Raw genomic sequence first — 144,179 nt, 5'->3', positions numbered from 1 at the left:
TGGGAAGGGCGATTATGTGCCATTAAGTCATTTTTGACTTCTAGTTACATAGATAAGATTTCTCCATGATGATCTGTCTGTATCCTGGTCTTTCAAGTCATAAATGGTGCACTCATTATCCCTGCAACTGAATCTGTCTACCTTGTTGATGGTCATCCTTCTCTTTCCTTCCATTTACCCTGGTATTAGACCCTTCTCCAAAGAGCTAGATCTTTGCATAATGTGTCCAAAATAAGATAGCGTGATCCTGGTCATTTGTGCCTCAAATGTTCTCAATTTGCTGATGATGTCTAAGAAGTCAGTTTTAGTTGTTTCATTTCATATTTCATTGTGTTAAGTTTTCCTGTGTTTAGACTTTTTACATTTTCCTGTTATAATTCTATATTTTCAGCACTGGATTTTCTTTTCCTGGGTGAAGGTACTTTCAAAGAAAACACAATTCAAAATGAAATATTCTAGCTCAAAATGAACTCTATAAAATAATGTACACAAATAAGTAAAAAATACATCTTGATTGAAACTGAGGATAGTTTTAAAGACACCTACCTATAATTTAGCTAGGATATGAAAAAAGAAAAGAAAAAAATCATGGAAGTTCTAGATCAGACATGTCAAACTCGCGACATCACGTTGTGTGACATATCGGAACTTTTTTTCCATTGCTGGCAATGGGGTGGGCGCAGTTTCCTGGTGATGTATCCGGCCTATGGAACGGCAGTTTGACACCCCTGTTCTAGATTCTTCACAATGGTTTCTCAGAATTTAGAACTTCCAAGTCAGTCCTATATCACTTTTGATTACTATACAAAGAATTTAAAGTATTTCTCTAAGTGATCAGTACTGGCTGAAAAATCTTAAGAATTGGGTCATCTCATCCTAAGATTAGCAGGCTGGGGAAGGCCGTCCAACTGAAACAATTCTGCAATTAGCAATAATATTTCCTAGAATATATCTGAAACACAGTCTTATTGCTTTTTTTCATACTTCTTTTTTTTAGAGAGGATTTATGCTCCACTGAAGAAGCTCATCAAAAATTTATGAATATTTATCCCAAGATCTTCATTAAAAAAAAGCCCATATTGCCAGGTATTCCTGAAAAAAGAACAATAGGGTAATTCATATTTCTAAATCTGTATTTAATGTAAAAAAGAATCAGGCAATGATATTAGGTCAGTTGTTACCAACATGTGCCTCAAAGCAGCTGTCAAATATAAAGATCGGTAGCTAATGGTAAATTTATTTTCTGCTTGAGCAGAAATATTTGTTTGTTGTTTCAAAGTGTATTTTGTCCTACCTCTGAGAAAAGCATGTCCAATTCATAGTCCAATTTTGAGTCCAAGTTTTACATGGGCATGTTTTTCTCCTCATTATTGTTTAAAATGGAATCCATTAACATTGGAGACCATTCATGGTGTACTGTCCATATAATGTTACCATATTTTTTTCTTTCACTGTAATAAAGGACAGGAGAAGAAAAATATTGCCAAAACTCCCAGAAAAACAAAACAAAACAAAAACCTAAATCTCAATGCAAAGAGAGGAGCAATCTATAGTTTACAAATAAATGCTACAGTCCTACACTGCTGAGCAAACTAATCCTAGAAACTTTGTACGATTTAGAAAGTATAAAGTAATATATCTTATCTTACAAGTGTCTGTCAAAAGCTAGTTCTCTGTTCAAACTACATTTCCTTTTTTGCTTATAACTGCAGCAAAGATTCAAGCAATGGTAGGAAAGCTGTGAAAACACAAAGCTAGAACAAAGTACATTCTGGTGGCAGATATAGCAATAGCATTAGCACTTAGACTTATATACAGCTTCACAGTGCTTTACAGCCATCTGTAAGCGGTTTACAGAGTCAGCATATTGCCCCCAACAATCTGGCTCCTCATTTTACCCACCTCATAATTTTAGAAATATCGGTATGCCCAGTGGTGGGATTCAAATATGTGAACAACTGGTTCTCTGTGTGGATGTTGCTTCCATTCTGGGCCTGGGCAACAAAAAATTAGTTAGTGGTTCTGCTGGACTGGTGTGAACTGGCTGAATCCCACTCTGGGTATGCCCATTTTGTTTTAGGCTGGCTGTATTTCTCTAACAGATTGTTTTATGTCCAAAAGTATATGCCTTGGAAAAGCTACAGATGTGTTAGGCATTAAACAGACTAATACATATTACAAGAAGGTATTTCCTAATTAATTTGAATGAAGTACATTATTATGCTCTGAAAGTGAGACGTTTTGCTAAACAATATGTGGTATCCGTCTGAACATTCCTCCATTCATTTTGTTCCTGTCTTTCACCCGCCTTTTCTATTCACACCATCTGTTGGGAATCCCTTACTTTTCACTAGTTAAGAAGCAATATAATAACTGAGACTAAAAGTTATTCATATGTATCAATTCTTCTACAAGAAGAATTGTTTTATGTTGAAATTTTATTCATGTAGGCATTTTTTTTATTATTAGAAATCTTGTACAACAAAATGAAATGGACAGGAGACAACCAGCTCAGATCTGATAGTGTTCATTTCCCAGAGAGATAATTTTGATAGATTTGACAGCATAATTGTAGACTTTTTTTTAATGCTTTTAGATCCTTGAGAAAAACAGAGAAAGTTTATATAATTGCCCCAAAATATGCTGCTCAATATTATTTAGCAAACCTGAGAACACTTGGAAGGAGATTATTGTTTAACAATATGAAATTTCCTTTATGAGAATGTGTCATTTAAATTTTGATCTAACTCAATGTTTATAAAGACAAACTGTATATAATATTGTAAATTGTGTATAATATTGTACACAGAAAGTCAGTCTCTTTGCTTTATAAGGGCATTGAATAAAATATATTCTCAAATTCTACTTTTAAAAAGAAATAAAGCTTTTTCAAAATAATTTTGCTTACAAGTCAATTGAGGATCAGTGCAAACAACTAATAAGAGTACATACATTAATCATAAAGCAATATGCTATAAAGGAGCAAGGCAGATGTTTACAAGGATGAGTCAATCAATAAATTCAGTAATACATTTATAACAGTGATGTCTATTTATTTAATTGTTGCTAGATCCTTCCTTCCTTCCTTCCTTCCTTCCTTCCTTCCTTCCTTCCTTCCTTCCTTCCTTCCTTCCTTCCTTCCCTCCCTCCCTCCCTCCCTCCCTCCCTCCCTCCCTCCCTCCCTTCCTTCCTTCCTTCCTTCCTTCCTTCCTTCCTTCCTTCCTAACTCCAACAAAGTTTGAATTTGTAATTCAAGTTTCAATGGCATTCTCATGAAATTTTATTTGCTTCCAGTTTTAAGATTTTTTGTTTTAAAAAAGTTTTCTATTTATTTTTCTAGGATGGGGCATGTGTGTACTTTGTTGCTTATGATCAGGTTTCTAGGGTAATTTAGTTTACCCCTTCTTGACAGCAATCACAAGGATGGAACTGACAGTGGTGCTTATTGGCAGATTTGAGCTAGTTCATGGGAACTTTTTCTAAGTTAAATTCCGTCTTCTATTATTATACACTAAATTGAAGGAATCATACATATGTTGCAAAGCATAAAATTGAACATGGGAGGTAGGAAGTGGTTATGGTAGCAGGAAAACATTGGGAAGTTAGGTGAAGAAAGATTAGAAGTAGGAAAGATATAAGGAAGCTGGAAAAGAAATGAAAAGGAGATTAGACATAAACCAGAGATAGGAGAATCAGCTGGCAGCTTATCATATGAATAACACCTCTGAAACCTGGAAAGAAGCATTTCAAATTATTTCAGAAGACTATCCCATAATTATCTCACAATAAATGTAGATGGGAAATTTCTCTTACAGTTTTCAGAAGTCTGTTTTTATTTCAGAGTTGAATTAAAACTACTTTACTAAAAATGTGTAGTTCTTGTTTCCTTGATCTTCCTCAATTATATGGAGCTTGATTAAAAACAATAGTTGTCTAATTGAAATAACAGCAATCCAAAACAAGAGGTGGGCAGAGATTTTAGGACAGGAGCAAGTATTGACCTGCTGAAGAGAAAAACAAACTATGGTGATTGATCTTTATGGCAGTCTCACTTCTATTTTCTGTTCTAGTTTTTGTTCTGTCTTTCTGCTACCATAGCATTTTTTTAAAGCAAGGATCTTCTCATCTCACACAGCATTGCTAAACTTTTACTTAATATTATTTTGTCTTATATTATGCCACCCAAACACCTTATAGGGAGATGGGTGGCATAAAAATGTAATGAATAAAATACAATAAATAAAAAATTCCTATTCTTGAGTCCTGTAAAAATATTCATTTTAGGGATTACTACCATTTTTCCTTCTACCTTTACTGAGCAATTTTGCAAAAGCAAAAATAATCCAGTAGAAAATGCTTTCTTTTCTTCTACTAGCAAGTCTTAGAGAATAATGGGCTGATCTGGTTTCAAGTAGTAGAGGCAAATATCTAATGGACTAGAACAGGCCAAAGACCTGCTGTTTCAAAAGTGTGTCTTCTCTTTTTAACAGGGATTAATCACAAAAGCCTAGGAAGTTAGAAGTGCATTTGACGGCCCTCTTCTATTTTCTTTATTTAGCAAATTATATTACACTTCTTAAAAACCCTATGGTAATATTCAGTTATCAAAATTGGCAACAACTGGTTGTAATTTTGTTTTAAATTATGAATGTAATTTCTTAGTAACTCATCTTTGTCACAGATATCAGAGTTAATGGGTTTATGATTTATTTATTTATTTAATAGATGTACCATATATAGCTGCTGCCCTTCTCACAAACATGACTCTGGTTAGCATACAATAACAGCCAGTTGGAACAATTAAAACAAGAGTTAAAAACAATCAGACACAATTACAAATAAAAGCAGAATAAAAATAAAAATGTGGCGAGTGCTCCATACAATATAGCCATCTTACAGACTCCTCCTTTCTTTGTGATTCCCCCCTATTGACTTTTTTTTCTAAATGCCAGTAGGATCAGGGCTAATCTCACCTTGGGGGAAATGATATTCCAAAGATGTTTATTTTTTTATTGAAACTTATTTTATCCCCTGGAAGCACAGGGATAAGCATGCTTTAATAGTAGCATTCTTTTTCTCCAGCACAGGAGATAGAGAATCCACCAATGGGCTTGCTCTGTCTTCCTGCCTTTGAGACCAAGTCAGCTAAACTTGTTATGCCCCCTGCTGGGCTAGGAGAACCCCAGTCTTGACTTGGTCTCCAGCCCTAAAAGACGTGTCAGGTTTGGCTCTCAAGGTCTGACAGGTATTGAGTTCTCCCATTAGTGAATTTTTTTCCTCTCCTCTCATCCAGTCTTATTTGAAATTAGTAGATTTTTCTCTTCTCCTCTCACCCCCACAGTCTTCTCAGCATCGGCTGTTGAAGGCTGAGGGGAGTGTAATTTCTTCCCTTCTCTTTCCCCAGGGCTATGGGGAATTTCTTACTTAGTTCCTTTCCCTCACTCCTCATTTTAGCTATGCCAGAGCTGTACTCAGTGCTGCAGCTTGAATCTTCCCTAGGCTGCCCAGGGAAGCTGCACGAGGCTCCTTGGCCTCCGTCAATCTCCACAAGTGCTGGACAGTTGCAGTCGCCATTTTGGTTGCCGCAAAAAAGCCGTGGCTGCTAACAAAAGCTCTCAGGGGGGAGGGGGTTTCTTTCAAGAGCTGCAGCCCCCAAACGCTGCCCTCAGCTCAGTCCGAGCAGGGGGAAAGGCCTGTGCGTCCACTGTGGAGCCATTAGTTGCTGTTCCAGTCACGGCAATCAGGGCGGCTGCCATCTTGGCCATGCCTTGCTGCCTTGCCTTAGGGGAACTTTGGTCCTTTTGGTCTCCTCTCGCCATTGCAGGTTACTTCTCAGGTGTGGTCACCCTTTTTGGCGCTGCTAGCCTGGCCCGGCTGGTTTTTTAACCATTCCACATTGGGGGCTCCGTATGGGCCTCATTAGCCTCACACAGCCGCCATCTTAGTTGCCTATTACCAGGCCAGGCCTGTACCTAGCCTTCACATTTCTGGACGGCTGCCATTTTGAGCATGTGAAGGTGGCCAGGGAAGCAGCCCACACAGACTGCCTACATGCAGTACCCTAGGCTAAGCATTTTGTCAAACATCAGGCCTGGATTTGAGGCCCCTCTGCGCCCAACCTTGGGCCACTCTGGTGCAGTATTGGCCTGGCCACCTAAGGTCTACCGGGCGGTGCCAGATAGTTGGCACCACACCATGCTTTGGCCTCTGCCACAAACAAGAAAATGTGACCAGACTCCGAAGGGGCATTGTGCTATTGGTTAGGTGGCCAGGGGAGCAGCCCACAGTTCACTGCTCCAACTACTCTACCTGCCAATTGATCCCCTGCCAGAGTTCCCTCTTAGAACTCCTGAGATAGCTTGCCCCAGGATGGAGGACTCCATGGTGCCTCAACCTATGACCACCACCTCCCCATCCACAAGCCAAGAAAGGCACAAATCTTCCAAACAGGAGGCAGAAGGCAGGATCAAGGATAAGGCGAAGGCCATTTCCAAATTGGTGGAGAAGCAGGCCAGCAGGAGGCATCAGGCTCTGGAGAAGGAGTTCTCCAGAGCGCAGAGGCAGGCCAGGGCAGAGGTGGCACAGGCAGGGACCCCAGACTTCGACTTTCCACTGGGACCTCCGGCCTCTGTCCAGGGGGTGTGGTCTCTGTAGGAGACTTCACCACACACCTTCCTCCTTCCGGGATGGCTCATGACATAAGCGCCCACCCAATTTTTTTTTATTGAATCTTATTTTATCCCCTGGAAGCTCAGGGATAAGCATTCTTTAATAGTAGTATTCTCTTTCTCTCTTGTGGTCTGTAGGGTACATTCCTGTAATTTCTGCAATGCTGTAGCTGCTGAAGGTTTTCACAACATACATTTCTATTTGAATAAGATGAAAAGTCCCAATAGGTTGCAGCTCGGCTTTCCAAAATCCAGGGAGAGTGTGCAAAATTTAATAAAAATACTCAAGAAAATGTAAGTATCAAATTTATTCAGAGCTTTCTATGATTTCTTTTGGTGGATATAAAGAAGCAACTATTTTTCAAAATATATCCTGGATTATAAACTTGCTATATAAACTTTATGAAATGGCTATATGCTAATATTATAATTTTAAATGATTGCCCATAACATATCTAGTTAATTTACCTTTAATGATACCTGGCATTTTTGCTGTAGAGATCTTATGTCAGTGTTAATTAGCTAATATAAATAGTATATTACAGTGGTGGGATTCAAATATGTGAACAACTGGTTCTCTGTGTGGATGCCACTTCTGGAAGTCCATTCTGGGCCTGGGCAACAAAAAATGAGCTACCGGTTCTGCTGAAATGGTGCTAACTGGTTGAATTCCACCACTGGTATATTAGCATACTAACTATATTATTCTATATAACTGAATTCTCAACATACCACTTTCACTGCTATTGGATTATTCAAGGCCAACTAATGCAAGCCATTATTGTAATGTTATATGATTTCTGTACTAAGATTGAATATTGTGATGCTAGATGCTTAAAAGTATATATACTGCAAAAAGATCATAAAGTTTACGTGATTTTGCACATTTTTAATATATGCTTTATGATTAACTAGTCTAAGACATTTTACAAGGATGCCACAAAAATCTGTGGCCTTTTATTGTAGAGCTTTCAGTATCTCATTATTAATGGCATGTATTGCTAATAATCTTTTAATGTATAAAAGACAGTTTATCTTTGAGATCGACAATATAATCCATCTGTGGACAATATAATTGAACATTCTGAAATGTGATATCAGAATGGTGGGGAAGGTTTCTTCTTTCCTCAGTGAAATTCCTTACTCTTCAAAGTATGTAGTTCAAAATTTGAATTTAAATTTCAGTGTTTTATAACAGATGTCCCCAACCTCTTGGTCACTGGGCTGCATGAGTATCTGGGCAGTGCATGTGTGTGCGTGCACATGTTCATCCCCTCACATGCCACTGTTGCCGTGAGTATTGTGCAGGCGGTGACAGTGCTTCTAGTATTGCGTAGATGATGGCATTGCCATGTACCTTGCAAGGGTGGCGGAAACATGGGTGGCAAATGGGTGGTGGTGCACCACATTCAGATGGTAGCATTGCCATGAATCTTGCACAGGCAGCAGCAGTGCCATAAGAGTCAGGTAGCAGATGGGCCTCAGCACAAACCTCGCACAGGTGGTGGCATTGTTATGGGCCATGGCGCGAGCCTCACAAGGGACATTGTCATGATCCTCACACTGGTGGTAGCATTGCTGGGAGCCTGGCAGTGGCAGTGCCACAAGCCTAACGCAGGTGCTGGCATCGCTGAGAGCCTTGCACACATGCTCGCAGCCCTGTTTGCATGGTGCACATGCTCACGGCCTGTTTGTGTGCATGTGTGCACATGTGGCCACATTCACATTGTAAGGTGTTTTATCTTCCCTCTCCCATCAGGCCACCAACCCAGAAAGGGTTTAGATGATCCAAGGATTACCTATGCAAGTCATTATTGTGCAGTTATATTGTACATATATTATTGAAAGTAATGGTTCAATATCCTTGCTTTAGAAGAGGTATATACACTGATTTAGAGTGGAACAACACTGAGAAATTTGACAAAAAAAAGAAAAGAAAATGGGAAGGCATTCTATATTTGTCCTGTTGACAAGAACAGAAGCTTTTGTGTATTCCATGCCCCCTTTAGTGTTTTGTTTGTTACATTTGCTTCTTTTTGTTTCTCTGCTGAAGTTGAAGTCTACATATCTTAGAATTTAAGGTTGGAAATATAGGCAATAATATGAAATGGGAATATAGGTATATAGTTCAAATGTGTCCTTTAATATAAAATATTTTTTTTTAATAAATATTGGAAGAAAGACTCTCTGCTTTCTTTAGAAGAATGTGTATTTAAGGTTTCTAATTTAGCAGAAATGGCTAAAATTTCTGTTTATTTAAAGGACCATTCACAAGAGAGATATGTTATTGTATGGAGAAGATGGATAGAATATGTTCAGAAGAAATATAGAACTACAAAGTTTCATTTATTTTATGAGTAATGGATTTGTTTATAAAATTATGATGTTAAAGTTTGAAGAGAGTTAAGGGTTAGTATGATTTTGGTTGTTGTATAATTAGTAAACTTAAATAGATTATGTTTAATATGTCTGTATAACCCTGTACTTGGTTCTGGGAAGTCGGGGGGGGGGGAAGGGGGGGAGTGGGTGGGGGGAGGATGGGTTGGAGGTTAAATAGTTCAGATAAGTAGAAATAGTTTTATTGTATATAATATTGATGTTTTAATTTGGAGAGAGGAATTGCTTGGGCATTTCCCCTGGACTGCATCCGGAGTGAGAAGATAGGAGGAAGGGGAGAAGTAAGTAGGAAGGTTGAGGAGAAGGAGGAGAGGGGGAGAGTGAGGAAGAAGAGGGAAGGAGGGAAGTGAAAGAAGTGGCTAGAGGGTGGATGCGGTTTGGGGGGAAATGGGTGAGCAATACCGAAAGTTGTGTGTATAAATTTATTTTACTCTTTATCTGAAGTATTTTTTATGAATGTAATGTAAAATTGAAAATAAAAATTTTTTTACAAAAAAAAATATTTTTTAAAAAAACTACATTTTTAGCAAATAAAACTGGAGAAATAGGGAAGATCACTTGTGTATGAGGCTTTTGTTAAACTAAAAACCCAAAACAAAACACACAAATGATAAAATAGGATATACTAAATGAAAAGCAGGCAGATATAGGAAGATGGAGGGTAGGGAAAAATGCATATGGAAACAACGATGGGAAGAATTATGTGATTATTCACAGGAATAAAACTGTAATAGTTTTGCATTGATGGAATTAAAATTATAGTACACTAATAGCAGAAACAGCAAAAAAAGCCCCCCACCAAAAGTGCACCTTATTGCCTGCATAAGTGCACTAGTCAGAATGAATGACTATAAAGTTACAACAACACTGAAAAAAGTGACTTATGACTGTTTTTCAACTTTTGACCAACACAGCATCCCCATGTCACTGGATCAAAATTTGGATGCTTGGCAATTGGGATGTATTTATGATGGTCTCAGTATCCCAGGGTTATGTAATCACTTTTTGCAACCTTTTGACAAGCAAATCAACGAGCAAGCCAACTGCAGTGATTTTCTTAACAAATATGGCAAGAAAGGTCATTAAATGGGGCAAAACTAATTTAACAATCATCTTGCTTAGCAATGGAAATTTTGGGTTGAATTGTGGTTGTAAGATGAGGACTTCTTATGCTCATTCTTTAAGTATCTTATCATGCATTTTATTAGCTTAAATAAAATTTAAAGGTATTTTCCATGAATCAAAACCTAAGTGGACTGTAACAGGGGGGTTTCAGAAGTAACTATCTTTAGATTTAAAGAGAAGCCAGTTTGACTAACTTCCACTAGATATTTCCTAAAGTCATATCCTTAGCAAGAGTTCCCAATCCAATGCTCTCCTGAGATTTTGGCTCTTGAAGTACTGTACTTTCTGGCGTATAAGACGACTTTCGAAAGTGTTGAAATCGGTGCTGAAGTCGGGGGTCGTCTTATATGCCGAGTCATCTTATACGCTGGAAATAATAGTAGTTTCCAGCATATAAGACGACTTTCTAGGCATGTGACTCGGCACCGAAGTCGGGGGTCGTCTTATATGTCGGGTCGCCTTATACACCGGAATATACGGTAATAACAACAACAACAACAATAGTAATAATAATAACAATAATAGTAAAGTTGGAAGGGACCTTGGAGGTCATCTAGTCCAACTCCCTGTTCAGGTAGGAAACTCTATACCATTTCGGACAAATGGCTGTCCAGTCTCTTCTTAAAAACCTCCGGTGTTGAAGTATTTACCGCTTCTGGAGGCAGGTTGTTCCACTGGTTAATTGTTCTAACTGTCAGGAAGTTTCTCCTTAGTTCTAGATTGCTTCTCTCTTTGGTTAGTTTCCACCCGTTGCTTCTTGTCCTGCCTTCAGGCGCTTTGGAAAAATAGCTTGACTCCCTCTTCTTTGTGGCAGCCCCTGAGATATTGGAACACTGCTATCATGTCCCCTCTTGTCCTTCTCTTTGTTAAACTAGACATACCCAATTCCAGCAGCCGTTCCTTATATGTTTTAGCCTCCAGTCCCCTAATCATCTTTTTTGCTCTTCTCTGTACTCTTTCTAGAGTCTCAACTTCTTTTTTACATCGTGGTGACCAAAACTGGATGCAGTATTCCAAGTGTGGCCTTACCAAGGCATTGTAAAGTGGTATTAACACTTCACGTGATCTTGATTCTTTCCCACTGTTAATGCAGCCTAGCACTGTGTTGGCCTTTTTGGCAGCTGCAGCACACTGCTGGCTCATATTTAGGTGATTGTCTACTAGGACTTTGAGGTCCCTCTCACAGTTACTACTATTGAGCAAGGTACTCCCTATACTATATTTGTGCATTTGGTTTTTCTTGCCATTGTGAAAAAATGTAGCAACAAATGTTCCTGGAACAGATTGAGCAAGATATACATGGTCTTTAGCTGTCAATGGATGAGAAAAAACAATCCTTTTAGGAAATTTATAACCATCTATTTTTGAGTTTGCAACAGCCTACTGTATGTTCTCTCTCTTTTGGTATATTGTAGCTAGTCACCTTATGATTCCTTGGGTGCTTCTGATTTGCCATGGGACTCGTATTCACTGTACCATTGCTTAATAGGATTATACTGTAGCCATTTTTGCTCTTCTTTATCATGATCACAGTTGGAAGTTGGTCCAAACTAATTTGTTTCATTAATTTGCTTTTCTTGCTGAACACTCTGAGGAGCTTCTGGAATAGAGGACACCTAATCAAGTCTATCTAATATAGTCGGTGTATTTGAGAAAGTACAGTAATTAAGGTTAAGTGGTGAAGTAACCAATTGAATAAGCAAGGCTAAATGTTATTTTTTCAAGGCCACCATGCTTGTCATGAAGTTTAGGACCAGGCAATGAAAGAATTAGAATAGACAAATATTGGATCTGGGATCGTAGGATAAATTGGGTTTGCTCATAATGTGTTTGAATTGTGTTCTTAATTGGCCATGAACTTGGTTTGATAGCTATTGAAGTTCTTTACTGCATCCACTACAATTACTTTATGTTTTTCCTCCTCTGCATTTTTATAAACTTACTGCCTTTTAATCTTATAGATGTTCAAAGGCTGATATGTTGTCCTGAATCTCTTTTTTTATTATTCTGCATTTTTATTATAGTATCACCACCCTAGAATAATTCAAAGTGATGGGCAGATTAAAATATTTTAAAGCAAGACAGAATGATTTAGGAATAAGAATAAATGATAAAATGAATTAAACTTACAATCTTTCAGTGAGTTTCTTAGTGAGTTGTGTTTAACAAAGGTAATCATAGGAGACATTTCTCCTCATCTGTTATGTTTTTGGAACATTTGTAGAGAAATGTATAAACATCCTCAATTAATTTTGAAAAATGCAGCGATGAAGAAATAGTTTAACATTATTTAACATTATTTAAAGAAGGGAGGTTTGGCTTTATGTCAGTTGCTTGAAATAAATCAAAGCTGTACTTTAAACTTTTTCCTTTTTCATGTAGAGATGAGCTCATAACTAGGTGTGAAAAATAGTTTCAGCTTTCAGCACATCAGGAGTTACAAAATCCTTCCTTATCCATCTGCCAGAGAATCTGGTCCTAGAAGGTAAAATCTGGAACACAATTTTTTTAACCCTAGTCCTACCAATTAATAAGTTTTTCTTTAGGGATTATGGTGGAATTAAATAGCAATATATTTTTGTAGAATAAAGATACATTTATATTTTTACTAAAATGAATTCAAAAGGTGTTTCCTCTAAATACTTCATTGTGAATGAGGAACATTTTTTTAAAAATGCAGGTAGCCCATCCCATGGGGATACTTCTGATAAAATCCAAGAATAAGTCTAGAATTTCCTCCTCCTCCTCCTCTAGTTCTGAGCTGGATGAGTTCTGCTTGAACTTTGAAACATATGGGGAAACAAAAGTCCTAAATGAACAGTTGTGATGTGTAAATTTGTTAACTCATCATTGTAAGCCCTACGGTAGCCCTTATATCAACCGAGAATTAAACTTTGTTTACTTTCTATCTTTCTCTAAACAAATTAAAAAAATAAATTTTAAACAAATTCAATTGTGGGAAAATGTAAGGTTAACAGGTTTATCAAGTTGAATACTGAATTAGGATGAATATTTTCCCCAGACCTTTCAAAGATGTAGCTGGCAGATAAGAATGGTCATGTTCATCCTGAGTAAAGGATGTGTGAAACTCAGATGGATGAGAATTTTAAATTAGGTTCTTTATAGGCATTTGCCAAAATTTTCAAATTTCATTATAAATTATTTCATTATAAAAGCTTTTTTCTTGCCCCCTCCTTTTGAAAATTATTCATTAATATGAAATAAAATTCTTATTCTTTTATTTATTTAATTGTTGAGTGCTGGCTGTCACAGATTAGATACTGCCAAGTGGAAGGGCAGTATTATTCTATTAGGAAGGACTAATAATCTCCATTCCTCTCCTTCCCAAATTTCTTTGCTTTTTTTAAAAAATGCATTAGATACCATATATTAATTTTTTAAAAAAATGTGTTTCATGATGCCAGGGCAGGAAATCATGTCAATAGTTGTCTGGTTTGACCTTTCCCCTCTTCAGAAGGAAACCACAAAGAAAACAACTGGTAATGTTTTAGAGGAAACTATAAACAAGAAGTTTTGAAGCTACATGTTTCCATCTGAGATATGAAGTATAATTTTGCAGGATAGTATATATCGCTAAGTTGAACTATCTTACTTTCATTATTATTTCAAGAACAGCAATCTCATCCACCATGTTGATCTTAGCTGGATCCATGGAAGGATTTGAATTAAAAATCTAAGCACAAGTTCAATATTAGAACATTATCAACAAGAATACCATAATATAAGTTTTGAGATTCTCCCAGACCTATATTTTTATTTCTTTGCTTATTAGGGAGTTTTGTTGCTTTACTTTGTAACTAATCTAATGGGTTCTCATAATGGCTTACAAAAATAGTGATTATTGTTATGTCCCGAGCCTTTGCAAACGGCTCGGGCGTTTGCAGGCAGTCCCGGGCAGGTGCAAAGCTGCCCGGGACCAGACATGCTGTCGCCAGCGCCGTGCGCATGCGCGGGTGCTGGCGCGGGAAAAGTAACCCATTTACCCGGGAGTTGCCTATATAAGAGGCTGCGAGGCGTTTGGGCGAGGCTGAAGCCATCTTCCTGTAAGCTGAACGCTGAATCAATGAAACTGAGAACTCCAGCTGCTTCTCGTGTCTGTTTTCCCGCCACGGACTCAACACTGGCGACGAGGATGGGATGCCTTGCACTACCTGGAAAGGAAGAAGTGTAAGCTTACCCAAGGAGTCCTGAGCGGCGAAAGAGGAATGGCGTCGACTCGGCAGCTGCCCGCCAATCCGGTGCGCATTCGGGGGTAGGCTGGCTGATAGACACGTCTCCTGAAGATCCGAAGATGGCGAAAATCGGAAGGCTTTCGGAATTCGACGTCTCACATCCAGAGCGGTGGGAGTCCTACGTATCCAGAATGGAGAACTACTTCAAGGCAAACCAAGTGAGGGAAGATAGCTTGAAGGCGGCCCCCCTGCTTTGCGTTTGCGGCCAAGACGCCTTCGAAATCGCAGAAAACCTTGCAGCACCTGTCCCAGTAGAGTCTGTAAGCTACGCAGACCTGAAGAAGCTGCTGAAGGAGCACTTCAACCCCAAGGTGTCCGTTATCTCATGGCGCCACATCTTCGAACAAAGGGATCAACGGTCCGGTGAGTCAGCCAAGGAATACATCGCTGCGTTACGGAAGGCCGCCAAGCCCTGCGAGTTCAAGGACCTCGAGGAACGACTGAGGGACCGATTCGTGTGCGGGTTAAGGCATCGCGAGCTACAACAGAGACTTTTCGCAAAGGAAGATTATCCTTCCATACGCCTTAAGGAAGTCACCGCAGAAGCACAGCAGGCGCGCCATCAAAAACATGCGGCCGATCAGAAACAGTGCAGAGGGTGCGTCCGTGCACCAGGAAGACGTCCGACGAAACTCCGAGGAGGATCCGGACGAGTAAGTCGACCGTCTACACCCCGCGAAGGAAGAGAACCAGAAGGGAAGCTCTTCGGCTCCGCTCAAGTGCATCGGCTGTGGAGGTCGCCACCGGAGAACCGACTGCAAGTTCCGCTCCGCTACCTGCCGGGCATGCGGCAAACAAGGGCACATTGCAGCTGTGTGTCTGGGCCGACGAAAGGCACAACCTCAAGAAGAACGCCTGAAGGGTACCAGAGTCCCCAGCCAGAATAGGGTAGGTTTTTGCGCTTCGCGTAGAAACATTTGTAGGACAGGCACACACAAGCCCATGAAGAAAAAGCTGTCACTCAACGTGAAGCTACAAGGGGTTCCATTATCTATGGAACTAGACACAGGGTCTGCCCTTTCCATCATTTCATTGCATACATTTAGGAAGATTTGTTCCAGTAGTGGGACTAAGGCCAAGTTAAGGCCTTCTGATATTGTATTACTGATTTTCAGAACTCAAGAGTGTGTGTTAAGGGGGAGGCCACCCTTAACGTGCAATACAAGAGTTTTGAAGGTCCACTAGACTTATTAGTAGTAGGGGGTGAACGAACGAGTCTCATAGGACTCGATTGGTTTGAGGCCCTGGGGATACACGTCACAGGACTCAATAGCTTACAAACACTCGACCTACAGGAAGTCTGCACAGAATTTGCAGATGTTTTCAGCCCCCAGCTGGGCACATTCAAAGGACCACCTGTGTCCTTAAAGCTAGACCCCACTGTCACTCCCATTAGGATTAAAGCAAGAAGGGTCCCTTTTGCTTTAAAAAGTAAGATTGACACTGAACTAGACAAACTAATCCAACAGGGAATCCTAGAACCTGTTGATTCCAGCCCGTGGGAGACCCCCATTGTCACGCCTCTAAAGGCAAATGGGGACATTCGCATTTGTGCTGATTACAAATGCACACTCAATAAGGCATTGCAGCAACATGCCTATCCTGTTCCTGTGGTCAGTCACATCCTGGCCTCTCTCAAGGGGGGGCGTGTTTTTGCAAAGCTTGACCTAGCTCAAGCATATCAACAGCTGCCTGTTGATGATGATGCTGCCATAGCTCAGACCATTGTGACCCACAGGGGAGCCTTTAAAGTAAAAAGGCTACAGTTTGGAGTGAATGTCGCTCCTGGGATTTTCCAAAGCGTTATGGAAAACACACTACGAGGTATACCAGGGGTCTGCCCCTACTTTGACGATGTCTTGATTGCAGGAGACTCCACACACATTCTAGCTGAAAGGCTTAGGGCTGTCCTGTTAAGATTCAGGAAATCAGGCCTCAAGCTCAGAAAAGACAAATGCCAGATTGGGGTGCCTTCTACTGAATTTCTGGGATTCAAAATTGATGCTGCTGGGATTCATCCTGCTGAATCCAAACTAACTGCTATTTTAGATGCACCCAGGCCAAAGTCTAAGGCCGAACTTCAGGCCTTTCTAGGCCTCCTGAATTTCTACAATTCTTTTCTTCCACATAAAGCTAGTGTAGCTGAGCCTCTTCACAGGCTACTAGACAAACAGGCTGTGTGGCTGTGGTCACAAGCGCATGAGGCTTGCTTTAAAGAAGTCAAGGCCTTGCTCACTTCTAACAGTGTTCTTGCACATTTCAACGAGTCTCTCCCTGTGTGCATCGCTTGTGATGCGTCCCCCTACGGGGTTGGAGCTGTCCTGAGTCACCTCAGGTCTGATGGAACTCAGGTTCCTATTGCATACTACTCCAGAACACTGTCTTCTGCCGAGCGCAACTACGCTCAGATAGACAGGGAGGCTCTGGCTGTTGTTGCTGGAATTAAAAAATTCCACGATTTTCTATATGGCAGGCATTTCACGGTCTTCACTGACCATAAGCCTCTGCTGGGACTGTTTACCACACGTAAGCAGACTCCCCCCATCATTTCCCCTAGAATGCTTAGGTGGTCTATTTTCTTGTCTGCATATGATTTTTCATTACTCCACAAGCCTGGGAAAGAAATGGGCCATGCTGATGGCCTCAGTAGATTGCCTCTGCCAGTAGTAGAAGCTGACCCCGCGCCAGCTGTCAACATTCTATCAATCCAAGCCTTGCCCGAGCTCCCTCTTAGTGCCAGGGATGTTACCGCTGAAACGGGTACAGATCACACACTTTCACGTGTCCGCTCCTGGGTCCTGTCCGGGTGGCCTGAGCACTGCCCTAGTCCTGAGTTTCAGAGTTTCTGGTCCAAAAGAAACGAACTGTCCCTTTCTCAGGGTTGTCTGCTTTGGGGAAACAGAGTTGTCATTCCCACCTCAATGAGGACTAGGGTCTTAGAATCCCTCCACGAGGGTCATCCTGGCATTGTTCGTATGAAGGCTCTTGCACGCAGCCACTTGTGGTGGCCTGCTTTAGATAAAGATATTGAGGCTAAGGTACACGCATGCCACCTGTGCCAACGATCTCGCCCAGAGATGCCCCAAGCTCCTGTGCATAGATGGGAGGAAACACAGTCCCCATGGTCTAGGGTGCACATTGACTACGCTGGGCCCTTTCAGGGCCAGTTCTTCTTGGTCCTTGTTGACAGCCATTCAAAATGGCTTGAGGTTGTGCCTGTCTCATCCACCACCACTGCAAAGACTATTCAGGTACTGAGGGGGATTTTTGCTGCACACGGGCTGCCAGATGTCATTGTGTCCGACAACGGCCCTCAATTCACCTCCTCCGAATTCCAAGCTTTCTTACAGGCAAACCTGATTCGTCATGCCACGTCTGCGCCTTTTCACCCGTCCACCAACGGTATGGCTGAACGCATGGTGCGCATCGCAAAGGACGCCTTGAAGAGACTCACCTACGGGGACTGGCATCACAGGTTGGCTGACTTTCTCCTTTCTTATCGCACCACACCGTCCACTTCTACAGGGAGAAGTCCAGCTGAACTTCGTTGGGGGCGCCAACTTACTACTAGACTTGACCGGTTGCATCCGGACAGACTGCCTTCATCTACCTCACATCCTAGGGCACCTAGACAACTACTTGTGGGTGCCCCGGTTTGGGCTCGCAATTACGGGCCTGGTCATACATGGGTCCCCGCTTCTGTGTCCAGGATCACAGGTCCTCTCTCCTACGAGGTTGCCCTGGACAACGGTCGTGTCCTGCGTCGGCACATCGACCAACTTCGCTCTAGGCGAGACTTTTCTGCTGAGACTCCTGGGTCTTTTCCAGGGGGGGAGGGGGACCCTTTGGAGCAAAGGGAAGGGCAAGAGCTACTGCCCATCTCCACTGAGGGAGCCACAAACGGCTCGTCCCAAGGTTCTGCAATTGCTCCGAAAAGAAAGTCATGGAGCTTACCCACACAACAGGCACTCACGCCTACTCCAGCCAGGGAGTCACCCCGGGGGCATACTCACTTTCCACACACATCACACAGCACTCCAGCAACGGAGGATACCCGGGGGCATCCCAACAAATCATTCCCCGCAAGAGAGCTGGCACACAATTCCCAAGGTTGGCCTGACCTTACCCCAAATCCTACAGGGGGTCAAACATACACAGAGTTAGTCGAGGAACCAAGTCCCGACTACAACAACCCTAGCACAAATCAGGGAACACCTGAGTTTTGGGAAAGTACAGAAACCCACACGAGCCCGAACACAGAATGGGGTTCAGGGAATGGACAGCCTCCTGACAGGTCTTGGACTGACCTAGGAGGTTCTACAGAGACGCCCAGCAGCGGCTATCACTTCAAGGGGCCTGAGGGTCTACAGCTAGGTAGGTCAACCAGGTCACAAAGTAACAGAAGCCCTGGCCTGACGAGCCCGGTGGGCAAGCAAGCAGGCCAGGCATCGGGGCACAGTCCTTGGAAGACACCAGGGCACAATAGAGAGAACAGGCTCACGCCTCCCTCCAGTCAGGGGACTTATGCCAGTAACCCAGAGCTAAGAAGGTCACAGAGAGCAAAGAAATCTCCTAAGTATCTAGAAGATTACATAACATTGCTGGCAAGGCAAAAGCCAGTAATCAGTGGGAGCACTGGGGAGCAAAATGTCATATAAAATAAATGTTGTATGTTGGTAGTAGTTTTAGCCCGGGGGAAAGGGGTGTTATGTCCCGAGCCTTTGCAAACGGCTCGGGCGTTTGCAGGCAGTCCCGGGCAGGTGCAAAGCTGCCCGGGACCAGACAGGCTGTCGCCAGCGCCGTGCGCATGCGCGGGTGCTGGCGCGGGAAAAGTAACCCATTTACCCGGGAGTTGCCTATATAAGAGGCTGCGAGGCGTTTGGGCGAGGCTGAAGCCATCTTCCTGTAAGCTGAACGCTGAATAAATGAAACTGAGAACTCCAGCTGCTTCTCGTGTCTGTTTTCCCGCCACGGACTCAACAATCTTGCTTCTAGAATAATATGCATTCAAGCTATACCATTGTCTCAAATATTTCTATGTCCACTGCTGCATTAAATATTGTTGTTTAAGATAGCATTGTGGTTTCCTGATAGGTGAATACTCATGATGACAAATGTCTGAAATATGTTTTACATTATTTGCTGCTGTGTAATACTTTTATTAGCATTATAAAAACAGCATATAAACTTCAAAATTCTCCAAGAGATTTTCCATCAGGCAAAGAAAAGCAAAAACTCTAAAAATTACAACCATGAAACCTACTGCCTAGATTGATATAATTATCCAAACTTATTCTCTTCTTTGCTGGAAACTGGCAAAAAAGTCACAAATCACAATTATGTGACCACAGGATGTTGCAACCAGTCATAAGGATGAGCTGGTTGCCAAGCACTCAAAATGTGGTCATGTATCCATGGGGGAAGGGGGACACAATATTTTTTGACAGCTGAAAAGGCTTTACAGACTGAAAAACACCTTTTCTAAGGTCATTGCAACTATGAATGGTCACTAAATGACCAGCCGTAAGTCAAGAACTACCTATATTCAGGAACAAAGATATATAATCCTTTGTTTCAATTGGTTTCACATGAGTAGCAAATGCACAAGCTGACAAAAATGTGTATTTTGTTTTTTATCCATATGTGTAATGAAATTATTTCATGTCAATTATTAATAATTCAGTCATACAATTAAAAAATTCAGTTTGCAGTTGAGGATGCAGAACTGAATCTGTGAGATAAAGTACTTAGCTAGATACATGAGTTCATGGTTGAGCTGGTCCAAGCAAGGAAACAAAGTGCATAACACATTTCTTCAAAATGTTAACTCTGATATCTACTATGACATCAAAAGTATTCAAACATTTCCAAACATATAGTTCTTTGATAGTGTTTGCCAAAGGTTAACTAAATAATGGATCAAAATAGACATGCTTCAAGTATATTTGTCAGAATTTAAAGAGAAGTGTCATTTTTTCAAAGCTTTGTTTCTACACATGCTGGGATTTTTACCTACTCTCTCTCTTTCTCATTCTTTTTCTCTTTCTCAATTTATAGAATAATGAGGTGAAGCAAATTTTGGTGTAGAAATATTGGAAGTAGAAATACTGAAAAATTAAAAAAACATGGATTATAAGACAGAGAAGAAATGGAAACACAAATAAGACATTGACTTTATAAGTACTTTTATTGGATGTACCAAAGAAGTTGGTTAAAGCCTTAAAAATTAAAGTGATAGTGGATAGCACTATCTAACAGTGGATAGTAACTGTAGTGATATAGTTCTCTGCAATATGGACATTACTAGCTTTGATTTAGATCTACATCACCTCTGGCTCTTTTGAGCAATGAATGGGATACAAGAGGTTATTTATTTATATTTCATGTTTCTAGAGCAGACATGTCAAACACAAGGCCCGGGGGCTGGATGTGGCCCGTGATGTGGTTTCATGTGGCCCGCAAAGCCATCCTGGAAACAGTGAGGGAACAGCCCCTGCTGCCTTGGTCCCAGCCTCCCAGAAGCCAATGTACAATTTTGTGGTGGCCATCTTTGCTGAAATGCATTCAGTCTTAGCTCCACAAGGCCGTCTGGAAACAGCAAGGGACTGACCCCTGCTGTGTTGGCCCCATCCCCTGGGTGCATGCTGGGGAGGGTCACCCTTTGTGAAGAATGAAGAAATGCACCATCGCTTGGAAGTGGCCAGCAAATGGCCCTCGCCTACTCTTCCAGTGGACCATGCCTTGGCGCTTGCCCTGGTCCCATTCCCTTCTACCAGAGACCCTCAGATCTGTCCCACTCCTGCCCAGGCCCCCACAGGCACCCTTGATGCGAATGATGAAGAGCTGGCCATGCCCACCCAGCAGGCCACACCCACTCCAGCCATGCCCACCCAGTAGGCTGCACCCACCCTGGCCATACCTACCCAGCACCCCGAGGACAACCGCAATGCTGATGCGGCCCTCAATGAAATTGAGTTTGACACCCCTGTTCTAGACTGGCTCTCTGCCTCAAGGAAGAGCTCTAGGTGGTGCCCAGTATAATTGTCATAGGGTTAATTTTGTAGGCTGATTAAAATTTCTTTGCAAGATGGCATGAAGTTGGCAACCTGAAATAAGCAATTGTGTGCCCTTTCTCAAAGAAGCTATCTCTTAATCCAGCTTTATTTAAGAACTAGGTGTTCTTTAATCTCTGCTTTGGGAAAAAAATTGTTGAAAAGATGGTGGAGCATCATCAACAAAGAGCGATACAGCAAGAATATTATATAGAAGATGCTTTTCAATTGGAGTTCAGACACAGGCATGGATGGAAACAGCATTTGTTGCCATGGTAGATTACTTATGTCAGGACCTTGAGGGTAGAAGTTCATCTCTTTTGTTTTGTTGGACATTTCAGAAGACTTTAATAAAATCAATCATGGCATCTTACTAGACCAAGCTTTTTCCTTTAACATCTATATAAAGCTGCTAGAATAAGTTATTATCAGTTTGCAGAGAAATATTATCAATACACTGATGATGCTTAACTTTACATTAACTTTACATTTCCACCTAAGCTGAAAGCCTTGAACCAATGGAAGTTGTCAATGTTTGGATAGATTAAAACAAGCTCAGCTCAACCAAACCAGAGTTATTTTGTCCAGAATTCTGTAGTCTATTCTGTGGTAAGGTGTTATTGCCACTTTGCAAGTATTATATGTGTTCTTCAGTCTCTCCATTGGTTGTCAGTGGGCTTTCAGATCAAATTCAAAGAGTTGGTTTAACATTTAAAGCTAAAATGGTTAGATGCCAGAATACCATAGGGACCATCTCCTTCAGGTACAATGTGCCTGTTCCACACCTACATTCAGGCAGAAGGTGCTGAATGTCCTGACCCTATGAGAATTCAGAGAATTCAGTCTTTCTCTGCAGTGTCTATATACCTCACCCACTAAGGTTTGCCTGGCACCTTTGTTTAAAGGCTTCCAGAAATTGGTAAAAGTCATTTTGTTTGAATGGATTTAATAGGGTTAATAGTATTTTTGGAGGACCATTATTGTTTTAATTTGTTCTTTTATTTTTTCAGTTTAATAAAACTGTTTTTATATTTTATAATCTATATAAATAAAAATGTAAATGTTTGTTTGTTCAAAATCTTAAATCTCCAAAAGTTCTTCACCGATTGTTTTGAAATTTTGACACAATGTTGCATTCGAATACGCGCGGCTTTTTATATACCTACTATTATATAGATGTCACACCTGTGACAGGTAAAAACATGCTTTTTTTGAAAAACAGCGCCGGCAAACCAGACAATCTCTATATCTGCACAGACAATGGAACAACAAAAAATATTGTATACCAACAAGCATTGTGAAATTAAACATATTACAAATGTGCACTTTCTCTTTTCTTCTTTTCCATTTAACCAGACTGAGCCACAGCAACACGTGTCTGGGTACAGCTATATAAAATAATTTTGTATCTAATTTTATAAACATATTTTTATATTTTATATAAACTTTCAGGAGGTGTGACTCAGCCAGGCACTTCATAATGGTACTTCATTAAATAAATGAAAATAAAGTTATCTTTATACGAGTGATAGGGAAATGATATAATTTATGGTGTACATTTTAGCAAACAGCTACATTCAAAAATATTGCTATGCAAACCAGCCTAAATATTAGCAAACTTAAATAGCAGAAGCCATTTAAAGTAATCATTGCAAGTGTTAACAAAGAATCAATATTTCAGCACTGCATACTAATGTACCATTGATTTAAGATAAGAAAACATACAATGTATTTTGGACTTTGGACTGTTCTCCTAGTCAAGTTTCAAGTGTTCTACATAGCTGGTCAAGAGTTTCTTTTAAAATTAATGAGTGATGATGGAAGCAATACATTCCTTTCCGACAAATTCAAGAAAATGTTTGCTCTTTCCTAAAAGTGATCATTTGTCCTCCTTCTGTATTATGCCTGCTGACTATTATGTACCATTGCAAACCTAAGAAAGTTATTTGCAGCCCAAAATGTAATTGTGTCATTAAAACTATTTCCAATTAATTATTTCCTGACAGTGTGTGTATTAAAGTATGGTTTCCTGACACAGTATATGTTTATAAATTAGCAGTTAGTATATAGCCAAATATTATGAGAAAATGGGATTCCTTTTTCTGATACCAGCTAAAAATTGATATCCTAGGGGCATTTTGGATGCATTAATAGCCACTGGATGTTGAATGCAGTAATAACCATTTGGCTTTTCTTTGCTATAAACACAAGAGATTCTGGGATGAGACAAAAGCAAGATCCCATTATTCAACAACAAACTGGTATTTTTGTTTCTAGGATTTTTGTGTTCTGATACACTGTTCATGTGAATTTAGTTGTATATTGTTTGAAAAATAAAACAATATTGTTCAAGCAATATATGCTTCACAACATATACAGAAGTCTATTTTCTTACAACAGAAATAGTCTAATCCAATGTTTGGAATTTCTACAAAAAGTATTCTAAAGGAAAAATAGAATAGGAATGATATGCCCTTCCTTCCTGCCAAAACTGTTTCTTGATTCAGAAAAAAAGCTAGAATCCAAGTTTATAAGAAATAATTTAGCATTCTTTTCAAATCACATTTCTAGCTATAGCAAGAGATCAAATTAGGAAATATTCTGTGTTGATTCTTCCCTGAAGTTTACCTTCCTCATACATTAATTGCAAAAGCCTGAATACCTCTTTCATGTCTAAGGCAGGACCAGTACTCACAGCCTCCTGTTTTTTTAGCCTGGTGCCTTAAACACTAGATTACTGGACCAAACAAGCCTCCTTGTAACCAGACTCAAACCAGCAACCTAAGAATTCCAGTACGAATTTCCATCTCTACAGTTCAGCTGAACTATTGAACTATTAAAAAAAAAATTCTTTATTTTGTCTTCTATCAGACTTTACCCAACAGATAGGATTGGTAACAATTATGAAAGTTCAAAAGTATCCAAAATATTTTCATTAAGTAATTCTTTACTGAAGAGAAGATAGAAATCATAATCAAACAATTCTAGGGACTGCTAGGTTTTGGAAGCAAGCCCTTTTCACAGAAATAATATTCAACCTTCTCTGCACACCTTTCTTATTCCTAACCTGTTTCAGATTATCAGTTCCCTTTTTGCATTTTTTCAAATAATTTTATTAGAGATTACAGGCAAAAAGAATAAAAGCTATACAAACTACTAAAATCTAAAAAGAAAAAATGTAAAAAGGAAAAAAGAAACAAAGAAGTAATTTCCCTCTTCACACCAACAAATGCAGTAAATTTATTGCCATATCTTAAATTATAATATTTTCATCCCATATTTCATCTTTTAGCTAAAAATAAAATCCAAACCCTCATCTTATTTCCTTATCAGCAGAAGTCCAGTGTCAAATATATCTAATTATTTTAACCTTGATTGAATAATCCCAACTTGTATTCCATCCCTACACTTTAATTCTTAACTCAATCTTAATTCTTAACTTTTCATATAGTGAACTACAATTTGATTTCTTGTTATCTTTTCTTCTTCCTTCCTTCCCCCCGCCGAGTCCCCAAAAAATTTCAGAACTTTAGCTAGTCTCTTTTGTATATTCAGTAAGTGGAACTGTCTCTTTTGTAAATTCAGTAAATGGAATTCATCCTTTTTTGCCACTTCTCAAAAAAATCTTATAACTATAACAGATCTGTTTCATACAATCAGTAAAAAAATATGTAAATCTCTTTTCTGGTTTGATAGTTGTATATTTCCTTTAGGCATTTAAGCATCATCCTGTTTCATTTGAAAGCCCAGTACATCCTTTATTATATTTCTTCCATTACTTGCCACATTGATATACACAATAACATTAATTTCAAACTTATTCAGAGTATTTTGTTCTTCTATTACCTCTTTAGTTTACATCTATCCATTATTTCTAAGTGTTTCAAAGACCATTTATCACAAATATTCATATTTTTTCATAGTTTTTCGTCAGAAAGCTCACTGTTAGAATATTTCCTTCCATTCTTTTCTTAATCTATAACTCACTCTAGTGTCCAACTATTAAAGTCAAAGTGTCTTCTTCTGACTGAAGAAAAGGCAAACGACAACAGTTTCTCAAGGGAGGAATTCTTTCAAAACTTAAAATTACCATTTCAAGTCCATCGGATCCCTTAATCTGTTGTTAAACTTTCTAAAGTCCATACGCTAAACACTCTTTTGCTACTAAATCCAGAAAACAATATTTTTCAAAATATTTTACAATCACATTTAAAATTATTTCTCTAAGAAGAAGGAAACTCATCTAGCAAATGCAGCATAACTTGCCAATACAAAGGGTCTTAATTCTTCTAAAACAAAACAAAACCCAATCTATCTCACAACGTTATTGTGGGGGAAATAGAAGAAGGAAGGAGTATTATATATGTTTGCTGCTTTGAGTTACTTGTAAAATAATAAAGGCAGAACAAAAATCTAATAAATAAATAAGCAAAACTCTCTCTTGCTACCATGCTCTATAAACATTCTCACTTATTTCACATATAAGACACGATTTCTTCTATATCAAATATTCCAGTTTGCCTTATTCTACAGCAAGAGTCATACATTTCATCCACTTAATACTAGAAGCTGGTTGTGGAAATGTGTGTGGATCTTGGCACTAAGAGCTTAAAATCTGGGGCTGGATCAAAAGTCTTTCAGTAGAGTTGAGTTGGCTTTTCTTGAAATGCTGCCTTCTCTACAGGAGCACAGTCAAATCCTAGATGTGATTATTTCAGAAACATTTATTAATCTAGAATATGACAAAGCATTAAAATAATATAATAACATAAACCTCCAGTTTATTTATTTATTGTTTATTTATTTATTTCATTTATTACATTTTTTAAAACCACTCATTTCCCTCACAGAGAGACTCTGGGGTCGGTGTACAATAAATATTTAAATATATTCCTCTTTTATAAATTGTGATTTCCACTAGAAAGTGGGCTATTCTTCAATGCCACTTGTAAAACCTTTGAGGTAATATATGTGAAATGGAGGAATAACAGATATACAGAATATATATGTATTGCATCAGTAGAATAAGTGAAAAAAAATGGACTGTAAATTTCCATCTTTAAGGAGCTGAAATTTATTTCCTTCTTTTGAAAAGTAGGTCTTCTTTCTGCTCAGGGCAAACTTACCACAGTCAGAGACTTGCTAATAATGTGAGAACTGGAGGAGAGGAAGCACACTTCTTCCCTTTGTTTCACACACATATATGTACATATTGAGACAGAGTAGCAAATTCAGTATCACTTATTACCCTATCAATGTGAATCATGACCAGCTTTGAGCATGTTGAAAAAAAAATACAAACAAGATTTGAAAATGATTTCGTTAAATGTGGCTGTTTGCTGGAGATTTCTATACAAGCTCTGAAAGTCCTGTAAAAGGAGTAAATAAACCATTCATCATTAGTGCAGCCCAGAGAAGGCATCACACAAAATATTTATTTTTAATCCCATGCATTCAAAGATTTAGTGCAAAGACTGATGGCTTACAGGCAGAAGGATGGTTCAACAGAAGCAGGAAGGCAGTTCAGAAAGGAAACAGGAGAGTAAATATATGAGCAGTGAAGTCATCATTGAAACAATAAATTGTTTAGACTGGGGAGCCAGGCCAAAGCCATTCTCTTGGTTTTTCATGACAGCTTTTGGCCACTTGAAAGGGCTCTTGCAGTAGAACTGGGACCAAGCTAATAGCTTTCTTTTGCCAACTCTCAGACACCATGGGAAGTATAATACATGGAGCCAATTGCCTTCTCTTTCAACCCAGAAAGGATCTTGATTCTCCCAGACACTTTTTTTTTCATCATCTCTGATCACTTGCCATACTGTCAGAAATTGGAACAATTAACGAAGTCTGTTCTGGAGACAAGAAGCCTGGAAGGATTCACTGTCTGTTTTGGGAAAATAAGCAACTATTCCTGTTACCATGTTCTATGGATTCCCCTCTTGCATACTTTTCTCAGTAGCACCAACCCCTTCGTGTATCCTCCAAATAACTTGTCGGCATCACTTTCTATGGATCCTACAAGTAGACACATTAGATGTCAAGTCCCTGAACCTTAGGCAATCTCCAAAAGCTTTAAGTGGTGGTCCCACAGGGGTTCTAACGTTGTTAGTGTGAAGAGTAACAGAAGGGAGAAGTTATAATATACATCACTAGATAATCCTATTGACTATATTTAATGTTCTTAAAATGTAAATTAGGTGAAATGAAGCTTAATTTTGTAATTTATTTTGGAACTTGGCCTCCAGCATTCTTCCTTGATCCAGAAGAATTGTACATCACTACATAAGAAGCCAGAAAAGGTAATATTTCAAATTAAATAGGTAGCTATTTGGTGAGAGGAGAGGAGGGATTAAATGAACAAAACATTTTCTAGCTGGGAAGGGAACCTTTAGGTGGGAACCTTTATAGAATGGTGGAGACAAACTACATCAATTGCTCTTTAGCAGTCGATTGCAAGTAAGGTTGCAAAGTATATTTGCCTCTTCTATGTTCTACTGATGAATTTTCAAATAGTACTAAAGTGCTGTAAGGCCACAGTTTTTCATTCCTCAGCTCAGTTGAGACATAACTGAGCCATCTTGTCCCTACTTGTCCTACTGCTTCTGGAAATGAAAACTTGCTATCATGCTGGGAAGGGAATAGGCAGCCAACCAAATGGTGATGAAGTGAATTAAACCTAATCGGAACTGTTCCAATGCCTTAATGAAAACTGGAATAAAGCAGAAGGGCAATGCATTAAAATCATTCTAGACATGATACTACCACCAGGTAACAGATTAGGTTGATTGGAAATTGTACTTAGGCCTCATATAATGTCCTTCCAATCAACTGTCTGAGCTGCAAATCCATTGCATCTATGGGAGAACGTCTTGTCATCAGCTAACATCCCGTGCTATATCTGTGTATGTTTCACTAGTCAGAGGTCTTCACAATGCTATATTGTAAAGCAAATGTGATATTTTCTTGCATAGGCACCCACTGTGTACAGCTCACAGTACAGCTCATTCCAATTTATCCTTTGGAGTTCAGTTCCATGAATACATCAGTTAGGAGTGTCTGGGTTACATTGACAATGAAGGGGAGCCTTTACACAGATACACTGTTTGCAGCAAGGTCTCTATTCAAAAAATATTGTATTGTACTTTTTTGCACTGACAAAAATATAAACAAGCGGAAATGGTGGTTTCTTCCATATCTGGGACCAAAAAGGCCATTAGCATGTCCAATGTATTTCTAGGTTCCTGGTATGGTAGAGATCAGAAATGGAGAAATAGAACAGATGCTGCAATAAAAAGCCAGAAACTTACTTTGATTGTTTTACTAGATAAAGAGTCAATTAGACTAAACTGTGCATTGTCCTTATAGCTTGATGTACTGTTTTGGAATATGATCTCCGAGATATAGGAATTGTTTTTTTTTTCTTCAATAGATAGATTACCCCCTGCCCAAGCAACTGAATGCAATATTTGCCAAGGCACAGAAAAATGTTCTTATTGATACATGCTGTTTTTAAAGGTAAATTAATTCCAATTCAAGATATATACTTAGAAACTAAATTATTAGATATCAACATATGAATTAAGGCTTCCTGCAATGGGAACTCTGTCCTTATTTTCAGGTACTAAAATAAAATACAAAACATTCAGGCATCTTCTGAAAAATAATATAACTTTAAATTAGTCAGAACTGCCTGTATGGAATACGCAATCAGAAATCTCTTCAGTAACAGATATCCAATATCTCTTTTTCTCTGAAACTTCCTTTCTCCTTTTACTGCTTAATTGTCTCTCAAAGATATAAAGCAATATTCAATGATGCTTTAAATGCAAAGATCTCACCTTCTTCTTCTCTATATAAAATAAAAGTTCATTCTAGCTTAAATCCTTAAAAGCTGGGGAAAACAGACCTCCTTCCAGGTAGCTACTGTACCTTGAACTTTCATTTTCTTGTCAACCATTTCACCTGTCAAACCTGTCTGACTTTAAATGTATTACTTTTATATTTCTGGATCTATCATCAATTACAAACATAACAAAATAAAAGATAAAAGCTGTACATATACATGCGGCACACCATACATTCAGTCACAATACATTGTTGGATATTGTGGCACATCCACATACCTTCTTTACTGTGGCACTGAGATAGCTGGCTTACTGTTTCTTGGGTCCTCACTATGGAGCCTCATTTCAGCACCAGACAGCCACTGAAGCAGACTCGAGCAAGATCAATATGATCTTGTAGGAAATAAAGGCTTTCTACTGGAAAATAGAACAAACCCTTTTCTATGTGAAGACAGAATTAGACCATTACAAGACCATTCTCTCTCATATGACTCCAGAGCTTTTATTTTGGCTTGTAAAGAGAACAGAGTTGTGCCTAGGTGGTTAAAATGCTAGCCTAAAAATCAGCACAAAAGCCAGCTGGTAACATGGTCCAATCATTCTCTGTCAGTCCAACTCACCTCATAGGGCTGTTCTTCCATTGATAAAAATAGGACAATGAAGGAATATTATATATCTTGCCACTTTGAGTTACTTACAAAGTAATAAAGGTGGAATAAAAATCTAATGAATGAATGAATAATATCAGGCTCATGTAAGATATAATTCCTATAAACCCGAAACATTTAAAAAGCCAAAATCTTTTATTTTTAAGGCCCACAGATAATTAATACAGTACAATTTTAATGTGTTACAAAAATCCACAGTACAATTGCAAAAAGGCTACTTCAAGAAAACTAAACTAATCATTTGCCCTTTACTGTTCTGTTCTACTCCAGAAATACAACAGAATGTCGTGAAATATCTTTCTGTTTAAGAGGATAGCCAAAGAAGCTGAAAAGGTGTCGGACTGAGTGAATGAAATGCTCTTTAAATGCTTTTACTTGTCAGCTGTGGTTCATAAACTGAATGCCAAGATGACATTTGCCATTTGTAATTCTTCAATCCAGAAAAGTATTCTCTGCCAAGAAGCAGGGATACTCTGTTTAACCCTTTGGGTTGATATCCTGGATTTAATAGGTAGATATATTGATTTTCTCCCAACAGGTTAAATAGAAAGATCTTAAAATTATTATTTCAAGAAATGAGGCAAAAATATAATTCAAAATCAACGCACAGCAAGTAGAATTGGACAGAAAAATTCATTGGATGAATATTCTGAATTTCTTCAGGGAGAGAAAAGAAATCTCTGGTAATTGCCAAACTTGAAATGAAAAATGGAAAAGCCCTTAAACATGTCAACTATATTGGGGATCCATAACAGAGTAGAGTTTGCTAGATAGTTATATGATTATTTATAGGTGCACTTTCTTGTATGCCTTTCTGCCATTTTGTCTTTTATTTTGTATTTATTTATTTAAATAAATAAATAAATAGGGATGTACTATATTTAAGACAAGAAAAATATGCAAAGCTGAAATGAATGTATATTGAAAGATTCAACCATCCTTTCGTACTGCACAGAACGAATATAGTTTCCACAGCTATAAATAATTACAGTGGGAAGGGGCTGTTTAGGCCATCAAGTACAACACTGTCTCCTCTTGAACACAACCATCTTTGACAGATTTTTCAAACCAGACTGCCTCTGTCATGAAAGGTTTTTGTGTGTTTGTTTGTTTGTTTTTAAAAAAGCAGATTCAATAGCAGAATTAGGAAATGCTGGCTGTTTCCATTTGCTTTTCCTTTTATCGGGTGAAATTGACAAAGAGTTCTGTCAAGACTTGCCTTCTAGCTAAATGACAGGAAAGACTGATTTTTTTTTCTTCTCACTAGTTTTCAAAAGACCCACAAAACAGAACAGAAACAATTTGGTGCTTGCTTTCCTGGCATGAATAGGAGGAGAAAAATAAGTAAACTTTATGGAATAAGTAAACTTTATGGAATATTTCCAAATATTCACTGCCAATTGAACAGAACCCTTGCAATCATGGTGGCCACAGAGGAAGAAGTGATTGTTTCAAATTTAAAATATTTTATTTAAAATAAAAAATTAAAATATTTAAATTTTAAAAAATATCCTTCCATCCCCCTCTCCATCATCAGAAGTGAAACATTTTCTTCTTCCTTAAGGAAAAAAAGCCATCCAGTTGCCTTTTGAAAAAGCACCTTTGGGACAACTATGACACCCAAGCCATTATTAATTAACTTGCTAATCAGCCTGCCCCATGGTACTTTGTCAAATGATTTGATGAAATCAATCTATAAGGAAAGTTACCCAATCAAAAATGAGATAATATTAGTCTAGCAAGATTTACTTTTTGAAAAACCAATTCTAATTTCTGAGAGTTATTGCATTGTTTAAAGGTGCTTACAGATCAATCTCCCTATGATTTGCTCTACATCTTCTCAGATATTGATAATAGCATGACTGTTCTGTAGTTTGCTAGAAATTTCTATTTTGAAGACAGGGACAACATTTGCCTATTTGACACTTTCCGAGTTCTCCAGTTCTTTCTGGGGTGGAATTAACCTACTCAACATAAACCCACTCAAAGTGAAAGATAATCCTTGACAAGATTTCTATTAGTCTCATGCTTCACTTATGCTGATTTATCTTGCCCATCACAATTTCTTGGTGGAAAACATATGTTTTTGCTGGAGAGTACTGAATCAAATAGTCCACCTTCATCCATCTTGGCAAGACTAGATAAATTGAAAGTGTTTATTCACTCTCTGTTAGTAGTTGCCTATATTCTTATACCCCTTTATGGATTACTGCCTTGTCGTGGCGAAGGGGCTTGCGTAACTCAATGAAGCTAGAAGCTATGCCGTGCAGGGCCACCCAAGACGGACAGGTTATAGCAGAGAGTTCTGACAAAATGTGATCCACTGGAGAAGGAAATGGCAAACCACTCCAGTATCTTTGCCATGAAAACCCCATGGACAGTACTAAAAGGCAAAAAGATATGACGCTTGAAGATGAGCCCCTCAGGTCGGAAGGTGTCCAATATGCTACTGGGGAAGAGCAGAGGGCTAGTACTAGTAGCGCCAGAAAGAGTGAAGCGACTGGGCCAAAGCCGAAAGGACGCTCAGCTGTGGATATATCTGGTGGTGAAAGGAAAGTCCGATGCTGTAAAGATTTTTTTCTCCATAGGAACCTGGAATGTAAGATCCATGAATCAAGGCAAGCTAGACGTAGTCAAAAAAGAGATGACCAGACTGAACATCGACATCTTAGGAATCAGTGAACTAAAATGGACAGGAATGGGTGAATTTAACTCAGATGACCATCAGGTATACTACTGTGGGCAAGAATCCCTCAGAAGAAATGGAGTCGCCTTCATAGTCAATAAAAGAATAGGAAAAGCAATACTGGGATACAATCCCCAAAATGACAGAATGATCTCAATTCGAATCCAAGGCAAACCATTCAATATCACAATAGTCCAAATCTATGCCCCAACCACTGGTGCTGAAGAGGATGAAATTGACCAGTTTTATGAAGCCCTACAGCCCCTTATAGAATTAACACCAAAAAATGATGTCCTTATCATCATGGGGGATTGGAATGCTAAGGTAGGAAGCCAAAAGATAACCGGAATAACAGGCAAGTTTGGCCTTGGAGTACAAAATGAAGCAGGGCACAGGCTAATAGAATTTTGTCAAGAGAATACGATGGTCATAACAAGCACTCTTTTCCAACAACCCAAGAGACGGCTCTACACATGGACATCACCAGACGGTCAACATAGAAATCAGATTGACTATGTGCTCTGCAGCAAAAGATGGAAAAGCTCTATACAGTCAGTAAAAACAAGACCAGGAGCTGACTGTGGCTCAGATCATGAGCTTCTTGTTGCAAAATTTAGGCTTAAATTGAAAAAAGTAGGGGAAAGCACTAGGCCACTCAGGTATGAACTAAATCATATTCCTGATGAATATACAGTAGAGGTTACAAATAGATTTAAGGAATTAGATCTGATAGACAGAGTGCCTGAAGAACTATGGATGGAAGTTCGCAACATTGTACAAGAGGTAGCAACTAAAACCATCCCAAAGAAAAAGAAATGCAAGAAAGCAAATGGCTGTCTGAGGAAGCTTTGCAAATAGCTGAGGAAAGAAGGGAAGCGAAAGGCAAAGGAGAAAAAGAAAGATACACCCAATTGAATGCAGAATTCCAGAGAGTAGCTAGAAGAGATAAAAATGCCTTCTTAAATGAACAGTGCAAAGAAATAGAAGAAAACAACAGAATAGGGAGGACAAGAGATCTCTTCAAGAAATTGGAGATATGAAGGGAAGGTTTCATGCAAAGATGGGCATGATAAAGGACCAAAATGGCAGGGACCTAACAGAGGCAGAAGAGATTAAGAAGAGATGGCAAAACTACACAGAAGAACTATACAAGAATGAGCTTAACATCCCAGATAACCACAATGAGATAGTCATTGACCTCGAACCAGACATCCTAGAATGTGAAGTGAAATGGCCTTAGAAAATCTGAGCAACAACAAAGCTAGTGGAGGTGACAGTATTCCAGCTGAGCTATTCAAAATCTTAAAAGACGATGCAGTAAAAGTGCTACACTCAATTTGCCAGCAAATTTGGAAAACTCAACAGTGGCCACAGGATTGGAAAAGGTCATTTTACATTCCAATTCCAAAGAAAGGCAATGCCAAAGAATGTTCAAACTATCGCACCATTGCACTCATTTCACATGCTAGTAAAGTTATGCTTAAAATCCTACAAGCTAGACTCCAGCAGTATGTGGATCGAGAACTACCAGAAGTACAGGCAGGATTTCGAAGAGGCAGAGGAACTAGAGATCAAATTGCCAACATATGCTGGATCATGGAGAAAGCTAGGGAGTTCCAGAAAAACATCTACCTCTGCTTCATTGACTATGCAAAAGCCTTTGATTGTGTGGATCACAACAAATTTTGGCAAGTTCTTAAAGAGATGGGAGTACCAGACCATCTCATTTGTCTCTTGAGAAACCTATATGCGGGTCAAGAAGCAACAGTGAGAACCGAACACGGAACCACTGATTGGTTCAAAATTGGAAAAGAAGTCCGGCAAGGCTGTATACTATCACCCTGCCTATTTAACTTATATGCAGAGCACATCATGAGAAAGGCAGGGCTAGATGAATCAAAAGTTGGAATTAAGATTGCCGGGAGAAATATCAACAACCTAAGATATGCAGATGATACCACTCTAATGGCAGAAAGTGAAGAGAACTAAAGAGCCTCTTGATGCGGGTGAAGAAGGAGAGTGTAAAAGTAGGCTTGAAACTCAACATTAAGAAAACCAAAATCATGGCATCCGGCCCTCTCAATTCCTGGCAAATAGATGGGGAAGAAATGGAGGTAGTGACAGATTTTATTTTTCTGGGCTCCAAGATCACCTCAGATGGGACTGCAGCCAAGAAATTAAAAGACGCTTGCTCCTGGGGAGGAAAGCTATGGCAAATCTAGACAGCATACTAAAAAGCAGAGACATCACCCTGCCAACCAAAGTGCGTATAGTCCAGGCCATGGTTTTCCCAGTTGCAATGTATGGCTGTGAAAGTTGGACCATAAGAAAGGCTGAGCGCAAAAGAATTGAGGCCTTTGAACTATGGTGCTGGAGAAGACTCCTGCGAGTCCCTTTGACTGCAAGGCGTTCAAACCGGTCAGTCCTAGAAGAGATCAACCCCGACTGCTCTTTAGAAGGCCAGATCCTGAAGTTGAAACTCAAATACTTTGGCCACCTAATGAGAAGGAAGGACTCACTGGAGAAGGGCCTAATGCTGGGAAAGATTGAGGGCAATAGAAGAAGGGACGACAGAGAATGAGATGGCTGGATGGAGTCACTGAAGCAGTAGGTGTGAACTTAAATGGACTCCAGAAGATGGTAGAGGACAGGAAGACCTGGAGGAACATTGTCCATGGGGTCGCGACGGGTCGGACACGACTTCGCAATTAACAACAACATATTCTTATATAATGCCATTTGCTTTGTCTTTAGAAAAAGTGCAGTTATGATTTCAACCCTTCTATAGCTCTTTTGATTATGTAGACTGGGACTTGTATTATTTTCGTTTGTCATTCCCTACTTGTTAGTCCTCATTTGGAGAGGTTACACATTTGAAAAAATAATTATTGTTTACAGTGTAATCTTATGCCCTGGGGATTCTGAAATAATTCTTAATATAAAAATGACATAATCATTTCTATAAATTTCACATTTCTAGGCTAGAGATATATTGGCAGAATAAAGCACTTCAACACATTCATTGGAAATTTCTGAATGAAAAATATTTCTTCCCTTTCAGCTGGTAAATTCCTTTCTGTTCTCACTAAAATAGTCTGGGTGAGAAATCTAAATAATATGACAATGTCTTTCTTTGCAATCATGAAAAACAATGCAAAATTAATTTAAAAAATATTATCTGACCTATAGAGAAGACATAGAAAATTAAAAAGATAGAGTCACTATCAAAAATTGTGAACTCTGATGACAATAGCACTTTTCTCATCCCTAGTAGCATACCAGGAGAGAAATATAATGCTTCTAAACGGATTAGAATATTGGAGAGTTGAGTAAGTCCTAAATTCAGTGGTGGGAGTCAGCTAGTTCACACCATTTCGGCAGAACCAGTAGCTAATTTTTTGTTGCCCAGGCCCAGAATGGACTTCTGGAAGCGGCATCCACACAGAGAACCGGTTGTTCACATATTTGAATCCCACCACTGCCTAAATTGTATGATTATATCAAAAATCTAAAGATGAAATAATCAGAATCTAGACCACTTTAAAAAAAATGTAGTTCAAATATTCCACATACATAGAAGAAAAAGCAAAAGAATGAATCCCTGTAGATCATTATATGGACTCATGATCAGAATTAAAACAATGTAGCCAAGCAAAATGATATGGTTTTTCTTTCAATCCTTTTACCCTCAAGAAAATATTGAAATAATTTTCAATTCTCTGAAATCCCTGCCTAAAAATAGCAACTTTGAAATACAATTAATTTCTAACCTTTATAGTTTATGCTCTACAACAGCAAATTGACAGGCCAGGCCAGCAACTTCAGCACATAAAAATTTTCACCACTTCAAATGCATCATATGAGGTTCAGAAAAGGTGTTTATTTTGTTTAAATCTCTGTTAAGAATTAGAGATCAAATAATTTTGATTCAAATGAACTATGTGAGCTGGTTTCCAGACATAGTTTCTGGGATTATTTTGTGTGTTTCCTCAGTGCAGAGTTATCCATGTATCTGTGGGGAAATGAGAAAAGCAATGTTGCACCATCTCAACATAAGTTCTATAGTTCCATTTTGATTGGGTGCCACCCAGAATTAGTTAGAAAATGGGAGGCTATATGAATGTTTAGATAGAGATAGATAGATAGATAGATAGATAGATAGATAGATAGATAGATAGATAGATAGATAGATAGATAGACAGACAGACAGACAGACAGACAGATGTTGTGTTGTGATAAACTCATGCATCTATGAAGCTTGTATCACAATGGAACAGTGCTGTTTTAGTCATTTTGTGAGAAATTTATGACGAGATATTTAATTTTAATAGACTTCCTCTTTCCTTAATTCCAAGGCTTATATTACAATAATATTGAAGCAAAAAAGATTCTATCAGAGGTGCAAAACCTAGATCAATATTGTCATTTAAACTGATGCCAAGGTACAAACAGTGACATTAACCTGGAGATCACTGAATGTAATACTTGTCTATGTCAATCCATATTAATAACAAATAACAAAAAGACAGTGATCTATAATATTCAACTTATAATTGTTTTTTATTGGACATAATGGCAGATAAATCAGACTTGGCTGTCTTAATTTTGTTAGAGGCTGAAAAGAGTTCAGACAACTTTTTAAAGTATATTTTAAGAATACAGAGTTTTCCACTAAGTTTTGTACACTTGATTACAATTTGGTATTTTCATCCTTTTGCTGAAATTTGTTTATTTATATCCCACCTTTATTATTTTTACAAATAATTGAAGGCAGTGAACATATTGAACAAACCGGTCTTCCCCTATTTTCCCCACAACAACAACCCTTAATTTATCAAGTTTTGTGATATTTTCCTCTCCTTCATACAGTATGTACCTTGAATGATTAACAAAGAAAAGAGGAGGAGGAGGAAGTTAAGACAACCTGGCACTGAGTCCATCTGTAATTGGACCTTTTGACATCAACTTCTAGTAACAATCTTGTGCCCCCTTTTACAATGTCATCTTGGCATTTTAAAAATGACATTTCTTCAGCATGAAAAAGTCCACCACCTATCCTTTCTCTTAATCTTTTTCCTTCATGGAAGCAAAACAAAAACAAAAAAAAAAAAAACAGTGCATGTCAACAAAGGAATAATCACCTTGAGGGTGAAACTTTGAGAAATCTTAAGGAATTCTCTTTAAGAAACTACAGAAGCCAAAATATCTGGTGTTTTGAAATCCTGACAATCCTGAAATGTTATAGAGCAGAAAAAAAGTTATTCTGAAATAGTAGCTCAATGTTGGGTTTACCTATCTAGGACTTTCCTCCAACCAACTGAACATAGTATTCCAGCCCAAATTATATTATATTTTGACTAAGAAGACAAAAATAGAATGAGGTTGTGCAGGAATGTGCATCTTTTTCTAAGCCAATCACCTTATGTGACCCTTGAAGGCCATGCTGGGACTTTAATTAAATTTAATATAGTTGATAGGATTACTCTCTGATCATGTATTAATAACTTAGTGCTTGGTGTTCTGTTTCCAAGTAAGAGGCATTGAGACAAGCAGGAGTAACAAACAGTATTGTCTTTATTCCATTCACAACAGAACCAACAACAAAATGGCGCGGATTGCTCTTATGCCCCTTTGCAGGGACAGTATCAGCCAATCAATGCAAGGCATTTCTCCCGCCTTACGCATGCGCGCAAGGCGGGAGACAGCCTATCTGGTCCCGGGCATTCACGTGGTCTGCCCAGGCCTCTCTGCAGCATCCTGCACCTGCTGAATGAATCAGCAGGCCCAGGACATAACATTTGGGATACTGAGTGTTGTTCAGTATGGAATCTGAAATTTGGTATTTTGATAAAATGGTGTGAGAGTGAGAAACTATCTAAGATTGGCATGCAAACCCAAGCTGTTTTTTTATTCAAAGATATGGAGGCCAAGATCCATGGAACTCCCAGCTTCCGTGGACAATCACTGTGTGGACTAGGAGTTATGGGATAATAATAGCATAGACTAGAAATAGTCCCATTAGAGAGTTGAGGAAAAATATAACATTACATTTCAGTTAATGGAAATAGTATCCAATCTTAGTCATTCTGGAGAGAGAGGAGTTCCCTGAGGATGGGCTCTAGCATGAACCTGAAAGTTTAGAAGAATAAATATTTGGTCCCAGTGACTGACTCAGATTGGATTCTGCAATATTATCCTGGGACATGTATATTTGCCTTCATTTGCAATAAAAACAGCATCAATAGGGTCTACAGAATGCTAATCCTCTTATGTTTTTAAAACAGCTTGCTATATTGTTTGTTGCATTTCAATGCACACAGAAGTTATCCTGGTTTACAGTTAGGAGAGTATAAAATGGAAAGTTAAATTTCACATCTTATCTTATCTTATGCATCAACATCACTGCATACTGACTTTAACTAGGTTTTCTTATTCAGAGTGGATGACTGACTTACCCACACATTTCTTCTAAAAAAAAAAACCCTTGCTTAACCTAAATAAGAATGAATTGTGATGGCAACTGCAGAAGTGAACAATATTAGAAAACACAGCATATAATGCAGTACATGCAATTTGGTTTGTGAAAATAAATAGTTTCCCATGTATAAATTTATGTCTCTGGAATAAAGAGAATGTAAAATATTGACCAGAGAAAAGAAAGTTCAACTATGGAAATCCAACCACTGTATAATAAAGCAAAAATTACATATAGAGTATTTTAATAAACATTTTCATATTTGAGGAATGTCCTTCATTGTGTTCACAAACTGAATGGGCAGAATGTTATTTCCTAGCCTCCTACCCCTCCACATCATAACATATGTGTGATTAAATGATTTCTAACTTACATGGTAGGATGTTCTTCATTCAATGTATGAATAGCTTTTAAAACATAAGAAAGGTTTAGAAAAAATATTTTCTTCCCTAGAAAATCTCTTTGACAAATCAGTTTAATTCATACCTTAAAATGTGATGACCAGAAGATACATAATTTTTTATTATTAATATTTGATTCTCTCAAATGATCCAATCAGAGGGACCACACAACTCAAAATGAGTCAAATCACTTTTACTTGACACTTTCAGTATTTTTCTACTAAACCTAAAAAGTGATATCTGGGACAAGCCAGCATCAAGACATACAAAACACATCCATCCATCCATCCATCTAGTATCAAGAAAGATAAACTTTTCTTTGGACTACATTACTTTAATTGCAAGCATCTTGGAGCACTGACTGAACAATAGGCTTTGATTTCACTGTTGCTAAGTTTTTAACTTAAATCACAACAATATACAGAATTTAAATAAGTTAATTCCTGTGGTATATATTTCAGCAATGCACACATTGTACTTATGCTACACTGGAGAATGCTTCACATTAAGCATGTAAAACCCTTTGCTTGTGGGAAAACAAAAGAAGGCAATGGATTGGACATCAAATGTAAGACGCTAAGAAAAAGACTCAGGCATGTCTTCAGCAGAGATTTGAAGCTGCTGCAGAGCTGCTTGTCACAGCTTGAGACAGCTTGACAAACTCTGAGTTTATTGCTTCTTATATATTTGTTACTGGCTTTACCATTAAATGCCGACAAAGGTTTCTTCATTGGAAAAAGTCTTCATGTTAGCAACTATTTTCTAGTAACACATTACATGGTCAAAGACCAGGTAAAGAGCAAACAGGAGAAGGAACTAACAAAGGCAGGAAGAGATAGGAAGTAACTGAAGCATATTATCTATTTAGGTAGGTAAGGCATTAAGTCAAAAGGGGATGACCTTCTGGCTGCTTCACTGGGACAAAGGGTATCAAAAGGTTATGAGGTTTGTGGGGGGGAAGCATGGCAGTTTGCTGCACATGCATTTTTCCCCACAATCAAATAACTTGATGCATGTGATTCCTATTAATTTCAATAGCATTTAAATCAGGAATGGATAACTCTTCATATAGATGGTAGTTGAATCTAGCAAAATAGCTTTGTCCAGATGCAGTCTAATGTAAAAAAGAAAAAATATGAACATTCTGTAACTCAGTCCACACACAGTTATGTTTCAGCTGAATGCTTATATCTACAGAAAACAACAACAAAAACTTAAGTATTACTTTTGGAAAAGCAAACATTTAACTTTCTAGTCAACTCTAATTACTGTCTTGAGGCTACGGTAAAGATCAACAACTAATCTGGAAAGGAACAAACTGAAAATTACTTTTATCATGTTACTAACAGGAAAGACAGAAGACATTCTTAGAGCATTGCTAATATAGGACTTTAGAATATACTACATAAAGATCCCAAGGCAAATATATATAGCAAAGTTTGCAAGATATATCATTATGAAGTCCAAATTGCTTTTGTAATGTATGACAGTAATAAAATGTTAAAGGCTGCTATTTTTCTACTTGCATCGGTTCTCCAATGCGGGATCTATCAGATCCAACTAACCAACTTTTGGTAAATTTGGTTAGAATTCTAGGAGTATTGATCTAATATAACTAAGAAGTGCCTCATTGAGGATGGCTGAACTAAGATTATATAAGTGTATTATGTGATCAACTTAAAGTTCATGTGATCTACATAAAGTCATGATTACATCCTGTGGAAACCTTTGGAACTAGCGTGACTCATTACTTTTGCTATGACTGGTATGAATATTTTACATCTTCACTTCAGATAATACAACTGGAGATAAAATTAGCTGATTAGGACCATGGAGTTCTATTTGTAAAGTTTAAATGTTGCTAAAGTTTAAGCATAAAGTTTATTCACTTAAAGTACAACAGTTATTGGGTTGAATTTGCCATGCTGAATTTCATGCAACACATGAAAGCTCACAATAACTCTAAATCCCAAAGGATCAGCCAATCATGATTTATTTATCCCTTTATAATCATCATTAATGAATTAAATAAGAATATAACTTTTCTTGAATAAATGAATAAATAAGTGAATAAATCTTAAAATAGATAAATGAAGCAACTGCTTCTATCTGTCATGCAAGTACCTCACCATTGCTGTGCAAATTCAAGAGTTTCCAAAGGTCATTCCTGTGATGTGTTGAATTCTTCCAAAAATGACAAGAGGGATGTTACTATACAGATGCTGCCAAGATGCAGTAGTAGGAGGCAATTGTCTTATCAGTCATGTCTGACAATCTGAGTAGGGATCTAATATTGCTGAAGTCCTTTGGTGACCTGCCTCCTATTCCTATGTCTAAACTATCAAGGAAACAGTTCAAACATGTGACCTTTTAGATAATAAAGACAGATATATTGCACAAAGCAGACTTCTGCTTTTAAAAACATGTGCCCAGTATTATACTGACTTTGCATTTTGGTATTTAATTGTACATCACAAAAGATGAAAGTAGATCTCACGCAACATGATGTAACCTTGATCCTTATAAAAAGATAATGGAGAAATTCTCTTTGGGTGGGTAGGAGATAGAAGCTGAATATTTCCCCTACTTCTCTTTGGTCCCAAGAGCTCTTAAAGCCTTTATCTCTTAGAAGGGAGCAAATTAACTCAACTATTTGAAATTCAATTCTCTGTTCCTTTCCTTTGTTTGTTTGTTTGTTTTGTTTTGTTTATTTATTAACCAAAATTGTACAGCTGCCAAGTGATCCAAGTGACTCTATGTAGTATACAACAATCAATAAACTAACAGACATAGCAATATAAAAACTGTCACCCCAGTAATGAAGTCACCTAAGCCTGTCTCTGGTTCCCAGAGAACTGCAGGCCTGATACTTAATCAGGTCTTGAAAGACTTCCAAAATGTCAAAGTGGATGAAGCTAATCTAAGGCAGGTGCCACAGCAGAGAAGGCACATCTCCGGGGAGCCACCAATTATATGACCCTAGCCGATGGTACCCACAGCCTGCCTTCTCTGCCAGATCTAATAGTGTAGACTGATGTAACCATTGTCCTTTAGAATAGTCCAGTCCCAAATCTCTAAAGGTGAAAACCAGTATTTTGAATTAGATCTAGAAGATCTACATGATCTCATGTAGCAAAGGTATAATATGTGCTGTTCTTGGACTGTCCATGCTGCTAGATTCTATACTAGATGCTTCCAGATATTCTTTGAAGGCAGCCCTATGGAAACTGCAGTGGTACGATCTGAAGGTGACTAGGGCATGAGTGACTGTAAACATTCAATATGTTCACTAGAATGAGTTTCAGATTTTTAGCAGCCAAATTTACACTACGGAATTAATATAGTTTTGACTGCTGTGTCTATTTCTGATGCACCTGCCCCCACAGGACATAATCTAGGTCCAGATCCCACAGTCTCAAGGGATCCAATATTCAATGCTATGTACTTTCTTTTTTTAAAAAAAAACCAAACAAACCCTACCTGACCTCTTCCCCAGACTCCATGAAATGAGGACCACAAATCAGGAAGCTTGTTATATGGTTATATTAATTGTTGCTGTACAAAATATATAATTTTGTAATTTATAATTTTGAAAACACTGTTCTTATTCTGTTTTTAAATATTATTCGTCATCTAGACCCATGTATTTAAGATGGGTGGCCATCTAAATTTAGTAAACAAATAAAATAAACAAATGAAAGGCAGTTATGCTCTGTAGCACATTCAACTAAGGGAAAGATAGTGTTAATAGCCGAAAATGAATAATGTAGACAGAAGAAAAATAACAGAAGAAAGAGAAAGAAAACTGAGTGGGGGGCAAACTTGGGGAAGAAATAAAGGGCAAAGGACATCTGGTTCAGAAACTCTTGATATTACCACTAATCAGAACCAATGCGATCCTCACTTGGATAACACATTTGCGGACAGGAATGAATGGATTGCCTGTATATATATATACAGGCTGCTCGAAGCACGAAACTGAAAACACCAGCCTGAAGATGACGAATGGGACTTCGTCGAAATGTCGCCAAGACACTTCCAATTTTACGCGGGAAAAAACCCGAACAACCAAAGACCTACATACAAACACCCGCGAAAACCTCAGAAAACATATATATATATATATATATATATATATATATATATATATATATATATATATATATATATATATATATATATATTATATATATATATATATATATATATATATATGAAAGGAATAAAACACGATCACTTTACTAAAAATATACTATACTTATGCTAAAAAGTTGCCAAGCTTTCGCTGGGGGAAACTCCCCAACATCGTCAGGGCTAAAAAGGCCACTTCAACAAAGGTGGTTTAAGTAGGTTCAAGTAACATCTGTGCATGGCTCTTAGACCGCGTCACTGGCCCTGATTGGCCAGCTGATAACAGAAATGTGTCTGTAACGTTATACTCTTTTCTTCGAATGCCCTTCCCTATCCTTCCGTTGTTGGTTTTTGGAGGCGTTAGTAACCTTGCATCTCTTCCTCTTCCGATAATGCCGATACCTATCATATCGGGGGGGAGGATTCGGTCTGGTGTTTTCTTGTGTGTTATAATGGGGATAGGGCTCCATTAGCTGTGAGTTAGTGCCCCTTTCCAATTGTATACTTCTCTCCTCCTCTGCCATGTCAACAGCTCCTATCTGAGTATGATGTACTTCAACGATCCTGTCTTTATCCCCCATCCCAGTCTTCCTTGTGTCTGTTCCCTTTCGTTGTTTGGCATTTAAACCGGATCCTTCCCATTCATGCCAATAAGGGTTCGTTAGTATTTGGGCATGATCTCCGCTCCCATTACTCTCCCTTTTACTGATCGAGCGAGTTGTCATTCTATGTTTTCTCTCCCCTCTCCATGTGGGACGCTCTTCCTCATTGTTATGGGCGATCGCACACTCCGTAATTCTATCGTTAGATCTTTTAGATGTTCCTGCTCCACTGTTGTTGCTTCCTCCCTCCTGGGGAAGTGTGAGCTTCACATAAAATTGTTGGGAGGTGCATAGATCGTCCATATCGGGAGCCCTCTCCCTTTCTTTCTCCGTGCACGGGGAGTCCGCAGCCTCTGTTCCCGCATCCACATGCTGCGGTGGGAAATTCTCTCGCCGCACGGTCCGACGCTGGTCACATGGTAGGGGGGTGTTGATGGTGTAGTTATTCACGCCCGTATGCAGGTGTTCCCAACTGTGAGGGGGTACGGTTTCCTGTCCATAACGCCGCGGGTGTTGACACAATCGTTTGCAATGTAATGAGTGATTTGAATCCCATTTCCGCAGTGCTTGCATATATATATATATATATATATATATATATATATATATATATATATATATATATATATATATACACACACACACACACACACTCACTATATAACCAGTATCCCCAGAAAACTTATGCTTGTTTTCACCTATCATATTTCATTGTGTCTATTCAGTGAGAAGAAGGACACTTGGAAATGAGGATAAATCTATTATTTTAGAATAAACAGCTACTGGATTACTTTTCTTCCCACCATGTTATTATTGTAATATTTTCCATTAAAAAATAGTTACACAAATATTAGCTGCAAGGGGAAAGTTTGTTCTGAGTGTCTGAGGGCTGCTGGCATTGTGGGGGGATGTGCAGCAGGCAAATTGGGGTGCTCTGCAGCTGTTGGTATTGTGGGGGGATGCAGCAGGCAAAAAGGGGTGCTGCGCATCTGCTGGCATTGTGGGGAAGCGTGGCAGGCAAATGGGGGTGGCAAACAGTATTGGCGTGCAATGGGGGGGCAGCTGAACTCCCATTCAGCATCAGGCCAGAATCTAGGCACAAAGGCAATGGCCAGGGAAGTGGTCAAAATGGGAAGGCCTCGCCACTGTTGCCTATTGCCTGCTCTGCCCGGAGCCAACCTACTGCTGCCAAACTCTGACAGCTTTAAAAAAAAACTGAGGAGAGGTGGCTTCCCATTTTGACACCCCCCACACCACCACCATTGCCCTGCCTGCAATGCCAGCAGCTGCACCGGGCTGGGTCCTCGTTCTCCTTTTCATTTTCTGCCTCTTTGGAGCTGGCTGAATTGCGAGCGAAGCTGTCTCTGTGAAGCCCCCTTTCCCTTCTTGGTCCCCCCCAACACTCTTTTGGTTGTCTGCCCAATTGTCAGTCCTGACAGCAGATGCTTTTATGCTGCAGCTTTGCCATTTCCAACACATTTTTATAACTCAGGCACCATCATCCTCTTCATGACCTGTCTGAACCACACACTAGAGCAACCCAAAAGTCCAGCCCTTAAAAAAAAACTTGCAGAACAGCAGTAGCAGGTTTTTAAAAAAAATCTTGCATCACACACTGCCTACCCCACAGCCCCTGTGATTGCCCCACCCATCGCACGCTGCGCCCGCAGCATCATTGCTTCTGCCTGTCACCCGATTGGCTGGGGGCTATTTGTCCTGTGCAGCCAAAGAACCGGGTCAAATGGTGTCTGGGCAAATGGGCAGGAATGAAGGGTCGTGGGTGAAGGGCCAGGAGCCCAGGAGAATGGTCAGGGGAGAGCCAGTGGAGGAGGAAAGCTGGCTGTAAATCGGCTGAGGTGGGTGGCTGAGGGGAAAGCTTGTTTAAAGCTTGAATGAAGGTGCCTAAATGTCTCATTCCGCTGCTAGTTCAAGCAGCCTTCCATTTCTAACTTCTATATCACTTTAAATTTGTTTAATACCAATGCTACTGAGCAGCTGCTGCAAGAAAAATGTACTTCCATCAAGACTAAAATGCATCTAATATATCAGGAACAATTTTCCAAGCAAGAGCATGGACAATTAATTAGGCATGCAATTTCAACTAACAATCTGTTAAATTATTTGCATCTCTGATTTCCAGCTTGGCAAAATGAGAAAGAATTATAGACTAGTGAATAATTATTTTGGCATTTATTAAAAATGTTAATAATGATATTTTCTTTAGTTTGCATTCATGTTGGCATACAATGCTAAATCCATCATTTTTCTATTGCACTGTATTATTAGCAGACATCTATTTTATTGAGTGCGCTTCCACTTGTGTAAGATGCTATGGGAACAGTTAGATGTGGACACAAGTCAATGAGTAACAGCATCTGGACACCAAGGCTGTTTTGTTGTTGTTGTTTTGTTTTAAGAATAGGTTTTCAGATTATCCATTCCTAAAAATATTAAGGCAAGTTGTAGAAATAATCCTGTGAAACCTCCAGCTTAGTATCAGGTAGACGGTTGACTACTTGTTAGACAATAGCTACACTCCAGAGTCCTATACCATTTCCAATATTTTTTATGGAGAGGAAAGGGTTACTACAATATGACCCATTGGCAGTTGGTGGATTCAATTTTATCACTCTAAAACTTAATCACAGTCAAAGAAGAAGGAGATTGACTCTAACTGAGTCCTTTGTTCTGCAATCTGCCCCCATTCAAAGAATTGCATGGGGCAAGGAGAATGGCATCCTCCATTTCTGTATCTTTTCTACATATCACAAGAAAAGGGTGAAAGATGGAAAGATCATTCGCTTGTATAAAATGCCTAGTCATAAAATACAACACTGCCATTGCTTATATTTAGTGTTAATTATTAGTCTGGTTAGTCAAATCTGTTTCTTTTATTGGAACAGAATTTCTAAGATATCATCTAATACATGAAAACATTAATATTTATTAGAATATTTATGTTGTAAATACATATTTACAAAAAATACAGTATATTTCCATATTTTGCATAGTAAGCTACAAAGCACATGTTATTCATAAAGGCATACTTTCAAAAGCTATTATCATCTTTATCATAAGTCACACCATTTTTACAGCTCGTCTAAAGTTTTATATTGTGTGTAGTGTGATTGACAGAAGCCCTTTCCATCTCATCACTTGCTGCCTGATCATTATAAGCAGAAAAGCCAGATAGCGATTCTCAGTGTTCTCCCAGTCTAAGTCAGCATGTTTTTGCTTAGCTATATCATTAGTTCAATGAGCAGTCTAAGTGGCTGTTTATCTTTCAAAGATCCTGGAACACTGGGGAACTACCGGAGGACTGGAAAAGAGCTGATGTTCCCATCTTCAAAAAGGGAAACTACAGACCTATCAGCCTGACCTCAATACCTAGGAAGATTCTGGAAAAGATAATCAAGCAAGTCATTACCAAAAGCCAACATTGGTTTATCAAAAACAGATCATGCCAGACAAATATTATTGCATTCTTTGACCAGGTGACAAAATTAATGGACCAGAGGAATGCTGTGGATATAATTTACTTGGACTTCAGTAAGGCATATGATAAAGTAGACCACAACCTACTACTTGATAAGATAGAAAAATGTGGGTTAGACAGCATCATTACCAGATGGATCCATAGGTGGCTGATTGGTGTGGTTCTCAATGGAACTGTATCTACATGGAGGGAAGTGTGTAATGGGGTGCCCAAGGGCTCTGTTCTGGGCCCAGTGCTCTTCAACATCTTCATCAATGATTTGGATGAGGGGATAGAAGGGGAATTCATCAAATTTGCATATGACACCAAGCTGGCAGGAAGAGCCCACACACATGAGGATAGGCTCAAAATACACAAGGATCTTGACAGACTTGAATATTGGATGCTATCTAACAAAATGAAATTCAATGATGAAAAAAGTAAGGTTCTACATTTAGGCAAGAAAAACCAAATGCATGGTATAGTATAGATGGTACCTTGCTCAATAGTAATAACTGTGAGAGGGATCTCGGAGTCCTAGTGGACAATCACCTAAATATGAGCCAGCAGTTATGCTGCAGCTACCAAAAAAGCCAACACATTGCTAGGTTGCATTAACAGAGGGATAGAATTAAGATCACGTGAAGTGTTAATACCACTTTACAATGCCTTGATAAGGCCACACTTGGAATACAGCATCCAGTTTTGGTCACCACGATGTAAAAAAGATGTTGAGACTCTACAAAGAGTGCAGAGAAGAGCATCAAAGATGAATAGAGGACTGGAGGCTAAAACATATAAGGAACAGTTGCTGTAATTGGGTATGTCTAGTTTAATGAAGAAAAGGACTAGGGGTGACATGATAGCAGTGTTCCAATATCTGAGGGACCACAAAGAAGAGGGAGTCAAGCTATTCTACAAAATACCTAAAGGCAGGACAAGAAGCAATGGATGGAAACTAATCAAAGAGAAAAGCAACCCAGAACTAAGGAGAAATTTCCTAACAGTCAGAACAATTAATCAGTGGAACAACCTGCCTCCAGAAGTTGTGAATGCTCCAACACTGGAACTTTTATAGAAGAGATTGGACAACCATTTGTCTGAAATGGTATAGGGTTTCCTGCCTAAGCATGGGGTTGGACCAGATGACCTCCAAGGTCCCTTCTAACTTATTATTATTAATAATAATAATAATAATTATGTTGTAGTAGTAATAATAATAATAATAATAATGATAATAATAGGTTTCATTTAAATAATTGAAGTATTAGGGTTCCATATACTATATAAAGATGTATACCTGATAGTATCATGTTCTGAAATTCTATGCTATCAAAGAGGTTACAGATATTTCAATATAATACATTAATTTCTTTTCCTCTCCAAATTGTACAGCCTCTGCCAAATGCTTCTGGAGAAGTATAACCTAGACTCTGCATTTATAAACAAACAATTTAACAGTAAATATTGTCTGATTTATCAGGAGACTAAATACACACTGGATATGAAATGAATAACCATTTCCTTATTGTGGAATCAGAGCTAAAGGATTATGTTCAATTACGTGATTAAGTGATAGTAGCTCAATATATCTCCCTGTCTTCCATAATACATAATGGAAACTGTGCTCAAAATAGACTGTTAATTTCTGTAGAGATTAAAGGTAACCAAGCTACTTTACTTGCTGATAATTTATCTAATACCTCTTAGCATGTGGGTGCATTCACTACAATGATTCTTAGTGAAAGAAACAAGATTTATTCCAAAGAAATACAAATAAAACACAGAATAGCATACTATATATTAAGAGAGACCATTTGGTCTAATGATCAAGGCACCAAGCTAGAAAGAGAGAGAGAAAGATAGACCATGAGTTCAAGTCCTGCCTTAGCTATAAAAGCCAGCAGGGTGAGTTGGGGCCAGCTACTCTCTCTTACCCCAGCTCACATCAGGGTGGTTGTTGGGGGGAAAATAGGAGGAGGCTGGTGTGCTGGAGATGTTACCCACCTTGAGTTATTTGTAGAAAGAATAAAGGGATACAAACAAACAAACAAATGGAATTAGATCACCATGAAATCATCAGTAAAAATAAGAGAAACTAAATTATTTTTACTGTCTAGCTGCAGTGCATGATAGAAGCCGTTTAGAAAAATTGCAGGCACTTGCCTTCTTCCCTTCCCATTTCAGCCTCTTCTCCAACATCAGCATGGTAGAATTGTCAATAAATATGCAACCTTCAAACAAATGTGGGACAAGACAGGAGGAAACATATATTTCACAAGCTCTGAAGCACCAGCAAACAGAAAAACAGCCAAATAAAAGATGGAGGTTTTTTTCTTCAAAAGGAAAAAGAAATATAGAGGCACAGCTAAGCAAAGCAGAACATAGAAAGGTGCAAGTATTTTACATGCCATCCATTAACAGAGAAGACAACAAAAAGCAGAAAAAAATCACAGAGAGGAAATAAAGCAGAAAATATTATAAGCAGTATCCTGCTTATAATTACTAGTGGAAAATGTTACATTAATAGTATATTATAAAGTATATTACAGAAGAAAGATTGCATAGCAATAATTGAATATCAATAGAATAGAATATAACATAGAAACAATGGTAATAATAGTTTCATATAGATTTGTAAGTTCACATTTCACTTTTATATCTTGTATACTTTTTCAAAATAAAATGAAATATATTCCCATTCTTATAGGGATATATATATCATTTTTTATATATATATACCTATATATATATGTAGGTCTTTGGTTGTTCGAGTTTTCTCCCGCGTAAAATTGGAAGTGTCTTGGCGACGTTTCGACGAAGTCCCATTCGTCATCTTCAGGCTGGTGTTTTCAGCACGAAGCTGAAAACACCAGCCTGAAGATGGCGAATAGGACTTCATCGAAACGTCGCCAAGACACTTCCAATTTTACGCGGGAGAAAACCCGAACAACCAAAGACCTACATACAAACACCCGCGAAAACCTCAGAAAACATATATATATATATATATATATATATAAAAAATCTGTTGGGTGAGGCACCCGGTCTACCAAATATAAATCAGTCTGTTCTGCATTTCGCTCCAATCTAGAAGCATGTTTTGCAGGCAGACCTCACATACTGTGAACACTATAAATTCAAAATTTTGTGACTGGCAAAGAGTTAGTGGGAGACTAGTATAGCTATTTCAGGCTCATTTTGCCCTCATCAGCTAGTCACACCCTTCAGGGATTCGAATCTGGGCAGCTTGCATATTAATACAGCTGCCTAACATGCAAGCTGCCCAGGTTCGAATCCTTGAAGGGTGTGACTAGCTGAGGGCAAAATGAGCCTGAAATAGCTATACTAGTCTCCCACTAACTCTTTGGCAGCCACAAAATTTTGAACATATCTATCTATCTATCTATCTATCTATCTATCTATCTATCTATCTATCTATCTATCTATCTATCTATTGTGCTGTATGCTACACCCTGTTGCCCAAATATGGGAGAGAGAAGTCTTTTGCCTTGTATCAGCTCAAACTAGAGCCATCCACAGGCAGCAGTCACAACTGTGACATCATATACATTTCGAATTAGCTATTCCAGTTCTCCCTTAATTCTTTGCTAGCAATCCAAATTTTAGAAATGTATATGATGTCACAGTTGTGACTGCTGCCTGTGGATGGCTCTAGTTTGAGCTGATACAAGGCAAAAGATTTCTCTCTCCCATATTTGGGTCAACAGGGTGTAACATACAGCATTCTAGATAACTCCTCCCCTGTTTCTTCCCTCCCTAAAACAGCTGGCAAAAGTGAGAAAGAGCCTGTGGCCTAGAGGTTAATACATGCAGACAGCCCAGGTTCGAATCTCAGAAGGGTATGTCTGGTTGAAAAGAACTAAAGAGTTTGAAAAAGCTATTCCACTTCTCCTTTAATTCTTTGCTAGCAATCCAAATTTTAGAAATGTATATGATGTCGCAGTTGCAACTGCTGCTGTGGATGGCTCTAGTTTGAGCTGATACAAGGCAAAAGATTTCTCTCTCCCATATTTGGGTCAACAGGGTGTAACATACAGTATTCTCTCTCTCTCTCTCTCTCTCTCTCTCTCTCTCTCTCTCTCTCTCTCTCTATATATATATATATATATATATATATATATATATATATATATATATACGATTAAAAAGGTTAAAAATGTGAACCCTAGGGATATTCATAATAAAATATAAAAATGAACACTAGGGTAATAAAAACTAAAGAAGTTTTTAATGGGTTAAAACTATAAAAGTTTTAAAAAGCGCCAAGCTTTCGCCGTCACCTGCCGGCATCCTCAGGGTTGGCGTGCCAGAGAATGAGAAGGTCTTTTTATAGGCGTGCCGAGGTTTGCACTTGGCTCCTTGATCTTGTTATGGGGCCTGATTGGTTCAGCCGTGTGTAGTTGGCCTGCGCTTTTTTTCTCTTCTTAGTTGTATTTTTATCCTCGTCCGTCTCCAGTTCTCCCAACCTCAGATTAGCTGAATGGCAATTCCAGTTATTTCGGTTGCTTTCATGTTCCAATCTCCCCTCAGGCTTGGGTGGTGGTGGACGTTCCAAGTTCCTTTCTCCGCCCCGTTCTGTCCGGTTGCTACTTTTAGAGTCCCATATATTTCCGGTCTCAATGCTTTCGGTTTTAATATGTTTAGCATCCTGGTAATCCCGTAAATTGTTACGAGTCTGGTATAGCGTGGGGGGGTATTCCGCATGGTGGAGGGGTCGTCTCTTGTTCGTTGTCATGCCCAGCTGTATCGCACGTGTCTTACTCCGAGTGCTCAATCCTGGGGGTGTGTGCATAGTCATCGGGGCGCGTCCCTCCTGGTTACCGTGTTCTTCCTTAGTTCTCCCCTTTTTTACCTTGTTGGAAGCGCTCGCGTATGTTCTATGGGAGTCCTCAGGAAAGGACTTTTAGTTTTTATTACCCTAGTGTTCATTTTTATATTTTATTATGAATATCCCTAGGGTTCACATTTTTAACCTTTTTAATCGTGAATATAGTAGAGCAGTCTTGCTCAGAGCCCGAAAATGGGAAAGGGCAGCACGGCGTATCTCAACTAATTATTGCAAGCTGGCGTTCCTCCACCGCTGTATCAAGGAGAACCTAACACCAAACTCGTTAAGAAGAAAACCAACGGTAGACTCCTTGGAATGCTGGCAGGCCGCCCGTCAATTCCAACGACGCACATTATATGCGTTAATTAATGACCAACACAGAAGAATAGGCAATTTAAAGAGAGACATCCAAGGCTATCGAGACTCCTGTAATACAGAATTAAACCATCAGCATTTCAATATGCTAAACCAGCATATTCGGCAAGTCATGGCCCGGACAACTCAACACATGACAAGAACATTCCTTAAAAGGCTGAATTCATTACGTGAGTCTTGTAATAACAATTTACCTGGGGTGGTGCACAACCTATCTTCAAGGGTGTTAAGCCAGCCACAGTTATCCCTACTGCAACGAGATGCAGGACACAACCTTAATGATGCGGATACACTGGACTTTGTGACGGCATTAGAGCCCGCCCTACACCATACTGGGATAGGAGAGGAAACCAAGAATGTAATCAGGCAACAGGTCACGAGCCTAATTATGAGCCACAGACGCCAACAAGTTTTATCGGCAGAGGAAAGGGTGGCTTTAAGCCAACTTAGAAAAGATGACACCATTGTCCTCCTCCCAGCCGATAAGGGGAGGGCAACTGTCGTTTTAGACAAAGAGGCATACGTAAGAAAGGCATTGGATTTACTCCAAGACGGTGCTGCCTATAGAGTGGTTAGTAAAGATCCCTCCACCACTTTGAGAAACCGTACTAACAAGCTCCTTGATGACCTCAAACGTCAGGGGAGGATGGGGGAAGAAGTGCTGAGAAGGATCCGTCCTGGTGACTCAGCACTCGCTAGATTCTATGGCTTACCTAAGATACATAAGCCCAATGTCCCCCTCCGCCCCACCATAGCATTTAGGGGTACCCCCATCTCTGAACTTGCCAAGTGGCTGAGCGTTCGCATCGGCCATTTGGCAAGTAACAGCGACACCACCGTAAGATCGGCAGAAGAATTCCTCAATAGAATAAAAACCCTGAAGGTAGAAGAGGATGAGCTCATGGTCTCCTTTGACGTAGTTTCTTTATTTATGTCCATCCCGCAGAAACTTGTGGTTGAGGTCCTAAGAGACCGGCTTAACCAAGGAGACCATGGGCAACACCAGGACTCCCTTCAAACGGAGGAATTGGTAAAGCTCATGGAAATATGTCTTAACACCTACTTCACCTTCCAGGGGGTTATATATGAGCAAATTAAAGGAACACCTATGGGGTCGCCGATCTCTAGTGTGGTTGCAGAGATGGTACTCCAGCAGCTGGAACACATAGCGATGGCCCAATACCAACCAAAATTTTGGGCCCGCTATGTGGATGATACGTTTGCGGTCATTAAGAAAAGACACAAAACTGAATTTATGGGCATCCTGAATTCGGTATACCCGGACATCCAATTCACCATGGAGGAAGAAGATCAGGGCAGTCTAGCATTTTTGGATGTACTAGTGCAGCGCCAGGTGGATGGATGTCTAGCTACCAGGGTATACCGAAAACCAACGTGTACAGAGAGGATTCTCCACTTTAGGAGTAATCACCCGATGGCCCATAAAGCCAGTTGTGTCAGGACGATATTCAAACGAGTGGAGACACACTGCAGCACCGTCAAAGCCAAAAAAGAAGAGAGAAACCACCTCTTCCGAACATGTAGAGGCAACGGCTACCCGGTTAAAATCATTAATCAGTTCAGGAGACCACCTGGACTCCGGAGTAACCCTGCATCTCAAGAATCCGTGCCTCAAGCCACCACACGTATTGCCCTTCCCTATATCCATAACGTATCGGAAGCCACAGCTAGGATCCTGACACCACACAAAATACAGGTGGCCCATAGACCCAACCAAACACTGCGAGCGGCCATAATGCGCCCTAAGGACCCGCTCCCCAGCACCGAAAGATCAGCAGCCGTCTATATGGTGGATCTAGGCCATAAGTTTAACTTTAGTGACGTCAGTGTATTGGCAAATGATAACACCAAAGGGGGCCGCCTTCTTAGAGAAGCATGGCTCTCAGACAGTAAGTCTATTAATAGGCACATTGACCTATGCCCATCCTATTTAGCCTTAAGATCATGGAGTGCCAATAATCGTCGGCAACACCCCCGACGGCTTGATAACAATCTGGGTAGCACCCGCACCGCCCAACGAACCAGGTGCAATTCGAAAGAAAGGAAGCAAACACGAGGCACCTTGACCATCCCCGCGGGACTGCCGCAATCCCAGAAGATCAGGGGAGGGACAAGAACCAAGGTCCGGACCCGCGGCTACAAAGAGGAGATGAGGGAAAATACGGCAGGTGGAAATGCGGAGGAATCACCAAACGCAATGGCCTGCCCACACACCAAAAGAAACATTGCAGCTGGTCGGGAAAGGAGGAGAAAACCTCCCCATGTAGCTGGAACGATCAGCTCCTATGAGGACAAACCACGGGAGGTGGTTGATGATGAACCCCTACATACCGTTGGAGAGGAGGAAGGAAAGTCGGAGAGCGGCAGGGGCGAGAGATCGAGCTGTCATACCCCCTACCTGACGATCCTGAGGACTCCCATAGAACATACGCGAGCGCTTCCAACAAGGTAAAAAAGGGGAGAACTAAGGAAGAACACGGTAACCAGGAGGGACGCGCCCCGATGACTATGCACACACCCCCAGGATTGAGCACTCGGAGTAAGACACGTGCGAGACAGCTGGGCATGACAACGAACAAGAGACGACCCTCCACCATGCGGAATACCCCCCCACGCTATACCAGACTCGTAACAATTTACGGGATTACCAGGATGATAAACATATTAAAACCGAAAGCATTGAGACCGGAAATATATGGGACTCTAAAAGTAGCAACCGGACAGAACGGGGCGGAGAAAGGAACTTGGAACGTCCACACCACCCCAAGCCTGAGGGGAGATTGGAACATGAAAGCAACCGAAATAACTGGAATTGCCATTCAGCTAATCTGAGGTTGGGAGAACTGGAGACGGACGAGGATAAAAATACAACTAAGAAGAGAAAAAAAGCGCAGGCCAACTACACACGGCTGAACCAATCAGGCCCCATAACAAGATCAAGGAGCCGAGTGCAAACCTCGGCACGCCTATAAAAAGACCTTCTCATTCTCTGGCACGCCAGCCCTGAGGATGCCGGCAGGTGACGGCGAAAGCTTGGCGCTTTTTAAAACTTTTATAGTTTTAACCCATTAAAAACTTCTTTAGTTTTTATTACCCTAGTGTTCATTTTTATATTTTATATATATATATATATATATATATATATATATATATATATATATATATATATATATATATATATATATATATCATAAAATAATCCGAACAACAGGATAATACTAAAAACAAAACTGTTTAATTAAAAGCTGAACTTTTCATCGGTCAACACTACCAACATCATCAGAGCGTGATGCAAGATTGCTGGGAGTCCTTCTTATGCTGCTGGGTGACTTTGCGCTCAGCTCCTTGACCTAGTTACTGGTTCATCCATTCTCTCCATCTGGTTTCTTAAAGAGGCCACGTCCTTTATTGTGTTAGTGTCCTCCGAGGTTGTTGTTTCCTTCCTCCTGGATCCAACCACTCTCCGTTTCAGCTCGCCCACTCCCACATCTGTCATCCTCTCTAGTCCCATTCTGTGGTCCGTTTGGTCCTCACTGGACTGACTGTGCTTGCATGTGTTCAAGGGAGGGGGTGTATCAAGCGGATCCAGATGCCTATCGGTGCAATCCCTGGCGGCTGCATTCCTGCATACATTCCTCCACCCAAGGACGCTGTCTTCCTCCTCGGGTGTCTGTGAATATGCTGTACCACTTCTAGTTGTCCCCCTCCTCTTGAGGCTCCTCATTACTTGCTCGCACGTTGGGCTTTTTGAACTTCCTTCACCATTCATCAGTTCTTTTGCTCTTTTTGCACACATATGGGGCCTCACAGCATAACTTTCCATCATAGGTCTCTATTTTCCTTTCCTATTCATGTCAGTAGAACAACCCGTCTCTCCCTTCATGTTAGCGGGGATCGTGGAGCAGGTGTCCTGTGGGTTATCATCCAACCACATTTGTTGTTCACCCCATCGTTGTTTCCCCTTTTTATGGGGTGAGTTGAAGTATGCTTATCTAGGATACCTTGCTGTTGTTGTTAATTGTGAAGTCGTGTCCGACCCATCGCGACCCCATGGACAACGTTCCTCCAGGTCTTCCTGTCCTCTACCATCTTCTGGAGTCCATTTAAGTTCACACCTACTGCTTCAGTGACTCCATCCATCCATCTCATTCTCTGTCGTCCCCTTCTTCTATTGCCCTCAATCTTTCCCAGCATTAGGCCCTTTTCCAGTGAGTCCTTCCTTCTCATTACGTGGCCAAAGTATTTGAGTTTCAACTTCAGGATCTGGCCTTCTAAAGAGCAGTCGGGGTTGATCTCTTCTAGGACTGACCGGTTTGAACGCCTTGCAGTCCAAGGGACTCGCAGGAGTCTTCTCCAGCACCATAGTTCAAAGGCCTCAATTCTTTGGCGCTCAGCCTTTCTTATGGTCCAACTTTCACAGCCATACATTGCAACTGGGAAAACCATGGCCTGGACTATACGCACTTTTGTTGGCAGGGTGATGTCTCTGCTTTTTAGAATGCTGTCTAGATTTGCCATAGCTTTCCTCCCCAGGAGCAAGCGTCTTTTAATTTCTTGGCTGCAGTCCCCATCTGAGGTGATCTTGGAGCCCAGAAAAATAAAATCTATCACTACCTCCATTTCTTCCCCATCTATTTGCCAGGAATTGAGAGGGCCGGATGCCATGATTTTGGTTTTCTTAATGTTGAGTTTCAAGCCAATTTTGCACTCTCCTTCTTCACCCGCATCAAGAGGCTCTTTAGTTCCTCTTCACTTTCTGCTATTAGAGTGGTATCATCTGCATATCTTAGGTTGTTGATATTTCTCCCGGCAATCTTAATTCCAACTTTTGATTCATCGGGATACCTGGGGGGGGGGATATTTCTTGTTCCTTCTATGTTCTTCTTATAGGTTCTTTGTCCCATGGATGGGTTATCTCCTGTATTCTTCCTTCCCTCTGATTTCATGAGGGATGTGCCAACTGTCTTTATTGTGGATTCAGATGTTGTTGTTCCCATACCTTAAATGTTTGGTATGCTGGGCAAAGCTCTATATGGTGATTGATAGAGTCGCCATCAGAAAGCCAGGCTTCTTTAAGTAGACGGCCCCCCTTAGTAGTATCCCTAGATATGAGCTGTGCTCGGATTATTTTATGGTATGGATTTACCCAGGATTCACATTTTTAGCATAATTAGAGACTATATATATACTAGGAAATATACACACATACACACACACACACACACTACTAAAAGACTGCTAAAACACTGCTTATAAACACTATGTGCTTAGAGCTCGCAGCATTGTTAAAAACCCCATACACCCACTTTACGGTTTGTTTCTGTGGCTCCCCTCTCTGGGAGGAGGTTTCGAAGTATAGCAGAACTACTAGATTCTGTAACATCTTTGTTCCTTATGCCATCCATCTTGTAAATTCGCAGGATTCTTTTTTTTCCACCATGCATATATATTTGAACTAGATTGTGATATTTCTGTGTCATATATATATGGGTATATGCATAATGGTATTTTTTGAGAGCTGAATGCAACAAAATTGCATTTTAACGTATGCTGATTAGTGTACATTTAAAGTGACAATAAAAATTCTATTCTATTCTATTCTATTCTATTCTATTTTTAGGCATTTTTAAAAAAATTTAAATGCTGAACCAAAAGATTCACCATTAGTGCTCTAGAATATGGTGCTTTTCTAGAATTTGCCTCCCACATTACACATTTCAAAAAAATAAAAGCTAGGAGGAAGAGGCTTGGAGTGTTTGGAGTGGTGGCGTACACAATTCATTTACCTATTCTCCCATCCCCTGCAAAAAATAATTATGTTGCACCATTTGTAACACTTGCATCTAATGAGAATCTCAAGAACATCTAGATTCTACTTTATTTACAACATAACACTCTTGATAAAAAAGGTGCCAGGTTCTTGGCAGCTGACTTAACTGAAAGTAATTTTTCTGAACATGATTGTCAAAATCTTCTTTAACAAGATTTATTATGATAAAAGTCTTGCCAGGGTTTTGGAACTACTTCTATTTTGAACCAAGGTATTCCCCAGTAAAGATTATCACCTTTATAAAATTGAAAATGTCACTTTCTTCCTTTTTTATTTCCAGTTGGATCTGAGAAGTAATTAATGTTCATGGATCACAGCATTTGAAATCTTCTCTCTAGAACTAAAAGTATAACATTTAAATTATAACCATTTAAAGAAAATACTAGGTAATGATTTTCTTGGATTCTGTTTATAAATATTTGGCCACAATAATATAGGGTTCTTACTGTTAATGGAAGGATTCCTTCGCCTGGATAAAGACCAATTATTTCAGATCAGTACTGAAGACAAATAGCTTACATGTCCAAGCCCATCATCATCTAATGTAACTTGTATATTTTCCAGCAAGCACTTTATTCGTTCAAGCCAATTATTTTCCCCTTATTGCTATATTGCTGATTGGTTTTGGCTGCAATGATAATTTATGATTGAAAAGGAGCAAACAAAAGAACCTGCAGTGCAGGTTAGCACAGTATGGTTTAGGGCAGCAAAAAAAAAAAAAAAAAAAAAAAAATTGCAGAGAGTTTTTAGCACGCACACTATGTTTTCCTGAAGGTTTAATGCAAATACCCTAAGAGGCTCCTGAGATCATCTGAAAATGGCCACACTTGCATGCATATTTCTATCTGGACTGCTACTTTACGAAGTCCCCCTTCAACTAGTTTAGTACAAGCTTAATAATAAGTAGAATGTTTTAATATTTCTTAGTTTTTTATTATTATTAAAACAAAATTGAACAAAAATGACATGCTGCAAAAGAAAGCAATAGTCTCAAAAACCATTTGAGCAGCAATGAAGGAGCACGGTGGTTTAGTGATTTGTTGGGAAGTGCGTCTATAAGCTTAGAAAAAAAAAACATCCTGGGAGAAAAGGGGTTAAGGAAACTGTAAGAAACAGCCTGGTCAAATTACTCTCTGATAAATGTAGCCTGTTGAGAAACAGGCAATCTTCCCAATACCACTGCGTCTTTGATTTTATCTCAAATTTCAAATTATTCATTGGAGCAAAAAATAAAAAATAAATAAAAGGTTTTAATACAATTTATCTAATACAATCCTTACATGATAGATGCTTCCCACCTCTTTCTGCATAAAAATATCTAATGAAGTTGAATCTATACGTCTTTACTGGATTTATGGTCCAAAAGTTGTTTTCCAGTTTCCTGAAAGTTTTCTTCAATTCAAGAGAAACTTCTATTTTATGACCTCATATTCAGGGTGCTTGAGTATTCCTTTAGAAATTCTTTGGATGACATTTTCAAAAGTTTATCATGTTTTTCTGAGGTTGTGAAGAATTGAGATATACCTCTTTATTACTCTCCTGTTCATAATTCCTGAAAATCTCAACAGCAGATGTTCTTGTGCTCTCCTCATTAACAATGTTTAGTTAATTATTATTAATTAAAAACATCTGATTCATGAATGTCATAAACCCATAAGGCTTATCCCAACGTCATACATTCAGAATAAGTTTCTGAAAGGTAAAACAATTCATAATAGCAAGAAGATACAAAATACCAACACAAAATACTGAAAAAATGGCAAATTAATTTTTCAGAACAGTATTCTCAGTGAAAAGGCATTCAGATTGTCTATCTATCTCACACTTCACTCTTTAATAGGAATGGGTGAGTGAGAAAATAAGAAGAAACTTGAATTTAAATTTATAAGTCTTAAAGTTGCCAAATTTGGAGATCCTATGTTAGACAAATCAGTCCCAAATCTAACCCGGTTAGGTATCATCAGTGACCATAGTCTTTTCCTCAAGGTCAAATTAAAGTAGAATCCTCCAGTCCTTGAATTAGCAGACTGAGGATCCCTCTTTGCCTATAGCAGAAGTCAGGGAGATTGCTGGAGAGATGACTCTACATTGACAAGCAGGAGATTCAAATACAATCTTTGTCCATTTCAGAACAAAGTAAATGAAAAAAAAAAAAAGTTACCCATGAGAATTTCTTCAAAATTATGTTTTCATTTGGAAGAATTTCTAAAGCAAATTCTATTTCAGCAAATTACATAAGAACTGATATGGAGGAGTGGGATAAGTTTCTACTTGGCACTTAATTGTACAGTACATCCCTGAAAAATATTTTCAGTTGTTCAAGCAATGCTCATCATACTTTTTAAAATAAAAGTTTGAATGTGACATTCTTTTTTATCAACCACAACTATGGACCTCTTTCAGAAAACCAATTATTTTGAAATAGTGTTGGGTTTTTTTTTTGCTTCTGCTATGGAAAAAATTGCAAACAACAGCAATTCACCCATTTCTAAATGGAAAATATCAGGCCCTTTGTTTCTGATGAGAATGTTTTCTCTTTTTAAAATACAGTAAGTGCTTTTAAGTGACCGTCTTCTAAAAGTGTGCCTATTCTCTGGCCTAGTCCCAAAGTTCTTGTTGTTTGCTCAGCTTTTATAGAGTTGGCAGATTCTACAACATTTCTGTGCTTTAAAGCATGGCATCTAGTACAATGTATTGTGGAAGCCAGTCCACCTCCTGATGTAAAAGTTCTCACAGGAAGCACTCTTATGAATTTTTTGTAACAAATACAATTGTCAACCTATTGAGACTGCACAGTCTGTGTCTGCAAAAATGAATACAGAAATTAAACGTCACAAAATATGCATTCTTTCATTCTCATGCCCCTCTGATTTGTTTTATTTAAATAACCAATACCTTCCTAGCTACAGCTTAAGAATATCCAACTTTTTAATTTGGAACTGATCCAGCTACCTATTAAAATGTAGATTTTGGTTTTTAATTTGACTTCATAATATTCAATTATTAAAAAAAAGATGTTGGAAGAAGATTCACAATTTCAGTTCAGGACAGGCCAAATCCAAAATGAAAGCTAAAAGAAAGAAATTGTTCAACTTCTTGGTTGGATGAATCTGATAGAATGAGTTGAACTTAGATCTTTTAAGGAAATTTCTTAAGTTTTTTTAAAAAAGGAGAAAATTAAGAAAAAATATTGTTCTGGAGGATTGGAACTAAATCATTATAAAAATGCTATAAGATCAGATAAACTCTATACCAGCATAAAAAAGACTGGAAAAGAATATGCTAGAGTGGTTAAATAGTATGTTTGTTTAAAAACACACAAATACAATGAACTTCTTTCAAAAAGTAGATATCTTGCTTACATTATGAAATGAAAGTCAAGAAGAAACATCCATTTAAATAAAAAAACATACAAGCAACATTTAACTATGTCAGAAGGGAACAAAAAAACCCTGACACTACTGCATTACTACTACTGATAATTTCAAATTATAACCTAAATAATAAAATGTAACAAAATGTTCTAAAGCCTGTATAAATAAGTATAAAATAGCTCAAACTTGTACTGCTCTGATTATAAAAAGGATTAAATAAACTTAAAAAATATACAGAGAAGGCTAGTCAAGCAGTAGCAATTTTCACTGAAATATTCAGCTGCTGATGCCTATAAAGATCTTGAAATTCCATGGAGGAAAAGCCTGTTGTCTCTGTACTTTTCTTTTTTTAAGAAAAAAAAGTCTCTCTGTTTGACTAGACAGATGTTGGTTTAATCCAGCAGCACTGCTCTTTAACCTTCAATTATGTCACAATAAAACTATCAGTATCACTGTAACAAAGAAAGATGCACTTTGCTTAACCTATCCAAACCCTTAACTTGTTACTTATTCAACTTACTATTTTTTTTACACTGCAGCTATCAAACTTTTTATCTTTATTTGCAAACCATACATCATTAATCTTTCCTTAAGAAAATGTACATGTTTCAGGAATATTTATGGAGATTCTCAGTCATCTGGTCATGATTGTCCCAAAGGTGCTTTTTCAAATGGAAACTTGACTATGCTTTTCCCTAGAGGAAAAAGAAATTTCACTTCTCATCCAAGAAGCTTCATTAGTTCTGGATTGATGGTGTGTGGGGGGAAATTAGAAGGATTAGTTATGACCAATCAGAACTAATCTTTCCATCTCCCACCCCCACACCATCCAGCCAAAACTGATGAAGTTTCTTGGATGAGAAATGAAATGTCTTCTTCCTTAAAGGGAAAAAAACACACAGTCCAGTTGCCTTTTGAAAAAGCACCTCTGAGACAATTTCAGGAAGCAATAATTTGTATATTTAATCACAGTCATGAAGGAGTTTTCTCTGAAAGCAGTCTTCTGGAAATCAGACCTGAACCTATTCCTGTTATATCATTAGATAATTATAAGATACCAACTTTTAAAAATGAATGATTGCTAATGCCAAAATTACATGTTTATTATGTATCATGTTTCAAATTTGGAATGGAGCATTTTCCTTATAAAGATCTTTACAGATCCGGCACATGCAAGCCCCTTCTGTTTCTTCTTTACAATAGCTAAGATCATCTTCTCCAAGATGATGTCTTCTAAATGTCTTGGATTATACTTGTTTCATATTTAATAGGCAGAGATGTTCAAATTAGAAAAGGGACTCTAAAATATAATGATAAAATTCTATTCATCAATTTATTTGGAGCAATAAAAATCAAAGAAAATAACTAAGAATTATTCCAGTATTAACATATCCCCAAAGAGACGTATTCAGATTTGAACATTATAATAAATGGCTATATTGGGGAGAAACTTTATTTTGGAAACTGAATTGTTAAGATCACTTGCAGCAACAACATTGTTTCTAGTAGTCCAGTAATGTCAGTACTGTACAAGAACATCCAGAGGAAGATGGGGGTGGGTGGCAAAACCCTAACATTTGTTTATATTTTTGCAATAATCACCATAGAAACCAAGACAAGAAAATGTACTATATCAGGTGATCAATACTTACATCGGTAAACTGATATTTGGCCTCTGTTTGGAGACAGTATGTGAGAAACGCATGATTGTTACCCAAATTTAATAAGAACAGAGACCCACTGCCAGGGCCAGCCCTACATGTAGGTAAAGAGATGCAGCATCACCATTATATAATTTCATTCCATACAGCATTAAACTTGTGAACTCTCAAGCTTCCTCCTTCCATTATATATTCAAGATGGACAGTATTTAATATTTGTTATGTATATGTAGGGGTGTGGGTTTATACATATGTTGTATATAATATGTTTAGGTGTGTGTCATGTACGTGTTCACTTTGAGAGCAGGCAACTAAATTTCATTTTTGATGTGTGCCGTTCTGCCCACAGTAAAAAAATGACAATAAAGGTTATCTTATCTTATCTTATCTTATCTTATCTTATCTTATCTTTTCTTTTCTTTTCTATAGGAGATGGCTCTACTGAACTCAGTGGGGCTTTCCCCTGAGTAAATAAGAGCTCTGCATTGACAATAGCATTTTTTGTAAATCTTAGTAGACACAAGCACATAGAACCATCAGCTACCCCTGCACTGCTGTTATTTCTATTGCCAAGAATAAGGCAATGGAGGTTGATGTATATAAACCAACTATTATGAACATATGTTAACTAAGCTTTTCTATTTGTAAGGAATCAACATTTGAAGGGTCAACCTCAGGGCTATGAACATGCTATGAACAGATGTCCTGTTAAGTACTTCTTTCACTTTGAATAAAACTATACATCAAAGGACTGCAGAGGTGGGGTGCTTAGACTCCAGTAGATTAAAAATGTAGCAAGAAAAAAAAAGCTTTGGGTTTGCTAATTCCACAATCTATCACATGTGCAGAAATGTGTGGGTGTTAGGAAAAAAAAGCAAGCGTGGGTGTTAAAAGATTCAAAGACGTTGATTTGAATGGATCTAAGCCAGGGCTTTTCAACCTTTTCACCTATTGTACCACTTTTAGGATATGGCAATATCCGAGTACCACCAATTGCCTAGCAAGGTGTCAAAAACATGATGACCAAAAAATATATATATGAAAAAAGTGATAAAGTACAGGTAGTCCTCGACTTGCAACAGTTTGCTTAGTGACTCTTAGAAGTACAATGGCACTGAAAAAAGTGCCCCCCAAGCCACAGATGAGCAAGATACCTGCCTGCCCACCTGGCGGCGCTCTTCCTCCTGTCCGAGGTTTTCATTGTAGTGAGCATTTCTGTTGACGATTGGCAGTGGGGGTGGGGGAGGTGTTTGATTTTTATTCCCTCCCCGTCTGATGGGTGGTTGCAGCAGGTTTTGGTCACTTCACATGACCCTGGGACACTGACTGTCATAAATATGAATCAGTTGCCAAGCATCTGAATATAAATCACAAGACCCTGGAGATGCTGCAACATTCCAGCTGATTGGCGCTTCTTCTGGGCTCAGCAGAAGCACAAGGATCAGTGCCGAGCTCCAGCTGATTGGTCCTGCTTCAGGGTTCAGCAGAAGCACCAGGATCAGGGCCGAGCTCCAGCTGGAGCCTGGCACTGATCCTGACACTTCCACTGACACCCACAAAAAAGCGCCAATCAGTTGGAAAGCGGCACTGATCCTGGCACTTCCGCTGAGCCCTGACAATCCTGCAGCTCCAGCCATCTCTCACTCAGGCTTGTGCGGTGCTGCCACCGGTTCAGCTCATTCCCCTCCCCAACTACCACTTTTCTAGGATGATTGCGTACCACCTGCAAGGTGCCAATGTACCACATGTGGTACCCGTACCACTGGTTGAAAAGCCCTGATCTAAGCTACCATAAGTGAAATTATTTGGCTATGCAAGCAAAAGATACCTGGTGGTAAGTATCTATCACTGAAATGTAGTATTAATAGCACCAACCATGTTACTAATTTAACAGCTGCAGTGGTTCACTTAATAACTATGGCAAGAAAGGTCGTAAAATAGGGCATAACTCACTTAACAAATGTTTCACTTAGCAACATACATTTTTAGTTCAATTGTGATCATAAGTCGAGGACTACCTGTGATCATAAGTTGAGGACTACCTATACAGGTACAAGGTGGTTGAGATGGTTTGGAGGAATTATTTTTCTCACAAGGTACAAATATAATGTAATCCTCCATGTTGAGGTTCTTCACACAGCCTCAAAGACCTTAGCTGGCTGGTTGAGGAGTTAGAAGAGGCTACAAAAAGTTGTTTGGAAAAAAAAGCCCTTATCTTCTGCAGGGGGACAGCATTGCATGGGGGGCACAAATCTCTTCAATTCTTAGATCTGCTGGATGAGGATCTCAAAGAAACATGAAGTTACCAACCCCATCACTGCATTATCCTTAGGAGTAAGGATAAGATATATTTCTTTACAAAGCAGCAATAAACATAATCCAGGTCTTAAACTCAATCCAACACCAAATAAAGCTGAAGGTAGCAATACTATCATTACAGTTTGCATCTCATATCAATTTGGATTTTTTTTTAGATTTGCAAACTATGTTAATTCTATTTTGGACATTTTCCTCAGTAAAGATATATAAAAAGTGTATCTTAAGTTATAACAGAATAGAATAGAGCTGGAAGGGACCTGGGAAGTCTTCTAGTCCAGCCCCCTGCTCAAGGAGGAGGACTTATACCATCTCAAACAAGTGACTGTCTAGCCTCTTCTTAAAAATCTCCAGTGATGGACCGCCCACGATTTCTAGAGGCAAGCTGTTCCACTGGTTAATTGTTCCACTGTTAGAAGTTTCTCCTTCCAGGTTGCTTCTCTCTTTGATCAGTTTCCAGCTATTTCTTCTTTTCTTTAGACTAGCCAAACCCAAGTCCTGCAGCTGTTCTTCATATGTTTTAGTTTCCTCTTTTTCACTAAAATGTTTGTAAAAATATCCATAAGCAAAATGTTTGCATTCATAAAACATCCAATATTCATTTTTGACTTAAATTATTGTAACTTCACTTATACCTCTAGCTAACCTATGTTTATACAGTGCTAAATATATTCAGAACTAAGAGCAGCTGATCTCATAATAATTCTTTATTTTGAATAGACCAGGGGTGTCAAACTGCCGGCCCATGGGCCGGTTTCATCATACCGGAGCTGCGCCCACCCCATTGCCTGCAATGGCGAAAAAGCTCCGATACATTGTGCGATGTCATGTGACGTCGCAAATGTGACATGTCTGGAACAGACAGTATACAAATACAATAAAAAATAACCTGTGGGTTGTATTAGACTGCAAAGAACTTCCTAATCTCAAATACAGTGATCATAATTATTAAATTCACATCATGCTGAAATTATGGAACATGGAGCAGTTTTCTGTAAATCCCAGTCATCTTTATTTACCATCTTTATTTATCCTCAGATAAAAATATATAGAGGTTAGTATTGGATATCAGCTAAAAGATAGCAAATCATTGCTTGCAGTGAGTTTTCTAGCAAACACAGTTGGAATTTAGCACATTGTGATTTCAACTTCCTACATATATCACAGCTTGATAGATCAACAGGATTATATCCAGGAGGCTTTGAACTGCAACAAGGTCTAATATGCTGATTTTATTTGGTCATCGACCATGTTATATAACATTATTGCTACAATAATTCCCCCTTCATTAAGCATTCTTTCATAATTGAAAGTTGTCTGAATAGTTGATATTTGTCTGGAAAAAATTACACATATTATTTTCACTCTTTCCTCATATGCAAATGTTTTAAAGCACATATGTAAGCACGTGTTTTAAATATTAAGCTCCATGTCTGATGATTAGCCTTAAAGCTATACACAAGATTACAGCTGCAGATACCCTAAAGCAGTGGTTCTCAGCCTGTGGGTCGGGACCCCATTTGGGGTCGAACGACCATTTCACGGGGTTCGCCAAACAAGGCTGTCCGCCATTTTTTCCCCCTTTTCTTTGGCCACGCCCCTGGCACCCGGTGATGTATAAGTGGTTGGGGGTCACCACAACATGGGGAACTGTATTATGGGGTCGCGGCATTAGAAAGGTTGAGAACCACTGCCCTAAAGTAACTAAGGAAAATGGTAGCGGAGTGCCCTTGGCACTCTGAGTAGACAGAAAGTCTGTAGAGCACAAGGCACTGCCAGGTAATCACTGCTGCTGCCTTGCAATTCTGGAAAGGGAAAGATGCTATATTATAATCTCAGAACAAATCATGAGATCATCCATTTTTATGGCACAAAAAGCTGATATAGCTGAAATAGACTAACATGATTTTCTTCCTGGAAACTTGTTTCTAGGGGCAAGTACTAATTCTTGTGTTTAGCAATCACAAAATCTGCAGAATTCAGACAATATTTTTCTTTTCATCTCTTTGCCCATATGAGTTAGACTTGTTGATTTTTTTTTGTTAATTGTTAAAGCAAACACTTTCTATCTGTACAAAGTTGATGGCCAGAAAACGCTTTCTATGGAAAAAGAGACATAATTCTGTAGTAATTATGTAGGAACTACTAATAGATTTCTCTAGTTGACAGCAAAAGGTTTGATATTTTTTAAAACATTAGATGATTTAGGTCCAGGATACCAGGAATGCCATGTTTGAGAAACACTGCTCTAGAATGATTCCATCTCTAGGATCCAGTTTTTTTGGAAAGTGTGCAACTAGCACACCAGTCTAAAGTGGCTACAGTTGCCCCAAGCTACTGTTTTTACAAACTCTGAAATATCTTATTCAGAATTAAATTTAATTCAGATTCCAGAATTTCCTTCTAACATATTTCTCCCAGTGATATTTAATCTGCATCTGATTTTAAGTAACAGCCTTATTTTCACTTTCAAAATTGGTAAATATAATACTGGTACAAATAATTTCCAATTATAAATTTAGATCTCTAGAATGTGAATGTATAATACCCTAGAACTTATTCAGATATTATGGCTCAAAGGATTTCCAAATGTTGTTTTTGCTGAGTATCACAATGTCTGGATAGCAGTCTAGCATAAAAGTATTTGGGATATTTAACAGTCACAGTTATAGTTCAATTTTAGAAGTTGTGATATTTGACAACATGACAAATATTTTAGGAACTTTAAATAACACAGTTGGTTAATGTAATTATGATAGTTACACTTTCAGGGTTTTTACCTCCCAACTGCAGTAATTAGGCAGTAACCAACCGCAAAATTAATGCCAAAAGTGGTGATTAAAAGACAAAAGAAAAAGGGAGATGGAGATGGAGAGAGAAAATTTTGGTGGTATGGGCATATAGAAGTAACTTGCTGCATGTATAAGAAAGAGCATTAGTACATTTGAATTTAATGGCTGCAATCAACATTTGAACAATGTCTTTTATATATGGCAAAGTCACTTTTTGTCATGCAAATTATTCAATACTATTACAAAAAGTGCTCTGTAAAGATTATGAGTGCCTTTTAGAATTGCACTAATACTGGTTGAAAAGCTTTGCTTGTTCCAAGTTTCAAAACCAATTCAGAAAAAAAAACTCTATACAAAAATTCTCCTAAATTCTCTGTCAGCAGTTATTTTGGTTCAGATCAGAAAAGACAAGCAATTATAACAGGGAAGATGTATTTCAGAGATAAATCAACATTAAAAATTTAGAAAAGAATCTATATAATATAATAGAGTCAATAATGACAGCTTGAATTTCAATATTTGCCAATTCACAGTCAAGAACAATGATCTACAGAAGGAAGAAATGATTTCTCATTTATAAGAGTTATAAAAATCTTACCTGTACCTTTACAACTATAAATACTGGTCTTATATAATATAGTTATATGTGTAATGAGAAAGAGCTGGTCACAATTTATCATCCTTTTTGGCTGAATTGGTCCTAGCAATATATTACATAGGATTATTGCTATAAAACTATTATTGCCAAATAGAATAGGAGAAGAGAAAGCAAAAAAAAGAGGGTACCTTAAACTTGCAATCTATAATTGGAAATATGCCATAGGAGAAGATGAAGGATTTATTAACAAGAGTAATAAAGCACAGAGACATAATATTTTGGTTGTGAATAGAGCTCAACCAAGCGGGTAAGCTTCACATAGAACATATAATGCTCCAAAAGAGAAACTAAAGCATAAAGTTTAAGAATAAAAAGGGTGAATAATCTAAAAATGTGGGACATTCCTGTATTTGCTGCAGAAGACAACAAAAAGTTATGATTGGGGATATCTTGAGGAATGTATATGAAAGGATAAACATCAGACTTTTTATGACAAGAGTTCTAAGAAATTTGAGGGCTTTCTTGAGCCATATAATATGGTCATGTGATGATTTAATATCTCTTTTGGACTGGTATATTAATGTCTATTAGTAGATTTATTGAGAAATCTTTAAACATTAATGTAATATTGATTATATGCAAAGCTTTGGAATTTGACTGTTAATCAGGAATTGGAGTTATCTCAACCATGAACAGTGACAAAAATAATTATACTAAGAAATTGGAAAAGTGATATTCCAGATGTCAGAGAATGGTTGTTGGAAATATGTGATCCATCTGTTTTGGAAAAGGCAGTATTTTCAAGATCAAATGAATAATCAAATGATGCACTAGTATAAGTTACTATAGCAGAGATTCTATGATGTTACAATAACATCTTCTATTGTTCATATTATAGCTGTGAATTCATTGCTAAGTCATTGACTATTGATAAGTATAAAATATTTTTTTAAAAAGTTTGTATTTTACGTTTGTACTTTTTTTAAAAAGATAGATTTACTACATAGTTATAATTTTAAAAATTAGCAGAAATACAATGACTATGTGGTCAATATATCTGTAAACTATTTCCTTATGAATCTAATTTTGAAATGTTTCTGATATGACAAGCAGAGTAAAACCTGATTTATACACTTATGCATTTTGCAAAGAAGCTATGCATCAAACACCTAAATGCATATATTGAAACTAATATTACTTGCACATTACTCCTAATCTATATCTAAGTAGAAAAGATAAACAGCTTTTAAATATTTTTAAGATATACCTTAAAAGATGTTTTGATTACCTGATATTTTTCTGAAAGGCTTTATATGTATGTTTTCTATCGCCCATCATCTAAAATTAATTATGAGTACATTTATCTGTTACAAATATCAAATAAAAGCAGAATGAACTGTCAATAAGTACAAAGCTTTCCAAGTCAAAGTCCCAATAGAACAGTTCTGCAATGTTTTCCCAAAATGTTAGTTTAATTTCTTTGCCTTAGAAACAATGTGCTATTTTTCCCAGTGCTAATATTTGCAGTGTTTACTGACTCAATTTTGGAAGCTGTGACATGGCATTTTGTGTGTTTTTGCTGTTAGTTATATGAGTAGATACCCAAATTTCTAAAACAAAGAGTGCTGAACCAAGCCACTGTGAAACCATAAAACATTTTTCAAGCAAGGCAATACTTTGCTTCAATGTCATTCCCAGCTCACAACTGAGAATACTTGCTGTCATGCTCAGAACACTGACATACTGTATCTCATAATCTTCATTATGACATGGGACTTCAACAGATTATAGCATTTCTAAATAGGAAAGGAGACAGAGAAGAAGCTCTGTCAAATCAGCTAAAGCAGCTGGGTTTCTCTGATTAAGCTAGGCTGTAATTCTGAAAATCTCACACATAAGAGATCAGTCAAATTTGTTTAACTTTGCTAGCAATGGAAAGTTTTATTAGCACTGTGCAAATCCTTTGAATGAATTCATTCAGAACATATGAGTGCCCATGTAAAGCATCACTCACTTTTCAAATAATTAAAGCACCCACATCTTTTCCCTGGTTTGAATATAGTAGCAACCTCAATAACTAGTTTAAAAGTGGGTGGTAACTTTGATTAACTGTTTAAAAAGTGGTTTCTCATCATTAGACAATGCAGTCTGGAACATGAATCCAGATAAAAAGTTTTACAATGTTTTGTTCTACAACACAGGCAAAATAAAAAGAAAAAACAATGTCATTAAAATAATTTATAAGAGAAGGTGGGAAGATAACAGTATTTAATTATGACAATAATTAACAAAATCTAGTTCTTAAACAATCCAATCCTAGCATACAGTATCATCGCCTAACTTTATTGTTCCTTTTTTTCCTTCACCAAAAAAAAAATAAAAAAAAAATGAACAAGTAACCAGGTTCTAAAATAGATGCTTCTGAGCTCAACTCTTCATGTCTATTTAGAAATATATGGCATTGTTTAATAGTGCTTATTGGAGATTATGAATGACAATAGAATAGAGTCTGTCTTGAGGAATAGCACACTCTTCTTCAATGAAAGTAATTAAGCAGAGGCTAACTGGATATCAGTATTTTTCAAACTTGGCAGCTTTAAGATTGGTGGACTTTTAAAGAATTCCCCAGCCAGCATGCCAAGTTTGTTAAGGTAGCCAAGTTTGAAAAACAATCTTGTTTGTATAAGTGTTACAATCCTATGCAATCCTGTCACCTAGATAGGGTGATTTATTGTTATAATGCTGCTATAATGATAGTGACATTATTTATTGTGCACCTACAGTACATGTTATTCTGATAAAACAGTAGCAAGGGATACAAAACCAGCATCCCTAACTGGCTTCATTGGTTTTTTTTTTTTTTTTATATTGGAATTGTAATTTCCAAAATCCTTAACAAGACTGGCTCAGAATTCTGAGAGCTAGGGGACACTAGAATGGAAAAAGGTGCTTTATACTCATAGTTTAGAGTGTTGTAGCACTTTTTCTGACTAACAAATGTCATGTTTTTGTGAGATATATGAGCAAACTTCATCAGATGTGTAGAGTGACTAGCAGTGGTGGCGAACTTATGGCACGGGTACCAGAGGCGGCACTCGGAGCCCTCTCTGTGGGCATACGTGGCATTGCCCAAGCCTCGCCTCCCCCCGCAACCTCCTCTTCTCCAGCAGCCTCCCTGAAGGAGAGTCGCCCCTAAGCGTGGCCCACACAGAGCAGCGCAGCCAAGGACATGGCAGCCAGACAGCGTAGACAAAACTCTGCCCTCACAACCCATCGTGCACAGTTGATGCTGCAGGGCGCGGGCAGAGGGCATGACCACCATGGCGCTGCTGGGTGCCTGGGCGATCTGCAGCGGGCCCTGGAGGCGATGAGTGGCCCTGCGGGCAGGTGGGGCGGGGGGCAGAGCAGGGGTGGGGCAGGGGTGGAGTGGAGCAGGGCCAGTTTTTGGGCACTCGGCCTCTAAAAGGTTCACCATCACTGGACTAGAGTGTGCCTGTAGGATTTAAATTGAGATAAAGCACCACATTTTTGCTACCACACACTACCTTTGCTCTCTTTTTACAGTGTCTAGGCTCACAAAGAAACATTAGTTGCCTGATACTCTTAAACTTCTTGTGAATGAAATAATGTCCTGCAAAACATGTATGCATATTTACTGTGAATAAAGTATTACATATTTTTAACCATGATTATAGTCTGAGGCTGTGGTCCTCAGCATACTTTCCTTTAAGATGCTTATATTTTAAAAAATACATATAGAATAAGATTTATTGTGAGGAGCCAAAGAAAGGGTTTGTGTTCTACCAAATCAAAACAGCAGAGACAGCCTATGCTTTCAGCTTCATTGATGTGGTCTTTTAATCTCATAGTGGACTTAACTAAGTCTCTCCAGACATTGTAGAAGCTCTGTTTCTTTGCAGTATATCCGGCCTCCAGCTTCATAACCTGAGGTCACTTCTTCAGAAAAAATCACTTGATGTCTTAAGTAATTTTAACATTCATTTTATTGACTTTCTACACTAGCAATGAAGATTACAGCTACATACAGTGTTCACATCTTCCAGCGCACAGCTTTAATAAACAAAGAAAATAACCTTATTGGCCAAATAGTCACTTTTTTCTACCATTGCCTTACTTTCATTTTCCTCCAAAAATATTTTAAACAAAGATGTGTATTTTAAATAAAGGAAAATAATGTCCCTTTGTGGTATGTATGTATGTGTCTGTTCAGCTCAGTTAATAAAACATTAACTTTCAAGGTCAGTGTTGTATAGTATCCACTTTGATGAAGAATGGAATTATTGAGTAATGAAAATTGTAATAACTTTAGCTCATATTGTAATAAATGTCATATTGGAGGTCTATGGCTATTGGTCAGACATAGATAAGCTTTTCAACAATCACACTGCAGACGGATAATCAAACTAGAATGATGGGGGGAGGATGCTGGTATTCTTGGGTTAAATTAGGATCATCATGTATCTTTCATAAAAGCATATAATGTCAACACTTGTAAATATATGGATATGATTCTTTTAGAAGGCTTAATCACCATGCTGAGACTTTACTGTGCAGATTTCTAGTCTAATACAATTTAAGTATAAAATATTTTGACTACAACAAGCCAATTCTCAGAATTTAACTACTGTGCCATAGATAAATAATATCAATCCAGTTATCAATCCATAGAAAAGAAATTATGCAGATAATAAAAAGAAAAAACATGCTTCTTTATGCAGCATTTACTGCCATGAGTTTCAGAATAACATAGTTAGAAGGGACCTTGGAGGGAGAAGCAGAAGCAAGCAGAAAAACCTTTACCATTTCAGACAAATCGTTGTCCAATCTTTTCTTAAAATCCTCCAGTGTTGGAGCACCCACAGCTTCTGGAGGCAAGTCGTTCTACTGATTAATTTTCTAACTGTCAGGAAATTTCTCCTTAGTTCTAGGTTGCTTCTCTCCTTGATTAGCTTCCATCCATTGCTTCTTGACCTGCCTTCAGGTGCTCTGGACAATAGTTGAGCCCCTCTTCGTTGTGGCAGCCCCTTAGATATTGGAACACTATTATCATGTCACCCGACTCCTTCTTTTCATTAAACTAGAAATACTCAATTTCTGCAACTGCTATCTTTTAGCCTCCAGTCCTGCAATCATCTTTGTTGCTCTTCTCTGCACTCTTTCTGGAGCCTCAATATTTTTTTTGTATCATGGCAATCAAAACCGGATGCAATATTCCAAGTATAGTCTTACCAAGGCATTATAAAGTGCTATTAACAGTTCACATGATCTTGATTCTATTCCTCTGTTAATGCAGCCTAGGACTGCATTGGCTTTTTTGGCAGCTGCAGCACACTGCTGGCTCATATTTAAGTGATTGTCCACTAGGACGTCAAGATCGCTCTCACAGTTACTACTGTTGAGCCAGGTACCACCTATTCTATATCTGTGCATTTGGCTTTGTTTCCCTAAATGTAGAATCTTACTTTTCTCACCATTAAATTTCATTTTATTAGATAGTGCCCAGTGTTCAAGTCTGTCAAGATCCTTGTGCATTTTAAGCCTTACCTCTGGAGTGTTAGCTCTTCCTGCCAGCTTGGTGTCATCTGCAAATTTGGTAAGTTCCCCTTCTATCCCCTTATCTAAATCATTGATGAAGATATTGAAGAGTACTGGGCCTAAGACAGAGCCTTGAGGTACCCCACTGTAAGCTTTCCTCAGTTTAGGTGCAGTTCTATTAAGGATTACATGTCAAGTTTGGTTGGTCAGCCAGTTCTGAATCCATTTGGTGGTGATGCTATCTAATTCACATTTTTCTATCTTATCAAATAGTAGGTTGTAGTCTATTTTATCAAATGCCTTACTGAATTCCAAGTAAATTATATCCACTAATTTTGTCACTTTGCCAAAGAATGCAGTAAGATTTGTCTGATATGATCTGTTTTTGAGAAATCCTTATTGGCTTCTGGTTATAACTTTGCTTGCTTCTGGGTGTTCACAGATTCATTGCTTGAACAGTGATTGTTCACCTTGAACAATGATTGTATAAAATGTACATATTGTGTTGCTTTGTTTTCTCCTGAAAGAAAGCCAATATACTTCATGTACTGCAGAAGAATTTACTGCTGCTTGACTAAAATTAGATAATCTACATTTACACTTAAGAGTTTATGTCATTATCCAAGGAATAGTGTAGGAGTATAAACCCATAATCTCTGCAGACAGGGATCTGATGAGGGCTGCACTGAATAAATGCAACAGCTGCATAAAGTCTGTTCCCAGTGTTGATCTTATCTTTGTGATGAACTTAAAACATACACATATGCACATATGGATCTCCCAAGTAAAAGGAGATAAAAGAGAGGGGGGCAATCATAAAAATCAAGCATGGCCCATGTATACTGCATATGTAATTATTCTGACAGTTAATTACTCAACAGTTTAGGGTTTTTACAGATAATAATAATCTCAATCCATCATGAACACAATGTTATGGAATCACCATACAGGATATATAGAAAGTAGTCTTGCTAAAAGAATACTAATGATATGCTTGTATACTACCTATTCCCTGGAGAAATTCACTGCACAGAAAAGTGTAGAATAATAATTTAAGTGTGCATGTGGAGAAAGATATGTGAACAAATAGATTAATATGTGCAAAAATAACCCTCCTAGTATTATATAGTGTATTTATTGCTTTAAAACGAACAGAAGAATAAATGTGCTACAATAGTGTGGTAAAAGCAACCCTAGTAACTTTCAGAATGGTTGAGACTGTTCACAGAATTCCTAGCCAGAATGTTCAATTCCCAATTCTGAACATTGAACTTGTAAGAAATACAAGGTTGGAAAAAACTAATAATCTGAATATAAGAATTAATTTTTTTATCACCCTGTAATAAACAATATCCTACATTAGTATTTTTCAACATTCTGGCTGGGGAATTTTGGGAATTGAAGTCATCTTAAAGTTGCTAAGATTACAAAACACCACCCCAGAAGTTTGGTCTAGTGGTTAAGGCACCAGGCAAGAAAGGGGGAGGAAAGTGAGGTATAGTCCCATTTTAGGCATAAAATCCAACTGGTTGACCTTGGGCCAGTCACACTCTCTCAGCACAATCCCCCTCACAGGATTATTGTGAGGAAAACTGGAGGAAGAAGATGTGTTGGATATATTTGCCACCATGAATTATTTGTAAAAATTATTTGTAAAAAATAATAAAAGTGGAATGCTAATAAACAAAGAAATAATATAAGCAACCAAATTAAAACACCGATGAAGGAAACTAACAAGTGTGGACAGCAATTCATGTTGCTTTTTCTACAGAAAAACATGATAAAATTTGATTGCTAGGCAAGTGCCATTTCATCAGATAGGTGTTTGAAGATGTCTGAATCCCCTATCATAGCTAGCAACTTTATATTTATTGATAGCCTGGTAGTTCTTATAAATGCTGTTTATCTGGAGATTTATCAAAGCAAAAGATAAATTTCCTATACTCGGTCTACAATGCTTATTAGTAAAGAACTGATAAAACATTTCCCTGACTTAACTTTGCAGATACTCAGATGTTTTATACATACAAAAATATTGTGGTCTGTAATGATATTTAATGTATTTTGTTTAAATGAACTTGGCAATGTTGACAGGCATTTAGCTGGATTTTTTCCCTCCAAAGCTAGATTGCTGGCAGCCTCTAGAACAGGGCTTTTCAACCTTTTCACCCAATGTACCACTTTTAGGATATGGCAATATCCGAGTACCACCAGTCGCCTAGCAAGGTGTCAAAAACATGATGACCCCCCCCAAAAAAGAAAGAAAAAGTGATAAAATACAGCTAGTCCTCGACTTATAACAGTTCGCTTAGTGACTGTTTGAAGTTACAATGGCACTGAAAAAAGTGCCCCCCAAGCCACAGCCGAGTAAGACACCTGCCTGCCCACCCGGTGGCGCTCTTCCTCCTGTCCGAGTTTTTCATTGTTGTGAGCATTTCTATTGAGGATTGGCAGCGGGGGTGGGGTGGGGGGGTGTTTGGTTTTTATTCCCCCCCCCTTGTCTGCTGGATAGTTGCAGCAGGTTTTGGTTACTTCACATGACCCTGGGACACTGTGACCATCATAAATATGAATCAGTTGCCAAGCATCTGTATGTAAATCACAAGACCCTGGAGATGCTGCAACATTCCAGCTGATTGGCACTTCTTGGCTCAGCAGAAGTGCCAAGATCAGTGCTGCTTTCTAGCTGGAGCCTGGTGCTGATCCTGGAGCTTCCATTGAACCCTGACAGCCCCAAAAAAGCGCCGATCAGCTGGAAAGCGGCACTGATCCTGGTGCTTCCATTGAGCCCTGACAGCCCTGCAGCTCCAGCCATCTCTCGGTCAGGCATGGGTGGTGCTGCCACCGGTTCAGCTCATTCCCCTCCCCCACTACCATTTTCTAGGATGATCGCGTACCACCTGCCAGGTGCCAATGTACCACAGATGGTACCTGTACCACTGGTTGAAAAGCTCTGCTCTAGAATGTATTAGTGGTGTACTATCTATTTTGACTCTAAAATGACAAGAAGCAGACTAAACTCATAACCACCACTGAAGTTACAGTCACATTGCACCCACAGTGGCATTTTAAAAAACTGTCTTGTGTCTTCAGAAAAGTTCCACCTATGGAAAAAGATTTTTACTCTTCCTTTCTTGAAATATATTTTAGGTCACTCTGATCAAAACAGAAACATCTGCTTTTAAGTTTTTCCTCTATTTCTTTGTATCATAACACAGGCCTTCCTCTTAAAAGATACACTTTGATACTGGTGAATGCCACATTATACACAAAGAAAGATGAAAACAAGAAGGCTACAGATGCATCATTTTAGGAAATATTCAATGTTCAGTATCCTTTTCAGCTGACCTTGCAGGAGCCCTTTTGATGCCAATATTAGGAGGAGTCTGTCCAGAAGTTGCCAGGCAACAACCCTTGCCAAAACAGTTGGCTGGGATGAAAATGAAATGCTCAGGAAATAAAGCAGGGGCAGCTGAAACATAACCACTCAGGGACTGCTATAATCCAGCAGCTGGGCCTATACTATCTTCTTGGCAAAAAGGATAAATTGGCCTCTCTTTCTGCCACATTGTCTGTGATTAGGCCCTGATTATAACCAATGCTGTATTTGGCCTTGATTTAGTAATTTGCAATGTTTCATTATTACACTGATTTTATCATTTAGGACTGTAATTACTACAGTAGGTGTTGTCCTTCTGACAAAGAAACAAGACAGAAGTGAAATAAGGTATGCAACGAACACAAATGATGATACTATTTTATCACCTGATGTACTCATTCATAATACAATAAAACAAACCCAGAATCTGGCAAATAAGGACAGCTGTATAACAGGAATCTCTTGTCCAAATCTCACCCGGTTCAAGAATGCAGCAATAATCCTGATGCAAATCAATATTCCCCTAGCCTCAGAATATCCATCAGTTGTGCCTCTGTGTATTTGACAGAGATTGCTGGGCTGTCAAGGAAAGACGGGAACCTTTATAAGTGCCCATTAAAGACTTGAAGGCATGTAAAATACTGGGTTAATCCACACCCCTGAATAAGCCAAGACAGTATACCATGCTTAGTAGCCACTGAATACCTGGATTCAGGTATTCCACGAATACCTTCTATAAAGAGAGATTTTTCTCACTTTTCCAGCCACTAGGAAGTAATAGGCAATAGCATTGGAACTTCACTGTAAAGAAGATTTGGGTGGGAGGGACTCTTTCCTTTCTAATATATTTGATTGGGATTTCAGATTTCTAATCCATCTCTAGCATAGGAGGACTATGACGCTAAAGCTTGCATGCAGTGCCTTCCTTCACCTAAGATAAAGAAATGCAGTTGAGGGACAGAGTTTTTAAAATATTTTTTATGCCCACAGACAAGAACCACAGAGGAAGTGATAGTGACTTGATAATGTCTGCAGAATCTTCATTTGAGATTGTGTACATGTGTGTTTTCCAAAACTAAAAAAACCCCTTCGCTTCACCTATTCATTCAGTTCCAGAGTGTCAAATACTATCAAAGAAGCAATTGCTACTTTAATAGCTTTACAGTTCTTCTTCATCTGTCTAGGTCAGGGGTAGGTAACCTTGGCTCTTTTATGACTCGTGGATGTCAACTCTCAGAATACCTGAGCCAGCTATGCTGGCTCAGGAATTCTCGGAGTTGAAGTCCACGAGTCATAGAAGAGCCAAGGTTGCCTACCCCTGGTCTAGGTCAAACAAGCAGGAGTTAAATGGAACTTTGGATTTATCCTATTTCTTTTATTTTCCTTTTATGTGGAATTGTATGAGGGATATTTGTTGCAGCAGGAGCTGAACAAGCTCCAAGCGGGCAGTAATACTTGTTCTTTACTCTCAGCACTGAGGGATGTGAAAAAAGCAACAGTGTGAATAAACTGTAGCTTTAATTTAAACTTAGAAAAAGATGTTTTCTGTTATCACTAGGGTACGGGTGTCAAACTCGCAACGTCACGATGTATTGCAACTTTTTTTCCATTGCCGGCAATGGGCTGGGCGCAGTTTTGGCATGACGCATCCAGCCCGTGGGCCAGCAGTTTGACACCCCTGCACTAGGGTGACTAAGGTAAGTAAAAGAAAGAATCTACCTTCATGAAATTTGCTTTAGATTGTAATCAATAGGAATCTATGATTTGAAAAAGACTAAAACAGCTGTAAATTCAGCACATTCTAAAGACAAAATTTATCCCCGGCATCACATTTTCTCAGCATGAGTGACCAAAAAATACAGAGTTCAATTTCCAAAATTCTCAGCAAAATAACAAAAAAATAATTTTTGTCTTAAAAATTTTGGTGATTGAAATTCATAAATGTGACTGATGATCAGGTAGTTGATTTATATATTTATGAAAGTTACTTTTTATCAAACAAAGCTAAAATTTCCTCTTTTATTTACTAATTGATCCTAATATTTTCTTGCAGATGTAGGCACAGTCTGTCACTAGCATGGGCAGTGAGCAACTAAATTTCTCAGGAACTCTTCAGATTCTGTTTGCTGGGTGGTAGAATGTGTACTACAATAAATAAAATACACTGTGTGCTATCAAGATTATATAATTATGTACAGAATGAAAGCAGCTAATTATTGTTAACTGCAATATTTAGGCACAGAAAATACTATTTTCTGCAGTTAACTATGCTATTTCAAAGCAGCAGAAATGCAGATATTTTTACTAATCACATTATTGTTGATGCTTTTACTACTGTTGCTTTTAAAATACATTACAATTATCTCTACAACTGTGCACCACATGTTGATTTCACTGAGAGACAAAAACGTGACAGCAAAAAAAGCCAAATAACAATGTAATGTAAAAAAAAAAATCAAACTTGGCTTTAATGTAAATTCTACATAATATCAAGGACAGCTTTGCCAGTTTGATGAAGGAAACCCATTATTATAGCTTGGATGACATTTTACATATAATGTAACAAACATAAGGCCAAGCCTTTCACTTTCATTCCCAGTTTCTATGGGAGAAAACACAGTTTAATCCTGATACTTTTTTTCTGCAAGCAAAATGAAATACAAGCAGCTGCTTTAGTTCAAGATGCTAAGCCTTTGTTAATTCTTTCCTTATGAACAGAAGGGTTAGTAACTTCTTGAAACTGATAAGGGAAATCTATATAAAATAAACAACAGTGATAATTTCCTCCAACAGAGGAAGGAATTATTAATTTACTTGGGAAAGACAAGAAGCAAATAGGGCCACGTTAGAGCCCATTTTGCCTCATCCAAACCCAACAGTCTTCAGACACTGGGATAGGACGTCCACAGTATCACTCAGGGGCCTGGAGTAGAACTATAAAGCTGGATCACCTCACTCAGTGGCCTCATATAGATGTTAGATAGGAAAGGAGAAGGAACAGAACCCTCCACCACCTCACAAAGTAGGGGCTGCAGCCTGGATCTCTCTCTGCCTATCAACGCCAACTGAAACCAATCCAAGAGGAAGAAAGAATCAGCACAACACAGTGCCACTCACCCCCAACCCCCAGAGCTGGCCCAGAAGGATACCATTATTGATGGTATCAAATACTGCTAAGAGGTCAAGGATGGATGCACTACCCCCATCCTGTTTCCACCAGAGATCATTTATTTGTGCGATCAATGCCTTTTCAGTCCCAAGCACTAGCCTGAACCTCATCTGAAAGAGGTCTAGGTAATCCTCTTCATCCAAAGTCCTCTGCAGCTGCCATGCAACAACTCTCTACACAAACCTCCCTAAGAAAGAAAGATTGGAAACTGAATGAAAACTGTCCAGTTTGGTTGGATCAAGTGATGGTGCTTTGAGAAGGAGTAGCATCACCATCTCTTTAAGAGCTGGTGGGATAACTCTTTCTTTCAAGCAGTTAACTAACACCCAGGCCCAATTCTGCATCCCCTCCTGAACTTTAATAAGCCAAGGAGTGGCTGAACTAGCAGCTGAGAAGGCCTTGTCCAATTCCTCAGGTTCCATGGGCTCAAACTCTTCCAGGCCACCTTGCAACTTCCTAGACAGTTTCCAACAACAAAACCCCATCAACTTCAGAAGCTGGATTTGGTTAAAATGGTTATAAAATTCGGTCCAATGACATCATGCCTCAATTTACAATGATGGAATTTCTGACTCCAGTTGTGGTTGTAAATCAAGGACTACCTGTATGCTAAACATACAGAAATTAAACTTATATAATTTTCTTTATTCACATCAAAAATATTCACTGAATATTTAATATATTCACTGAATATTAGAAATGAGATAAATTACTAACCTTTCAGCTGAAACAGCTATAACAATGTAATGTTATATCTTAAATTAAGGGAAGCCAGCATAAATTAAGTTAGGATTCATTAAAAAAAAGCAGAATATCAAGTGTAATACTGAGTCAAATGTAATTGAGGAACAAATCAATAAATTTGTATATCATATAAAAACAGCTCTTCTTAAGACTATACATGATCAAGCTGCTTACCTTGACAAGAAATTATAGATACTATTACAACTATGAAAACATGAAAAGTTCCTAATTTGGATGATTAACCTGCTGCCATGAAATGCATACTGAGGTTGGATGATTAACCTGCTGCCATGAAATGTATATTGAGTTCCTTTCTCCTTAAAATTATTGGACATTTATAACAATAATAACTTCTTACACTTATTCCAGTCCATGAAACACTTTTATCTTTTATATCATCAAGTTACTAGAGTTGGGACTAGAGTTTGTGGCCACCTAGCCCAGGGCCTTAACCACTACACCAAAGTGACTCTCAATATGGTTTTCTATTACCTATACTTTATGTATGCTAACCCTAATATTAACAATTATTAAGAGCAAGGTAACTGGGTAGTGCAGGAACAAACAATAAAGTCAAAGTAACTTGGTATTGTAGAAAGGCAAGTGAAATCACCTCATTTTTCATCAATACAAACATATGTTTTCTATTCTCTACTCAATAATTAGCAAGGAAACACTGCAATATAATTCTCACTGCCATCTCCTTCATAAAGTAAAAAAACAATAGCAAAACAGTTGAAACACCTTAATACAAATAACAATGAAAAATAACATATTAATATTTAGAGCCATGATTCTGAAAATTCCAAGATGCAAACTTTTATTATGCAAACTTTCCAACCATTGTTTCTCTTCCTTCCCTCTGGTGCTTGGTGAACAACGTGACCCCTCTTCCTTGAGGCAGCCCCTCTGATACTGGAATACTGCTATCATGTCTCCCCTATTTATTCTGAAAAGAAGAAATAGGGGAGACATGATAGCAGTATTCCAGTATCTGAGGGGCTGCCAAAGGAAGAGGGAGCCACATTGTTCACCAGAGCACCAGAGGGAAGGATGAGAAACAATGGTTGGAAACTGATCAAAGAGAGAAGCAACCTGGAATTAAGGAGAAACTTCCTGACAGTGAGGACAATCAACCAATGGAACAGCTTACCCCCAGAAATCATGGGCGCTCCATCACTGGAGATTTTTAAGAAGAGACTAGACATTCACCTGTCTGAGATGGTATAGGTTCTCCTATTTGAGCAGGGGGCTGGACTAGAAGACCTTCAAGGTCCTTTCCCTATTCTATTCTATTCTATTCTATTCTATTCTATTCTATTCTATTCTATTCTATTCTATTCTATTCTATTCTATTCTAAGCAATTTTAAGCTTGTTGTTTTCAAACTATTACATTTCTATTTGCAACATTTCCACAAATTTTGATTCTCTCACATTGTAGTGTTGAAAAACTGTTGATGTGTCATATTCTCTTCAGTTTTCATCTTCTTTGGTATAATTGTTAATCTTTATCCAATCATATTTTTATGACAAGGGATAAGAAATAAAGGATAATTGCCCTTCAAATGAATTTGCTTTTCTGTATAACTCCAATAAAGTGGCAGCTATCCAACCATTTCATCATATGATAAATATTCTTGAGTATTTTTGTCAATATATTCTGCAAGTTATAAATATACCATTCCTATACTGTTTATAGTATCTATGACAATTCAAATTGAATATCTGTTTCAATTACTTATTTAAATATATAGTACAGCATGTTTTAATATATGATGTCATTTCTATTCTGTCTACCCAACAGATTCCAGATGGATTACAAAAGTGCAAAATCAAATAATAAAAATGAATGATTAGAAACTGAATTAAAATTATAATAACAACACCCAATATTAAATAGTAAAAGTAGACGAAAGCCAGGAGAAATAATTTTGAAAGGAGCATGAAACCAAATGATAATTGTTGCTTCCTGTTAGTTAGCATAGAAGCCATCTAAGCTTCAAGGGAAACATGACATAAGACCAAAGTAGCTACAGAAAAGACCTTTTTCTATCTCCTATCTTTCTAAGTTTCAGAGCAGCATTTCTGAGAAGCATCCCTTCCTGATTTGATTGTAGATTTTATTTGGAGCAAATGGGAAAATACTCAACATTTGCTGTCCTTTTTCTTTGCTTCTAAAGGGGCATTTTATTTAATCCAGTTTTCCTCTTTCCCTTGAATCAGCAGAAACAAAGGACTATAGGATTAAAAGGAATCCATCTATGCTTTATTGCTGGCTAATAAAAAAAGGACACTGCATGCCTACTCTAGGTGAGGTCAACCATCAACTGTCAGAAAGCAAAACACTGTGGCACAGTGGTTAGAATACAGTATTGCAGGCAAACTCTGAATGGGCTCAAGGTTATCTTAGCCTTCTATCCTTCTGAGGTCAGTAAAATGAGGATCCAGATTGTTGCAGGTAATATGCTGACATTGTAAAACACCCAGAGAGTGCTGTAAAGCACTATGGAGAGATATATTCATCTTATTGCTATTGCTAAAACACAAGAGTTTTGAGTACCCTGTTTCAGCCTTTGATCAGGTAAAGTTGAATTACACTGATCTTGAAAGATATTGAAGATTTCCAGATATTTCTCGAGAGCTTTCATCCACTCTACTCTTACTAACTAGATTTAGTCCTCGCTGTATAGATCAGTTGCAGTTTACTACTTACTTCAGATGTGTGAATAGTAAAAAGCAGGAAAGCCCATAAGATACCTAGGCAGTTAATAATCTCTTACTGAATTAAACATTTTAGTTATTAATATCTTCTTTAAAGAAATGTATCAACTTTCCAGTTAATGTAGAGTGTATGTGTATTGTTGCTTGTTCGTAGTATCATGAGACAAGTGATATTTTTAGGTGATTTATTGGAGAACGTACAGAGTATTGTCTTAAAAGCATTATCTAAATAAGGAAAGTGTGCAGATTGTGTAATAAATTGTTTCTTTTTGTCACATAGAAAAATGAAAATCCATTCAGGAAAGGTAGCTCTGATATAACATTGAGCTAAGGAACAGATTTGCTGATAGGATATGTGCATTCATGCTATCAGATTTACTTATTTCAGTGCTTATAATGGACACTGGATTTCAGAATGTGTTTAACAGTGCTTGAAATGAGTACATTTAAAACATAAACTAAAGTATAATTCTCAAGATATCAATACGTGAAAACTATTTTTGCAGAACTATTTTTGCAAAAGCAATCTTATCTGGCTAAGGAGAAAAGCGAATAGCATAACAGGAGGATTTATACATTTTGTTGATATTTACCATAAATGTATTTATATTGTTATATTCCACTTTTAAGGGGGTGCGATGGCGCAGTGATGTTGAGCTTGTCAGATGGAAAGTTGACAGCCTGGGTTTGAGACCCAAGTATCACACAACCAGGTAAGCGCCTGTTCCTGCCCCAGTTCCTGCCCACTTAGCAGTTCGAAAGCACGCACATGCAAGTACATTAATAGGTACCACTTCAGTGGGAGGGAAATAGCGTTCTGTATGTCCACATGACCATGGAAATTGTCTTTGGACAATGTTGGCTCCCTCAGCCAAGAAATAGAAAATAGCACCATAATGCACTCATAATACACACATAGATATATACACATAAAAACAAACACATAAGCTAATGCTGCAATAATTTTTTTTGACATAATTTTTTTTCTGCTCTCTTTGGACTCTCTTGTTCACCTTAAAGGAAAATAATTGCTTGTATTAAATAGATGAAAATATCACTTAAATTCTCAGTAATTATATATGGATATCTTATACCTATTTCTGAGGCACTAGATCAGGGTTGTCAAACTTGCAACGTCATGTAATGTGTCGTGATGTATCACAACTTTTTTTCCACTGCTGGCAATGGGGTGGGCGCGGTTTTGCCATGATGCCTCCCGCCCGCAGGCCAGCAGTTTGACACCCCTGCACTAGATTGTCTTGTATTTCATTGCACAATTAATTTTCCAGGGCACTGCAGTCTTTTTTGGTTTTCCATGTTTCAATTTCATCCACAGGGAAGACAGTCTTTAAAACATTTCATCAACTTCTGGGCAGTTTAAATTGACTTTTAAAGCTCCACACAAATTCAACCAGGCTGTTTGCAAAACTTCCTTCTTCCTTACAGATGTGTTTAAAAGCCTAAGGACAGAACAGAGAAATGCTTTTTATCTACTGCCTCCCTGCAACATATACATATACCCACATAGATAACTGGAGATATATTTCATGGAAACATGTAAGTTTTCTGGATGCACATCTTAGGCTAAATTATTCTGCTTTCCTTCTAGTGGCAGGCAAGAGTTTACTCTTCACATAAGCTCTCAACAGTTAAGCTGGTGTTAATTTTTTGTTTTAATTTTAATGCAGAGAAACTATTGGGATAGAGTATTATATGCAGTTCTGGTTGCCACATTGAAAAAGAATATAACAGACCTGTGTAAAAAGTGCAGAAAAAAAATCAAGAGTCAAGAAGTTCAAATACTTTCATTAAAAGCAAAGGTTGTCATATTTGGGATTTTTTTAGGTTGACAAAAAGGAAACGCAACGGGCACATGACTGAGGTATATGAAATAAGGCATGGCATGTAAAAAATGGGTAGGAGGAAGTTTTTCTCTCCCTTCCAGAACCAAATGAAGACCAAATGAAGCTAACTGAAAGGAGTTTTAAAGCAGACAAAAAAGCATGTGAGATGTAAAGTGGTAAGTCACCTTGGGCTTCTCATGTCTTAGCTTTTCATATGCCATCAGCAGACAAGATGTGAATAGAGCTATTATTTCTGAATATTAAGGAATACTCTTTAGTTTTAAAAATTTGGAGTACACTAAATATTGGAATAGAGAGATTTGTAGAGGCTACTAAAAAAGAACTCAGAGACTGAAAAACATGATCTGTTGAAAAGAGCAGCAGATCTAAATAAAATATTATTAAAACAAAATTCTAATCCAGCTATGCACAAGTTAAATCTTTACTACCTGCTATATTTTTGGAACTGTTTTGTTTTATTTTAAAACATATAATCCTTTTAGTTGATGATTATCTTATCTACCCATGAATCAAATAAATATGAATGAAGCAAATAATTACAAATCTTTATGTTGGCTTTATGGGAGAACATTGTATTACAGAGGAAAAACAATGAAAAATTATGTGCTCAATTGTTCTTCATAAAAAAGAATCTCTAAAGTTATGACAACTTAATATGGTTTGAAATAATCAAAGTATTTTTTTTTTGTTTAGCTCTCCTTTTAACTTTATATACAATACTCAAATGTAAATGCATGGTGGCCCAATTTTGATTGGATGCACAAGATGTCTAAACTTTCCCACTTCCAGCCTTTTGTTTACAAAATTCACACACTCACCTACCACGGCATAGTTAAATTCGTTGGTCTATGGCAGTGGTTCTCACCCTGGGTCCACGGACCCCTCAGGGAGCTGCAATGTTGTCACAGGGGATCTGTGAATGCTTGAAGAAGTGTTATTATTTAAATCTTGAGTTAAGTCTTGGTGATCTATGGCCAAGGTCCGTATTTAAAGGGTTTCTCAAAAGCCACAGTGGTACAGTGCTTAGAATGCAGTACTGCAGACTACTGCAGTTGGCAGTTTGAGTCTCACCAACTCAAGGTTGACTCAGCTTTCCATCTTTCCGAGGTCGGTAAAATGAGGACCCAGATTGTGGATAGCAAAATGCTGACTCTGTAAATCAGTTAGAGAGGGTTGTAAGACATTGTGAAGCGGTATACAAGTCTAAGTGCTATTGCTATTGCCATGGAGTTTTTTTTATAAAAGTGGTAAGAAAAGAAAAGTGGTGAGGTTTATTTTTCAGACTTTAGGATATCTTTTGAACTAAGTTGGTGAAAAGAAGAAACTATTAATTTTCTTCAATGGTAGCAGTTACACTAACACAAAGTAAAAAAGATATATAACACATCGTATTCTTTAGATACAAACTTTACTCTGATTTCAAGACTGATGCCAAACATATATTTTAATCCTTTCCATCAAAATTAGAGGTGTTCAGATGTGCACTATGTAGCTTTGTTTGAAATATACTAATGTTTTACAAAATTGTCTATATAAAACACTGACCACAATCCAGATGTTTTTCTTGTTGATGATGGCAGTGAAACTATTGGGATAAATAGTTAAATAAAAAAGGCCTCATGTACTTAAATGAAGACTAAGGTTTTTTTTTAGAACATAGAAAATTAAAGGGATTTTTTAAATGAGAAAAACTAAAAAAATATTATGGTGACATAAGTTTAGAGATGCCTGTTTTATACTTTTTGCTTTATACAGCTGTAAAATGATAAAAAATGAGGACAATAGGTATTTTAAATGGGCCTTTCCTTTAAGTGCATGTCCTGACAATTCTGAACTTTGAACATGGGTTAAAAGAATACAAAAAAGAGGAAAAAGCAAAAAAGTTTTTAAAAAGGGAAATTGCCTTTTAAGATTCAATGCCAACATACTCATATCTCACAGGAAGAGTGTTCTCATTCACAAGCAGAATTTGGATGAGAAATTTCTTACCAGCATTTTAAAGGTGCGATTATGGTGTTGCAACCATTGGATGCAAATTAAAATGTTGGCATATGAGACACTTATTATCACAACAGGCCCTAGCCAGCTGTCATATTTTCAGTTTGTTTTTAATTTTGTTACATTGCTTGTACCCAAATCTTTTTGCAAGTCAGCATGATTTAGTAGAAGACAATCTGATTGTATTTTAAGAGCTCTCATCTGAGTCATTTGTTCCAGATTAAAACAAGCTTTTCCGTTTCCCTCAAAAGCACCAGCTGCATTGATAGCATAGCTATTGCCAATATGCATTTAGACTTCAAGAGAATAATGTCATGAGAAGATGTTTAACTGTGTCTAATGCATTACCTGAGGTAGTCGAACAACTTGCAGGATTAGAGGAAAATCTGTGGGAATAAATCATGCATGGTTTGTATCTGTGCTCTTATTTTTGAAATGCACCTTTGATTAGTAATATTCAACTGAGCATGTTATGTCAGGGAATATAAGAATTAAATGTCTGAGTACCTACAATTACAAGAATCTGAATGTTGGGTTTACTACAATGCTGTAATAAAATCTAGCTTGTCCCCTTGCAGAAAGCATGGGCGTTCTGAGGCCCAAGGGCACTTACCTCTCATTTCCCCAAATCCTCATTTTATAGCCTACCGTAAGTGTTAAAATGATTAACACAGCATCTCTCAATTTTAAGTAGGAAACACATGAAAAGTGAAGTGCAATCCCTAGTAATAAGTGTTATATCATTTTTTTAAAGAAACAAAATCAAACTCCACCCCCCCAAAAAAAAATCTTCAGAAAAGTAAAATTTGGGCACTACCCACATGTATAATGCAAATCCCCTTGTTTTACATTATCCCCTAATTAGGTACAACCTGTAACCAACTAGACAATTTATACTAATTTCCTAAAGACATTTCATAATTTTGTCTTTCTTCTATTGGCATTTCAAATCTACTGAGAAGACTCTTCAACACAAATCCAATAAGAATTTAAAATATTATATAGTGTCACCAGAATTGGTTAGCCAATACACTTAAACAAACAAACAAATAAATAAATAATACTAAAGTCTCTGGAATCTAGATGAAATCAATCATAGTGATAAAGACTTTAGTTGTAAGATAAGTGTTACAGATAGATTTAATTCAATATTTCAGAAATGTAAGAGCTTTGGACACATACTTGGAATGCATGTGGAAACCTACAGGATTCTGAATGAAATGCATTGAGATTCAATTCTGGAATATCACTGGCTAGAGATCAAAAGCATATAATAGTGCAGCATCACAACTGAAGAAACAATGGAAAACATAACATGTGATTTTCCTGTCAGCAATTAAGTCAAGAAATATTGTTAATTTGACATTTTTTGTTTCCCAAATTCCTTGTGAGAGAAACATATTGTTGTCCAAATTTCAAAAACAACCATACTGATAAGGAAAGCAGTCCCTGATACATTTCAGTTGTTAAAAATAATAGGCAGACAAACAACCCTTTTCTTACACACTTCAACCCAAGGTGACTGGACATGTCCATGATATACAATTTAACTACATCAAAAGCTTGTACTGTAAAAGCTGCAAATAGCCCCAAATGCATTTTGAATAGGATTTATATTGCTTTGGAAAGAAATCCATGTAGTGTACATAATTTATCTTATAGAGAATTTCTCCTATAATGAATACATTTTAAGAAAGTAATGAATAACCCATTTCCTATACGGAAGTTAGGGCAGAGGTTTCCTTCAGTTTCTTTCCATTCTTTACATGCCCATTATGTGATACACTTTATCAGTTATATAGGACCATATATCAATATTTTTCTCAATAAACATGCAAAATGTAAACAGCAGATGCACATCTCTAAATATATCAATAAGCTTTTGTTTGTTTGATCTGCCCATTCGCTGTTTCTTCCGGAATGACCTCAAACATTTAGAGATGTGTGAGTCCTTTTCATACTCTACATATGAAGTATGGAGTATTTACAATACAAAACTACTATGCAAATCAAAATGATAATTAGACACTGATCACAAAGGCCTGATATTTAGGATTGAAAACATAGTCAGGATGTGTTGAAAAAAGAGGTAGTATAAATGAAATATGTATTCATATTTTAAATCACTTTTGCTATTACTGTTCTTAATAGAAGGAAAGAATTTTGGGACCATAATCACTAAAGTCTACATTTGAAAGATCAGTAGAAAGCAGACTTATTTATTCAAATATTTAAATCCAGTCTAAAATTTCCTAACTCTGTAACTGATTGCTTTTGAGTTTCAGCCAGATATTTATATGAATGTTTTATCAATGCTAATAGAGAATTCAGAAAAAGAGCAGGTCTATTGCAAATGAGTTTTCTGGCAAATACAAACTTACTAGAAGCACCTAAGTTTCTTTTTTTTATTGAATTTTTTTAAAAATTTTATAAAAAAAATTCCCTTCCCCAGCCCCTCCCAACCCACCCCAGCCCTCCCCCAACCTTCCCAGAGCTGAATACAGGCTTAATTAAAATTTAAAAGAAAAAGTTTTAAACACAAATAAACCATATACAAATTTGATTACAATAATTAAACAAATTATAAAATACTTTAACACCCATGTTTAGAAAACAAAAAGAGAAAAAGAAAAGAAACAAGAAAAAGGAGAAAAAAAGAAAAAAAAATCTTAAACTTTAAATATAAATTATTCAAAAACTAAATAATATTTTTATATCATATTTATATTGTATAAAATTTATCCATCTTTTCCATACCAAGAGGTACTTCTCTTGCATTGATCTTTCAAGAAAGCCAAAATCTTTGCCATTTCTGCTAAGTAGGAAACTTTAAGAAACCATTCTTGCAAAGTAGGCAAAGATTCCTTCTTCCAACATTGCCCTACTAACAACCTAGCCGCTGTAATTAAATTTAACATTAATATAGTTTCTTTACTGTCACAAAAACAATACCCAGCAAAAACAATTGTGGAATAAATTTTATCCTTCTTTTAAAAATTCTTTGAATATTCCACCATATCTTAATCCAAAAAACTTTTATATTTTTACATGACCACCAAATATGATAATAAGTAGCATCCAAGCAACCACATCTCCAACATTTAGGCTGCAAGTTTGGATACATACGAGACATTTTTTGTGGATCAAGGGGCCATCTATAAAACATTTTATAAAAATTTTCCCGTAAGTTTTGGGCTTGTGTGAATTTAACATTCCTTACCCAAATAGTCTCCCAAGTATCTAATGGAACCGATTCATCAAAGTTTTGTGCCCATTTAACCATACAATCTTTAACTAGTTCTGCTTCTGAATCCAATTGCACTAACACCCCATAAATTCTTTTAATATGGGTTCGTCTTTGATCTTTTATTTGTTTTAACAAATTCTCATCCTCTCTGAGCAAACCCACATCGCAATCTATCTTCCACCTTCCAATAATTGTCTATATTGAAACCATGAATAAATAATATTTTCTTGTATTAAGTCTTCCATAGATTTTAATTGCCAATTTTTGCCATCCCATCTAAGTAATTGTGTATAAGAAATACTATCCATCTTAACTCCTCTCCTTATCCCTTCTATCGCATGCCATGAGATAGCCCATAATGGAATTCTAGAATCACTTCTATAATATTTTTTCCAAACCCGAAGTAAAGAAATTCTTAAAATGTGAGACTTAAAAACCCTATTAACCTTTTTATTAAAAGTTAAATAGGCATGCCATCCAAAAAGTAAATCCCATCCCTCCAGGAGGAGTACATCTACATTTGTTAAGTTAACCCAATCACTAATTAATGTTAATACCAGAGCATCATAATACAATTTCAGGTTCAGTACCTTGAGTCCACCTCTCTCACGAATATCTTGTATAATTTTAAGTTTTACTCTTGGTTTTTTTCCCTGCCCAAATAAATTTATTGATACCTTTCTGCCATTCATTTAAGTTAGCCTCATTCTTTAAGATAGGTATCATTTGAAATAAAAAAAGAAACTTTGGCAAAACATTCATTTTAATCGCTGCAATTCTTCCCAATAGGGATAATTGCAGCTTCTTCCAATTTTCCAAATCCTTTTGTATTTTAACCCACAGCCTTTCATAATTATTTTTGTACAGTTTTGCATTGGAAGCAGATAAAATAGCCCCCAGATATTTTACCTTATTAACAACCTCAAAATCTGTCAGCCTAACTAGGGTCTCCTTATCCAAATTGGTCATGTTTTTAGGCAATATTTTAGTCTTATTATTATTAATTTTAAAACCCGAAACTTGTCCATACTGATGTATCAATTGTAACAACTCCATTACAGAATAAATTGGTTGGGATAAAGTAACAACCAAATCATCTGAAAAAGCCCTTAATTTATATATATATATTTAATTGACTTCTATTCCTTTTATTTTCTGTGATTCCCGAATTTTAATCAGCAAAATTTCCAAAGTTAAAACAAACTGTAATGGTGACAGTGGACAACCCTGTCTAGTCCCCTTCTCAATTGAAAACACCTCTGATAAACCTCCATTGACTATAAGTTGTGCCGTTTGTTTTTGATAAATAACACGAAGAGCTTGTAAAATTTTTTCTCCAAAATTCATTTCCTCAATTAATCTTAACATAAATTGCCAATTTAACTGATCAAAAGCTTTTTCAGTATCTAAAAATATCAATCCTGCAGAAACTTGGTTGTTTTTATCCAAATATTCTATTAAATTAATAATTTGTCTAACATTATTCTTCATATACCTTCCAGTTATAAAACCCGTTTGATCCATATGTATTAATTGATTCAACACCCTCATAAGTCTGTTAGCTAAAATTTTCGAAAAAATCTTATAATCTACATTCAAGAGAGATATGGGTCTATAATTGTTTGGTAAAGTGAGATCTTGGTCTTCTTTTGGGATCAAAGATATGAAAGCTCTGCCCCATGACAAGGGGGTCTCTGAACCCTGTAATATATTGTTAAAAAGTTCCCTTAAAGGTTGTATCAACTCTTCTGCCAAGGTTTTATAATAAATAGATGTCAGTCCATCAGTACCCGGTGCTTTATCTAATTTTAATTCTTTAATTACTATCTCAATTTCCTCGATGGTAATCAAACCATTAATTTCTTGTTTCTGATCTTCTGTTAATTTAGGGAAATGAGCATCTTGTAAATATTTAGCTATATCTGAAGCCTGTACTTTCGTACCCATATATAATTTTTTATAATAATCTAAAAAAGATTTCTTAATCAACTCCTTCTGATATACCAATTTACCATTATAATTTATTTTATCTATAGTTCTCAGCCTCTGCTTCTTTCGCAATTGATAAGCCAACCATCTCCCTGGTTTATTAGCATTGCAAAATGTATTATGTTTCATGTACAATAAGTTGGTTGCAGTTTGATCAGCCATCAACATGTTAAATTGTGATTTAAGCAATTTTATAGATTCTTTAATCTTCTCATCTATAGGATTCGAAATTAAGGCTTTTTCTTTTGATTTAATCTCATCTTCCAACTCCTTACATTTCTGCACCTGCTTCTGTCAATAAACCTTATTCATTTGTATCAAGACCCCCCAAGCACCTAAGTTTCTTGTAAAAAAATTGATCACATTTCCTCTTATGCTTTGGTAATAGACAAGATTTGGTTTTTGTTCCTGGCTTTTTTCTGTAATCAAGTAGATGAGCAGTGATTAGAAAATATAAATTCCTAGTCTCTTAATCATTTACAATAATCTATCTTATTTCCTAATCAATTACTTACAATTATTAATATTGCAATTGGACAAGGTATTAAAAATCATAAAGTAGCTAGTAGGAAAATTCATAATAATTGTAAAAATGGAAGCATTTATAAGTACATAAGTACAAGTAGACTTGTACAATGATGGCCTGTTTCATAAGATTTCAATGTATCAATTAGAAATGTTTTACTAATCAAAAATTTAAAAGAAATATACGTATTTTCTGGCGTATAAGGTGAATTTCTAAAGCTCGGAAATCGGCGCTGAAGTCGGGGATTGTCTTAAACGCCGAGTCGTCTTTTATGCTGGAAATTACGGTAGTTTCCGGCAGATAAGATGACTTTCTAGGCATGGAAATCGGCATCAAAGTCAGGGGTCGTCTTATACGCCAGGTCGCCTTATACGCCAGAAAATACGGTACTTAAGATGGTTGTATAGTACTGGTTGCATATAAGCCAGTGACTTTCGAACAGTCATTCTCACCCAACCCAACTAACTTCACATGCTGTTATGGGAAAATAGCAGGAGGAAGGAAAGGAGGAAGGAAGTTAACTGCCTTGATTTATTTATAAAAATAATAAGGGGGTAAAATAAAATAACAATAATGAATATATAACAATTTCAAATAATGTATTTTTGAAGTTATTTTTCCTTTACAAATCATACAATATCTAACCTGTTGTTGTTGTTAGTTGCGAAGTCATGTCCGACCCATCGCGACCCATGGGCAATGTTCCTCCAGGTCTTCCTATCCTCTACCAATATCTAACTAGTCATAACCAATAAAAAGCTGCATTAAAAGCACTTGAATCATTCGGCTTTTTTGAGCAAAACCTATTAGCAATATAAAAATATTTCTTTCTTAATCCAAAAAGTTTCATCATAAACCATACAGCTTCCCCCCCCTTTTAAAAAAAATCTAGCAAAATTGACAAATTTAGGAACAACCAAGACATATATGAATTTAATTGGAATGGCATAGCTTTGGGAATGAATATCTTAAAATAATTTTTAAATACTTTTTAGAGCTTGCCATTTTTTGAAAAAAGGACATCAGAGGTACAACATGTCAATTTTCTTCCTGTTTAAAATTTCATACAGTTTCTAATTTTTTTAAAGCATTAATTGATTAAAGAAGCTAATCAAAAATCTTCTGAAAACAATGTGTGGGGGAATTACTTAGAATATCATAAATCCATTTTTTTTTCTATTCTTTTTTTAGCACTATTTATATTCTGCCTACCCAAGCAATTCTAGGCAACTTAGGTTGCACAAAACTAAAGCATCCATACGTTTTGATCACATTAAAACTGTACCTCTTCTGTTTGAAGCTAATTTCTTCCTCACTAAATGCCCTCTGAGACAGGAGCATTTTATCCAACTTCTTAAAAACCAAAAGTGGGAGATAACTTACCATCTAGGGGCAAGCTATTTAAGGGAACCACTTCCAGATCTTAAGCCAGTCATTGTCTCTAAGGTGCACATCGATGGTATTTTCTTCCAGTTAGACCATGTAGGTTAACAGATTTTATTGATTGCAGAATTGTCACTTTAAATTTGGGACAGATTGCCACAGGAGGCGAGATCTGCCCCCACCCTTCTGGCTCCCCAGGAAATCTCTTAAAACTTGGCTATGCCATTTGGCATGGGGCCCCCGAAGAAGAAGCTTTGGCTGGAGATGACTCGTTAGTAAACAAAGAAGCTACCACTACCTCTCCGCTCTAAATCTATGGGGCTTTAGTTTATTTTAATCTCCTGTAATTTTAATCATCATCATCATCATCATCATCATCATCATCATCATCATCATCATCATTTTAAATGTTTTTATATTTTATAATTGTTTTAGTTCCATATGTTTTATTATGCTGTAAGCTGTTCAGTGTCACCTTGCACCTCAAGACGAACAGCATATAAATTTGACAAATAAATAAAATTAATGTTTTAAAGACATTTTTATTTCTTGGCTTCAAGATATGTGACAGATCTAACTCCTCCATGAAAAAAATGTACTTTTAAAAAAGATAAATCTGGATTATAATTTCAGCAGAGGTTACATCTTTATTGAAACTGGGGATCAACGCAGTACAAGAGCATCATTTAGCTAGAAGTTTCAAAGAATAGAAGTGATTAATCGTTCCCTTTTCCTGAAAAATAATGACAGCAGGAAAAGAGATAAATTAATTATAAATAACCATTATCTACTTTATTCCCATCAAAGACTAAATCATTAATAAATTACTGAATATTTTTCATCCTGAATCCTGAAAGTCCTGGATCTTTCCATCCTCTACCAGTGATTCATTTCAAATTAAACAAAATATGGATTTTAGTCTCTTCTTTGCTTTTGCCTTTTTAAATTTCTGAATAAAATCTTCTGCAAGCCTGTATATCCAACCTTTGATAGAGTGCCTTTTTATATGTAGTTAATATATAAATACTTTCTTTTTCTTGGCCACTTTATAAAAGCAAAACAAAACTCTAGTAGGCTATACTTATAGCAGCATGCAAAGCCACTACTGATGTGAGTTTTGTGCTCGGGTACTTTTCAAATCTCCTCCTCTTCTTGAATACACACAAGCTGAAATCCCTAAAGCTGTTTCCCTCTATTATTTTTTTTTTCACTAGATAACCCACAATGTAAAGCAGAGGAAATTGTAGCAGGCACAGGAGAGCTAGAGACTATATAATGAAAGGAAACCCCTACAATTGTACTTTCCCAATATAGTCAAGTCATCAAGTTCTTTGCAGTAAGTTGTGTGTATTATTTGCATTTCAATAGAAAACACACCCTCTCTTCTAATCCTTTCTTTTCTTCTGTAATCACCAAGTAGCTCTGAATAAGAAAGTATTACTATGCAAATTAGTGCATTCAGACAGATTGGTGCAGGGATTCCCAAAAAGTATTTTACACAGTATAGGAACACTGATGTTTCTGTTAAACAGCAAAATCCTGTCACTGAAGGCACTCCTAGATCTGATGGATAACACCATTTACACTGAAGGGATCTATCTATCTATCTATCTATCTATCTATCTATCTATCTATCTATCTATCTATCTATCTATCTATCTATCTATCTATCCATCCATCCATCCATCCATCTGCATGTCTGTCTGGAAAAAAAGTATGGACTTTAATGGTAATTGACATTTTAAAAGTGAATATGCACTTTTCAGTAGAATTTATTTCGATGTATTTTCCCCTTCAGTTTGATTTAATTTTGAAAATTTCAGTGCCTGCTTACTTTATAAATTCAGGCGGGAAGGAAGGAAGGAAGGAAGGAAGGAAGGAAGGAAGGAAGGAAGGAAGGAAGGAAGGAAAGAAGGAAGGAAGGAAAATGAGCTGAGGTGGTGCAGCAGTTAGAGTGCAGTACTGCAGGCCACTTTAGCTGACTGTGTTCAGCAGGTCAGCGGTTCAAATCTCACCGGCTCAAGGTTGACTCAGCCTTCCATCCTTCCGGGGTAGGTAAAATGAGGACCCAGATTGTTGGGGGCAATGTAAATATATATATATACATTGCTTACTGGTGTACACCGCTTAGAGAGTGCTTGCACTTAAAGCGGTATATAAGTCTCATAAATAAATAAAATAAATAAATAAAACAAATAACAAATACAATTTGATGGGTGATGTAATTCTGAAAGGCAATTCATTACTGACCTCAGTGTTTTTACAATTAAATACTGTTCTGAAACTATCTTCATAAACTTCTTATCCCAACAGTTAATGTACATAACTAGAAGAATAGTTTTTCAGACTTAGAGATAGGGAGAAGATAATAAATTTCTTATGGGCAGTAGACTCTGCTGTAGTCAGAAACAGTAACACATTCAAAAGATATTTCCACATCATTTTTTTTGCATCAATTTATTACTAGTTCAAGGCGCATCTAATACTATATCATGATGTTATCCTTTTGAAGAGTAATTTATGATTCTTGCCTATTTATTGGAAATCGTAGCAAAGGTGATATTTTTCTTAGCTATCCTATCGCAGACATTTTGGATGGCCGGTTTTCCTTGGCAGAATTCTTTTCTTGGAGAAAAAAGAAAAGGCATGGGGACATGCAGAAAAAAATATTTTCCTATAAAATGCTTAATACAACTATATTTTTCAGTCTTCTAATGACTTGGTAAGGTTGATGCAAAGGAATTAAAATACTTGTGATGCATGGATTACAATTAATTAATGTTTAGGACCATCCTATCTGTAGTTTAATACTGCTGGAAGAAAAATCTTATACAGAATCAGAAATATATCCTACCAATGGCGTCTTTACTAGACCAATTTAACAATTTACTGTTTTCAATTTCATGCCCCATCAAGCAAATAAATGTTCACATTGAAATACAAACAAAAGCCTTAAGAAAGAAATGTTAATTCATCTAAGCAGGATTCTCTTTTCTTCCTCCTCCTTTCCTCATCTCCTACCTAAGAGATCAGGTTGTATATTTAGTCAGAAAATGGAAAAGGATATTTAAGGAAGCTTACATTTTCTAAAATTGCCAATAATATCAGCAACAATTATTAGAATAGGAATTTTTAATTCATCAATATGCAATTAATTAAACAGTACTGAATTAAATAGCTCTCTTGTTGTATGGCTTTCATTGACATTTCTATTTTTACAATAAAGCTTTGGCATATACTTTAACAAAAATATATGATAGTATGCATTTTATTCATACAGACACTAATGAAGACAGAAGAAAGCAGTTTTATATTTTTTTATATATTCTAAAATATGTAGCATTATGTATTTGATCTTAGCCCAAAGATCATAATAGGAAGGCCAGTAGAAATTACTTGTTAAAACTCAAAGCACTGAAAGGATTATTGTTGCCATGTCCTGAACAAAAGGAACACTCTTTGAAATTAAATCAGTGCCACAACTTCCCTGTGGAACCAAGTTGGTACTCTTGTTCAATTTTTGTCCTGTTGGAACAATCTAATTTTTTTAAGTAGTTTTTCAGATGTTGCAGTTTGTATCAACTCTGGTTTATGGATGGAAGCAGACACTGTGTAGGCTAGAATATAGCTACTATATACAATTTTTGATAAAGACTATTGCTATTTATAACAGTTTTAGCCCCTTAATGCTGGTTTATAAATATCAATCCACTTGGAAGAAAATGAGATCTAACATATTAACTTTATAATGTTCTACTCCATTATCTTTCTTTAAGTTGGAAGAAATAACAACTCTTTTTAAAAGATATATAAGGAACATGGAGCATAAATCTGACCTAGGCAGAATACCAAATCTTTAATGAAAGTGAAAGATACTTAGTAGTTTATTTACAGCACATCTTATACAACTAGAAGTCTCTAATCATAGAAGGACATTTACCATGAAATTTCCTGAAATGCTCTTTCTTCACCTCTACTAGATGAAAGATACAAGAAAAATGCCAATGTCTTTGTGACGGTAGACAGATTTAAATTATTGAACACATCCCTCATTACTGCCTGTGTTACAGTTATATTCAGACTATTCTTATTTCCCCACTACATTCTTTGTTCTATATTCATTCCTTTCTGATAAAGACTCTTCATAACTTTTAATGCTCTATCTAGCAGCATACAACATTTGGCAGGATTTGACTGAAAAAGAGGCACCAATCAGAATGGTCATATCCTGTATTTTGTTCTTCCCCATTTTTTAGTTTTTGTGTCCTAGATTTTTTAATGTTACGTATTTTTTTCTAAGTTGTATTGCAGCATTTAGATTTTTATAGGTTTTGGATTTAGCAGTAATTTTATAGTTGTGTGCTTCATATTAGTACTTTATAATTCTATATTTATCTTGCAAGTATTGGCCATTCAGATTTTGTTGTTTTATGTTTTTTTACTGTTGATTAAAGAACAAAATAAATGAGTAACTGATTGGACATAATGGAATATGTCCAGGAATTATCATTGAACCTAGGGCTAAGCCATTTATATGCAAGCAATGCCTTCCATAAATGTTGAACTTTGGTTTCCATTCAGCTTCCACAATCTCTCTGTTTTCATAGCAAGAACACAAACATCCCAAGTCAAGAGCTCTTCTTTGTCTGTGTAAATGCCTTTGCCAAAGAGAACTACTGTACATGGTTAAGATAACTTGTCAGCCCACTGTTATTCCAATAAATGTAATGGGACACAAATGATTGTTCAACTGATTTTTATTAACCACTTAAGACATATATGCAGATATGAATGGGGAGGTGGAACTGAAAAATTGAAACCAGTAAAATAACATAGTCAATGATCATTTAAAGAACCATTTTTATGCTGTACAGCTTTTGGCAAGATTAAGACTAGGACTGGAAGATCAGATTTGTCTAAAGCATCAATAGCTATGCAACCCTTCCAAAAAATAAGATGAGTCAATGTATTTAAAGTAAGTTTTTCTGTGTTACAATACTTTGGAATAAGAGCTTTCCAAATGGGAAAAAGTTCAACTTCCCTAAATTTAACACATGGAGAGAATCACACTAGGAAAGAATAGATTGGAACTAATCTAATTGAAAAATCATTTGCAGTTTACTCTCTTCATTTTAACCCTAAGCCATCATATTCAATAAATTGCAATAATTTTCTTCAGAAGAATTTACATTGCACTAAAACTGATTCATCGGCAAATTTAACAATACGATTATAATACTCTGGAACAAAACTATCAAGAAAAACATAGACCAGGTTCTTCCATAATAGAACAAGCTGAAATCTGAAACCATTCCCAAGAGGAAAAAGGAGAGTAGAAGGAACAGGACTGAATGTACTTTTTTTAAAAGAAAAGAAAAGAAAAAGAAATGTAAACTTTTAAAAAATTCCTGCAATATGAATATTTTTTCAGACCTTGATTTTCATATATGTCACACAATGGAAAATTCTGGCTTGCATAGTTTTACATCAGCCAAAGATAAATTAAAATGAGCAGGGCAATGCAAAGAATGCCAGCTCTTTTCCAAAAGTGCATCCTAGATTATACTGCTGATATCCGGAACTGTATTATTGTTACTTGGCTGTCCTTGGGATAAATCTAGCATGTCCTACCCCCTGCTATTTTAAGTACAATCAAACCTTTGTGGTTGCGTCAATTGGCACTCAATGTAAGCTAAGTGAAATCTGAAATCTGGGGGACATAGTCACTTCTGGAAGTGGGAAAGGTCTTTGCTATTGTTAGGCTATTGCAGTAATTGGTTTTCATCACACAGGGAAGAACATAAACATTTGGATGATCCAACCTAGTGGGCAAGTGAAGCCAAAAGATGACTTCCTCCTGCCCTCCCTCTCAAGGAGACATTACTGCTCTTACTTTCTCCACAACAATCACCATGTGAATCAGGTTTGGTTGACAGAGAATGTCACCCACTGAGTTTTTCAGAGAAGGGTACACTTGTTTAGTGAAGCGCTATTTTTGACAAATGCTAGTGAATAAATATAATTTGCCTGCTTATAACATCTATCATACTCTGCTTAGCCTCACCATTTTATGGCAAATAAAGTTGACTAGCTTTCAATAAACAGGTAGAAAATAGAAACATATTTCCTGTGAGTTATGTGATTTTTTGATCTTAAGCAGATCAATCTTATGTCTTACAATTTAGTTTCCCATTGCTTGCTGTTTAGAAAAACAAGGTTAAATAGCAAATACCAGACAAAAGGTTCATCATCTTGTCTTCTGCTCTTTGATTGCAACAATCTCTGGAAATGAGCAGTCATCACCATATATGTAAGCATTTATTTAGAGATGGAGACTTCTTTGGAACCAGTAAGCACCTCATCTAGGGAAAGAAAGTATTACTCTGAGTTCTATATTCATACAACTTTAAGGAGTGATACCGGTGAAAATAAAATACATAAAGTAAAGGCTGTGGCCGGGAAGGTTTATACAATTATATATGGGCCAATTGCAGCCTGGGATCAGGAGGCCTCATCATTTTCCAGCTGGATTACTGCAAGGTGCTCCAGGTGAGATTGCCCTTGAAAACCACCAGGAAGCTTCAGCTGACGCAACATACAATGGGCTGGATATTTTATAGATGCACTGAGGTTTGCTACATAACATCACTACTACAGGTGTGATATAATCTGACAGTTGGCTTCCAGGTAGATTTCAAGACATTGGTTGTCACCATCAAAACATCACCCTACTCAAGAACTGAATATTCATTCACCATGTCTGAGTAAAGTCTGCCTATCCAATATATCTGATATATGTAGGATATTCAATCTTATAGGGAATACAATGTACTCACAAATCCAGCAATTTATGTTTAGAGGCATAGATGAATGTATATTTGGTATAATTAATTCAATGGATTCAGTTAACCCTCTATGACTTTCATTCAATCCAACTGAGTTTATGAGAGAGATGGTCTCTATTTAAGAATTGGATCAGACATTTCTGATAAGATATCCTCTTTTTTTCCCAACTGTGACATTCTGATGTAGTCAGACTTTAATATATCATAGCAGTAAGGCTTGCAGAATTGTAAAGTTTCCACCCCATGTCAAAATATTCCTGTGGAACAGGAGGCAGTTTTCACAAAGCATGCATTTGCTGGTTAAAAAACACACACATGCAAACTTCTTTGACCATCTCGTTTTTGGAGATTTGTCAGCCTAAGTGTGCTAATATATTATATCATGCAGACAAGCCAGCAATCATCAGGTAAAAGACAGCACCCAGGAACATCTTGTGAATTTGCTATGTACTTCGGAAGTTCCTAGAACATTATTTTTAAAAACTCCATTAACTGCATTGTAACCTTACCTCACTGTTCCAACCAATGAGTAGCTAATTACTTAAATTAATGTGTAAGACAACAATGTCCTTCTGTGAAAGGCAGCATCAAATATGCTTGTCTATTTTCTGTAAATGTCACATGACTTAAAGAACCATTATAATATGCCAAGCTACTTGACACATCTTGGTTTTAGGGTCGTTCATTAAAGCAGCAAAAAGTAATAAATACAGTCTAGAATGTTTTGTGGTGGAGCCATTAGATCTTTCAGTTTTAAGTGAGAAACTTATGTTAATATTCAGCTCATGATATAAAACAAATATCCTGGATTTTAGGTTTGGGAAATCTAAGTAATGAAATTTACCACAGAATTTAAAACATAAGTCATTATCCAAAGCTGCAAAACCAATGCATCCTGTTTAATCCTAGTTTATGTCAGAAAATATCCTTTTCTTCTGGCAAATCTGATGAACAGCATAGTCATTGCTTTTGTTGTTGGAGGTCAAAAATAGATTGTTATAGCTCAGAGTCCCAGGTATTACAGTAACTGAGTTATGAAGAACTATCTACACTTAAAGCTACTTTTAGCAATTACTTGTCTCTCTCCGCCCCAGAACATGCAGCAAAACAGTATTAATGCCCTATTATGTTAGCAAATAATCCCAACTATGACTTAAAAAGAACCCTTATACATAATTTACCAAGACATTAAAACGTTGCTAAGATAAGATAGCTCAAATACTGGTTTTATTTTTTCATAGTTGTGCCAGCTAAAAATAATGCTGAATCATTAGTTACACAATACCTCACTTAGAAACCATGGATGGTAAGTAATATTTTAATAATTGACTTACCAGACCATAGATACAACGGCTTTTAAAACAAAATCAATTATCAACTGGCATTCTGTTGCATTCTTAATATATAATCTGTGGACCTCACATGAAACTTCTGTGTAATTTCCAATATTGAGGAATACATTTATTATTGCACTTTAATTATTAAGAATAAATGTAATAATTGAGGGAATAGATGTTTTTCTACAGAAGAGATGATTTTGATTGTGGGAACATTCAATGAGTAGTATACTACAATATACATATTAGGATGTAAGGAATGCAATTGGCCAGGCATAAACCAGTGGTTCCAAGACTTCAGAAGCTAGAGATGGATTAGTATCTTTCAAAGCCATAAAGCACACATTTGTTGATTTGGAAAGGCAAGACGAAAAAGGCAGAAGTTAAACTCTGGGAAATAAACCTATACAAGGAGTTTGATTTTTGTGTATGTGTGGACAAATCCTAGGTGAGTATGTGACTTAATCTGCAATAAAGGATTTAATTGAGCTGGATCAAATCTCAGAGCTTTCTGCTAGGCAAGCTAATCCTGACCATGTAAAATGTCTGGAGAGCTGAGGCTCACAGCTGAGACAAGTATAAAACTTGATAGACCATGAGCTTGTGAATGTTTTTATCAGGAATCCAGTGAAGGTGTTGCTCTCAAGAAAAAAGGCCAAAAGAAAAGATTCCTCAGGACATATCTTTCATCTTTCCTATTTTCTCTATTATCCCGATAATAAACTTTCCCTAGTTCCAAATTCTTTCTGTATGAAAGCATTTGGGAGGGAAATACAAATATGCATATGCAGACCCAAAAGAAAAAAAATCAGTATATATTTAAGGATCTGATTGCTACCAGGCAGTTCTACTATTCATTTCCATATGCTTCATCCTTACGTTTTTGTTCTGCACTTTGTCTTAGCAGGGATCACCTGGATACCTGACAAATCCATTAGCAAGGCTTTACTTGATCTTGGATTAAGCTAGAATTTATATTTAGAAGTCACAATAAAAAAGAAAGTTCATCTAGGAATGCATGATTTATCCATCCCCTTTTGAAAAAACAGATAACGTAAGTAAGAGTGCATGCTCACCACTTGCTTCAACAGTGGTAATTTCTTTACAATAGGGATTAAATGTTAAAACTAATTTTGTCAATAGCAAACAATCCAAAAATATGAGAGATGTGTGCAATATTAATATATAGTGAATTCTGATTTTCCTGTATTCATTGGGAAGCAGAGTGTGCCTCTTATTAAGGAAGCTGTTAAATTGGAGAATAGGGCATCCCATTTACAAATAATGGAAAATGATACAAATAACAATTTGCTTCATTTGAGAAATGAAAATGCAAATAACATAAATCATAGTGAACATTTGGACAGTACATGTGAGGTTTTTGTATCAAGGTCTGATAAAATGAGGTTTCACTGTATCATTTTGGGACCATTTGATCATCTGGAAATGATGAAGTGGTGGCCTTCCAGCTGACCCTGATCGTAGCAGCACATGGCCAATGGTGAGACATACTGGGAATTATCATCTAGCATTAGGTTTTACAATTCGTTTTGATGTATTGATTATATGTCATCAAGTCCTAGCATGCATCAATTTCCTTCACTGGATATCTTATTAGGATGGCAATGCCATCACTAAAAGCTTAAACCTCAGCATTAGATTCCATCATCTTGAAAGCAAATTCAATCTTATAAGGTCAGCTAGGAGATCTCTTCTGACTTCACCTATAGCTTTTTAGACCATGTGAGCTACAACCGAAAACCAGTTTAGTGTAGTGGTTATGGCACTGGATTAGAATCTAGGAGATCATAATTTTCATCCTGCTTTAGGCATGAAAACTGGCTGGGTGACTTTGGGCAGTCACTCCTGCTCAGTGCGCTTCCCTTGAGATGTACAAAATAAAGTCAGGATATAAATCTAATAATAAATACAATGAAAATACTAAGGCAGTGTTATAATCTGGAATATTTTATAACTCTTTCCAAACATGATCACAATTCAGAGATATAGTACAAATCATCGTGGAATACAAGGTCTGATAAAATAAGTTCATACTTATATTCAGAATTATAATAATTGCTACTAAATATAGGCTCTATGCTTCAGAAGAATGAATGATCCAATAGTACTTTGAAGGGGAAGAAGTTTCCAAACAATTTCTGAATATTTCATTAAATGTTGTGTAGCACAAGAGGGCAAAGGTTGGAAAATTATTTGATTGGGGACTTTGTTTTATATTTTAGAAATCGAAAGCTAGGGCCATTGCTGTGATTGTAAAATTTAAAATCAGCAACTACAGTTCTGTGTCTTTTTATTTATTAAGTCTGAGGACATATTAGAACAATGAACACACAGGTCTAAAATAATAAATCATTAATCAGAGCTATAGAATAATAAATCAATAATAAATCACTTCCCTGCTTACTCTGAAATGCAGATGAATATATTCATGCCAAGTCTTAAAGACTGCACTGTGTTTTTCACTTTAGCTACAGATTGGCTAATAGGCATTAAGGTTTCTGATGCGTTATAATTGTATCTATTAGTCAGCATCTTGCTATTTCTTTCAAACCATTTGTTCAAACTGAAACATTAAATTGGTATATTAATCATTCCTTTTACATAGGAAACCCTGGAAATGACAACTCTCTGAAGAAACAGTATTTCCCTCAACACCCTGTGTGTAGCATCTTTCCAAGGATTTTTTTAAAGGAAGCTAAAACCAATAAAATTGACACAGGCTTGAAATGTGGATATACAGTACCTCCTAAGTGACAAAGCCCTTGCATTCTTTCAAACTAGAGTAAGAACAGTAGTATTAATTAGATGATGTAAAAATAATGCCACTTCATTTCCCAGACAAGGCTGGTTTCATGCAAAAGCCCTCCTTTCCTTATGCAATAAAAGCAAACTAGCAGTATGTTGCAAACCTGACATCAACGGATTTTGGATCACTGAGGTGCCATGTTGCAGAGAATTTTGATTTTGCCTTGTTCTGTAGAGATTTCATGCGTCAGCTCAATGACATGGCCCATCTCCCACAGATTAGTCTCTGGGACCTTGAGTGCATAGCTAATTAATAACAAATTATAGGAGGGATTCTATTAAGCAGTGGCAGCACTTCCAGTTCTGTTTGAACAGTCAGAACAAATGTCGGTAGAATCATATACAACAAAGATAAAAGCTGGCAGACCATAAACTGCTAATCTGATGCATGGAATTACTGTACCAGAAAGACAAGACACTCAGCTTTGACCTTATAGACATTACCTCTGTGGTACAAAAAGGTACCCCTCAATACACATGTAACCTCCATTCACTGCCAAACCTATGTGATGCATCCCAAACACACATGTGAACTATTTAAAGTGCTCTTGAAGAAAAAAATTCACAGCAAGTTGAATTGATCCTAAGTGGCAGAAGAGGGAAGAACCAGTTAGGAATCTGTGGCCCTGTCTGTGTGCACCTTCAAGCCATTTTTTGACTCCTGGTGACTGCCTGGACAAGTCCCTGAGGTTTTCTTGATACGATTTTCAGAAGTGGTTTGCCACTGCTTCCCTCCTAGGGCTGGGAGAGAGTAACTGGCCCAATATTATCCAATTGGCTTTGTGCCTAAGAAAGAACTAGAACTCCCGGGTCTCCTGGTTTCTACCTTGGTGCTCTACATATATACGTACGTACGTATGTACGTACATACCTATGTACATACAGACATATCCTACCTTTGTTATTCTCTTTAGAATGGTAATCTAGTTCTGAGTGGGCCTAAGAATCTAGGGTAGCCTGCTAGGCTAGCCATACATCTCCAAATTTTCCTCACAATAAAATTTCAGCTAATCAATATTTAATCTATGAATGACTAAAGATATACCATTCTATTAACAGAGTGACCTTTGACCTAGAAGAGGATTACATTTGTCATTCCTGCAGGTTGTGTCAAAATATTCAAGACAGTGGCTACAATAGTGTGATAGAAATGAGGCATGTTTGTGTGTGTGTTGTACATGCATCACACATAAGAAACAGATAGAGCTTCAATCCTACAACTGTAGCCACCATTTTGACTTTTTTTGACCACATCTTGCAGATACCCTTGAAATTTCTTGATTCTCCATCCACTGATAAACTCCTACATGCTTGTCAGAGCCCTCAGATCAAAATGAAAGTTTTATAAATGGTTTTACAAAAATCCTCATTGGAAATTAAGCCAGTATATCTTAAATTTGTGCATGGATGGGTAGGTACAATACAATTAAAAGACACAAAAAGAATCCCGCTATCCAGAGGATTGGATGCTGTAGTTTAGTTCCTTTCTATTTGTTTAGCAGCTAAAGAAGACTTCTTTACATTTTCTCAGGACAACCTATGACATTACCCTTTATTTGAAATGCATACAACTATAATGGACATATGTTTCTTTCTATTTACAAAAAAAAAGCACATTTTGTTGCATTTCAGATAGGATAAAATATCCAAGCCTTCCCTGTTTAAAAAGATTTCAACACTATTCATTTTCACACAAAACGACAATAATGTATTTATATCTTTCCCACAGACTAAATAAATGTAAAGGATCTACTAGCTCGTCAGTTTGGAACAGATCCTTTAACATCAGCTTAAGCATGTGGTAGAAAAAGGTGTAGAAAAATGTGCAGAATGCATATGTATTCTTAAAAAGGTTTCTCAGATTCAACAGCCTATCCTCACCAATTCCGTCTCTATAGAGTTCAATCAAAAGAAATACTGTATTAATCAAAGTCACAAAGCTATAACAAATACAGCCAGTGTATCATGAACAATTGATCTAAGCGGGGAGGTATTTTGTATTACCAGTAATAAGATATAATGAAATATAATGTTATATATGTAATATTTAATAATATCTGAAGTAACAATAAACCAGAATGCTAAAAATGTTGCTCATCACTGCTGAGGACATATTTGTATAAAAAGCCCTATCAACCCCAACTTAACTCTTCCCGCTCACGGAAAGACTAAAACTAAACAGAAACCAATGAGAAAGCAAAAGCTTTTCATAATATTCCAAACTGGAATCCTGATAGTCCTTTCCCAAGCAAACCAGACTCTATACTGGAATGGTGAAATTAATTTCCAGTTCCTTGGTTTACTAGGGAAATCAGTCTCCAGGGTTAACATTTTGATTCAATAGCAAGCTATTGCTTTCATTTCCATTTTCTAGTCAATTTAATTGTTCTTGCAAATAAGAGCAATCTGACAACCTTTATCAATATTAGTCTTCAATACTAACAATAAGTGGGATGCTTAGCAATTCTGGATTATCATGATACTAAGCAGTTATTCAATACTTTGTATAAGGATTCATGAAAACCAAATGCTAATTAAATTATCTTGAAAGTTTTGTTGCGTTCAAAAAGAATGTACTTAGGAATAAAATTGTACATTAGAAAAGTAAATATTTCTGATTTAATGATGCATCAAGACCCCTTTCATGTCATGAACATTCTGACTTATTACGTTGCTGATCATAATTGCTCCTACTATACTGAAGGAAAAATCCCAGAAATTCTAAATTGCCTCATATATACCAAAAATATATATGAAAACTATATAGAAAAAAATATCTGTTGTGACAAACTTCAAAAGCCTGATTGACAGCACAGACTCCCCACATAATGTCTTGAAATAAAATACATATTTTCCCCACCTCAAATTAACAAACACCTATTCAGGGGATATAAATATATTCTCTGTAATCCTTATTATAATATATTCGATGGATCATACTGAGGGCTTGTAATTGATATAAATATGCAACTTAAACAAATTTTCAAGTATCTGTTCCTACCTTTGCAGCCACTGATGAATTGGGTTTTTCCAACAAGTCCCAGAGTTTTTTCCTTTTGTCTGGGCAGCAAGCATTATCAAATTCTTCACCTTCTCTTTCTCTCATTGTCTCTGCCTCTCTCCTTAATTCTTCATTCATTTGCTCTTTCTTCTGATGATACCTTGCTTGGCAACAGGATTCTAAATATATTTCATCAATCCCCCAATAATCTAATTCTTGGCCAAAAGAGAGGGCACACATTTCCTCCATCATATGTAATTTTCCTGTCCTGTAGAAATTCAGGATAGAGGTGAAAGCACCTGGGTGTCTATCAAAGAAATATTCATTCTCATTAAGATTATAGTCATCACATACTTCTAGTAAAGAGTCATTGGTATTGCAGTCTCTGAGCTTTCCTAAACGTGTCCGTGGAAGTCTATCTAAAGTCCTCCATAGAACTTCATGATTAAGTCCACCTACATTGATTTTCACTCTCCTAGAACATGCTTTGCTTCTGATTATGTCCACTGGTTCTGGTGGAAGAGACTGTGTAGACCTGGATGACTTTTTGTTCATATCTGGAGCCTTTTCAGCCATCCTGATAAGGAAGTAGCAGCAAAGCCAGAGTCCTTAAGAGAATTAAAGTTGACTGCTATCGTAAGTTAGGTCCTTCTTAGGTAAGTTCTTCCATCTCTGAAGCTGAAAAGGGGGGGGGGAGGCACATTTTAGTACAGGAAAATAGCAACTCTCAATGCAATAATAAATAAAGATTTTAACAAGGAGCATTCATTTCTGATAAAACTTTTACAAGATCATGTAAAAGTTTTACAGGATCATATTGACTACATGCATTTTTAAGAAAAAGAGAAAGCAACTTTTGCAATCCTGAAAAATAATTTGAAAAACCAGTTCCTCAAAACAGTGGAATGTTATTATGGAAGAATGATTAGATAGAAATGCAAGCATACTGCACCCCTAACAACAATTTGCTGAAGGAGGTTTAGGAGAAAAACATATAATTTTTCATCTATATTAAAAAAATTGTCCTTATTTAAACAAGGCCTTACCACTTGACTATTCCTGAACCCTGGGTCAGAGTGGATGATGGAACCCTAATGTGAAGTTCTGGTCTGGATGTGTGATTATGATTTTTTTTCCTTAGAATTTCTTTTTTGATGATATAGTCTGTGTTCCTACTGTGTTTTTCTTATTGTATTTTGTAAGTTGATCAGAATTGAAACAAATTGGGGCAATCTATAATTCTCATAAATAAACAAAGAAACGAACAGCAATTCTTATTCTCTCCTCTCCTCTTCTCAACCTTATTTACCATGAAAAGCTTTTTTTGTTTTGATACTATGAGAAGAAATCATTTCTATTCCTCTAGGAATTAGTAAAGATTGACCTCCATCAATCAATGATGAGTATAAGAAAACGGTTTTAATCACATTTATATTTCTTTTCAGACAAAAAACCCTATTTGTTCAATGTGGACAGATGAAGATATGATAAAACTCAGCTATCTTTTTGCTGTGAACCTTCAATTACAAAGATGAGTAGCGATTTTATTCCTGCTTATGGTTTTTGAAATGTTGTAAAACAGGAAGGTCCATCCTGCTTGCCTGATGCGAAACATCTTGATTTTTCTAACAAAGGTGGAAAAAATGTCCAAAACATCTAAATATACAGAGGATTTAATTTTCTACACTGATCTACACTTGACATCTTGTAAAAATAAATGTCATAACAGCTCAATAGTGTTCTTGGCTTTCCTTGAAGGAGCTGTCCTTTTCCCAAAGACATGAATAGAATATATAGTATATCATGAAAATCTAGTTTTTCCCCCAAATGTGTTTTATGAAAGTTTACAACACTGGAAGCAGCATGAGTAACAGGAGCTCCACCTAATCTATCTGGAGAACATCAATTTGCAAAAAGTTGCCATACATACCCGAGTCAACTTATGTCTGTCCAGAAGATATATGCCTGGAACCTGGAAATATTCTGAAGGGAGAAGAATAATTATATAAAAGACCTGAAAAATGTTTATCACTGTGACACTATCATTCTGGGTTGTTTTGCTAATCTTTTAGATTTATTTCTTATTTGCAGTCCCTTTTCTATCGCACAAGAATATGATTATATCAAGAAACAGTAAACTTTAAAGGAAATTTGGAGTCAAAGGGAAGTATACAGTAAATTTCTATGCTGTTATTTCACAAAAAGTGTTTTGTTTTAACTCTTTAAAATGTTGCTTTAAAGAAAATCAGCATTGTTTTGTGGTATTTGGCACTGCCCTTTTGGGTTCTTATGATGCCTGTCACTTTCAGCGCTCTTCTCATGCTGAGACTATTAATTTCAAAATTAAATTGATTAACTGAGGCTACAGAACCCCCCCCCCTACTCAATATAGTTCTGTTATGTTTCCCACCTCCTGAGATTTTTCCTTCCCTCCTAAAGCAGAAGTGCCATTAATTCGCAACACTCTATCTTGAGTTCTTCCATAGTGTCTACTGGTAGTTACTAGGAGTTGTTACTGTTAGCTTCTTTCTTGCCACCATTAAAAGTAAACACAGAAGAAAGAACAAAGAAGGGTAAGACATCAATTTGTTTTAATTCTACTCCAAAGGTCAGGTGAGGAGAGTGCCAGGCAGCTGGTGGAAGATGGGTGAGATCACTTGAAGAGTAGAAACAGAGCCTTGTGAAAACACTGCTGATAGCTTGCGAGGTAAAAAAAATCACAAATTATTTAGAATTAATATTTATATTCTTTTATACATTGTGGATATACTATATATAATGTAAAATATGTTGAAATGTGGAGATTTTTTATACTTGATTTCAATTCTGTAGTATTTTTCATTCTTATGAAAATGAAGGATCCTGTGGCTCTTGGCATTCTTAGTTTATTTGATGTACAGTAGTTTCAGACACAGTTGTAACAATGAGTCATGCTTTGCAAAGAAGTAGAATGATCTTTTGTTGCTTAGCTAACTGGCTGCCTGTCTAGCTCATCATTTATATTTGTTCATTTATCTAACAAGTGAGACCCCCCTCTTCCCACCACTTCTCCACCATTAATTATATCAGTCTTTCTCAGTCACAGTGACTTTAAGATCTGTGGACTTTAACTCCCAGAATTCCTATCATATTGGCAGAGGAATTCTGGATTGGAAATCTACACAACTTAAAATTAGTGATGCTGCAAAACTTTGCACTACCGCATTGTGTACTTTATCCTCACTATATGCAACTTACTTCTATCTTACCTGTTCTAAAATGTGAGCAATCAGAGATCTACATATTTGGAGCCACATGCTTTGAAATATCATCAAGGGTCTGCCATTTTAATTTATATTATAACTATTATGTATATAATATATGTATGGACTACCAATCTTTCAGAGTCTTAAATCTACAAGATTATAGCCTGATTCTTTGCCAACCAATGTACAGTTGTTTTCCCCTTCACAATAATTTTATGATGAATACCATTGATGCATTTCTTTCTCATATGTTTTTTAAAAATCATGATTGAATTTTATTTACCTGTAATACAAAATAGTTTTAATAAAGGTTCTAAAATCTGACTTGTCATACAAAAGGGCTGGTTCTTGACTCCAATAATCCTAAATACTTTGAATTATTGAATAAAAACACCACCCAGCTGATGGACACCATCAATATGGAGGAAAACGTTTTTTTCAACTTAACCTAAACATGCCCATATATTTATTAACAAGTTATTATGCTCTTGGGTATTGAAATCTGTTTGCAACTTATAACAAAACCAAAGTTCCAAAATCCCAGACTTAAACCACATATATAAAAATCAAAGTAAATATTAAAGTCAATTTAATTTATCATATTCAATACATATGCTTTTAAGGCCTTCCGATAAGTCAGTGTCAACCTTGTGAGGTAGTCCACACAAGAAACTCACCCAGAAGTACTAGCTCTAGTTTATTGTAAAGTTCTATTAATAGAATCTTGCAAGTCTGAAAGTACATTTCTCTCCTTTTATCTTTACAGTCCCAGAAGGAAGAGCCCTTCTGGGATATTTGCCACAATCCACATTTCTTCTACACACTAAGTTGCCACATATCTGAGCATTACTGCCCTGGCTGCGGTTCTTCTCCACGTCTCCAATGTCATTCCCACATACCATTATGGTTGGCAAAGAGGTCAGTTTAGCCATCTTACCAAAGTTTAACAAACTTACCAAGTTTACAATCTTACCAAAAATGGGTTTCTTGAAGCTCAATCAAGTCTTATAAAAAGTGTCCACCAAAAAGGCAGCTCAGTTTGAATAAAGTCTCAAGTTAGACTTCTTTACAGGAGGAAGATGGTAAACTTTGCAGGGTCTTTCCTGGCTTGCATCTACCCAATTAACTGTAAGTATACATACGTGGATGGCCCTCCATTAATTCAATCACTTAAAACCATCTCTCAACATTACTAGCAGGAAAAGAAGAAGTAGAATTACTCAAAGTTCTCTTGCCTCCTAAACATGAACTATGATTAAGATCCATAAGCTTGAAGATCCATATTCGTGTATGGATCATTAGTACAATTATTATAAAGTAGAAAAATTTTAAAAACTTTTTACACCTATTGCAGTTCCCCTCCTTCCCCAAAAATTCAGCAAAAATATTATAGTATGCTTCTATTATTTAATTTTCCCAAAGAGATGTTAAAATGAAAAAAAAATATTGTGGGGGAATCTGCTATAAAATGTAGCAACATGTAATATAATGTTTCTATTCAAGCTTCTAGCCAGGTAGCCATGCCCATTCCTAGGATCTTTTATTATGTTTTCCCACACAGAGTTTTCATCTGTTCTAAACATCAATCAGCATGTCATGACAGGAGCTGTTTTTGTTCTTTATCTTCTTGTTGTCTTTTTGTTGTCTTTTTTCCCTACGGTTGTATAACCCTATTAGGGTTATACAATGCTTTAGAATTGATTCCAAAAGAGTGCTCTACGTGGCAGCTGCAAACGACAGCCATACGAATCTGGGAAACGATAAGACTACTTTAAAAAAGAGTTGAAGACAAGAGCAATGTGAGCATTTTTGCCCACTCCAGAACATCTTTTGCAAACTAATATGTATATATTTCTGTTTCTTTCTTTTGGACATGAGCTTTAACTTTTTGCTACCTAAAGAACCATATTGTTTGTTAATACCGTATAACCCAAAGACAAGCAGTCACAGAAGCTTTTAAAATGTGATAGATTATAGAGGGCAAAAAACCCAAAAGTTATAGATGGTTGCTGATCAGTCCAGATTTCATACCTATGCTAGTTAGACAGATTAACTGTAATCCAATATAAGAGCTATAGATATTCTGCCCTTCTAAATAACAATTTAATGGGATGAACGTAAAGTAAAAAAGACTAAAAGTAGAAAACATTTTACATGAGACTACCTTTGAACAGCATCTGGAAGCTACAGCAGGAGCAGAATGCAACAGGCCAGACAGTTATGTGAGCATGTTACATGTCTCCTCCACAAGCTGCACCAGAATGCTTCCTGGTTCAAGGTGCTTGTAATGATCCCTAGAGCTCTTCAACGCACAGGGATGCATAATTTGAGGGACCATTTCCTTCCGATTATGTCAGCTGATATATCAGAAGACTCATGCCTGAGGTTCCATCTATTAAGAAATGGTGGTGGGGCTATGAAGAGAGCATTTTCTGCTGTCGTACCTGTCCTTTAGAACTTCATTCCCTTGGGTAGATATTAGATTGGTCTCTATCGTACTGGCTTTTAAAAAGGTAATAGTTATATTCATTGATGGTGTGGTGATTTTTTGTATCCTGGCTGCTGCCTGTGCTTTTAAGATTTTTATATGGTTTTATATGATTGTATATTCATACAGATATTACTGTTGTTAACCATCCAGAGTCATGAATATGAGATAGGGAGCCATATAACTAGAAATAAAAAAAAATATTTTTCAGAAGTACAGTGTTTCTTTTTTATTCAAACCTTTATACCACCCAGAGTTTTATACTGGTGAAGCACAACTTTTTCCAGATTTACAGGACTTGGCTTTTGAGTGGTATAACTCTTTCCAAAAATAAGTGGGTGGAGCTACAAAAAACCTAACTTTTTATTTAATTAAAATATAGTTAGTATAACTATTCTCTAGTCATCTGTTCAATATCACCCCCTTTGGTCATATTAAATATTGCTTACTTACAAATTTTGGAGGCTTTTGTTGGCTATTATAAAACTTTGGCGAGGCGAGGATCCAAAACAATCTTCAAACCTCAAACAAACTGCTATGTTCTACAACATTCTAGGGAGTTACAATAGAAGAGAATAAAATTAAATTAGAAGAGAAAAAGTAGAATTTAAAAGTAAAGAACAGACAGTAAGAAGTAGGCAGATGCAGAAGCTAAAATGAGACAAAAAATAAAATTTGCATTTCCTGTAAAGCAAATGCCTTCTTAAATGGTCTTTGAGGTACAGTCATGAAAAAGCCACTATTGCCCACGACTTCACAACAGAATTATAAAAAAAAGGTTACTATTGAATTGTAGGCAGGCAAGTATGGAAAAAGGCAATTCTAAGATATTCTGGACCTAAGCTCTTAAGGACTTTAAAGATCATTATTAACATGTTGAACTGAAAACAAATTGAAAAGCAGAACAGCCCTTGAATTACAGGTGAGGTATGAGTCTGTATGTCGTACGGTTAGTATAACTCCAGAAGTAATATTGTTTGTCTTTGCAATACCACAAGCAAACTAATATGCTTGTTATAATTATGTCATCTGATGCAACAAGTTTGAACAGCACTGAATCTGCTTTCTTTCACAAGGGCAAATCAGATAGTACAACAAGAGAGGTTAAGTATTATTGACAGATTACTACTAAGCATTATAGCTGAAAGTGTATGAATTCATTTGCATTTCTTTTGTTAAAATTTTCAGCAATATTTGTATGTGCTTTCTGAAGTGGTATCAAATCTGTAATCATCAAAACAAAGAACTGGAAGATTCAAGTCAAGCCTTCTGAATTAATTTGCCAGATATAAGAAAGCAAGATTCAGACCTTAAAATCAGAACATCTTAACTTTAAAAGGGTTTTATATAATGGGAATGTTTATATATAGTAATTTGCATGCATATTAAGAAAAAGAGGCAGCAACAGAATATAACTGCCATATATACATATATTGTTATGATAATATTAAATTCTTTAATTGCTTGTTTTCTCTCTGTATCTGCCGTGATATATATTATAGATATAAAATGACTGCAGATACATAAGGAAATAACTTATGTATCTGCAGGTCTTCATTGTTTTTCCGAAAATATAATCTTTGTTCTATATTTTGAACAGTGAACTGTACAGCCATTTCTAAAATATTATAATGACATAAATAAAAGGCAGAATTTTAAAGAGTTCCTAGCTAAAAAAAGTTTATGAAATGTTCTTTCCTTAGGAATGAATGTATGCTAACCATGAATTTTATGTGCTGAAAATCAGAGAACAAAGCAAGCAACATAAACTATAAGGACTCCAGTGAATATGTTTTTTGTATCTATTTTTTAACTTCACATTTTTAGATGGCGAACTGCAATATGCCAATCAAGCTTATAAAAACAGTGGTAATCATGAATGTCCCATTAATGTCCCATTAAAATATTCAAACAGACGTGCTTACAGCATCATTCTTTTCCTGATGCGAACGGAAGATGTATTGACAATTATCATAAAAAACCATGTACAGGTGTGTAAATCTTTACAATAAAATCATTGAATAGGGTATGACTGGGGCATTGAAAATATGTAATAAAATAGTTTAAAATGCATGATGGACTTTTGAAGATAAATTATATGTGTTTGGTTAAAAAATGGATTTGGCTTTATGCTGTCTCTCACTGTTCTGCTCAAACTGCTTCACTGGGTCATTCAGAAAATGCTTTTACCATGTCCACTTTATGACCGTTACTCAAACCCATGACCATCACAGGGACACTAACCTCAGATTGTGTTTTGAAGAAAAGCTTAGGGCAGATCTTCCTCCTTTTCTTTCTTGAACCTCAGTTAAGAGTTTTAGGAAGGCAGGCAAACTTGAACAGAATCAGTCTTTCTCTCTTACCAGTCTAGCTTCTCGCAAGCCTCTAGCTGGTCTCTCTCTTCAGAAGCCTGCCCACTTTTCTGCTCTTCTTCTCCTATTAAACTGGCCCTGGCAGCTTTTCTGCATTACTGTATGGGAAAGGATTAGTGACTGAAGTCTGTTTCTCTTAGAGGCAGGAGCTTGATCACTGTTTATTTGCAAAGTGACAGTCCTGCCTCTGAATGCATTCATGCTGCCTTCAGAGGCAAGGGAGCAAGCAGGAAATTCTATTCCTTTTTTATTTTTAGGGATATAAGCAGCTGGATTGGGGGGGGGAGGTAGGTTAAAATTTCAAAGGAACTGTAAAATTAACTATTTTTTTTAGATTAATGTTTGGGTAGTTCAACTTGAAATAAATCCAAGAAATATCATAAAGATGGCCAAAGGTATGCAAGTGGTATTCATAGTCTTCTTGGTTTTCAAGTTTGCTTTAAGTAAACAACTGTATAAATGCTGAAAGGTAACATTATTAAAACATATTAAAAGCATACAACTCGATAACACAATTTGTATATACATCTAATACTCCTATGGCCATTTGACAACTTGCAAATTATTCCTCTTTAACATACCTTGGCTTAAGAAGGGAGGAGAGATTTCCTCCCCTCCCTCCTGCTCTTTGAAACATCGGCGACGGGATAAAGTAAAGGCACATATATTTAATGTCAACGTCAGTGGCCACAAGGGCTTATGTCCCCCATTTTTGACAGCTTGGGAAGCATGTCCTCCTCACTATACATGTCGCCGTTTGTTAGGGATCCACATTACGTGGGAAATCACCCCAATCCAACCGCGGCAGTCATTCAGGGAGGCAGGTGATGTCTGTCAGATTAGCTCTCTGGGCATGGGAATTGCCCCCTCCCTCTCTCTCACACACACACACAGCAAAACAAAACAAAATACTTTTTCTGGGCACTAATCAAGGAGGAGGGGGAAGAGCGAAAAAGAGAGCCCCCCTCCCGCCCCTGCTCCTAAATCATACCTGAAAGCATCTCCCCGCACTTAGCTGCTACTTGGAAGCGTATGTCAACTATCCGCGGAGTAGGAAAAAGCAGGGATGATTCATGCATCGCTTTCTTTCTTTCCAGACTCCGCCGAAAGGCAGAAACCCTCTGCTCCCCCCTCTCCCCCTCCCTCCCGCTTACCTTACTCGGCGAGACCGCGTTCAGCATAAACACCGGCGGGGGAAGCACAAAGGCGCCCGGAATTCCCCCGCCGCTTCCCCGCCAGTTGCCGTCGCCGCTGCTGCTGCTGCTCTCGGATTTTTTTTTGCAAATGATCTGTTGACAATCAGCCGAGGTGAAAGCGGGCGAGGTTTGTTTTGGTTGTGTGAGTCCCTGCGCGCGCGCATATGTGTGTGTGTGTGTGTGTGAGAGAGAGAGAGAGAGTGTGTGTGTGTTTCGCCCCACTCGCTTCTTCTCCCTCGCGGGCGACGTCCCTCTCGCCTTGCTCTGAATCCTGACTCCCGACTTACCACCGCCTGCGGGATGGAGGAGGACAGCTACGGGGAGGAAGAGGGAAAGGCAGAGTCCAAGGGCTGCGGGCGGTCGCCGCTTGCAAAACGAAGGAGGCGAAAGACCTCTCCAGCAGCTCCGCCGTCATCTCCCTTTGTTTGCAATGGGATTTGGGTGCTGCTGCTGCTGGTAGTGGTAGTGGCGACTGCCAGCGAGTCTCTATATGCGCGTTCGGGTGTGCATCAGCAAGTGGATGCGCCGTGTAAAACGAGGAAGCAGCTGCTTTCTAACCAGCGCTACACACACACGCGCGCAATATTTGCCCATATGGCCGCCTTCCCTGCAGGAACACAGGTGCAAAGGCCAAAAGTCAGACACACGTTAGAACCACTTAGACGCGGGCTTCCTGGACCTTCACCAACAAAGGGTTCTTTTGTTTTGTTTTTATTCGTGTAATTGACTCAGGTTAAGCTGCATTGGTCTTTGCACTAGGCAGCCACCCATCTGCCAAGTTTTTAATTCCAGCTAACCCGAGGTGTGTGAAGAACTATTTTTTTTTTTTTTTTTGAGGGGGGAACTGCTCGGGCATGTGTAAACCGTCCTTTTCTCACCCTTCAATCATCAACAAGCCTGCATGCATTCAGCCAGTAGCGGTTGCCTTTGTTTCTGCTTTTGCTTGTGGGTGTGTTTATATCTGCTGTGCAGCAAAGTTTATATTATCAGTATTTCTTTCCACATAGCTGCCAGAAATATTTTATATTCTTTGTTTTTTTGCTATGTGTGAAAATATAAATATTTTAAAATATTTTTCCTTAAGTATAAAATTATCTCTTGACAACTACAGTTAAAATAATCATTTTTTTGCCAATGGAATGTCAAAGTGAGAGTCATTTTTAAATATATGCAGAGTTTTCATTATTTCATTTTCATTGTTGTCCTGTCCTTCCTTCGTCCTATTTCCCCCCCCCCCTACACACACACAACAATTGTGTGAGGTGAGTTGGGCTAAGAATGAGTGAGTGGCCCAAAATCACTCAGCCTGCTTTCATGCCTAAGACAGAACTAGAATTTACAGTTTCTTGTTTTCTGCTTAGTGCTTTAATTTACCAGATAAAACTGGGGAAATAATGCTGCCAAGTGGATATTACTATACATTTAACATAATGGTTGGGGTTCTGATGTTTGAATTCTTTCTGGGAATGGAGTTGGGCTTCTTTGCTATTTAAAATTATGGAAGACTTGTTTTAGGGCAGTGGTTCTCAACCTTTCTAATGCCGTGACCCCATAATACAGTTCCCCATGTTGTGGTGACCCCCAACCACTTATACATCACTGGGTGCCAGGGGCGTGGCCAAAGAAAAGGGGGGAAAATGGTGGACAGCCTTTTTTGGCGACCCCCATGAAATGGTCGTTCGACCCCAAATGGGGTCCCGACCCACAGGTTGAGAACCACTGTTTTAGGGCTTATGCTTTGATGCTTGTGTACGTTCTCTTCAAACTTGTAGAAATCATTGCTATCAATTTTCAAAAATCATGGAGAGAAATGATATCTTTTGGCCTCTTAAAGAAAAGGTGTTGGGAATGTTATCCTTTCATTTTGTATTGTGTGGGTTTGTTTTGTTCGGGGGGGGGGGGTTGCCTTCAAGGCAGTGTTGAGTCCTGGTAACTGTCTGGATTAGGCTCTGCAGTTTTCTTTGCAAGATTTTCAGAAGTGGTTTGCAATTGCCTCCTTCCTAGAGTTGAGAAAGTGATTGGTCCAAGGTCAGGTAGATGGCTTTGAGCTTAAGGTGGGATTAGAATTTTATAGTTTCCTGATTTTTAGCCTGATGCTTTAATGGCTACACCAAACTGGCTTTTCACTTCTTTAGCTTCATGGTATAAGTTGTGCCAAAAAGCTAATTGGCTAAAAAAAACTTTTTTTCATCCTGAGAGTTGATATGGGCAAGCACACACAACCCATCACTTATAACTTGATGAATTGTACCATTTTAGGCATAAGTCCAAATTGATTTTCCTATGGCTTCTTTCTTAATAAGGTATTAATCTTACTGTGCTTGCAGAATAATTCACTAGACATACTGGATGCACTCCACATACATATATATAAAGATATTTATTTCCATGACTATGGAAATGCTATTATCTAGGAAGAACATTTCCATCCAAACACCTTCAAAATGATTGACCTATCTCCTCCCTTCTCACTGGGAGTTAGGAAAACTACAAAACCCTTAGTTGTATTACAACTTCAGCTTTATTCCATTGCCTATTTAATCAGTTTTTGATATAGCAGTACTGTTTGCTAGTTATCATCTTTAAGGCCTATATGGCATGGGGGTTTACAATAGTTATTTGATGACTGTTAACTCCTATGGTTTCTACCCTTCCTATAAGATCTGAAACAGTTTCATCACTCCTAGTCCCATCAATCAAGCAATTTAGCAGAACCTTGAAGGAAAGTCATGTCTATCACCTGGAACAGCATCCAGAATGACTCTCCTGCTTTGTAATCTTAAAACAGCATTAAAAACATGGCTATTACCCTAGACCAGGATGTCAAACTGCTGGCTCACGGGCCAGATGCATCTTGGCGAAACCGCATCACCCCATTGCCGGCAATGGAAAAAGAATTGTGATATGTCGCGACACATCATGTGACATTGTGACTGTGACAACCCTGCCCTAGACCTTGTATTAGGGAGATGGAGGCATCTGTGGGGAAAAGATGATTTTTCTCTAACTGCATTGTTTGTAGATGTTATTTAGTTTCTAGGACACCCAGAATCTTTGGGGTTGGTTGGCCTAGAAGTTGACGACTGAATGAATGAAGTTGCATATTTATTTTCTTACTTTTATTAAGCCATTTTTCTTCACTAGTTCTTTTAAAATGGATATTATAAAGCTGCCATTTTTGGCTATAATTATAATCTTGTTTTATTATCATCTTTTTCAGTTTTGGACTACTGAATAAATCCTATGTGACTTCCATCTTCTTCTCTATTGTTAATATTGTACAAGAGATATATGAAATATGAGTAAAAACACTTTAGTTTTCTTACCAATGCTTTTGTCTATTTGCCAGGTTGGGCCAAGGACCGTGTTAATAAGAGACTTTCTATCTATCCCAATTACATTGCTGCAGCTATGAAGGATCTTTTTTCTCCTTTCCATGATTAGATTAGCCTTCACCAAATGGATGCCCTCATCTCCACGTGTTAGGTAAACTCTCCAGCTGCTCATGTTTGCGCTAGCCATTCAATACATCTGGAGACCACAAGGCTGAGGAAGACTCTTGATCCAGAGACCAAATTAGATGCAGTGCTCATCTGCGCACACAGTGTTACAGGTATAAAGTCAATGTGCTAGTGGTAGGTAAATTATTTCAACCAGGCCATCTGTGTGGTTTTCTGGATTTCTCTATTCTCAGTTCTATTAATGAAACCTCATAAGATAAGAGTATCAAGAAGAAGAGTTGACTGAAAATACTCTTTCCTTCCAGGAAGGGCATATCATGGACAAAATGTTGTTTTCAGAAGAACCACAACGTTCAGGGTTTGGGCTGTTTTTAGAAAATGAAATTGATTCCTGTGTTCTTTGTTCTGCTCCAGGAGAAGACTCTGAAGTTTTCAGTTTTTTAGTGAGAACAGGACAAAGAGGCCAATGTGCTGCAAGGGCAAAACCTTTTGCATGAATTAGAGATTATAAGTAGACAAAAATCCTTTGAAGTATATAGGAAAATGCCAATAATATGAAAAAAAAACATTTCCTAAGCTAATTTGTTCAGATGTGAGCATCTTTGAACATGGAACTGTAAATTAATTAGCAAGTTTCTTTTTCTTTTAGAAGATTCTCCGAGGAAAATTTGTATGAAATCACCTAATTTACAAGCCAAAAAATACATTACTATATATAGAACACATTTGTATGCTGATTAATTTTGTAATGCTATTTGCCACAATAAACTATATACATAAAAATTTTGTATATCCATACTAGTGTGCATATGAAAGTATATTATGATAGTGTGCATATGAAAGTATATTATTCTAGAAAAATACATAAATGAATTAAAGAAAAATATGTGTGAAAAGTAAGCATACTAGGAAATATTCATAAAATATATATTAGCAGAAATATTACATGCATATCTAGGAACAAAAACAATGATGGTCCAAAACAAAATTTTGATCAGGAATTCAAGAAACTGAAACTAATAAACTTGCCAATCTCTGCATTTAAATAATTATGGTCAATTCAATTTAAATGAAAAACCACAGGTTAAATATTTTGAAGTATTTTGCATTACATATATTTTCCCAATTTTATATTTATGCACTTTCCTAATTCCTAAAAATATTTTCATATATTAATTTCATGCACATCTATATTTCTCTAGATGTTTTGTAACGTACACATTTATGTACAGTATGTTTTTACTTTTAAAAAACAGAAGCATTGTTGTATAATAAAATTCAGAAAAAATGTACTGAATAACAGCATTTCATTTTGTGTATTAGTTTAGGAAGTTCAAATTAAGTGAAGTTCACATTCAGATGTGAGGTGAATGAATCTCTCCTCCATTCCTAGATCTTGAATGGTAATCCTGATTTATCAGTGATTTGTTTCTCAATAAATTAAGGTTGGCTAGTTTTGCCCAGAAGCCAAGGCTCAATGAATTTTCAACATGAACTGCATCTTAATTCCAGAATTAAGGGAGATGAGCCAAAGTTGATATACAAGTTGATCATAAGAGCAAAATGGCAATTCTATAGCTTACTGATTAGATTTTAAATGTGTCACACCAATTTTATGTGCTTCCTTTTGATCCTCAGACAAAAGCTGCCTTCCGCAGCCTGGTGACATCTAGATGACTTGGACCATAATCCTTGTCATTCTATGCTAGTCTGGAATGATTATTCCAGTATCATTCACCAGCATGGTCAATGTCTATCCTGGGGACTATTAACTAGGGACTACAGCTAAGCACATATTGTTAATAATATTGACTAAGGTTGATAGAGTTTCAATCCAAATAAATGGCACCTGGAAAGGCTGCACTAAAGGTATGAAAACCTAAGGGCTAATTTCTACAGAAAGGTACTATTTTGATTTCTCTCCCAAGGAGGTGGGGTGGCGGTGGGAGCCTTCTCACAGAACATAACAGATGGAAATGTCCAGGGAGATTCTCAGTCATCCAGTCATGGTTATTCCAAAGACACTTTTTCAAAAGGGAACTGGACTTTCTTTGTTTTTTCCTTGAAGATGTTTTGCTTCTTATCCCAAAAACACCTTTGGGACAATAGATGCAAATATATGAAGAATATCTGAGCAGCTTGTCTAGATCTCCCTAAGTTGGACTGTTCCAGAAAGCTGAATTGCTTTGGATCCTTCAGATCCTCTTCTTGGTCTTTCCATGATTGCAATTTTCATTCTGGAAACTACTAGCCATGAAGATCAGATCAGAGGATCACAGCCACAAAGTTGTTCATCTGATTTTGATAATTTTTAATGTTCCTTTGACTACTGTATTCTAATATGTTTGATATTATCTTAACTGCTATTGTTGCAATATTTATTGCAACTGACTTATTCCTAATTTGGGCTATAGGTGATTTTCAGACAATACATAAAATAACTATCATTAAACACAGACATCAGTCTTATCTAAGTTGTGATAGCAGTGTTCCAATATCTCAGGGGCTGCCACAAAAAAGAGAGAGTCAAGCTATTCTCCAAAGCACCTGAAGGCAGCACAAGAAGCAACAGATGGAAACTAATCAAGGAGAAGCAATCTAGAACTAAGGAGAGATTGCCTGACAGAACAATTAATCAGTGGAACAACCTGCCTCCAGAAGCTGTGAATGCTCCAACACTGGAAGTTTTTAAGAAGAGACTAGACAGCCATTTGTCTGAAATGGTATAGGGTTTCCTGCCTCAGTAGGAGTTGGACTAGATGACCTCCAAGGTCCCTTCCAACTACATCATCATCATCATCATTATTATCATTATTATCATTGTCATTATCAATTGTACCAGTGGATCCAACATGCAGTCCCTGAAGGCCTCCTGGAAGAGCTAAATGTTTAGTAGAGCAAGAGCAACTTTGCCTTAGTAGGCAGGTTGTTTCAGCAAAATAGAACTGTTGCAGAGGTCACCATCTGACCTCTTCCATCACATCTAAAATAGGCAATGTTTGGCTAACTTGCCAGGCTTTATTATTTACTTATTAATATACTTACATATATCCTGTGCTGAAGCATCTCAAAGCATTAGTAAAAATTATACATTAAGACAATAGAAAACAAAAAATGATAAATGATATTGTATGTTATTTTATATGGTTTTAATATTTAAAAAGTTGTATATAAAAAATCAAATCAATCAATCAATCAGTAAAAGGTGGAAGAAAATAATAATAATAAAAGCATTCTTCTAGCATTTGTATCAGGAAGGCCTGGAGAAAGAAATAAATTTTGAACAGGTACCTAAAAGTTGTTCTAATAATCAGTTTTCGAACTCCAGTTTCCTAAGAGAATGGGTCCTGCATATTTATGGTTCAGGATTTATAGACCATGTAGAATCATAATTATTTGGGAGGATGTAATGGTGAAATAATATTAAAATGCCATAAATGCATAAGTTAATAAGTTTGATATAAACTTTGCATTAGTCAATTGGTCATTTCTGAAATGCATTATAGAGTGATCGCTTTTAGTGCTTACTTCAACACTTAGTCCTTAGCTCTCATCTCTGTTTTGATTATGAATTTTATTTCAGCAATTGGACATAAAGAACATCGATATGATTATTGATCATTGCTTGCCAACAGTTGCCCATATATACAGGATTAAATTATATAGTTGAGGAATGCAAAGAAAGAGCTAAATAAAATCTTGTACTCAACTTCTTAGACCCCCCCCCCACTCCCTACCATTGTCTGAAATGGTATAGGGTTTCCTGCCTGAGCAGGGGGTTGGACTAGATGACCTCCAAGATCCCTTCCAACATTATTATTATTATTATTATTATTATTATTATTATTATTATTATTATTATTATTATTATTATTTTGTATTTGTTTGATTTATAACCCTCTTCCTTCAAGAACAAGTTGCTAGTGGCTTAAATGGGCATTCCTATCCCTGAGAGGTAAACTTGGATAAGAGAGAAAGAATGGCCCAAATTTTCAGAATAAATTTCCTTGGAGTATTGAAAACTGGAATCTAGATCTCACAATCCAACCCAGTTAAAATTAAATTAAATTTTAATTTTAAATAATATCAAAGTTTAATTTTCAATGATATGGGCTGTGTATGAGTTTGAGCATCTGCAGGAAGTACAAATGCTTTTTAAGGCACCATCTATGCAAAACCTATCTACACAACTATGGGAGTAAAAACATGTTCCCTAAATAAATACAAGAAACAGAATGGAAAATATTCTCATCTATTTAGTTATAATTATATCCTAAATTTCAGTATCACAATCCTCCCAAAGCACTTTACAAAGAATACAAATAATTGCAAGTAAAAATACAATGCAATTGTCTAGGATGATGGAAATGAGAGAGGAGACCGGCTTGAGCAGGTTTTGGGGTGGTCATTACCTATATAGGTCATTTGAAGGTAGAGAATCCTTAGGGCAGCTTCTTGCTGATTGTGCACTGATATTGATAAACAGAGCACCTAGACCAGTGGTTCTCAACCTTTTTAATGCCGCCAACTGGTCGTAAGTCGAGGACTACCCAACTGGTCGTAAGTCGACTTCCCTGCCCGGGAGCACCGCTCATGCATGGTGCCGCCCCCTGTGCCAGTCAAGGCATAGTTGGCAAGCGGCAGAGATGGCACAGGCCGACCACCGGCTGGGCCACCAGCTGGCCCAGACCAAGGGAGGTAAGGCACCCGCTGGGCCCCACGCACGCCAGCAACCCTCCCTGTACCCTCCGGCCTTCCTCCTCCCACTCCTGGCCCTATTTTACTTACATTTTTAGTAGTTGATCAGCAGGGAGGGGTGGAAACTTCCAGAGAGCTCACCTTCTCTGCAGACAACTTGCAGCACCGTTTGCAGAATGGGACTTTTGGTGGGCTAGGCAGGGCAGAGACAGCCTGGACAATTCCTATTGGCTTTTGAAAGCCAATAGAATTAGACTCTATTCAAGAGAGTCTATTCTATTGGCTTTCAAAAGACAATAGAATAAAAGGGAGTAGCACAGCTAAGGAAAAGGGGGAAAAAATGGCGGACTGCGTTGTTTGGCGACCCCCGTGAAATGGTCGTTCGACCCCAAATGGGGTCCTGACCCACAGGTTGAGAACCACTGACCTAGACTCTCATAGGTAACACTACCTAGGTTTTCATGTATAATTAGCAGTATTTTATAGACTGTATAGCACATAATGAATCAAATATTTGGAGTTCTGTTCAAGCTCACATAAAGTACTATTTGTATTTCCAATCTTCCAACTTTGCTTCTTCCTTTCCCAGCCATCAATCAGTGTGCAGCTCCATTCCATGGAGGAGTGAACCACACCAATATGTCTAGCACTCTCCTTAGAAAGCAGACAAAACCAAAAGCCATTTTAAGAGAGAGGTTCAGGATTTCAAGAGTGACATGGATGCTTTAAGCTTCTTAACTCTCCAGCGCTCATGAAAAATGGCCTCCATGTTTATGTGTCTCCTACCACCATCATCAGCTTTCACACCACATGGTCTGATCCAGCCAATCAAGCCACTCTCTGGCTGTGGTGCTCTGGTGCCTCATGGCTTCTCCTAGAGGAGGCAGACAGCACCAGAGGGGATCCCGCTCACACCGTACCGCCAGTGGGACATTTTCAAAAACAAACGAGAATAGGAAGGGAAACAACAGGAAAAGAATGCAACTCTGCAAAATCCATCAAAAAAAAGGTGCCAGAACTCTGTTCCTGTGCATTCTATGACAAAAAAAGTCCTGGGTACTGAAATCTAAGTATACTATGTCCACAGCATTTCGCTGATCTACTAATTTAGTCATTTTATCAAAGAATAAAATAAGATTGGTTTGACATGATCTGTTTTTTTATTAAAAAGTTTTACAAAAATTACAAAATATACCCCAAAACCCACCCACCCACCCTCTCCACCCTCCCCTCCCCCTCCCCTACTTCCCAGAGCTGAATACAGGGTAACAAATATAATAATCATAATCTAACTAACATTAACCAACTATACAGATAAACAAATATAATGCGCTTTAACTCCCCTTTAACACAGAGTAAACAATTTGCAAATAAATTTAATCATATAAACAAATCAAAATGCTAATTCATAAACAATACAATATAATAAAAATTTCACTATAATAAAAACATGATCTGTTTTTAACAAACCCGTATTCCATCTTCTTCAGTGAATGGAAAATTCTGGAGTATTTGTTGATGAGTAGGACAGAAAATCCAAGATTACCAACAGTATTTATCTCTGTTGCCCTCCAAACTGTAGATATTTATCCTTATTCTTCCTTCTCTTTATTTGAGCATTTACCTTCCAGTAAGGATAAATAAAAGCCAACCTCTTTAAGAAAACTATTACTTTGTCCGATAAAGGACCATATTCCATGTGTCACATCCTAAATCTACAAAAAAATTGGATATGATCTAAGCAGCAAACTCACATTAAAGAGTTTTGATTGAATTAAAATATACTGTATGTTTTTCACTGTATTCAGTGTGAGATTGATGTATTAGGTACCATGGGAAGGTTAAGAAAAAGAGCCAAAAAAAAAAAAAAAAACCCATGAAAGGAAATTAAGGAAAGAAAAATGATTTAAAAGACAACACTGGAATCTCTCAAAGAGATCAAGGAAACAAGAAATTATTTAGAAAATCTATAGCAATGATTATATATGCAGCAAAAATTCATATTAAGCCTTGGACTTTTAAACCAGGCTTCCCTCAGATATTAGGATTTTATATATATGTTTGCATACAACCCACTCACCCTGTTTTCAAAAATATTATCACTAATCAATATATTTCTTTGTTTTTGGGGTGGGGTTTTATTTTATTTGTTTATTTATCAAATTTCTATACTGCACGTCTCACTTCTATTTATATAAAAATCAATTTAATACGGGCTACATAAATTGAAAGCACAGCTGAGATGTTTTAAAATCCTAATTCTTCAGCCAATAACTTCATCAGAATATGGCTTTGAATCCTTATTAGGTATGGTTATTAATCTACTTGTTCTGGCACACAAATCATCACTTCAAAACAACAAAACATACCTCAATCTGGAATATTTCTCCCAGTTCTGGAAGAAACATCTTGGTTGCCAGCATATACTGCTTGATTACCAACTTCTTTCCTTTTTGTATCTCTTATTCCAGTAATTGTAGAAATGAAGAAGGGAAGGTTACTGTATGTCTTCTCTCTGAATCTCAGAGAATTAATTAATCTATCAAAACACTGATAATAGAAGTCCTGTGATGATCTGATCCAATTGAGCATAATGTACCTTACGGGAAATAATTCCCTTTCTTTTCACTACCAATCTCAGAACAGTTTGTCTACTTTAATTTGAACATTTTGTCCTTGTTAACTAGTAGACTTGAATAAAAAACATGTTTTCCACTTTCTGCAGATTTGCAAACATTCTTCTACTCCCAGCAAACCGTCCCTTTTATAATTCCAAACATTTCTAAAACAGATCCCCCAAACTGTATACTATCATATATTATCTTCCACTTCTGTTGTACAGAACAACCAGAATTTATCCATTTGAGTAATCTGATTAATCCTCGTGTCAAGACTGTCCCTTCTGTTCAAAGTAACAGCTTCTTAGAAAGTGTTCTTAGTTTTTTATATAAATAACTTTCTTCCTTTGGACTCACTGTCTCTTAAAGAATTCTCTCCAATAATAAAATAACAGCCGAAGATCCATATCTAGTTACTACTTTGGAAAATATAAGTTTGTGATATATTGTATGGTTTCCATTTCTGAATCAAACAAGCCTAAATGTAAGATAGAAAAATGTGGGATAGACAACATCACCACCAGATGGATTATAACTGACTGGAAATCACAGTAATATGTAGTCTTTGATGGAACTACAGCTACATGAACAGAAGTATTCAGTGGGGCACTTCAAAGCTCTGTCTTAGGCCCAGTATTCTTCAACATCTTCATAAATGATTTAGATGAGAGGATAGAAGGAGAAACATCAAATTTGCAGACAACACGAACCTAGGAAGAATAGCCAAAACTTTAGGCCAGAAGGATCTTGACAGACTTGAACACTGGGCTCCAACAAAATGAAATTCAGTGGTGAGAAAGTAAGATAAACTTTAAGATATGTGGAGTTTATCTCCCAGAATTCCCCAGCAACCATCCATGCAGTTGACATGAACATCTTAAAGTTGCCACACTTGAAAAACACTGACCTAAACTATCTTGTTGCGTGATCCAAAAACCAATCTCCTTTACAAAAATTTGAGTCCAGTCAGTTCCTTTACTTCTACAATAATTAGCCTAAACTGTCTGTGTTATTTCAGCAGGTAATCAAAATAATCAGATAATACAAGTAATTCCACTCCTTTTTGTAGTCCTTTCTGGACTACAAAAAAGTTGTAGTCTACTCTAAAAAAGTTCCTGAACTAGAAAAGAACACCTGCAATTCTCAATGCATGACTGGATACTTATCCCTTCGCTGCTCCCTCTGTTGGTTTTGAAATGGAGCAGCAGCTTAAATTAAAAAAAAAAAAGATATTTAGTCTAGTGAAGAAAAATGATAATTTCTAGACTCATGTCAATATAATTGCAAACAAATCTGGAGACATAGAGCCATAGACAAAGCATAGGTCTTCAGTGCAACTAAGGGACAGAGGCAAAGCTGAAAAAATGAAATATCAGGATTATCCTGAGGAAGAATGACTCATGAAATCATGAGATCACCATGTTTAACAGCTAATGAAGAATTAGGGACCATGGTTAGTGTTAATCTTCTTTTTGAGGGATGGTTGAAACTGTATTTGGCAGGGCAATAATACAAAGTGAGGATAGCTGCATTATACTCATAGTCAGGATAAGGCTTTCTTCTGTAGAAAATTTCATCTTTTTAAAAACTATCTGTTTTAGTCTTTCACTAAAGGTTTCAAGTTTTTCCAATCTGAAAACAGGAAATGAAATTTGATGGGGCAACAGGAGGGACTTTGGAGGGCAGAGATAGTAGTTTGGAGATCACATGTAGCTCTGGGTTCATCATACTGCTGTAGGGAGGAGTTGCGATAATTTCTCCTCTAGCAGAGGGAATCCTTCATTCAGCTTGCCATCCCAATACTTATTCTAACTGCTGTCTCCTATTCAGGTTCGCTGTTTAATTTCTGTAAAGCACAGAAGGAAATGGAAAGTAGGAACTTTGAAGTTACCTGTATAGCAGTTAGTCAGAAATAAGATTACTATAATTTAGGCCAATTGAACCATATATTCAAATCTAGTAGTGATTTTTTTTTATGATTCACATCAGCATGTGATTTTTCAAAAAATCATCCCGAAGGTAACTGAGAATAGTTGTTACATCACTATCACATACATAAAAATACAAAAACAATAATAAAGACAGCAAATCTCACTATGCTTGTCTTTCCCAATTACCATTCTCACATTTTTCACTGTGTTATTCATACTTAGTACTTTTGTATAAACATTTCAAAAATTTCATCACTCATTTCCAATCACAGAAGATATACAGATATACTATGAAACTTTATTACTGGAAATAAGTGAAACATCTCTATCTTTACTCTCTCTCCTTCTAACTTATAAAACATGTTTGTTACTTTTATACCCATTATGTACACTGTAATGTATACCTATTACTATGCTTTCTTTAATATTGTACTGTCTTTTCAAATGAAGAATATGCTATTTAATTATTTTCAATTAAGCACTGACTTGGCAGAATTAGCTCCACCTGTCCACTTCAGCCAACTTAAGAAAACCTGCTGAGAGTCCCCCTCTTGTGAGGTTGCTAAAACTTGGGTGTAAAACAGAAAGTCTTCCCTATGGTGGCCCCTGAAGTATGGAACATAGTACCCTTGACAACTTGAAGGATGCCTTCCTTTCTTTCAATTAGGAAGATAGTGAAAATTGGCCTTTTTGATTAGCTTTTGGGTCTTGTTGATTGATGTACATTCCATACATTACACATTTGTTGTATTTTTAATTGTTTACTACATTAGTACTGTCTTTGTTTTGTTTTTTCTATTCTGTTGTGTACCACTCCATAAGATTGGGTTAGTTGATAAATATAGTAAAATCTTAGTTCAGCATTTACACCACACATAGTAATAATTACTTTCTCAACATACTTTTCTTTCCCGTGATTTTTCTCAAACAACATTGCTAGTAGTTGTCTGGGAGAAAAAGGTGATTCATTGGATCAATGAAACAAGCTTCACCAGCATTTCCAAAGGCAAGGAAAAACATTAAAAGCTTTCAGAAGCAATTGCAAATCTCTGGCCAAAACAATAAAGTATTTTCCAAGCTTCTTTAAGAATAATTTCTTTCTCTCCATAATAGGAATCACTAGAACTGTAATTTGAAGATTGTTTAATCCTCTGCAGTCTGCATATTGCTGTTGACAAACAGTTAATAATGAGATAAACCTGGGTTTTCTTAAGAAAAAGAACAAAAGACAACAACACCAAGACAACCAAGAATGCAACTATTTTTTTGGTTGAATGGGAAATGCTGGGAGTTGACATCCCTACATTTTAATGGTGCTAAATTGGAACAACACTGATTTAAATAAAATGTATTAGTTAGAACAGGTGCTACCAGATTCCTTTTCATTTATACTGAGTTGATTCAGAAGGTATCTCTTAGAACAGGGGTGTCAAACTGCCGGCCCGCAGGCCGGATACATCATAGCGAAACCATGCCCACCTCATTGCCAGCAATGGCAAAAAAGTCACGACATGTCATGTCACGTCATGTGACGTTGCGAATTTGACACCCCTGTCTTAGAAGGATTTGAAATGCTTTCTCAGTTTCTTGCCACTTGGACTGAATTACCATTTGTCTGAAATGGTATAGGGTTTCCTGCCTGAGCAAGGGGTTGGACTAGAAGACCTCCAAGATCCCTTCCATTATCATCATCATCATCAGTATTACTACTAGTATTACTACTACTACTCCTATTACTATTGATGAGATAAGCTATCACAATTACTTATGTTTATTCTCCTTCCACTCCTTTTCAATATCCCCACAATCTTTTACTACAAGTAACTAAAAGTAGTAGGCAAGTTCACATGCAAATTTTATATTAATATGCAAATGAGCTCTTTTTTTATACCGTAAAATCTGGTTAGAACAAGAATATTCATGCAGCTTCCATTTCTCTAGCACTGTAATTTTTCTTCCATTTTTTTATACAGTAAAGTAAAAAGATTAGTAAACAAGTTTGTAAATTGAAAGCTAAAACGCTAAATCTTTGGTTTACTGTATATTTTATATGATTCATTTTATAGCCATAAATAAAAAGAATTTATCTACCAGATTATTTCAAAAATTGAGTCATACATTCATGGCAGTGGTGGGATTCAAATATGTGAACAACTGGTTCTCTGTGTGGATGCCCCTTCCGGAAGTCCGTTCTGGGCCTGGGCAACAAAAAAATACCTCCCGGTTCTGCCAAACTGGTGCGAACCGGTTGAATCCCACCACTGATTCATGGGTTCCTCTTCATGCACCAGGACCTGTGAAACAGAAGTTCTCTCATGTCACCATAATCCTTTCCTGCCAATTTCTGCAGGGAAATATTCATTTGTTGCAAATATTTCTTTGCTATCGCTAAAACTCAGATGCCAAGTTTTCTTCAAGCATTTTAAACCATGTTCATTAAAATGAAAAAGATAATTTCAGGGCTGATTTGCTTGCACTGAAATGGATTATTTTAGTCTATCACTTTTGGGGAGAAAATGACAAAATAAGTAAGAAGAGAAGACCTAAGGTTACTTGATGTGATCAGGGATTTCAAAGGCAAACCGTGCCTTCCTTTTTTTTCCTGCTTTCCTTTTGAAGGCAGAGAAGCAATCTGATTCATGTCTAAACAAAAGCTGACTTCACTGAGTTCAATAGGATTTACACTCAAGTAAATCTGCTGAGCAATTAGGAAATGAATCAAATGCAAGGAAGGGAGGAGAAGAATGTGCCAGGAAATAAGATATTTTACAAAAATGCTTCTATTCAAATTAATGGGTTAACTTTATGAATATTTTATGACATCCTCTCACCAACTTTGCCATACAAGAAATGCAAATAATTAAATAAGTGCTAACTTTTAGAAGAAAAATTCATTTGCCATAGCAACTGCATCTGGATTAGTGTCCTAGTGCTGAGTTAAAATACAGATAGTTCCATGGAACAGTTCTAAAAGGAGCTAACATTTAAATTCTATTGGAAGAAGTGGGTTAGTCATAAACCTGAAATTCCTTACTAACTGCCTTAATGAAGTCTGACCTCCATAATCTTATAGAAAGCCAATTTTACTGAAAAAATTATGGATGAAATTTCCATAAAGGTTACAATGTAGACTTAAATAAAGAAACAAACAAATAAATAAATAAGACCACCCTCCACCCATAATCAGATGCCAAATTGAGTATCAATACTTTAGGGTAACCTTTATTGAGACAGATGGCTTTTGCATATTTTCTGTGATTTGGTTATAGCACTGAATAATATATGCCTGCCTTCAATGTGTTGCTCCAGCAAGATATATGTTTTCCCATAAGATTTATATTTACACCTGCTCTTTCTTTTCGTACTTGTCACCACTGCAAATAGTTTTCTTGTTATAACACACATGTGCTTTCTATCAGAACAAAGCATCAGAAAGGTCAAGAAGAGGCTGTGAAATCAAAAAGAAAACTGTGAGAAGAGTTTTATCTATACCAAACCAAGTGATGGGACAATTATCTTAAATCAATGAGATCGTAACAATTGTTAACAAGATTTCCATGAAAAAAGCAATGCTTTATCCACCAAGTTATTATTATACATGAAACTCTCTCACTAAAGGAATGATCTGCCTATTTTTTGATTTTTAAGAAAGAAAGTTACTTACCTTCATGAAGAAATCTGACTCAGCTGTGGCAAATTGAAAATTATTTGTGCAGGAGAAAGAATAAAACATCAACATATAACCAGATTTCTTTTTACGTACTGCCCTGCTAAGACAGTTGGCCTCTGTGTGCTGGCACTGGAATGTGACTAAGCCTTTGACAGGGATCACTTTTTTAGATGCTAAATTAAACCAGTCCATAGAATCAGGCTATTCAGTTGCAATCCTAAGTACACGAAGGAACAGCTCATATGCAATTACATCATGCAGAAAGTAATGTGCAGGCAGTAACTCACACAGTCATCTCCAGAAATATGTATTTAATTTGAGGCTCTGGGCAGGACATATATTAGAAATTATCTTTTTTTGTTAGGGAAGAGGAATATTTTGATTTTGTCAACATTGAATTAAAAAAAATATTTTGGAAACCGTTTATTAATCCAAACTCTTGAGTAAAATAAAGTGTTAAAGAAATAATTGAAGGGTGGTATTCCATTTCTTGAGGCATTTAAGGATTCTTCTGATTTGGCTACTAATTTCAATCCAACACATTCCTGTTGTCATTTGGAAAGAAAAGTATTTTTATGGCATGAAAGGGAGGAAGGCACTTTTATTAGTCAAGTCTATTAGGAGACAATGTCTATGTTATCAGTTTCTGGTTAGGTCTAGTGTAGATTATCTGTGAAAACCCACCAAACCTGTAGATGTCAGCTAAGAGATACAGAAAACATGCTCTCTTTGCCCTCAAAAGAGCCATTGTGGCACTGTGATTAGAATATAGTATTGCAGGCTGATTCTGCTCATAGTCAGGAGTTTCATTCTAATGGCTCAAGGTTGACTCAGACTTCCTTCCTTTCAAGGTCAGTAAAATGAGGACCAGATTGTTGGGTGCAATATGCTGACATTGTAAACTGCCCAGAGAGTGTTGTACAGTATGAAATGGTATACACAGTACATTCAGAAAGTATTCAGACCTCCTTCACTTTTGTCAATTTTGGTATGCTGCAACTTGATTCTACAGTTGTTGAAATTTATTTTGTTCTCATTAATCTACACTCAGTACCCCATAATGACAAAACGAAAGCAGAATTTTAGAAATTCCTGTACATTTAATAAAAAGGAAAAACTGAAATATCACACTATCATAAGTATTCAAACCCTTTGCAACAACACATGAAATTTGGCTCTGGTGCCTCCCGTCCCCTTGATCATTGCTGACATGTTTCTACACCTTGCTTGCAGTCCACCTGTGGTAAATTAAATTGATTGGACATGATTTTGAAAGGTACACACCTCTCTATAGAAGGAATCACAGCTGACAGTGCATACTTTCAGAAGGCCAAAGGAACTGCCTGCAGAGCTCAGAGACAAGATTGTTGCAAGGCACAGATCTTGGAAAGGCTACAGTAAAATTTCTGCTGCACTGTGGTCTTTATAATTCTCACATGGAAGATGTTTGGCACAAACAGGACTCTTCCAAGAGCTGGTTACCCAGTCAAACTGAGCAATCAGGGGAGAAGGACCTTAGTAAGAGAAGTGACCAAGAATCCAGAGATCCTGTGTGGAGATGAGACAGAGTTCCAGAAGGACAACCATCACTGCAGCCCTCCACCAATCTGGACTTTATGGCAGAGTGGCTAGTCGGAAGCCTCTCCTCAGTACAAAACACATGAAAGCCCTCTTGGACCCTGAAAAAAAGCACCCGAAGGACTCTCAGACTGTGAGAAACAAGATTATCTGGTCTGATGAAACCAAGATTGAACTATTTGGCCCCAATTATACACATTATATCTGGAGGAAACCAGGCATTGCTCATCACTTGCCCAATATCATCCCAGCAGTGAAGCATGGTAGTGGCAGCATGATGTTGGGGTGTTTTCAGCAGCAGGGACTGGAAGACTGGTCAGGGTTGAGGGAAAGCTGAAAGTACAGAGATATCCTCAATGAAAATTTGTTCCACAGCACTCATGACTTCAGACTGGTCTGAAGGTTCACTTTCACAACGATCCTAAGCAACAGCCAAGACAATACAGGAGTGGCTTAGGGGCAACTCTGTGAATGTTGTAGAGTGGTCCAGCCAGAGCTCTGACTTGAATCCTATTGAACATCTCTGAAGGGACCAGAAAATGACTGTCCACTGACCGTAGCCATCAACCTGACAGAACTTGAGAGGAATGGCAAGGAAATATGGCAGAAAATCTCCCAATCCAGGTGTACAAAGCTTGTTACATCATACCCCCAAAGACTTGAGGCTGTAATTTCTGCCAAAGGTGCTTCAACGAAGTACTGAGTGAAGGGTCTGAATACTATGCCAATGTGATATTTTAGTTTTTTCTTTTTAATAAATTTACAGACATTTTTAAAATTCAGTTTTCACTTTGTCATTATGGGGTACTGAGTGTAGATTAATGAGAAAAAATTAATTTCAACAACTGTATAATCAGGCCATAGCATAATGAAATTGACAAAAGTGAAGGGGTCTGAATACCTTCTGAATGCCCTGTAAGTCTAAGTGTAATTGCTAAGTGCTATTGCTGTTGCTCATAGAGTGATCAACTTTTAATTATTCAGGTATAGATCTGGTGGCCTACCTTTGATTTAAACATTTTGACACTGCTCTCCCTCTCTGTGTATGTATTTGTTTGTAATTTCTCCTCAGAAACTGCTAGGTAATTGAATTATTTTCAAATTTTTATTTTTTTATTTTTAAAGTTTATCTTATCTATATAGCCTGCCATTTCACCAAAAATGACTCCGGGCAGCATGAAAATGATGTCATCCTCATCTCATGGGGAAGAGTTTGTATAAAGAGGGTATCACTGCAGAAAGGACCCACCACCTAGGACCCAGCAAATGTAGCTCCCTAGATGAAATCTATAATATCTCTGCTAGGTCTGCTAGTAGAGGTCTGGTGGGGTGGGGAGATGAAATAAATGAGAACTGGCCTCTCAAGTAACCCTTTCCTATGCTACAATGGGCTTTAAAAGTTAATACCAGCATCTTGCATTGGACTCAGAATGACACTGGTAACCAATGCAGCTCATGAAGCTGAGGTGCAACCTGTGTTCTACAAGAGATACATGTAACTGCTTGTGCCACCACATTTTACACCAGCTGGTTTCCAGATACTTTTCCAGGCAGCCCCATGTGGAGTGCATTGAAGCAGTGCAACTGGGAGGTGACCAGGGAATGAATGACCATGAGTAGCACTCCTTGATCTAGGAATAGGTACAACTAGTACACAATACAAAGTTGTGCAAAGACCTTCCTAGTGTTGATTGCTACCTGTTCTTTGAGTCTAGGAGGACTTGTATAAACAACTATTTTGATTGTGAATGTTCCTAAGTACAGCAGATGTTCAAATAGAGGAGAAACAAACCATTTTTTCTGAGGTGGGGATAAAAAGAAAGTGTTTCAATGTCTCAAGTCCACAAGTTGTGTAAAATAATGGTTCTAGAATGTTTTGGCTTTTGGGATCCCTAGGGTTGGATAAGAGATTTTAAGCATTTATTTTGGGGAGGAGGATGTTTGATTTCTCAAAAATAGCACCACTGAAAATCAGCTGATGATTGCATCATTACTTTGAAGACTCCTGGTCTGTAACTAAAAGGAGTATCTCTATGACTTGGATCAGAGATTTTGGTGAAATTTCAAAAATATAGATTTTCAAGAACATTTAGTGTATTATGGTAAAATATGTGTGCCTTGTTATATCGGTTTGGCTTATGCTAGCCTCTTGATCTTATTAAGCTTGCAGTTCTCAAGCAACCATTTGATACCAAGCCAAGTACAGTTTTTCTCAACAGTAAGATGGGAAATTGCATTAAATTGTACAGGAGGAGATAGAACTCATCCAGTGAAGAACACAATGTTCTAGCTGTAGGTACAAGGAAAGTGGAATGTAATTTTCTCTGGAAAATCTCTCGCATACAAAAAGACACATTGAGAGGTATTTCAGGTAAACTTTCACAAGTGTTTTGTGAGTTTCACTCATTTTGACAAGAGAGTTTCACTTCAGTTTGTATTGGCAAATTGCCCAGGATAATGACTTAGCAGGAGTACAATGGTATAAAGGTTTCTGAGGATGAAAATAAATAATTAAAATCAGGCCCCATAAAGGAAAGCTACCTTTTATTTGGGATACTTAAAAAGAATGCAGACATTCACCCTTGAAGTTTTCTCTTTTATTCAAATTTCATTTGAAGAAAAAATTACAAACACAGCAGATAAAAATGCTAAATTGCTATTTCTGTACATACAAACAGAAGTGATCTAATGCCAACTCTGAACAAAGTGACTGAAGCAAAGATAGGATTAAAATGTCGACATTTTATTGCAGTTTTCTATTGATCCAGTAATTCAAATGCAGACTAATAAGAATGTGTTCCAAATTAATAAATACTCTAAAAAGGTCAGTTTTAAATGAGAAAAAAATATCCATGCCTTTTGATGGCATTTATGAAAGGACAATTTTAAAAAAATTATTGGTACTAGATTCATGTTTTTGTTGTTATTGGGTAACTGTGTAAGGCAATTTTGTAAGGTAGTGGCTTTATGGTCTCAAGCTCTACTGTCACCTTAGCATTTGGGAAGTGTCAGGAATCATTAGCTTTGTGCATAATCTATCCCATGTGATACAGCCACCATGATTGTGGCTACTACGGGTGCATCTGGGTAAGAAATTATACTTGCACAAGCAAGACAAGCCATGAAACTATGGTGCCATATTTTGCTCAGGCAACATTCAGATTACTTAGCATTTCTTAGCTGTTTTTCTTGAGGTCATCCAACCGTTCTGCTCTGATAGCGGGACAGAGCTGTGTGGGCCGTATATTTGGCCCTAAATTCCAGCTGCTGCTGTTGTGTTTGACTGAAGTTAGCTTTGATTTCTAATCTGGACAGTTGCATCTGCAGTTCCAGTGGTATGTGATGTCAAAAAAACATCATTTTTTATGTTTCAACTTTATTGAAACCAAGTCTTATTGAAACCAAGTTATGTGAACAGATGCAGAAACTGAAAGGGGGTCTGAATAAATGAACAGAAGCACCTATGAATGCAAAGGATCCTATTCAACTTCTTGTTTGCTTTGCTTGTCTTAAAACATGTCATGACATGTAGGATTATGCTTGAAGCCTACTGTGATTTTCAATTTCTTAATTATTTCCTATGCCAACTTTTGGAGCAGCAATTCCTTCTTCCCTAGAATGGGCAAAAAGAGGCAGTAATGTGGGAAATACAATCTGTTTCCATGCAGGAAAAGCACCTTGAGAATATCATTTGATTTTGCTAGGGATAAGATCCTATGAGAATGAATTGAATGAATTATGCACTGGTTCTGGGTCCTGGAACAAGAAGGGGACAAATATGGAGATAATGAATGTTTTGAGTTCTGGTGCTCACTCGAAATAGGCAGAGACCATCAAATCTTTATCCACAATCGTAGAGTGATAAAATTGTACATTCTTTTAGATTATATGAAACAAGTATAATATATAAAGAGAAACAGTATTTTTTTTTTAAAATAAGCTTTTTATATGCCTATATGCATGTACATTTTGTACATATAAGAAAAAAGATAAAGGTTTCCTGGCAGTCATGTCTGGCTCTAGTATACAGTGGTCATCCCCATTTCTTGGCCAGCATTGTCTGAAGACAATTTCCATGGTCATGTGGCCAACACAGCTATAGGCCAAAGAGACGTGGAATGCTATTACCTTCCCACTGAAGTGGTACCTATTAATTTATTTGCATTTGCATGCTTTTGAACGCTATGTGGGCAGGATCTGGGGCAAGTAATGGAAGCTCATCCTGTTGTGTGGAGCTCGGATCTTGAACCTGGGTTGTCAGTTCTGGAGTTGACAAGTTCAGCCATTGTGCCCCTCTGTACATATAATAATGCAATTTAATTTTGCACATGTTTATATACTCATATGTAACTGCACACACACACACACACACACAGATATATAGATATATAGATAGATAGATAGATAGATAGATAGATAGATAGATAGATAGATAGATAGATACACACACATACACATATATATACACACACACACATATATACAAGGGAAAGAGAAAGAGAAAATAATTGGTAGGATAGAGTAGCAGGGAATTGTCCAATGGAAGGTTTTGTAATCTGAAATTTGTACTCTATACCTTGCAAGCTGTTGCCAAAGCCACATAAGCATAGGACAGGAGCGGCTTAAATGGTAAGTAAAGATACGCCCACAACAGTAAAGGTGCCTGTCATTTTCTAAATTGAGAGACATTATACTCAAGGCCAACTAAATGCCTGGAGCCCATAAGGAGGTGGTATGAGAGCACAAAGAATCAATTAATTGCATTTCGATCGGTAACTTTCCATTACACTCAAAATCTGCTGCCTGAAGTGCTTATTTCACTCAGCCTTATTGCAAGACTGACTTGTAGGAACTCTTTTTTTTCAAAACGGAATCTGGCTGAAGGTTTTTTTTTTTTTGTAAGAAAAAGAGATGTTTCAAGGTCTAGAGCTCTTACCCAGCAATAAGTGTACGGGAAAAGTATATGGAAGACTCACCAGTCACAACCTTGATTACATCTCACTTTCTTGGCTTAAAAAAGAATTTGAACTGTGTTTAGCTGGCTCCTTCAGAAACAAAAAGATTAACTTGTTTTCCAAAGTTCCAGCATTAGTATAACTTAATATATTTTAGAATCATAAGCTTAGTCTTAAGAATAAGCTTAAAGAAAATATAAAAGGAAGACATAAAGTTTTAAAGAAAAATGTTGGACTCAGAAGGAGCATTAGAAAAGGGCTATATGCAACAAAAACATGTATTGGCTTTGGGCAATGAATGAATGCAAATGCATATAACAAAGTATTAAAATAGGAATATAAATGTATATAGGCTTCTTGAAGGAATGCATGTACAAACTGAATATGGGCCAGCAATGGGATGTGGCTGTAAATAAATCAAATATAATTTTAGGCAGCATCAAAAGAAATATAATTCCAAATCTTAGGGAGCAAATCATTCAATTCTATTAAAATTCTGACTGAAGGTTTGAAGAAATCTCTGAACAGTAAAAGCAGTTAGACAATTTATACAATTGACCAAAGAAGTTTTATGTTTCTCTTCATTGGAAGTTTTCAAAAGAAAGCTAGATAACTAGGTCTTTGAAATACTTTCATTTGGATTCCTACACTGAAATGGGCATGGACTACAGGTCTTCTTCTAATTCTAGGAGTTTATGAAATATACATTTAAAAAAGATAAAGTTTAAGTTATGGAAGATCCCAATAATTAAATTTCAGTGGTATGTGACATAACCCCTAAAATGTGCTAAAGAAAGTTTAAAAAATGTCTTTTAAAAAAAATTAGAAAAGATATAAAGTCTAGTGCCAGCTTAATTGCATGGTGGCCATACACACCTGGTACCATCACTCAAATACCACTGTCCTACAAGTAAACACATCAAATGGTGCTCATGAGCATGCGATTGAGGTATATAGCCACTATAGAACAATATATTTCTTAACATAACCAATACTTTATGTATGCTGGGACTGTCACCTCCAACATTCCCCAATGTGGTTCCAAAATAGTTGTACTAGAATGGTCTTAATTTAAAGAAGGCAGTGAGAAGCTCAATTAAGTTTGAGACCTTTCCTTTTAAAAAGTGCTATGTTTATATTATACTGTATTTCTAACAACTGAGACAAGTAAAGTAGACCTAAGCTTGCTGTTCTATTCAAATCTCTGTCATAGTTATAGTAATATGGGTGATATAAGGCTTGGGGGAGAGGCAGAATGTAACAACATATTTAATAAATATCTAAATTTCTGAATTGTTAAGTCTAATACAGGTGTCATATTTCTTCCAGTCAGACGGTAGCTAAAGTGTGGAATTTCAGATATGAGAAAATGTATTTCCTAGTTTGTGTTGAATGTATCTCAGATTTGAAGACCTGGGAGCTGAAAAATTTATGGTGATCCCAGATACTTAACAAACTAAATCCTTAGGGGAAAAGTGGGGAGCGAAGCCAAAGAATTTAAAGGACAAATTTGATAGCAATCCAACTCTATTTTTAGATATGAATATCACAGTACAATGCCTTTTCTGGCGCTCATCACCAAGCTTAAATGAAACTATTATTGGGTACAAGGTCTGTAATAAATTAAACGAATGCAGCTATAGGAATGCAGCTTTTAGTTTTGTGTTCTGCCCAAGTTATATTTGCATTTTTTTTTCAGTTCTGCTTTGGTGCTGATCATATGGAGAAAAAATTAACAGAATAATTTTTAATTCCAAACAATATGCTAAGTAGCTTTTTTCTTG

At 37.2% G+C, this 144,179-nt stretch overlaps 1 protein-coding gene across 3 annotated transcripts; it reads right to left on the bottom strand.

Moving 5' to 3' along the window:
- Positions 1 to 25,870: 25,870 nt before the first annotated feature.
- On the bottom strand, positions 25,871 to 120,604 carry LOC120308853 (potassium voltage-gated channel subfamily B member 2-like). Of its 3 annotated transcripts, none has more exons than XM_039345442.1 (4): positions 119,443 to 120,604; positions 112,114 to 112,166; positions 110,184 to 110,861; positions 25,871 to 26,194 (listed from the first exon to the last, which is right to left on the bottom strand). In XM_039345442.1, exons 3-4 carry the CDS (start codon positions 110,757 to 110,759, stop codon positions 26,174 to 26,176), a joined length of 597 nt encoding a protein of 198 aa, XP_039201376.1. In that variant the 5' UTR covers positions 110,760 to 110,861; positions 112,114 to 112,166; positions 119,443 to 120,604; the 3' UTR covers positions 25,871 to 26,173. The 3 variants fall into 3 exon arrangements, with proteins under 3 accessions (XP_039201376.1, XP_039201374.1, XP_039201375.1); XM_039345440.1 differs by lacking the exons at positions 25,871 to 26,194; positions 119,443 to 120,604 and adding exons at positions 84,742 to 86,626; positions 119,280 to 119,393; XM_039345441.1 differs by lacking the exons at positions 25,871 to 26,194; positions 112,114 to 112,166 and adding an exon at positions 84,742 to 86,626.
- Positions 120,605 to 144,179: the final 23,575 nt, after the last annotated feature.

The sequence above is a fragment of the Crotalus tigris genome, unplaced genomic scaffold (genome assembly GCF_016545835.1).
Source record: "Crotalus tigris isolate CLP2741 ecotype Arizona unplaced genomic scaffold, ASM1654583v1 scf7180000017952.28453644438:3035480, whole genome shotgun sequence".
NCBI lineage: Eukaryota > Metazoa > Chordata > Lepidosauria > Squamata > Viperidae > Crotalus > Crotalus tigris.
The sequence above is the reverse complement of the archived record's forward strand: the minus strand, read 5'-3'. Positions and strand labels throughout refer to the sequence as shown.

Bases quoted from the DNA above. Each gene is read 5' to 3' on its own strand.
- LOC120308853 (XM_039345441.1), bottom strand. From the start codon at position 110,759: ATGGCTGAAAAGGCTCCAGATATGAACAAAAAGTCATCCAGGTCTACA. The intron at 86,627-110,183 runs GTAGGAACAGAT...TTCTGTCCTTAG, and splicing joins ATTCATCAGTGGCTGCAAAG to GCTTTTAAACACATCTGTAA.